Genomic DNA, 144,179 nt, shown 5'->3' on the forward strand with positions numbered 1-144,179 from the left:
TGTCTCCTGTTGGAGAATGTACTCGCGCATTTCGTCCGGCATAGTCTGCTTAGCGCGGTCTGCCACCATTAAGAACCGGACGTCCTCTAATGTTCTCACAATCCTACATTGCAAGCGGTATCCAAGCGTTACGTCCAATTTGGCTACAAACTGACGCCAGCTTTCGGCATCTTTTCGACAACTGTAGAACCTCCGCTTGTATTCAGCAGTCAATCTGAGCTCCGCGAGTTCAAGCTCCCGAATTTTCTCGAAACTCATTACCGTGTCGACCAACTGGTTAGCCACGAGTGCTCGAGTTTTTTCATCCAGAAAGGGCATTATAATCGGCCCCATGATGTCATTCGGGATCTTGCAGGCCCTTATCATATTTTGGGCGCTTTTGAACCATGCAGGAATGAGGTCGTCCAACTGTGGCATTGGCGCGAGGACTGCCCTTAGATCATCCGCGTGCCGACCCAATTTTTACCTTCTGCTGCCATCTCCCGGGGTGCTCGGACATCTCTGAATTAGCGTCTGGAGCTGAAGTTTTAGCCTTAGAGCTTCAATCTCGAGCTCCTGCTCCCTCAAGCACGTGCTACCCTGGCTGCTGTCACTCGCCGGGGTGTTAGCGCTCTGCCCATCCATAATCGTCACGTTCTCCGTGTCTTCCCCGTAAGAGTCCGTGTCACTAGCGTTTTGACTTCCCACGCGCAGCTTCTGTGCTCGGGTAGTGACTGACATCGCGTTCCCGGAGAAAACGGGAAAGGGCCCACCTGTATTCTGCAGACTTCTTGTTGGTGCTACGCTGGGTCGGTGTCTCTCTTTCCGCTGTCCACGTTCAGCTGGTGGCGGAAGGGGTGGGAGTCCCACCGGTGCTCACTGCGGTGCCCGTCACGGCCTCCAGGCCGAAGTCACCAGCCACAGATGCCGCCGAAGTCGCCGCGCTTCGCTCCGTCGGTCCGCTTATCTCGCTGTCAGCGCTGACGTGGAGCCTTGACTCCGAGGCCTCACACAAGGGTATCGCCTCACTTGGACCTTCGTTCAAGAAGCTTCTCACCAAGATGTTGCCCCGTCAATCTTCCGGAAGGAACTGCCTCCAACCCGCTCTGCAGGAAGCCGCTCAGACGATCCTGGTCACGGCACCAGTTAACTTCTTGCCCTCCTCCTGATGTGATGGCCGGAGTGGGCTAGTCGGTTGCTCCTCGCGAGCGGTGAATGGTGATGGCACGCTGACCGGTGATCGAATATACGGCGGTTAGCGGTACGAAGAGCACTTCGGGTCTTCGTCCGCTCGTCCGGCGACACGTTGCCGTTGGGGCAGCAATTCGAACGTCGTAAGCTAAAAACTTATTTATTAAACACGGGATTGATCAAAAAGACATATGAGCAAAAGGTAGTTTAAAGAGGGCAGTTTAAAAAAGGCTGATAGAAAAGGCTGTTAAAAACGGCCGAGCTTGAGACTCGGCGCGCTCGTCCTAAGTCATTGTTCCCAGCGGGTTTTTAACCCCTTCGGTAATTGGGCGGAGCTTGAGTAATCTAGCTCTCGCCCAATTTTAACCAACCGCAGTGCAGTGGCATCGTATATAAAAGTGGGCGGAGCCCAGGGCTTACAGGTCCGAGCCCAGTGGACCCCGCTCCTCCTGAAACGTGCAGGACGCGTGACTCCGCGTACGGAGCTCGCTGCACGCGCATTACATCGAATGCCACGCATCAGATTTGCCGTCTCCGTTGACACCCAAGGAATGTATTCCGCGGGACATGGTTGACTCGGCGCCGGAACAGAAAAGGATTAGTTCCGTAGCTGGCAACGAGGCATTCTAAAGGGGGGCGTCACGCCTCGATGTGCATTCCTCTATTTCCCTCGGGCATGACCGCTCCTGGGAAAAAGTGCGTGGGGGGGGGGGGGGGGCACCCATTGCGCCGTGGGCTTCTCACTTAACACCAATGATTCCTTAGCATTTTTATAAAGAGGAATCTGTCTTGGGATCGCCAAATTAAAATACCCCAGGATATATTTGCCGAAGCATCTCAAAGTTTCAGATTCATGGAGTGAAAAAGATGAGGCTGCAAAAGCCGCTCCATAGTTCACCTTCGGAAAGCCTATGAAAAAGGAACATTCCTTTACTTAGCGTATGTTTAAGGAATATTTCTTCCCTTCTTTCCAGTTCTTCTCAGACTGTCGCTAACAAGTAAAAGGTCTCTAGACGCCGCGCGGAACTAATGCCTGTGAGTCTGTCTGGGCCTCCTAAAGGGTTCATCGGGTCGAGAACCATAGCGCAAGCAGGATGCATCCCTCTTGACGTCATCGCCTGTGAAGAAACTGTGCGAACACAACTCCGGCAGTACTTCCTGCACCGGGTTCACGTAGCGCACAGTAACTCTAGCTTTCGCCCAGTTGAGCAACTTTTCAACCTCCCTAATATTATTCAGCCAAAGAAATTCCTTGCTGCAACCTTTCTACCCTGGAAAATATTGCCCCACGAGATAAATCAGTACATACTAGTGTGAATACGAAGGGACACATGCCACAAGCTGTGCTGCTGAAAGCTCCATTGGCTTTCTTCACTCAGCAAAACTTTGCGCACATTTACATCTTTTCACATGACTCCGCTTAACAGTTTTCCTCTTGTGGTCTTTATGTGCCTCGACCGGCCCATCGCCAGTAGCGGAATGCCTCCTCCATGGAAGCAAAGCTCCACGGGATTAATGAAACTGTCTCCTATGTCTCATGCCGAAGCCCTGACCGTTGGGTTGTCTTTACTCACTTCAAAACAGCGCTATAATCCCTGTGCAACCCATGAAAAAAACTATTCACCAGACTGTTTGTCAAACGCTTCCTCGAGGCTTCAATCCGTGCCCAATGATGCGCACTGAAGGCTAATGCGCATGCGCATATCGGTGTGTCGGTGCGCATGTGCAGGATGGGCGTTATTGTCCAGCGCCTGCAGTGGCACCCCGCTATTCCATCGTCCCCCTAATCGTTGAGCTCCTCCTACTCTAAAGGACACTAATTATAACGCACACACAAAACGAACCGCAAAAGTTTTCTTTTGGCGTTACGGAAGAACCTTCGTACAGATGAGTTTTTAATGTTATCGAAACACTTCAGGTATGAAAAACCTATTACGCAAAATCTCATTAATGCTCAAAGAGTAGTTGGAGCATTGTGGATTCTTATTCTCAGTATTGTATTGCATGGAGCACCTCGGTTGCCATTCCGCTCATTTGTAGGATTTCACAAGGTACCCCCAATTTTATTTTAACCTTGAACATTAAAACGTTGTGAAATCTCTCAGAAATGTTTGCCGAGAACAACGTAGTTTTGCTTGCACATCATAAGAATTTTTTCCTACTGGTGTTCCATATGTCCTAGGTATCAGTTTACGTGCGCTATATAGGGTTATTCCAGGCTGAAGGACACAATTGTGTGTTTAAACTCTGGTTAAAAACAGCCTTTCTGGCTGTTTCTAACCTGACGCTGGCTTTAATCTCGCGCTGGCTACATTATTTGGGCTTCAACCGTCACTCATGTCTCTGTGATCTCTGTGATGTTTTGTGTAAAATATCCATGTTTTTTGCCACATTGCAAGGTTTGATGACCCGTAAACATTGAAAAAAAATGAAGGCCAGTTACACTAATAAAATGCCATCGCTGCGTTTTTCATTCTAGTACCTTCAATTCGCTGACCGCCATGTCCAAAGTTCAGAACGCTTGCGTAAAAACAGTTTAAAATGAGCGCAATCCGTCGAGTTTTGTTATCTTGGTGTTTAGACCGAGTCATCATCAGCAGCAGCAGCAGCCTGACTGCGTCCACGGCAGGGCAAAGACCTCTCCCATGTCTCTCCAACTAACCATATCTTTTCCCATCTGCACCCAACGTATTCCTCCAAACTTCTTAGTCTCATCTGCCCGCATGATCTTCTGCCGCCCCCTTCTACACTTGCCTTCTCTTGGAATCCACTCCGTTACCCTTAAGGACCAGCGGTCACCTTGCGTTCGCATCAAATGACCTTCCCAAGCCCATATATTCCTCTTGATTTCGACTAGGATTTTTGTGGGAGTTTCGGAGTGTCGTACCCTTCCCTCGCCGGCGAGGCGCACCGTAGAGACGTAGGAAAGCGGACGCTTTCCTCCTTCCCCACGGGTGAGTAGCCAAAAGGTCTGCTCGAGGGCGCTGAGCCGCCTCCTTCCTCGAAACCGGTCGCAAGCGCGCATCGCCAGGCGCCGCCGGAGCGGTCGCTGATTGGCCGAATGTGACAACGGGCAAGTGCGCCGAGACCGACGGGTACAGGCCATGGCCGGAGAGAGACTACAGCGAGCCGCGACAGCAAGGGGACGTCAGGTGATTACCTCCCTTCTTTCCTCTTTGTTGCCGCCGTCTTGCCCAAGCGCCAAGCCCGCACCAAGCCCGCACCAAACCCGACTAAACCAGACGGCAAGGGTCGCAGATCAAGCTTCAAGCAGCCAGCGATTTTGGGAGAGCCCAATAAACGTTTGGGCCCCGGGCAACGTGTCCTGTTCTGTGTTGTGTTTATTTCGCATTTCCGCTGCGCCGCCGTGAGAACGGCCGCGCGTTGTGTGCGATACCGGGAACTCGGTGTTCGCGGCCTAGACCTCAAAGGATGCTCAACGACCTAGTAAGAACCCCCACAACTGGCGCCTCAACGTGGTTATCACGCGCAGACGCGCTTGAACAACTCGCTTTAGGCGAACATGGCGGATCCGCAGTGTACACTGCCTGATCTGATGTGGCTCACAGAGCTCGGCCAGGGGTCTAGGGAACGCGCTGCCCCAGGCCCTCCAGCAGCGGACTCACCTCAACGGACGGACGACACACCGCCGCAGGCGCGACGTACGCAACATTGTGGACGCCGGAAAACTCCGCCAGATACCAAGGTACCAGCACGCCAACCGTTGGCGCTGATCCATCATCGGCGCGTGGCGCATGGGAACAGCCGGCACATCGCCGATTTCCGCACGAGGTTCAGGGACGAGTTCCTGCCTTACGACTACAAGCTGAGGATGCGGCAGAAGTTGGAGCTGCGCACGCAAGCCCCTGACGAATCTCTCGTCGAGAATGTCAGGGTGATGCAGGAGCTTTACGATTATGACATCTAAAGTCTGACGAAAACTCGTCTGGTCGGGCAGAAGATTCATGACTGAAGAAAAAGGAACGCCGACCTTTTCCTTTTTCTTCAGTCATGAATCCTCTACCCGACCAGACGAGTTTTCGTCAAACTTTAGATTTCATTACCCTACGACGGTCGTATGGCAAACCTTTCATCACTCAAGTGCGCCAGTACGTTTCGCTATCCATGCGACTCTTTGCTTTCAAAGCCCATCTGGATTTTAACATCATAGGTAAGGCTAGAAGCCTCATTCCGAGATCCCTCCGTCTGCTGCGACCTGTTGACACGGCTTTTGGCCACAGCGTGGTATCAAGAGCGGAACGACAACTGCTTCAAGCCAGAATCCTAGATTGTAAAGCCTCTATCAGACACCTGCAGAACAAAGTCTTCTGTGCTCGTCGCCACCTCGAGCACCAGTGTCCGGACGACTTCGCCAGCATCCAGTTACATGCTAACTACAAGGTGAGCCTCGAGTCCCGCCAACGAGAGTTTTCCCACCAAAAGAAGTTATCAAGGCTGCTGCCTCGCGAAAAAGTGTTTGCGCCTGGCCCGTCCACTTCGACAGTCCACAACATGTCTTCTTACAGGCCTACTCGAGCAGAACTCGCCGTACTTAAGCTCGGGTTGAACTTTAACACGAGACCTGCGCCAGACGCAAGAAAAATCATCTGTGCTGTCGAACGCGCTATAGGTCAAGTAGATAACAACCACCGAGATGAGGCCCGAACTCGTGCAGTCAGCATCCTTGCCAAGCTTCCGCGATATCCTCCGACCCCCCTTCTTTCCGAAGAGCGTGATGCCATCAAAATCCTGCGTAAAAACACGGACATTATTATACTTCCCGCTGACAAAGGCAACGCTACCGTCATCTTGGACAGCAACGACTACGTTGAGAAAATGACTGGCCTTCTGCAGGACGACAGTACGTACTTGCCGCTGAAGCGGGACCCTACGCTCAAGGTAGAAAGAAACTTGCAGATTCTTTTGACTGATGTCTTCCGATTTGTTCCACCGGACCACAAGTCACTTTATTTCAAGCTCCTCTGCCACAATGGGTCAGCTCCTGCCTTGTATGGTCTCCCGAAGATCCATAAACCAATCGTCCCGATGCGACCAATAGTTGACTTTACACGGTCGCTCTTATACCGCTTGTCGGGCTACTTACACAAGGTTTTTGCGCCACTCGTTGGAAAGGGCTCGACTTTCATACGTGACTCTTTCAATTTTATTGAAAAAGTTCGTGATGTCACGGTGGAGGACGACGAGGTCATGGTGTCCTTTGATGTGAAATCGCTGTTCACCAGCGTACCCGTGTATCTGGCTGTGGAGGTGTGCCGCTCAGCGCTGCAGAATGGCGACGGATTGTGTGAAAGAACCCCTATCGAAGCATCGGATCTTCTGAAGCTGTTGCAGTTCTGCCTTGAGAACACTTATTTTGTTTTCCGGGGTACAGTCTATAGACAAGTTCATGGCACTGCTATGGGCGCATCTATATCGGTGACAACCGCAAACCTTACCATGGAAGCAATAGAAGCTCGCGTACTGGCTACTTTCGAACCGCGCCCAAAGGTTTTTGTGCGTTACGTCGACGATTGCTTCTGTATTATCTAGAAGAATGCGTTAGGTCCTTTCACCGATCACTTCAATAGCATGGAAGATTCCATTCAATTCACTGCAGAGGAGGAGGCTGCACGCCGTCTTCCTTTTCTGGACGTTTTGGTGGAACGCCATGGAAACCGCCTTTCTTTCAAAGTTTATAGAAAAGAAACCCACACAGGCCAGTATCTTCATTTTAATTCTGTCCACCCGGTTTTCCACAAACGCTCCGTCGTGGCTTCCCTCGTTCGGCGCGCCAAAAACATCTGGGCAAGGCCATAAGATCGGGCTGCTGACCTACGCCAAGTGCGCCGAGAATTGAGTGAATGCGGCTACCCCAAGCACTTCGTGGATTCTGTTCTTCAACGGTCTTCACGCCCATCAGAACCAGTTGGTCCTCCTTGCCGAGCCCGAGCCGCTATCCCATATGTGCCGCGCGTGAGCGATTCTTTGGCTCGCGTTCTGCGCACTTACGGTGTGCACGTCGCTCACGTCCCTGCGTGCAAGCTGAGGCATGAGCTGGTGGCCGCCAAAGACAAGATAAAGAAAGAGAAGTTTCCTGGCGTCATCTATAAGATTCCCTGCGCAGACTGCGACTACTGCTATATCGGCGAGAGCGGGAATTTCGAAAGGCGATTGAGGGACCACAAGAACGACGCCAGGAACAAAAAGATTGCATCTAATGCACTTGCGGAACACGTGGAAGCCGCGACGCACAATATAGCTTGGGAAGAAGCATCAGTCATCGCAAGAGAAAAGAATTGGCTGTCACGTCGATATCTGGAATCCCTGATAATCCAAACTACAGACAAAACCCTTAACCACAACGCAGGCAATCTCCCGCCTACGCACGCAAGATCCTTGGGGCGATTACTGCGACGTACTTAAGCTTTGTGCTTTGGGCTTTCCGCCCAGTGATCAAGGCTTCCGTATGGAAGCCGAAACGTCTTCGTTTTAAACAACAACCTTTTGGTCGGCGTTCCTTTTTCTTCAGTCATGAAGCTTTACGATTACGCCGATCCCGAGTGGAAAGGGTAGTCCTACAGAGCCACCCCACGTTCTCTCTCTATGTGCAGGGAAATCGCTGCGGAGACTTGAACGAGCTAGCTGTGGAACAGCGCCTGGTAGAAGCCGAAATCTCGGCAGCCTGCTCGTACCGGCCCCCAACATCTCCATCGGAATCACTGGAGCCCAGCTGCGCCTAGAACGGTAGCACGCACCCACGTGCACGAAGCGAAACCGCTCGGGCACCGGCTCAGGGGGCGCTATTCAATGTCTCGGATCGCGCCTTAAATCCCTACTCATACGGGCTCAGGGCAAGAGTTTACACGGCCGGGAGTCTGGTCAGCCTATCGCCAACCGCTCGACAGAGATTCCCAAGCTCGTTCAAACGATCGCGAAGAGGTTATGCCTCCAGACGGACAGCGTCACCTGGTGCAAATACCGATTCGGAACGCGCTCACAGATGGCCGTGAGCGAGAGCAGGCTCATCCGTCGCTGCCCATTGCACGGAACTCTGCGCTGCTTCAACTGTGACCAAGCGGGTCACATTGCACGTGTTTGCCCTACAGGGCCGGGAAACGAGGCAGGCCGGCAGTAGTGGCGCCGGCGACCGTGGCGAAACCGAGCGATGCAGCCGCAATGGCGGCCCCTTCGTTGTTCAGAGTTGGAACGCCGAGCAGTGTGAGTGCTCAGTTCACAGAACTTGCAATCGAAGTGTTTACACTCGAAGCACTACTCTACACTGGCGCGAGCACGTCGATCATCGGAAATGAGGTCGTCTCTCATCTGGGACGGAACGGCATTCAGCTGCGGAAGCGCAACATGCCCCCTCCAACTCGCGAACGGATAGGCGTGCTACGGCGGTGATGCGCGCCTTGTCATGCGCTGGAATCAGCGTAGACGCCGACATCGCTTCATTCACTTGATTGGACTCACGGTCCCCGTCATTCTCGGACGAGATTTCTTGGCTAAATCTGGGATTGTAGTTCACATCGGCAACGGCTGCTACCAGGAAAGCCCGTTCACGCCACTCAAGCCGTTCGCTACCGCGCCGATGCGACTGCTCAGACGTCAAAAGCCGAAGTGGATAGGAGGAATGCCTCTCGAGAGAACAAAACTCCCCCCAGCCGCTGGAGTCAGTAGCTGCGGCCTGTCCCCGATCCCGCGAAATTTTTGTGGACAAGGAAACGAAACTACACGGTCTCCTCGCAAACGCGGGCGACATCACGGAGCGTGAGCGCGGCCGCATCTTCGCCTTGTTAAGCGACTTCGAAAAGATATTGTCACGTAGTGGTGACGGCAGTCGAAGCAGCGATGAAGACGGACGAAAGGATCTTCTAAAAGAACTGTTTATTGGGCTGACTTGCACCCAAAATGGACTGAATCACTCGGCGGCGGCGAAGCGACAAGCGTGCTCGGCGGTCGTCGAACAGAATGCCCGCCGCTGTCGGCCGTGCTCAATTTAAAGCTGATAGCGAACATTCGAGATAAAGGGCGCAAAGTTACTAGAACATTCCGGAACAACGTAGAATCAGCTTTGCCTGGCTGCGATCAATCGAGATAAATCTAGTCGCGTCTTGCGTCGCAAACAAAGTGATAAGGTGGTGTCGCGGCAGATTTGAAAAACGAATAAACACTGCAAATATTCGCGGCATTACTCCCCTCTCAAAGAAGCATCGACCCGATGCATTAAAACAAATAATGCGACTAGTAAGGGGAAAAAAACGGATCTTGCGAAAATAGAGCATGGAAATGCAGCGGCCTTTAGCGCGCATAATACGGCTTCAGACGGACTACATGGACAACTTCTGGTCGTACGCGGCGTCGCTGGGATGCAGTCATTGCGTCAGGGATGACTTCATAATCCAGTTCACCCAGCCGACGAAGAACCTTGTACGGGCCGAAATAGCGGCGCAAAAGCTTTTCACTCAATCCACGGCGGCGAATGGGCGTCCACACCCAGACTTGGTCTCCTGGCTTGTATTCCGCGTTGCGTCTTCGTAGGTTGTAGCGTCTGGCGTCGGACCGCTGCTGATCTTTGATCCGTAATCGGGCAAGCCTTCGAGCTTCTTCTGCGCGTTGAAGGTAGGCGGCAACGTCGACGTTTTCTTCTTCTGTAACGTTGGGCAGCATGGCGTCTAGCGTGGTCGTGGCATCCCTGCCATGGACGAGCCTAAAAGGCGTCATCTGGGTGGTCTCCTGCACTGCGGTGTTGTAGGCGAAGACGACGTAAGGCAGGATGACATCCCAGGTTTTATGTTCGGCATCGACATACATAGCGAGCATATCGGCGATGGTTTTGTTCAGGCGCTCGGTCAGTCCGTTGGTCTGCGGATGGTATGCAGTTGTCCTCCGGTGGCTGGTTTGGCTGTAGCGCAGGATGGCTTGCGTGAGTTCCGCCGTAAATGCTGTTCCTCTGTCCGTGATGAGCACATCGGGGGCGCCGTGTCGAAGAAGAATGCACTCCACGAAAAATTTGGCCACTTCTGCTGCTGTTCCGTTCGGTAGGGCTTTCGCCTCGGCGTAGCGGGTCAGGTAGTCGGTCGCTATGATGATCCACTTATTTCCAGATGTTGACGTTGGAAAAGGGCCAAGCAAGTCCATGCCAATCTGCTGAAAGGGTCTTGAGGGAGGTTCAATGGGGTTCAGAAATCCTGCTGGTCGTGTGGGAGGAGTCTTTCGTCGCTGACAATCTCGGCATGTTTTCACATAGTGTGCGACATCGGCAGACAGTCGGGGCCAGTAATACTTGTCTTGAATGCGGCGGAGGGTGCGAGTAAACCCGAGATGTCCAGCTGTCGGCTCGTCGTGTGAAGCCTGTAGAACTTCTTCGCGGAGACAAGTAGGTACAACAAGGAGGTAGGCTGTTTTGTTCGATGTAAAGTTCTTCTTCACAAGGACCTCATTCTGCACACATAAAGAAGACAGTCCTCGCTTGAATGAAGCGGGGGGTGAAGAAACCTTGCCTTCCAGGTACTCGATGAGGCCTTTTAGGTTGGGGTCCGAGCGTTGCTGCTGAGCAAAAGAGCTTGCGCTGATGGGTCCCAGGAAGGCGTCCTCATCGTCGTCCAGTGGCGGTGCATCTACAGGGGCTCGTGAGAGGCAATCGGCGTCAGTGTGCTTGCGTCCGGACTTGTAAACGACGGTGACGTCAAACTCCTGGAGACGCAGACTCCATCGAGCGAGTCGGCCAGAGGGATCCTTCAAATTGGCAAGCCACCAGAGCGCGTGGTGGTCGCTGACCACCTTGAACGGCCGTCCGTAGAGGTAGGGGCGGAATTTCGACGTAGCCCAGATGATGGCAAGGCACTCCTTCTCAGTGGTCGAATAGTTAGCCTCGGACTTAGAAAGGGAACGGCTAGCGTATGCGATGACCTTCTCCAGCCCGTCACTTTTTTGAACGAGAACGGCGCCTAGTCCCACGCTGCTTGCGTCGGTATGAACTTCAGTATCGGCGTTTTCATCAAAATGAGCAAGGATCGGTGGGGACTGTAAACGACGCTGAAGTTCTTTGAAGGCTTCTGCTTGCGGCGCTTCCCATTTAAACGGCACGTCTGCCTTCGTCAGTTGGGTCAGGGGCTCGGCGATGCGCGAAAAGTTTTTCACAAATCGTCGGTAATATGCGCATAGTCCGAGAAATCTGCGCACTGCTTTCTTATTGGCCGGCGGTTGAAACTGTTCAATAGCGGCTGTTTTCTGCGGGTCTGGGCGTACTCCTTCCTTGCTAACGATGTGGCCTAGAAACAGCAGCTCTTCGTAGGCAAAGTGGCATTTCTCTGCTTTCAAGGTTAGGCCAGACGACTTGATTGCGTCTAGTACTGTTCAAAGTCTTTTGAGGTGCTCTTCAAAGTTCGAGGCGAAGACAACGACGTCATCTAAATATACCAGACATATTTTCCACTTCAGGCCTGCCAGCACTGTATCCATTACTCGCTGAAACGTCGCTGGTGCGGACCAAATGGCATCACCTTGAACTCAAACAGCCCATCCGGAGTTATGAATGCTGTCTTCTCGCGATCTCTTTCGTCGACCTCAATTTGCCAGTAGCCGCTCTTGAGGTCCATCGATGAGAAATATTTGGCGCTGCAGAGGCGGTCCAGTGTGTCGTCGATGCGGGGGAGGGGGTAGACGTCCTTCTTTGTTATGTTGTTCAAGCGGTGGTAATCCACGCAGAATCGAAGTGCGCCGTCTTTCTTTCTCACTAGAACAACCGGTGCCGCCCATGGGCTGTTTGAAGGCTGGATGACGTCGTCGCGAAGCATTTCTTCGACTTGGTCCCGGATGGCTTGTCGTTCTCGCGGAGACACACGGTAGGGGCTTTGACGGAGAGGTCGGACGTGTTGATCCGTTATAATGCGATGCTTGGCAATTGGCGTCTGTCGCACCTTCGGCGATGTCGAAAAGCACTCACTGTAGTTTTGAAGCAGATTGCGGATCTGGTCTTGTCTGTTCCGGTGCAGGGCTGGGTTGATGTCGAAAGGGGGCGAGTTCTCTTCATCAGGCGGATCTTCTGCGGAGGGGTCGGAGAGGGCGAAGGAATCTCGTACGTCAGATATTTCGTCGTAGAAAGCAATCGTCGTTCCTCTGTTAATATGCCGGTATTCTTCGCTGAAGTTAGTCAGCAGTACTTCGGCCTGGCCATTGCGGAAATGTGCGATGCCTCTTGCGATGCTGATTCCTCGGTCTAGTAGCAACTGCATGTTCCCCTCGATGATGGCTTCAGTGTTTATGGCTTTCGTGGCGCCTACGGTCACGATAACGCTTGAACGGGGTGGGACGCTCACTTCTTCCTCCAGGACACTTAGGGCAACGTGATTTTCCCGAGTTTTCATCGAAGTGATGGCTTCGTCCGTCGAAAGCGTGATCAGCTTGGATCGCAGGTCGATGATCGCCTGATGCTCATTAAGGAAATCCATACCCAAGATCACTTCGCGGGAGCATTGCGGTAGCACAACAAAGGTCGCAGGATAGGTATGTCCTTTGACAGTCACTCGCGCTGTGCATTGTCCTGATGGCGTAATGAGGTGGCCCCCAGCGGTGCGAATTTGTGGGCCGTCCCAAGCCGTTGTGACTTTTCTGAGCTGCGCAGCGAATGTTCCATTCATCACTGAGTAATCGGCTCCTGTGTCGACTAGAGCGGTAACTTTCCGGCCGTCGATAGTCACTTCTAGGTCGGAGGTCCTGGGTCTTGCATTGCATGTCGCTCTCGGCGTCGGGTCACGGCTTCGTCGCGTATGCGAGTCACGGGTTGGGCGTGTGGTCGAAGCTCCTCTGGGTGGCGGCGTCGATTTCAAGGTAGCTTGCGTCCTGGTCGAGGTTCTCATTGTGTGCGGCGTCGGTGCAGCGAGTGTCGGTTCTTCATGCGGCGTCGCGGGTGCAGCGTCTTCATGGGGCGTGGTCGGTGGAGGATCTTCGGCGTTTAGCCCGTGAGCAACCTCACCTCCAGAGGTTGCTGCCTTTAGTTTACCCTACGGGGGCTGGGCGACCTTCCTCGTACCGCGGCTGCGTAGCTGCGGCGTGGCGACGCAAAGCGCGAGGTTGACGGCGATGGTGAGCGCGAAAAGCGGTTCGGCGTGTACTCTTCTCGACGCAGGTACTCGTCGATTTCGTGCGGACGTTGTCCGAAGCGTGGTCGTGGGGCGTTAACGGCAAATCCTCGAAGACCGATACGTCGGTACGGGCAGTGACGAAGAATATGGCCGGCCTCACCGCAATGGAAGCACAATGGCCGGTTGTCGGAAGTCCTCCAGGCGTCGCATTTCCTGGGGCTTGACGGTCGGTCATAGGCTGGGCGGGCGGGGGCTGGGAGGCGGCGTTGTGGACCAAGTGGCTCATCTCGGGGAGGACGTGGGGGTTGTCGTTGGGGCTGAGCAGTCCTTACTGCAGCGGCGTAGGTCATGGCCTGGGGTTCTGTGGCCGTCGGGGTGCCAAGTGCCTGTTGCACTTCTTCCCGTACCACGTCCATCAGAGTCGATGCTTGTGGCTGTGGGGAGGATGGCAGTAATCGGCGTAGCTCCTCTCGAACGATTTCGCGGATAACGTCCCGCAAGCTGTCGCTGGTGGTGGCCGGCGTGTCCGAACGGAATGCATAGGCAGAGGAAGGGCGGTTGTACTGCCGAGCTCGGACGTCGAGGGTCTTCTCAATCGTGCAGGCTTCCTGCATGAATTCCTCGACCGTTTTTGGCGGCTGACGGACGAGGCTGCCAAAGAGTTGTTCTTTTACGCCGCGCATTAAGAACTGAACTTCCTTTTCCTCGGTCATCCCGGGATCGGCGCGGCGAAATAGGCGCTTCATCTCCTCGACGTAACTGCGGACGGGCTCATTCGGAAGCTGGATCCTGGACTCGAGGAGTCGTTCGGCTCTTTCTTTCCTCACGACACTGGTAAATACCTTCAATAGTTCTCTCTTGAATAGCTCCCATGTCGTAAGGGACGACTCGTAGTTTTCGTACCACGTGCGTGCGGAGCCATCCAATGAGAAAAAAACGTGTCCAATCTTTGCCGCATCATCCCACTTGTTGAATGACGCCACGCGCTCAAATTGATCCAACCATTCTTCAGGGTCTTCGCCTAGGGATCCATTGAAAGTTGGCGGCACCCGCGGCTGCTGCAGTATGATCGGTGTCGACATCTTCGGCGAGATTGCGGTGCTTGTAGCCGCGTCTTTTCGCTGTCTTGTGCGGTCCGGCAGTTTCCCGAACTCAGGCTCCTCTCCCTGGAGACGTCGGCTGGCTCGCTGAGCTGCTGGCTCGTCCTCGGGTGCGAAGCGCTCAGGGCTGGCTTCACGACTTGAAGGGGGCGTCCGGAACATGGAAGGCTACCCCGCACCTCCACCAGATGTCACGTAGTGGTGACGGCAGTCGAAGCAGCGATGAAGACGGACGAAAGGATCTTCTAAAAGAACTGTTTATTGGGCTGACTTGCACCCAAAATGGACTGAATCACTCGGCGGCGGCGAAGCGACAAGCGTGCTCGGCGGTCGTCGAACAGAATGCCCGCCGCTGTCGGCCGTGCTCAATTTAAAGCTGATAGCGAACATTCGAGATAAAGGGCGCAAAGTTACTAGAACATTCCGGAACAACGTAGAATCAGCTTTGCCTGGCGGCGATCAATCGAGATAAATCTAGTCGCGTCTTGCGTCGCAAACAAAGTGATAAGGTGGTGTCGCGGCAGATTTGAAAAACGAATAAACACTGCAAATATTCGCGGCAATATTAACGGACCGCCCCGGCTGCACACAACTGGTGCAGGAGCGCATCGAAACAGGGGACGCGCAGCCTTGGAAATCAAATTCCAGACCGGTCAGCCCCGCCAAACAGCAGGCGATTCACGCGGCGCTGCAACAGCTTCTCGATGAGGGCATTGTTCGCCGCCACTCAACGAGTCCTGGGGGTTCCCAGTCGTACTTGTCCCCAAAAAGGACGGTAGCTCAGGCTTGTGTGTGGTCTACAGGCGATTGAATGCAGTCACAAAGAAGGATGCCTCCCCCTTCCCAAGCGTTGATTATATCGTCTCAAACCTCGGCGGACCAAGGTATTTTTCTACTCTGGACGCTATAAAAATTTATCTCCAGGAGAGATGCGGCCAGGCTACGAGTGCAGATCGGCATTCAAATGCCACAGGGGTCTCTACAAGTTCGTTAAGATGCCCTTCGGTTTGTCCGGAAGCCCGAGCACCTTTCAGCGGCTAATTGACCGTGTGCTTGGCGACGCCAAATGGCATCACGCGCTCGCCTACCTGGACGACATCGTCCTCTACTCCCGTACCTTCGAGGAGCACCTCGATCATCTCGGGGTTGTCCTGAGAAACCTCAGAGCAGCAGGCCTCACACTGAACCCCGCCAAAGTGCAGCTGTGCAGAGCGGAAGCCAGTCTACTCGGCTGCAGCCTGCGGGGCGGATAGGTCTCCCCGGACCCGGAGAAGCTTCGCTCGATCCTGGAATTTCCTGCGCCGAACGACGTGTAGGCCATGCGCCGCTTTCTCGAGGTGGTCGTCTACTACTGCCAGTTCATTCCTAACTGCATACACCTGCAAGCCCCCTGACAAAGTTGTTGAGGAAGGCAGCCCCGTGTGAATGGGGAGAGGAAGAGAAGACGAGTTTTCGTCAGCTGGCTCAGGCCATCGCTGACAGCGCGTCACTGAAACTGCCAGACCTAAACAGGCCATTCGTGATCAAGACACATGCCTGCGATGTCGGAGTGGGCGCAGTGTTACTCCAGATGGACGGCGAACAACTCCAACCCATGGCATTTGCCAGACGTGCGCTGACGCCGGCCGAGCACAACTACTCAGTGACGGAGAAAGAATGCTTGGCAGTCATCTGCGCACTACGAAAATTCGTGATGTACGTAGAAAGAACCAGGTTCACGGTCGAAACCGACTACATGGCATTGACATGGCTAACCCGCCTTCGTGAGCCGAGCGGAAGGCTCGCGCATTGAGCCGTGTTGCTACGGCGCTTCGAATTCGACGTGCGCTACCGAAAAGAGACCGCAAACGTGGTTGCTGACGCGTTGTTGCGCGCGTCGGTGAATAACCTCTCCCCAGACGGTAGAGAGAAGGAGCCGCCGCAGGAACTTCCCCACGAGTCGGGAAGGCGGACCACGGGGGATAAATACCTCGCTCGATTCCACGCGCATCTCGTTTGTATGAAAGTTCCCATCGAGGTTGCGTTCAGCAGAGAAGAGCTTATCGATGCTCAGCAGGAAGACTCGTACTGTCGAAAGCTGGTCGCCGGTCTTAGTGAAGAGGCGGACCTCCCGACGGATCTAGCCAAAGGGCCCCCGGGAACCGCAGCGAATGCGGTAGACGCGAGCTCTAGTGCAGCTTGCAGTGCTGGGAGTGAGCTGGAGAGTTTCCTGCTTGATGTCGATGGAGCTTTTTCTGAATTACGTGCCAGGCAAAGAGAACTCAAATGAATGCTTCAAAGCCGTCATCCCGAAGCAGCTCAGGCAAGCTGTGATGCAGCATTACCACGATGCGGGCAGCCGTGGGAGCGCGCCAAAGACATGGAAGAAACTATGTCGGTTCGCTACCTGGCCTGCAATGAAGGTTGAAGCACGTAAATACGTACAAACCTGCCATGTCTGACAAGAGAAAAAGCCGAGAGGCGGATGGCCACCCAGCTTGCTTCAGCCGATCGTGAGCACAAAGCCATGGGAAATCGTGGCGCGCGACCGGATCTGACCGCTGCCGCGCAGCAAAAGAGGTCGCAGATTTGCCCTGGTGGTCACTTGCCACTTCAGCGGGATCGCTGAAATCTATTCGCTGCGAAAAGCCACTACAAAGGAGATCTTGGCGAGAATCTCAGGATTATTTGGCCGTTTTGAATTCTCCGACCAGTTCATCAAAAACAATGCATCGTACTTCGCGTCAAAGCTTTTTCGTGACACGTGCGCAGCAATGGGAATACGGCAGCAGAAAACGACGTGTCATCATCTACAGTCCAATGTGACAGAGTGTCGTAATCGCAATGTGAAACTCCTGTTCGGGGCATACGCCCGGACGCAAAGCGACTGGGACGAGCACCTCGACGTCATCACCTTCGCACTGCGAACGAGAGAAAACTGCTCTACGGGCTTCACGCCGGCTTTCCTGATATTCGGAAGGGAGTTACAGACGCGAATGAACACTCTCTTTGCCAAAAGGAGGGACGCTGCTCCGGCCCAGACGGCAGCTGTCGACTACACGCGGCGTGTGCGAGAACGCATAGAAAACGCAGTCAAGGAGGCCAGCCGCAATCGCGCGAGAGCCAAGGCGAGCCAGAAGGCGGCCTATGATCGAGCGCATCGGGACTTGGAATTCCAAGTGCGAGACTTGGTTCTCAAACGCAACCACGCGCTCAGCAAGGCGAGTACGAGATTTGCGGCAGGACTCGCACCCAAATGGGTCGGCCCATTCATCGTTGCAGAGAAGCTCTCGTCACTTAACTACAAGCTGAGGAATCCGAACTCGGCTCAACTCAGCGGGCCCATCCATATAGGGGAGCTGAAAAGGTACTTTCAAAGGAGGCTCCGACGCAAAATCGCGGGGAAAGGGCGCTGACCTCAACGCACTCCTACAATATCCGCCGCAAGCCAACGCGCTGCTAAGAGAACACACGGGCGAAGGGGGCTCGAGCCACGCCGAAGGCTATTTAGCGGACGAACGACGGAGGGACCCTGGAAGATTGCACCCACCGGCGCAAATTGGCGGCGGTACGACTAGACAGCAGCCGGCGCCGCGGCCCCGCGCGGGACCCCAGCCAAGACCGCGGTAGCACGGAGGCCGTGGTATGACTAGACAGCAGCCGGCGCCGCGGCCCCACGCAAGACCCCCGCCGGGACCGCGGCAGCACGGAGGCCGCGGTACGACTAGACAGCAGCCGGTGCTGTGGCCCCACGCGGGACCCCCGCCGCGACCGCGGCAGCATGGAGGGCGCGGTACCACTAAACAGCAGCCGCTGCCCCACGCAGGACCCACGCCCCGACCCCGGCACCACGGAGGCCGCGGTACGACTAGACTGCAGCCGGCACCACAGCCCCGCGCAGGACCCCCGCCGCGACCACGGCAGCACGGAGGCCGCGGTACGACTAGACAGCAGCCGGCACCACGGCCCCACGCAGGACCCCCGCCGCGACCACGGCAGCACGGAGGCCGCGGTACGACTAGACAGCAGCCGGCACCACAGCCCCACGCAAGACCCCCGCCGCGACCACGGCAGCACGGAGGCCGCGGTACGACTAGACAGCAGCCGGCACCACGGCCCCACGCAGGACCCCCGCCGCGACCACGACAGCACGGAGGCCGCGGTAGGACTAGACAGCATCCGGCGCCGCAGCCCACGCAGGACCCCCGCCGCGACCGCGGCCGCATGGAGGCCGCGGTACGTTGAGGCAGCAGTCGGCGCCGCGGCCACAAGCAGGACCACGGCCGCGACCGCTGCAGCACGGAGGCCGCGGTGCAGCGGAGCAGCACACTGGCGAGCCGCAAGCGCCTGGCCCCCGCCACCAGCTTTCGGGTGCCGCACCAGCACCTCACCCCCCGGACCAGGCAGCCGGGCACCGAGGACCCGCTCCGGCCGAGACAGCCGGACCACGATGTAGGTCCGTCGCCACCGGGACACATCAGCCCGGCAATGTGCCAACTCGCTCCTACGTTAGCGTGCGCCGTGGGATGGCAGCTGCAGGGGGAGGCGGGTCTAGCGCGGGAGCGGGTTCCCTGCATTTTCCGGGGCAGTACCATCGCGGACCACCTGGCGGCGCACACGGCCGCCGTGATGCGAACGGAGCCGGCGGCCGCGTACTGTCCAGAGTGCGGCGGGTTGGTCGTCAGCCGGCGCTCGCAAGTCGCCTTCCGCTACCACCAGCAGCACCTGGAGGGGAGCGACCTCGACGCGGAGGTGGTGCGGGCCCGGATGGCCCGGGACCCTGTGTTCACGGCCAGGGTGCTTCGGGTGGATATCGCCCCGGAGCTCCGAGCTCTGGTCGCACAACCCGGGCCGGGGACCGAGCCTCCCGCCGCGACGCCATCCCCAGGAGCACCACCCCCAGAAGACGACGATATCGGGGACATGGTGATGGATTTTGATCTTCTGGCCGACTTATAAACGACAAATAAAGGTAAAGACTTTATTGAGATCATTGCAGTCTACCGTCCGCTGAACTCACGGGATGTTCGGTCGTTAGGGAGGAGGAGTTTGAGAGTGTCCGAGTGCCGTAGCCTTCCCTGGCCGGCAAAGCGCACCGTGGAGACGTAGGAAAGCGGATGCTTTTCTCCTTCTCCACGGGCGAGTAGCGAGAAGCTCTGCTCGAGAGCGCTGAGCCGCCTCCTTCCTCGAAACCAGTCGCAAGCGCGCACTGCCAGGCGCCGTCGGAGCGGTCGCTGATTGGCCGAGTGTGACAACGGGCAAGTGCGCCGAGATCGGCGGGTACTGGCCGTGGCCGGAGAGAGACTTCAGCGAGCCGCGACAGCAACAGGACGTCAGGTAATATCCTCCCTTATTTCCTCTTTGTGGTCGCCATCTTGTCCCGTCAGCCGCACGACCAAGCCACACGGCAAGGGTCGCAGATCAAGCATCAAGCACCGAGCGATTTTGGGATAATCCAATAATCGTTTGGGGGGGGGGGGGGGCGGGAAAAGCATCCTGTTCCGTGTTTTGTTTATTTCGCATTTCCGCTGGCCCGCCGTGAGAAAGGCCGCTCGTGATGGGCGATACCGGGAGCTCGGAGTCCACGGCCTCGGTTTCAAAGGAGGCACAACCGCCTAATAAGAACCCAGAACCCCCACAATGTCATTAACCCGCGTTTGTTTGAAGCCGTTTCGAAATGGCTGAAAGTGTTGCTTTGTAGCGAACAACAGTGCCGCTGCGCGGATTTCTAATGGGCTATTTTATTGAAACAAGCGCCTTCTCACTGCCTAATACAACAGCAATGCGGCTTCTTGTAGTAGCTGCGTGTGTATGTCCACAGCAGAACTAGGCTGACCTTTTTTTATTCCAGAAGTTTTTCATGAGGCATAAGTTGAGAAAGGAAGAATGGAATGCAGGCGATAAAAAGTTAACAGGAGGAGGGAAGTCCAGTTTCGCTGAGGTTTTCTGTTCATTCAGTCAGTGCGTGTGTTGTAGCAAGTACAATCGTCAACGTCAGCAGTCCGCCAGTTATGCTCGAGGAAGGCAACTGAAAGAAAACGAACCTGCCCCAACGAACACTTGAGGAGAAGAAGAAGAAGAAGAAGAAGAACACCTGCGTACCTTAAGAGGACGAAGAATAACAGCGAAGGCTTCCGCTGTCAGCCCACCCAGACAACTCAGGAGATCATCCATTCTTCAGCTGATCATGTGTAAGCGCTTCGGTCCTGTTTTTGGATAGCACAGCGCTAGAATCCGAATTCCAGCTCTAATTTGTCCATAAGCCTGTAGAGGCACTGATGGCGTTCAGTGGAGTAATATTTCCGGTTGCTAGAATGATGAAAATGTATCGTACTGCATGGCGTATTCTGGAGGAGTTTAGGAATGCGGGTTCCCAGGAATGGCTGTGCGCGTTTCAGATCTTCAGAAGTGCTTAAGTTCCCGGCGCTTTCGGTTTCAGGATAGGACTATGACATAAGGCAAGAAACTGAGAACGATGGTGCTCTATGGAAAGGAAGTCATCTTCCGCTTTCAGAATGCGATTCTTCGCGGTTGATTCTTCATAAGGTGATCATTCATAAAGCGGAATGAATGAACACCACGTAAGTTAAAGTACATGATCTGCAGCGAAGTGCTACCGCTCTTCTAGCGTAGCAATATACTGCTTAGCTTCTTACTAGAATCTCCGAAACTCCTTGGTTCCATTACGCGTATTTGAAAAGGCAGGAAAATTTTCGGTAATTTTCCATTATTAGAACGGGTTCCCATTCGCCAGAGTGATTTGTTTGTTTCAGAAATGCACTTTTCCTGTATAATTTTTTCCGGCCGTGGAAATGCTTGCCTAGTCCAACCCTTCGCTAACTTTCTCTCTCTCTCCGCATTTCTGTTTTCACAGCGGAATTCAGCATCTTGCGCTCGCAAGACGGTAAGTGTCCGTTCCATTCGGAAATTACCACTCCCCTTCGATGCTTGAGACTGAGCCGTAGTACCAGCCCGTTGGTGTGGCCAGCCCTATTAGCATAGACATTCGTGTGAGGAGAGACTGCGTAGTTTTCTTGCTCTCTGAGGGGCGCTCGTTTCTTAAATAAAGATCATATGTCCTAGAGTTGCTGCAGCCTGGAATGTTTCATTCGCGAGATCGGCACGATTGGTGATATTAGGGACAAGGGGGCATGTCCGCACGTTCTCTGCTACTCCACTAAAGACGAGTTCCTTTTTAGTAATATCATTCCAAAATAATGGTCCTTCATACGGCCTTAATCCCTTACGTTAAACTCAGCGTTTAGATCGCATCAACAGCCGAGTTCTACAGCAGTCGCCTCGCACGCGGAAAGAGCAGAGTTCGCGCCTCCTTGTGATGAGGTACTGTATTCGCTAAGAGTAATAAGGTAACGGGGGTTTGCTTCTGAGCCGTGCATTGAAGCCCTTATTTCACTTTTAAACACTAGGTGGTCTCAAAAAGTGATGCATGGCCTCTCCTTACTCGAATACAGCGGGCGAGAATGTTGACGATGACTTTAACTGGATTGTATGTATTCACCGCTCAAGCTAACGGGTACTCACTTAACAAGGAACACAGCAAGGCGGCTTTTTTTGTTGTTGTTGACGCTGAAACCCCCGGCACGCATGTATTTCATCAATAACATAGCAGACATTCAAGAACAACTTCATGGAAAAAATGCTGTACCGTGATGCTATACCCACTGGCTAAAATGTCGATTATATTTCAAGAACTACTTAAAGCCATAAACTGCCTTCTCCTAAGGGAAGGCCAGCCCGAAAGCATGGTCTCAAAAAATATCGAGGACCGGTTTGACAGGCGCTGACCTCCCTTCAGGTAGAACCCTTTTCAAGAATGTAAATTAACCATATAAAACGCGCCTTTCTCCTTCCCTTATTTTCTTCGTCCCCATTAGCTTTCCGCTGTTACAACCCGCACTCCTTATTTTACTCAAACTTATAACCAAAGTGGTGCCATTAGTGTTTCCTGGCTGAGATTCAAACCTTGTTGCCTTCTTATTTTCGCCAAAAACGGTGCATACTGTTTTTATCGGCATAAGTATCCATCGGTCTGGTCCCTTGTTTAGACAAAGAGAATCGCTAGAAAGGTGAGCAGATTTATCTTGTGCTAGAGGCTGTTGGATGGCTATCGAGGCTTTCCAGTTAGTGCCACCATTACGAGATAACAAATCAACAGTTCTGTGTTATTCGAAAGTCTTCTTTCTAACCACCAATGTTAGCCAGTAGCTCCTAACTGCTAGACTACAAATGACTGTCTTGATGCCAGCCAGGCAACCTGAACTTTGAAACGCAGAGTCATATCGGTCTTCATTTAGAGATTTTCGCACGTAATTGGCACTTCAAAAATGTCTACGTAGTCTGCATGCAATATTTATGAATGAAAGCGCTCTGAATGGGCAATCCTCGTGCCACTGACTCTTTAAACATTTGCGAATGAGTGTAACCATTTTTGGTGTTTCTTTGTCATATTGTACAGCATGGATTCGCCGGCATCCAAATAACACGTAAATATTTGACAGTTACATTAGCATTGTTGAGATATCGCTCATCGAGCACAGTTTAAAGGACAACTCAAGTGATTTTAGCATACCTTTGAGCATAAAGCAATAGAATGAGTTAAACCAAGTAATAAAACATGCAATTCATTTTGCGCTAGCAGCTAAAATCGTGACACTGTCGACGAATGAAGCCACGACGGCGTGCAGGCCTCTCCGCAGCGTAGAGAAGCGGGTAGGCGGCAGCGTGACGATGTTGTTACGGCGGCGGTAAATTTCAACGCAGAAATAGTTGCTCAAACCGCAGCCACTGAAAGCATGTCTACATCCCACGAGGCATCGCAGCTTGTGGGTGAAGACAGAGAAAATGAAATTATTCTTTCTCCAAGATGTCCTTACTAAGCACCTTCGCCCTTTTTTGACGCTTTAGGTGGAATCCAAATTATTGTCGCGGATTTATACGGTGATTGCGCCTTCATTCTGAACGCTAGCGAAAAAAACTTAACTTTCTTCGTCTGTAAGCTTCATGCCTCGAATCCATGAATTTCGTCGTGCTCTCGAAAAATTCAACCTCATTTTAAAAACGTACGGACGGTACGTCAGGCCCTATATATACTTCGAAAGGAAAAACGATGATTTTTTCATGTATATTTTTTCATATATAATTTTTCCTTGCTAGTGATAAACCTACACATTAAGATGCATTATTAAGGCAACGAATATATTTTGTTGAACTTTGTTCGCCAAGATGCAACGTGATTTTGTAGCGATTGAGTGCTCCTCTCTTAATCGGTCCTGAGTTAATTTGGGCACACTTTCGGAACGAACTTTATTTTTCTTTACCTAATAACGTGCGTTTTGGGACAACACTTTTTCTTGGCATTGAGTTTCGGCACTGATGAGTCATTTAATGCTTTCATAATAAGAAATGATGCATTGAATATCACGAAGTTCTGGTTAAGTCAAGTTGTATACTCTTGAGAAACTTTCTGCAATAGGTGTGTCATTCATTCCAAGGGATGAATTTCTGTTAAATATTTCTCCCAAAGTACTGACAACTGGCCGGTCACAACTAGGTAAGCTGATCAAGTATTCTCGATGAATTTCTGGACATTTTCTATCTTGGCACTCTCTAAAGTCATTCATACGCGCCTTGTCACCGCACAGAAAGCACGGCTCAGGTGTAAGTAGTCCACTCTGCTCTCTTTTGCTTGCTACTAATTAATGCAATGACTGCAAGTGAAGCTGAAAAGCGTAGCAAAGCTGAGTTCAGAAACTAAAGTTCAAATAAGTGCCAAAGCACAAGCTCTTCCTGTGTTTGCGAATCGAAGTTGGCATGACAGCAGGAGGAAAACATATTGCGTTTTGGTGGATATTGACCACCACCGAACGGATAACGTGCGTACTCTGTAATGAGGTATTGTGAAATTTCTAGGTAACGATTAAAAGAGGCGAGGTTATGTGCTCAACGCGGAGTGCCAGCTATGACTTCGGCATCGCGGCGTGAGACAGACTGGGTCCACCTTGCTACGCTAGATGCAGCTTAATGTGTTCCTCCTCCGGTACACTACCTAAAATGTTTACTGCAAAGATGAGTTTTGGAAACATAAAATAGATAGCCTTTTTTACCGAAAACAGTGTTTTTACCGGAAAACGGTGTAAGTTTCCCGTCTGTGTGTGTCCAATTGTAAACAATTTTTCGATAGAATAGCAGGGTAAGAAGCCAGCACGGTGCCTTGTACATTGCTTGCCGGTTGCAGTTAATCTGCTGAACCGAGAAGGCACTCCTAGGCGTGACCTTGTGATGATATATTTCCGAGCCGCATAGCCAATATAGCTCACTCTAAATACAAGTGAAATGTGTTCCAGTGAAAAAGAACAATTATAAATTTTTCACCACATTGCACTCTCTATAAGTGACGAGCTGCTGGGGAGCCAGCAGCTCAGCCAAACTTTGGCAATCTTCGGAACGCCATATTTTTGGCCTCATAGAATGGCCGAGCTGTGCCCGTTTTGGTTTCACTATGAATATGTTGGAGATAGTTGGCTCAAGTTTCTTATGCGGTTTCATCGTAAGCAGCTCGCTGCAACCAGTCATAGCGACTGCAAATTAAAAATGTTGTCATAGCATGCGCTAAGTCGACACGACACGTAAGAAAATAGCAAACGACTAAGTGGAAAAAACGAGCTAGTCTGTGCTTGTCACTATCACACGCTGCTGCGTTGTTTGCACTGTCATCACATCAGGCTGTGTGGTGGAAGAGTGCTTTGATTAGGAGCAACGATGATGATTACTAGTCGTTAGCACTGGAGGCAAATAACAAGGTTCATTCTGTGCCACAGAAATAAATATTCAGACGCTGACTGATAACTGTCCCGGCCGTTCTCAGACGTCGTAGATGCTACGACGCCTTCTCGCACAGCTCGACATCTCACCCCTTCTGAAGTTCTCCTCCTTCACTGTTTATTTTACGGTGGAGAGAGCTGATTTTTCCTGAAAATAAGAAGCAGCTGTGTTGCTGCAAAGAACAGAAAGAACGTGATGTTTCGCCAGCCCCCACTCTAGTAGCCCCCACTTTTGTAGCAAAGTTCTCGCCACTCAGTTATGCGACTCGCATGGCACTCATTGCGGCTTCGTGTAACAACTCTTTATGCCTTCGGTACTGCGCTGCCCGTTAAAGTTTCTGAAGTGTGTCTTTAATTCATAGTTCATGCTGTACTTGCCATCCTTTCTGAAACTTTAATTTTCGCGAGTTTATCAACCCAAACGAAAAGGCGCCAAGGTGACAACATCACTTCAACTTTAATCTAGTGACAATGTGATCCTTCGATCTTGAAAGAGGACCCTAGAAGTATTCGCTTCAGAAATGTATCTGCCGAAGTACGCTATGTCCCTATTAGGGGCTTTCCCGTTAGCGTGCCTTGGCTCTCTAAACATTGAAATTTGTACATGTGGATTTGAGCGCTGTAGTAAGTCATACCAGGTCGAGTACCTTATCCTCTTGCTATCATCTTCACTGGCTTTCAACGTAATATTGCCTGTCAAAGCTCTCATGACTTCCGTGCCTTGGAGACTGACTTCTCATAGCGAAACGCTTGGATCATGTGCCGGAAAAGCTGTATTTTTGCCAGATACGTCGCGTAGGGAAGACCCCTGAGGGAGCAAATATCTCCAAGACGAAGCGCCGTGTATGTCTAGACTGGAATTAACTTTTTTTGGGGACACCTTGTTGGCTCCGAGAGATCAACACAGATCCGTGCCTATTGTCATTCCGCTTGGCAACCTTGAGGCGTGAGCAGCGTGTATGTTCTTGCTTGTTTGGAGTAATACGCTCTGAAGGAGATTTTTAGCGTAATATGGAAGTTTCATATTCTGTAATAATACACGAGGGATTATTACTTTCGAATGCCTTTTGCTCTATCTGGCACTTTTCCTCTTATGTGTGAAACCTTAGAAAAAGTGAACCTAAAACCTTCCGCAATATTTGTTAGTAATAAATGCTTCCTAAGCTTCATCAAAGACCTTGATATTTTTTATCACAGTGTCAGAAAGCGGGAAGCCGGGAAAGAGCTTTTCTTCTATACGGTTTGTGCTTTAGGACAAAGTGTGAACCATCGCGACACGGTGCATATGAGTTTGAACAGCAATTTAATTTTAAACAAAGCATGTAGTTCTTATTTGTTTCATGTTAATTGCTCGCTCAACCACCCGACAGAGTTAAGTGGCCCATCAGCTATGGTGTTCGGTTGCAGCACGTATCTTTGCGATCCATAAAACAGAGCCCTCCTAGGCCACGTTTGGGTGAAGGCCAAAAAGAAAAACTTCCGGTCATTTGTGAGATCAGTGTGCAGTACGCAGCCCGACTGGGCCGAATTCCTCGACATCATGGCCCCGCGTGTCTCATAGCACGTGCGCGTTTCTCTGACATTAAATCCCGTGCACAATATCGGGCCACTACCCTTGGTTCACTGACTGGGCCTTTGTTCCCTTACGTTCCACAGGAATGCGACCGATCGCTGGGAAGGGTCCTTCGCCATCCTCATCATGTGCGTCCTTGGCATCTTGCTCTGTCTCACCTTCATCGGACTCGCCCTGCTGTACATGCGTGAAAGTGAGCCTCTTTGCAAAAGCTGTCACGAGACGCGTGGCCCGTCATTGCACTTTAGGGCACAGGGCTGCATGACCCACAAAAGATGCTACTGGTTTTGTCTCCTGCAGTATTCTTTCAGTCTCCATCAAACCATTGTCAGGGCAACCCGATAATAGCCATTAAACAGACTAGCTCTATCCTTAATTTTTGTTGCCATTTCTCTATCCCGTAATACAGCAATCTTTGTCTTTCACGTAGAAATTAATTTACGATCACCACGTAAAATTAACTGACACAGTATAGCAGTATAGAGGGATATGAATGCATCCGTCATGTTCTCTCAAGCTAATGAAGACACTGGATGCGGGGCCGTGAAAATATACCCTGGGGGATATAGATGAAGAGGCTACTGAATAATCTCAAAGGCGCCTTTTACTTCGGAATTCACGACGAACGCTCTTAGAGCGAGAATAGAGGTTATGCGAAGTCTTCAGCAGTAACCGACGGCTCGCCATATTATTGGTGCCACATTCTGCCCTCTGGCCGCCTACTTGGCACAAGAACTGGCAATGCTCTGCCAGCTTCGATCAGCCGCTACGCAAAATGTTGCAGCTGTGTGCTGTAAAGGGGCACTGTATCGAGCGGCCACCCCAACCTAGCTGAAAACACGGTACTGTAACTAAATTTTTTACTTTAAAAAAAGGCAAAAAAATCTTCTCGAAGCCATCAATGGCTCATGCGGAAGGTGAACTGCTATGTGTCGATACACATAACGAGGGTAACAGATTCTATGGTACGCAGCCGTTCAATGGAAGGAACATTCAGTACAAGTTTAAGTTGGCCTGCATCGATAGCGTACCTCCTTGTAGTCACAGCGACGACTCTCAACCTTGGATCTCTGAAGCTCCCCCACTGCGCCATTTACTTCAGTATTTGCTTAGGACGTGATCAGCTTTTGTTGACTGGCGGGAGTATATTTAAATCCATTTTTCGGGCTGGCAAATTCTTATTTTTCAGCCACAAAAACGTAAACATTGTTTGAAACAGGTGGAGAATCAAATTTTTACTCGTTAAAATAATTGCACGCAATTTTCCTCAGTATCCCTTTAAAAACGCTCACCACGGAGTCAGTTCCGGAGTTAATGCAGTGAGGTAAAATCTAGAGACGGGAGAACTTTGAAATGCAGTATTCTCAGTAATAAGACTATTCTTCGCGGAAGCACAAACACGGTCACCAAGTGTACCCTCGACTAAGGGCCGCTTCGTGTATGGGCTGCTCCCACACACTTTGGATACAGTAATTCATATAGCAAATCCACAATTTTCCGCTGCTAGATGACGAGAGCTACCTGCAGCTATCTTCATTTTCTTCCAGAAGCACCACTGTGCACTTGTGCGCCATGTAGAACAAATGGTTGAAAGGCCCATCTCGATGTCCACGGCCCACCGTAAAGTGACACCATAAGGGCAGCTAAAAAGAAGCAAGCATTTAGCGGTGTCAATAGAGGTTTTTATTAAACGTTTTAGAGTTACTGGAGTTTCTAATGCAATAAATAGATGCAACCGTATATGACCAAATTAAGGATGGTCGACTCGAGCAGGAGAGAAGGAATTAGCGATGAAGAACATTTAAGATATAGAAGTTGCGGGTGACGTGTGGCATCAGACTGTATGGTACATTAAAGAAGCGCACTCCGAATATACATCGAAAATTGAACAGAACAATGCCACACTAGTTTAGGGCCGCATCCTGCCAATTTCGTGAAAAAAAAGTGACGCTCATAGCTGAGCACGTACGGTAAATTTTACTGCGATTAGGTGGATGAATTTCGCCTTAAATTTTAAGCACTCGGAAAGACAAGGACAACAGAACGGGATGGGACAAACGCTACTCGCTAATGTGTTTATTGTGAACCTTTTCTCCGGTGACCAGACTGCCCGCGCAGTCGTATACAGCAATGACTGGCGCAACGTATTCGACAAAGATAAAAATAAAATTCTCGACAACCAACCTCTCTCAACCAAGCTGCTCTCAATAAGTCGTGCGAGCATTGCATCACAGAAAGTGTGAGACTGCAAAAGCTTCGCCTAGAGAACACCGGGTTTCCAGAGGAAACTCTAACATCTGTTGCGCAAAAGCTAGCTGCTGAAGGAAGTGAGAACTGGGAAGCAACTTAACCGTGACGATCCCCAGCGGCGGACTTAGCTTGTGGCTATGCCGTATGTTCACAACATGTCGCACCGTCTAAAAAAGGTGGCGAAAAAGTGTGGCGTCGATCTTGTTTTAACTACCCCGAAGAAACTAGTGCGCCTGTGCCCACTCGTGAACAGCGAGGCAAGGAAGCCAATGTGCACCAAGAACCACCAAAGGAAGTTCGTACCATGCAAAACGGGTGTTGTCTATAAAATCCCGCTCACTTGTGGCAAGGCTTATATCGGGCAGTCAGGAAGATGCGTTAATGAAAGGCTGAGAGAGCACAGCTTGGCAACAGAATCCATATCGGCGGGGGGGGGGGGAATCTCGCGGTGCACTGCAAACGCTGTCTCATCGAACGGTACCCTGGCGACCCTGACCCTGTACCCTGCACACCAATCTTGCATGAAACAAGCATTATAGGAACGCTAAAAACGCAATCGGAACGGGAAACTTTCGAAGCTATGTGCATTGATAAAGAAGGTTCAAAATGTGTCAGCACCCCATCTGTTTATCTATCAAAAGAAGAGTTGTTCTTGAAACGTGGCGTTGCTACTGAGCGTGTGTGAATATCAGCAATTGAGATGTCTTATATTGAATGTTTTTTCGATTAAACGACAGTTGAAGACTAGCGTACGTCCTGTGTATTTGTGTTCTTGTCCCTTGTGTTCACTAAGCGCTAGAAAATATGAGTTCAAACAATATCCAACTAGCCCAAGTTTCTGCCTTACTACTCAAAGGATTTATGCCATGGTGCTTACGACTAGACAGGATACTAAGGAGTGGGGTCGAAACCAATCTTGCTTGCACAAAAACAGCAAGACTTTCCGTAAAAATGTCACTGAGGTATCGCTGACGCACTTTTCATCCAAGCGGTGATTGAGCGAGGTTCCAATATCTCTTGTTCGTGCTGATTTTGGCCCGTCCTTAGATGGTAGTTTTGTGCAGTGCATAGGAGCAGCCTGAGCATTTCTTATAATGGAGTGCCAGTTTTGAACTGCTGAATGTTCCGAAGGGACGCGCGTTCTCCCTTATTCGTTCATTAATATACCTCCAGCCACCGCGGTGCTCAGTGGTTACGGTCCTGGGCTGCTGATCCGAAAAACGCGGGTTCGATTCCGGGCACGGCGGTCGAAATTAGATGGAGGCGAAATTCTAGAGGTCTTTGTACAGTGCGATATCAATGCGCGTTAACCCTTTTTCGGTCCTAGGGACATATACGTCCCACCCGCAACCACGAGCGAAAACTGCCTCGGGAGCTCACAGGGAAATATGTAGCCCCACAGAAACTGGTAGCGCCCTCCCTTAGAAGATAGAGCAGCTATAAGCTTAAGTTTTTATTTGAATCGGTAGGTGGCACTAGCGCGCGTATTGTTTTGTTACTGCCTTGTGTTTTTCGGTGCCGTCGCTCCTGAAGTGCGTGAGTTTGGTTGCTCCTTTACCACGAATGTGATGTCCGGTAAGTGCAAAAACTACATCTTGCACTCCTGTAATGCACTTAGATCAATTGTAGACAGGTTTGACGTGAGAGTGAGTAATGTAATTTAGCTACCTGCAAATATTCCGAATGTAGTGGTTGGAGGTTAGGCCTAGGAAGCCCCTTTGAGATTTGATTTTCTTACCCAGACATGTTCAGAGACCTTTCACACTTTGCTTTTGCTATTCGCATTCATATTTTGTGTTCCTATATACCACCAAAACACTGAAATAAATCGACAGAGTGGGTTGCACAAGTATTGTCCTCATGTAACCACGGGTTTGCATAAAGTGTTGCCGGTCATTTTTGCAGGAAAGAGGATTCTGACTCCTGAAGAGGCGCTAGATCTTTACTTCAGCCTTCCAGACCTTGAAAGCGCAAGTGAAGATGACTGTGAAGAAGAATCTTGTGAAGAGCTGCCTTGTGTACTTCAAAGTGAAAATGACAGCGAAAGTGATGGAGTTGAGCTTGCTGTTCCTACTGTAAAACGTAAGAAAAAAGCGCGAACAGTGTATACTGGCAAGGAGAAGAAAAGACGTTGGAACTCAACTGTAGGCTCGTCAGCTGCTGCAGATGATTTTGACCCGGAAGATGAGTGGGAGACGACACCAGCAGATGTTGTGACGCCGAGGGACACTGAGCCGACGTTTTCTGCGAAGCTCTCATCAGAGAGCACGGCATTGAATGCCTTCGAACTTTTCTTCAGCAATGAAGTGGTTAACCACATAGTTGATCACACAAATCTTTACGCCACCCAGGAAGCAACACGGGGCTGGCTACCGCTCACTGCCTAGGAACTAAAGTCCTATTTTGGCATGCTTGTACTAATGAGTGCTAATCCTATGCACCAAGTGCATCTATATTGGAGTTCCTACAGCCTATTCTTCGTGAAAGAAATCGCTGCAGTCATGACACAGAAAAGATTTCAACAAATCACAAACAATTTACACTTGAATGACAATACGCAGATGCCAAAGAAAGGGTCAAAAGAGTATGACCGCTGTTTCAAAGTTCGCCCGCTCATCAAGATGATGAACGAAAAATTTGGTAATGAGTACACGCCTTCATCTCGTCTTGCAGTCGACGAAAGTATGATTCTATTCAAGGGAAGGTCATCTATGAAACAGTATATGCCTATGAAACCCAAAATAAAACGGGGTTACAAGGTGTGGCGCATTGCGGACTCGTCCACACGTTACCTTTGCAAGTTCAAAATCTACCAAGGCAAGAACCAGGAGCGACCAAACAACAGACCACTTGGAGAACACGTTGTCTTGTCATTGTCAGAAGGAATCGTAACCCCAGGAAATCAATTGTTTTTCGACAACTTCTTCAGTTCGACGACCTTGCTGCAGCAGCTCCGTGACAAAGGCATTTTAGCTTGCGGTACATATCGCACAAACCGAAAAGACTTACCAGCGGAAGTGAAAGTGAACAATAAGCTCGACCGTGGTGAATACCTCTGGAGGAGAAAAAAGAATGTGACCGCCTACCAGTGGCGGGACACTAAGCACGTTCACATAATGTCGAACTATCATGACTCCTGTGAAGACGTCCAAGTCGACAGGACAACATCAAAAGGGCATAAGAAACCCGTGAAGTGCCCCGCAGCAGTGCGCGACTACAACCTCTGGATGGGAGGGGTGGATCGCTTCGATCAAAAAAGAAATGCATATCCACTAGACAGGCGCTCAAAGAGGTCGTGGAGTCGCATTTTTTATTTCATCCTTGATGCGGCGTTCGTCAATGCTTACATCCAGCATGGCTACAGAAAGAGTATCACATACCTGTTCTTTCGGGTTATGCTGGGAAGACAACTCATCAGTGGGAGGAGCTTTCGCAAGGGTCGGCGCAGTCTAGTGTATCACAAGAGAGGAAGCAAGAACTGCTCGATTATGACAGGTGTGCCAGAAGATGTTCGGTTCAATGGGCACGGGCACTACCCGTGCACCACCACTACACGCAAAAGGTGTCGTGGTGCTCGACGACGTCGCAGGAAAAACGCACAAAGCTTGTATGTGTAGCCTGCCAAGTGCCTCTTTGCATCACTTGCTTTGCACCGTTTCATAAGCAGGGATAAAGCACATAGACACAAATGATGAATGCCAAGGTGTGCAGAGGGACAGCGTGTGTCCCACCTTTGCTCATGGCGTCAAGTTATCAGTGGGACAGGTGTTGTCCCGCCCATATTTTCGATAATATTCTTTTACAAGCAATAATAAATTTTTTTCTGGCTCCTATATATGGTACAATTTATTTCGGAAAATATAGCCCACAAACTATCAGTAGATTTCTCGCGCCTCATAAAGGGTTAAATAACCACACGTGGTCGAAATTTCCGCAGCCCTTCACTACGGCGTCCCTCATAATAGCCTGGTCGCTTGGGGAAGTTAAACCCGCACAAACCAGACAACCCCAATATACCGTACGGTCTGGCCGATGTAGGCTCTGCCACAGTTGAGTGATACTTGGTAGACGACACCTGCTCTTTTCCTCCCTGATTCTTTGGTATCAAAAAGGAATTGATGGCTACCAAAGGCCAGAATGAGACATCAGGCTGACTAAAACTTAAAATACAGTTTGCAGTTAGTACAGCCCCGAGTCTCATGTTCATTATTTCTGCGTCTTCCCGGCTGTTAGAGACATTATGCTGGGTAGCGGGAAGACGGGAAGGTTGAGAGAGACGGCGGAACTTAAGTCGTTCGTCTTCCAACTTACAGTTTCCCCGCTGTTTCTTATCGTCACGTCGAGCCAACTTGTTCAAAGCAGTACCTTTGTTGTCCGCAACACACGGTTGAGTAGATAACATCTGTTGCACGGAAGCTTCACAAATATTTATGTTGGCGCTTTTCGTCGTAAAATAGGTACCATTATTTCACATGCAATGAAAGAAATGAACAGGCTCCGAACACTAGCATGGCCATGTAATGTCAAGAAAACTTTTTGATGGGGGAGATATTACTACTATCTGCACTTTTGCTCGCACGAACACAATGGCCATTGGCAGTTAGCGTCGACGAGGAGGAGTTTAACCCGTTTGATGAACCAAGTGGCCAGAGCGGTGGTGGTGGTGGCGGCAGTGGCGGCCGTGGCGGCAGTGGCGGCAGTGGCGGCGCGTCCGGGCCATCAGGCGAAAGGAGAACGCCGCCTCTCACATACAGACCTGCGGGTACAAGTACGATTACAAGTCCGACAGAGACTACGACTACCTCTACTACTACAAGTACGACAACAAGCACGACTACGACTACAAGTACGACAACAAGCACGACTACCACTACAAGTAAGGCGACTTTTTTCACTTGTTAAACAGCGGACAGCGCGTCTGTAGCAGTCTGCCGTAGATTAAAAATTGATGGCATGATCGGCAGCAAAACGCAACGTATTTTGTTTCCTTCGACAACGCGGGGCATTTAAGCAGAATTCGCACACGGTTTGTCTGTGCTAAATATTTGAGTTTAAGCAGTGAAAATGGAACGAAAAAATGCCCATCCTTCCACCGTACTTGCGCAATTACCGTAGCTTTAGCCGACGCCCCAAAATAGACCAATAACATGTGGGCGTGTTTGCGAGTCACCCGAGGAGTTGGTCTCTGCTCTTGGTGCACCTGCAAATGCCGTGATTTGTTGGTGCCGTTTCTTTCACCTCCTACGACCTGGGTCTTTATTCTTGCTACCTATATGGGACAGCAGTTTTTAGCTATCCTAATGGACGCAAGCCTGAAAATATATGAGAGAACAACGAGCAGAGACAGGACACAAGAGACCTGTGTTACGCTGCCTTGTTCTGTCTTAAGTTTACGTGCCATCTTCCCAGCACGGGAAGTTAGGGAATGGATGTTAGGGAATTATGTGGTGGAGTTCATTTTGTTTTCTGTAGTTACATCTACAGAGTGCACCTTAGTTTGGAGTGACCGCAGCGCAGCAGTGGTGGCGGTGGTAAAACTTTATTGAATGCACTGGAGCGGGTTTTAGAGGAGAGTGGAGGGTTTCACCGCTCTCTTGCTTGGGTGGTAGTCCTCATTCCAGGACACCATTGGCGGTAGCCGCTGCCCGCGCTCTTTGGACCAGAGCCCTCTAGGATTCCAGGTCCAAGCAGCTGGACAAGGTCGCCTCCAAAAAAAAAGACATATGCAGAAGCGGCTCTGCTTAAGTAGAGCACTTACGGCTTAAGTCAGACAGACAGGTCACTTCACTTGCAGTTCAAAGGCGACAGTTTCTCGTTAGCGTACACGCCTGGGTTATCCTCTGTGTTGAATATAGACGATTATTGTACACAGACGCTACAGAAAGCTGTGTGTGCTTGAATTGATCATAAAATTAACGCCAACGGTGGTTTCGAATCTACAATAAATAAATTAGCGTTTTATTGGATTACTGCTGCAGCACCAATGCAAGACCAGAACTCTATGCCAATCAAAGAAAACCACGAAATTGTTCCGGTTGTGAAAGAGACCTGTCAAGCATGGCAGAAATGCTGCGGTTGAGATGTGCGCAAAACAGCCAAGAACATAATGTGAATTCCGTGATCTTGGTGCGCTTAGCGTGTGCAAATGTTAGGTCCAGAACATGTGCAGTAAGTGCAGGATGTCACATGGCAATATCTATTTTCTGCGTGAAGCTGCAATAGTGATTCATACTTTTTTCGATGAGAAAATTTTCCTTGCCTTACCGAATGCACCCAGTGCCGCCGTCGCTCGCACTATTAGTCTGCGTTCACCTTTTCGATAATCGCTTTTTGGCTTCCAGTTGAGTGAATAGGTGACAGAAAATTCGCAGCAGCGGTAGAACATGCTTGAGAGAGTTCCGATTTTTCTCTATGATATCGATATGCCGCAATAAACTTACATGTCATCCGCAGCGGTACGTCCTTTGCCGATGCATCCCCTGGTGTGCACCTTGGGACACGCGTTCGACAAGTACACTAAGCGCCCAACAGACGGCGTGTGCACGATCGTCTTCTTCGATTCACTGTACGCTGGTGGAAACACCCGCCTCACAGCTGGGGTCAGCAGCTTCAAGGAAAACGCCAGGACGTTCGTGGACTGGGCGAAGCAAGGCCGAGCCTCACAGTTCGGCATGGCCTTCGCCATCGAGTGAGCGCTTCGGCACGGACAGGTCGTTCTCGCTTGCTGACGTGAATTTATTGCGCCAATGGCAATTGGTGTGCCAGGAGAGCCAAGCTCGTACTTAGACACCATTAAAGGTACGGCATGGGAACCAGGCGCCGGCCCAGCAAGGCGATTGTTGCCTTAATGCTGAAGCATTATACGGCTTACGAGACGTCAAGGTCTCGTCGAAAGTTACCAACCGCCACGTGGCACTGTACCACGAAGATTAATTGTGGTATTGAGGTATAAACTGGATGACGACTTAGTAAGTCGGATATAACGAATATAGAGAGTGCCGTCGTATGTCGTAACAAGGAACAGGATATAACGAACTGGCCAGTTTTTAACGAACAAGAGTGTGGTAATTAGTAAGAGAGCTAAGAACGAATATAACGAGGTATCGTAGTATGTCGTAGCCGAAATTGTGAAAATTTGTGTAGTATGCCTTAACCTGAAATGGTGTTCTATGTCGTAGCCGGAAATTGTCGAAACTGGTGTAGTGTGCCGTAACGGTAAACTGCCGCAGATAATACCCAAGTAGTCACAGAACAGAAGCAAATGATAGCAACAGAGAAGCAAGTAGCCGTACGCAGCAGCAGCAGCAGCACCAAAAGCAATGCCTCGCATTTCTCCACTGAAGCAGACTTCAGTGCCCTCGTAATTTTTAATGGTTGCATTCTGTCTAGCTGAGTATCTGCTGTGGTTTCTAATAATACCTAAGAACACCTACGATGAAGAAATTTTTCGCTTTGGCCAAGGTGAAAGACGTACACAGAAAACTAGAACGCATCAATCGTGGGACGCAACTTTCGCTTGACGCCCTTTCATAAACGAGTGTACACTGATGCCATTTGGTCCCCCGCTCTGCGCAGGGAAGGCAAGATCGAAGAAGAGTCCTCGATGCCAGCCTTTACCGCCGGCTTGGACGCCCTCTGGGCGCAAAGCATCTCTCACTTCGGCTTTCTGAACGCGTACCTCCAGTACGCCAGTGTGACGCATGTGACGAAGTTACTGAATGTGATGAAGGTAAGCTTAAAAGAACCTGACATCAAGCCCTGTGCGCCGCCTTGCAATGGCTTTGAATATGCCAGAGGTAAAAAGGGAGGAGCCATTCCGCCGCATTCAGTCAAGAATATCTTCGGGTGGCTTCCCTAGCTTCGTCGTTCCACGCCAAGAGTCCGAGACCCTATAGTGACTACCGATGATTCTTTTGAACACAAAAAAAAAATCAGCTCTTTAGCGATTGTATGCACAGGGATCCGACGAAGTGTCTTTCTTAAAAAAATGCTCTCACGAGAGTGCTCTTGCAAGATTCCGCCAAGAAGTAAAAGTTGTTGGATATAAATTTTTTTTAAATGAAATGTAAAACAGGGTACAATGTCAAATGTTATTTTAGAATATTTCACAAGCGTTGTTCTTCCGTCTCAATTCATTAATGAAGCCACGTATGAATTTTCTACGTTTTTCTTGCTTCAATAACAATAACGAGAAATTTGGTGTTTTATAATTTTTTACATAATGGTTGCTAACAATTTCCACATTGATTTTTGTTTTCACATGTACCTCTCACAATAGAAAAACTGGAGTCAAATCAAACAACACACAGCAAGAACGACTGGACAGACGCAGCTCAAAATGTCCTAAAATTGGTAAACATAGGCACCGTTGAGAAAATTGCTTTGAACGTTCGCAAAAAAATGATTTTTACTAAAACTAGGGCATAAATTAAAGATCAAGGCCCTTGAGACAAAAATACGTTAGATTTCTCATAATTCAGACCAAATTTATTTCTTGTAATCAAGCAAATTAATGTTAGAAAATTTTATTTCAGGCACAAAAACAAATATTTCATGTACGCACCTTACCTCCTCTACAGACACTGTCGAACTTTGACTTCCCTGCAGAACACGCACGAGGCGCTGACATATCTTTTTGGGCGCATATGCGCTCTGGATTCATGAGAAGTGGGCGGGCGTTCTTTCCTGTGCGATAATTGCATTAAATTACTCGTATTCACGGTTCTATGTTGATGTCCTCGCAACCAAATTTTACGATGGTTTAGCTGTGTGATGAAAGAAAACCCATACTGCTTTGAGGCCGTCGTCCGGACCAGACAGGCATCAGAGACAAGACACTGTATGTCGCGCTGATTGGTTGTATCGTGAGCTCTGCAAATCGGGAAATTATGAGCGTGCAAGAACGTGATTCGACGACACTTCGCGCTAAGCATAGAATAAGTGTTTCAAAGCGAACTGCGCTTACGTCGTGTTGCCTCATTGTTCAGCGTCGACATTACATTGTCACGCACATCCGCAGTCTTTCCCGCAGACGTGAGTACAGACCCCTTTTTGCAAGTCAACCTTTGACAGACAGAGAAGGCTGCAGGCAAGGTTGCCCTTATTCGGTCTCTGTACCACCATGGCATGGTTGTTTTTTCTGCTGCTTTATAAGTAATTTTCTTTAAGCGATTTATTAATCTAAGTATTATTATCCCACTGATAAGCATAACACATTAAAAACAAATTAACGTTCCCCTATGCACCTTGGTTTCGGTGACTGTTGGCTCCCTTCATATATATATATATATATATATATATATATATATATATATATATATATATATATATATATATATATATATATATATATATATATATATATATATATATATATATATATATATATATATATATATTATAACTAGTATACTCCAAAATAACTAAGGCAACTACCGCAGGTTGCCTGTTCAGTAGAAAAAGTCGTTGCCAGCTGTGCAAACACATGGAAACGACCAGATTGGCTCGTAGCACAAACCCTTGTTTCCAACACGCCATTCAGGGAAATTTTAAGCGTGTATCAGACAACATTGCACACGTACTGGAATGTGGCCAGTGCCTAATAGGTATCACACACTGTGGTGCATGTTTATCGTATTAAATTTAAAAATCTTTTTTTTTTCCTCTTAGCCGCTTGCTCGTTCGCGTTAACTTTACCTACGCACTAAGTTTCGCAGCCGCACTTCCCTGCTTTGACCGTGCGTGATGCAAATCGGTAATCGTTTGCGCCGAGGTGGACCAAGCGAAAGCCATCAACTCCGGGCTTCCGCAGAGAGCGGTGGTGGCTCCGTGAAATGACTCGACCACCTTACAACGCTCGGCGTGCCGCCTTTCGCGTTGTGGCGCTTCCTGCTGCTCACCAGATGTTTCGAGGCAACCCGCCGTTGCGACTTTAGGTTCTTCTAACACGGAACCGACGATTAGACGCTTACATCATGTGCGACGGAACCTCGCGACTCTCGTTATCTGAGTTAGTACCAAGCGGCAGTTACTGCAATGTATCTACGTACAAGCTAATACATGCGCAGTTGCACGGCAAACAAGCAAGCGGATAAAGCACAAAATATTTTAATTCGCTTTAATAAGGTTCCACAACAACCCTCGAGGAAAAACCCACAACAGGTTAAGAGTCATATCGAACAATCACCGCGCCCACGTCTAGTGGCCCCTCAACCTTCTCCTAAAGAAACAGTTAACAAAATGCCATAAATTAGAAAAACAAAGCGGGACACCACAGCAAAAAAAGCTCGAAAACTACTTGTGGGCCTGACAAAAGAAGACCATATTTCATATTTAAATGCAAAGCAGTGGAATGCGGCAGTAATGAAATGAAAGCCTTTCATCTTCCTTGGGGTCACAACCGACTAGAAATTCCTTTCTGTAGAAAAATTTCTTTTCTGGAGATCCACAGAGAACATTACTACCAACCCACATCCTGGGAACGAACCAGTGAAGTAACTATGTGTACCATCCGCCACCGAAAAACTGATCTCCAGTCAACGTCCTTATCCAGGTAAACAAAGTGCTCCATCAGGCAGCATCCCACGAGGTCATCTTCAAGAAACTGTACCACTCTACCACTCCCCGATAGACAGTTTATTCGTTTTCTTTCTTTTTTTATGATTTATTGTAGCGATAGCTACATTACGGTAGACGTTCGAGCCTTCAGCGTGGCGCCGCCGCCACGCTGGCACGTGGTTGGTCACGGGGTTGGTCACGTGACCAAGTTCTACTCGGCCAGCTGTAGCTATCGTGTCACTACAGGCTTAACTAAAGCTCAACCACCTACAATACTTTTTCCCTTGCTAATATCGAGAAGCAGTGGCTACTTCGCCCACAATCCACTGAATACATGAAGCATTTTCCCTGAATTAAATTTTCCTTTTATTTCCCTCTCTCCTCATGTACTTTTGCCAAACAGTCAACCTTCTCTTTATTTGCCTCTTTTTTGTTTATTTGCCATCTCATTTCAACCCTTTAATTGTGAGAGCTTCTGTACGTACATTTAAGTTGCGATGGACAGGAGTCTGTTGCCTACGCGTTGACCGGAAATCAATACCTAAATAAAAGAGTTTTAAACTTCGCTACTTCCTATAGGAGCCTAGCACACTTTCCGGAAGCTTTTTATGTACAGTTGTGTTCACCTATAACGGCCACAGTTATAACGAACGCTCGCTTGTTAGGAATGAGGGTGGTGCTGTCGTAAAAATATGTATTAATGCGACGATACTCCTTCTCAGATAGACCCAACAAGCGTACCCGCACACCTCGGTTATAGAGAACGAAAAGGTGCTACAGACTGCTTTGCAATTGACAAACTCGCGCTTCCTGCGGTGGAAAACACCGAGGGGTATTTCCCAGTCTCTGTGACGCAACCTCCCTTGCGCCCCTCTAAACAGCGTTGCTATTAGAGAAAGTAAAAATAAAGACAGGGACAATAACAGATGCGACCACCAAAATGTACGTGTTTCAAGGCGACGCTTGCACAAGTACTGAGCACAGCAAACTTCGCGTTACCGTCCTTCTGTGTTTGAGGACAGAACTGCTGCCGTCTGTCATCGGAATGTCACGCAGATCGAGGTGATTTGCGAGCTGTTAACAGGCTGTTAACATCAAGTGCTGCGGCAGGGAGCAGACGACCGCACTGGCGGATTTGAAAAACGCCGTGATCTGGTTTACATTGAAGTAGTAGACGCACATAGAGACAAGTTAACGCCACTGCTATCTGACGCTATATTTTTGGTTGTAATATAGAAAGTGTACTTACCAAGAACCTCGGATACAACTATCGTAATCTACCTGAGCATTTGGTTCGTTATAAGCGGGCTGGACTGTACATAAAAACGTCAATAGGTAACCTGTTTGACGCGGACAAGCACAGTTTAAATCGTGTAATACAACCCGCCTTTCTAGGTTTGCTTAAATTTACCGTTTCCGTTGAAAGGTATTTCTGTCGCTCAGAACAGAAGAAAGCCGTGCACGCCAGCAGATCTCTGTTTCCTCACTAAAGGCCACCGAAATTAAGCTGTGTTAAAAAAAAGGCAACGGCCTAGATACGTGAACCAAACGCAGACAGACTAACCGACTTCACGCATTGGAAAGCTTATGGAACGCATGATTCGGGCAAGACTGACGCACATCATAAAGCAGAATGACCTGTGGCCGCACGAGATAGCCGGGTTCCAGCCGGACTTGTGCCATGAGGACGTGATGCTTCCCTAACAACACGACAGGTAAATTCGAGATCCAGACACGCGAAGGTAATTCTAGGATTCGATATAACCAAAGCCTACGACAATATCAAGCATGCAGCGATGCTTGGGGGGCTTCAAGAGATAGGAGCCGGCAGGAGGCTAAACTTACGATTTCAGGGCGTAGAATCCCCCGAGGTCCACCTGGGAAGTAAGCGTACAGGGTGAGGCTAAGTTTACTCCCCCCTTCCTTTTTAACATGGCGACGAGGGGCCCGCCGCCCTCAGGGACCTAATATTTATTATGAACTCGGATGACGTTTGCCTCTGGATGAGCAGTGGCAGTGACTGTAGCATAGAAGAGCGCCTGCAGGAAGCGGCGGACACTGTAGTGTCCTACGCGGCCGAAAGGGGCCTTCAATTCAATATCTTCATACAAAATCTGAAAGCACTCCGGTGCCATCTCTAATTTAATTTCGAAATTAAGGTTGAAGGCAAAACCATACCGAGAGTTATTCAAATAGGTTCCTCGGACTCTTCATCCACGAGGACTGGTATAATAAAGGAACTATCAAGAAGCTCAGCAGCTACGCTGAACAAGCAACAGGGGTTTTCAGGTAGTCTGCGTGGATGCAGCGAGTTGAAGCTTGGGAACGGCGGTTGCCTCGGTAGTCAACGGCCGAGGTGCACCAGTCGACCACCGCCTCCATTTGTAGAAGAAGCGTAGATGCGGCCGAGTAGGTCGAAACAGCGCTGGCTTGTGCCGGAGCATTGTTAATTTGATTCTTAGCGACAGATATCTCTAATATAGAATATTGCAAAGAGCACGGTCTCAGCGGAACGGCTCGTCTCCTGTTTGCAGCCAAAATAGATCGCACGATTACCTAAATATCGGTCCCTGCACACACATCCGTCCCCGGTAACGAGGCGGCCCATACGTTAGCCCGAGATCTCTACTTCCGGGTAACCGTAGAGCCGTCAGACTCCCAGGGGATGGGCAAAAGTTTGCAAGCATAAGCTGAAATTGAAGAGAACTGTGGGTTAGGAAGGCGTCTGTTGTCACCACCAGATCCAAGCTTAAACAATGAAGAGGCCGTCTCCTGCCGACGATCAGAAGCCGAATATTTTGCAAACACCATGTGGTTGTTTCGCTCCCAGGTAGACGGCAGGAAAGACAATGAATGTAAGACCTAAGGAGCGAGGGGGACCCTCGATCAGATAATTTGTGAATGACCCGGATGCCGGGCCGCTGACGTCTCTCAGCGAAAAAAGGCTGTAATAAAAAGGCATTCGAACACATTGTCCTAATTTCATAGCAATTGCATTTTTTGTGCCTATGCTTAAATTTCAATACGACTGCATTTTAAATATCCTAAGAGTAATGTTTTCAACATTTTTACAAATGCATCAAAAATACATTTTCTGTCCGCTTAGTATATTGATTATAAATTAAAAATATGCATTAAATACATAAAATCACATTAAATTACACAAAATGTACAATTCTCACATTAATAATATACTAAAATACACATTAAATACACACAATTATTACATTATATATGTATTCACTTCGCCTTAAAAAGCTATAATAGTCGAATTCACCGTATGATACTGATCAATGTGGTCAACAGCAGAAGTAATCACTGCACTGGCTATACGCATCAGGAGGCAGTCAATCCCAGAGAAAACGCGTAGTCATGGATATGTATATGACAATGCAAGGTACAAGTGACGGGACTTGAACGGGAAAGATGTCGCCAAGCGTGATACTTGGCTTCGCTTATATGTACCCCCGAGCGGAGACATATTATCTTGCCCGATGAGGCGAATTTTGCGCAAAGACTTTCGGCCCCCAAATTATCGCACAAGAGTCAAGGGGCCGCTTTCGAATCTCCGGTCTATCTAGAACCAAACTGCTAGTCGTAACCTGCGTCAGGCACCGGTCAGTAGTCGAACTCTCAACCAACAAATACGTGGGCGTCTATGGGAGCCGGTCGGCCCTGCCAGTCTGGGTCCTTTTCGCTGGCATGTTCGGGCCCGGAGGTGCGCACGGCGCCCTTGCCGGTATAGTGCTATACCGCTGTCCACACGTAATTTAAATAAGTTGTGTGTGCCTTGTTGCTAGAAGTTACCATAAAGGAATGGACGACAGAAAAGAGAGTTTTCGCTGTTCCCGGAAACGTGATTTAGAGCACTAGGATGTTCCACGGCAGCTTGAAGTGCGCTGCAAATATGCTGGCGCGGACTACCCATTTGTTAGAATTGAAATATACTTTCGACGAATTAAATACGTATCTACAAAAGCACACTTTAAATACATTGCCAACATACAAAAGCGATTTCTCGAAACGCGATTTCCAGCACCAGGTTGTTCAACGGATGCTTGCAGTGTAATGCAAATATGTTTGCGCGGACAGCTCATTCGTTAGAATTGAAGTATACTTTGGACGAATTAATGTAGAATTTGCGAGAATACACTTTCAATACATTGCAAACATGCAAAGGGCATTTCCCGAAACACGATTTCGAGTACTACATTGTTCTATGACAGTTATATGTGCGCTTCAAATATGTTTAAAATGACTTCCCATTTGTTAAAAGTGAAGACGAATCAATTTCATATATACAAAAGTCAATGTATTAAAATATACATTGACAACATGCTAAGGCCGCATACATATTTTTTCACGTATTTGAAGCGTGCTCGAAGCATGCTTTAAGTGGCGCATTTTGGTAACTGTTAAGAATATATTCGAATACCAATCTTAAAATAGCAGGAACCTATTTCCGGCATATTTTTAATGCATTCATGATTACAAAATATGCTTAAAATGTATTCTCAATATTCCGCCCTATATTCCAAACGTATTAGATTTTCTTAAGGGTTATCATTCATTCATTCTTTTTTTTTCTGAATATACAATGAAAAAAGGAGCCAAGGGAAAAGCCGCTCCAGCACGGCTTGAGTTGTCCTTGGTCCCACTTATCAGGCTGTGGCAACAGCGAGAAAAGCACAAAAAGCAATGTCCTAGGAAGCAGCTAGCTCAGTCAGTATACAGCAATAAAAATGGAGGCGTAGCAAGTGGTGCAAACATTCATTTTATCGAAATAAACTACATCACACTGCACCAATTGAGTACATATCATAAGGTACACAAAATAATAGAGTAATATTCAGCGGATGAACATGGCAATGAGATCAGAAAGTTGCACTTTAGGCCTTTAACATATGTGGTAGCAGATCATGCAGCATTTGTCGACCGTAATTAGTTTATCAGGTAGATATTTTCTAAACTTCTAAAATTAAAAGTAGAGAAGCCTGGGAGGCTCCGCTGCGGAGTGAGGTCCCCGCCGACCAGAAGCGAGATGCCAGTCTGGTAGGTGAGGCTGCGAAGAATCAATATGTCTTCGCAACTCTCAAGTCGCGGAAGCCCCGTCCCCTTGGAATGCTTGCCAGGTGCGGGGACCAGGTGACAGTCTACACCGGAAAAAAGTTTTAATTATCATCATGATCATCATCGCTTTACAACAATGAGAATTCCGCAGAGTTCTCGGTTACTGATTTCATCATCGCTTAAAGCTCTTTCTGGTTCCTCTTGGTTTTCTAGGAATACTTTCAGATCTTCAACCTCTTTTGTTCACGGCTTAACATTCTTTCAGTCGGCTGGAGAAGGGAACTGAGCCAGCACGAGGAGCATGGCGTTGCATATCCCTCTTTGATACCCCTAGCGGCGTGGTGCTGGGCGCGCAGGGGCTCCGCGCGTAAGCCTAGCAATTCATCGTGTCGCTGCTTAAACTAAGAGAACCCACCTCGCGTCGAAGACGACCTCAGTCACAGGTCCGGTGCTGCCGCAATACTCCAAAAGATGAACGAATGCAACCCTACTGCCGATGCAATTAAACACTCTTTCCTGGAGAGTGGCCCAGTTCCGACGACCGGACTCGACAACGCGCCTTCTCTGCAGAACAGTGTGGGGCCACTCTGATGCGAAACTTGGCCATCACCTCCTGTATACGTGAGCCAAATAACCCCAATCCCTCTGTGAACAGCGGCTGGAGTGGAGCGCACCAAGTCGGTGGACATAGCAGTGACACAGCGGAGGATTCTAAGCATATCTGGTCCCGGACAATGCCATAACATTGACCTGCGAAGCTTCTCTAGCAGCTGACGCATATTCAGTCTTGAAGAGCTGGCACTTCCTATGCTACCGTGAATTAGTGTACAAGAAGCGAGAGGTGTCGGGTTTGTGATCAATCGGAATATAGCTTGGAACATAAAGCAAATCTGATGATTTTACTAGAGAGGGGCAGTTATTGTAATTACCCTTAATAATAAGTACGAAAATAAACCGTCATAATGACGAGAAAGTCGAACCGTTCTATGAATGCATTGAGTCGGCAGTGAGTAAGACAATAACTTGCACACTGAGCTAGCGGGGTATTTCAGTGCCAGAATAAGCAGGCAGGCAACCAGGCAGTGAGGGAAAGTGGCAGTGGTTATCGGAACAGTAAAAGGAGTTGGGAATGAAGTTCGCAGGAACAAGAAGTTTACGGGTCATGAATACCCTTCTCCGCGAAGAGGAGAACTGCAAGTGGGTTCCGAAAAGCCAGAATGGCGACACTAAAAATGAGTAAGGCTTAGTACCGTGTGCGCACAATGGCATAATAAAGGATGTGTAGGCGCCGAACAATGTGTGATATCGTTATCACCGAATGGGGAGGAAACTACTATCAAAGTAGCGCGTCAAGGAGTTCGCGCTAAGAAGGAATCTCGAGTAAATCAACATATAGCTTCTGAAGAGATTATGCTTTAACCGAGGGCGACTATCTTCGTTTTTGTCGACGTAACACCACGGCTCAGGCACCGTACTCTTTCTTCGTTGTCCTGCTCCTTTCGTCCTAGAACGCCCTTTTGTTCACCGATGTAAGCGCACATTAAAGATACCCAGCTTGCCTAAACTAGTCTGGATCTTTCCACTACGTCGTCGCTCGTAGCCCATGTAGCGGTTACGGCGTTAGACCCTAAATTTGCAGTTTACCTTTTCGCACTCAGCACATATCCTGTCCTTGTTGTGTTCGTTCATCAATATCTTGTCTTTTTCGTGCTATTCTAAGATACTGCAGCATAGTTTGCGAACTCGCCAAAAAAAGAAAGAAAATAAAGACAGAAAAAATATACATGTCCCCGCGTGACTGCTTCGCTTCTTTACAAACTTCGTCATGTCAGTTGGCAGCCCAAATTCCTGTGGCCGCTCTAGATTCAACATGAAACAACGCAAAAGCCTACAGCGGGAATAGGGGGGGGGGGGGGGATGGCTAGTTTCATGTGTGCTGCTGAAGTCTTCTCGCACGGAGGTTCACAAAGCCACATTTCATGTGAAGAAACTTGCCTTGTCGAGCGAGAGATGTTGTGTCTTATTGAAACGGTCGCTTTTGTCCACTTGACACCATGGTATTTCATCCTCTTGTTCCTCCCCAGACAGTCGACCGTAACTTTTGGTCTAAGCAGACCAGCACGCGCTCCACCTACATGGCGCTGGGTGTGGCTCCGGTTAACCCCATGGAGCTCAGCGCATTGGCCGACCTTCTCCAGTGAGCAGACGCACTTTTTTTCTCTATAAATGTGATTTTGCGCCAGCATTGCATAGAGCCCAGCATTACATGTTTGTGTTGTGACCTTTCTTTGTTACTTCGCTGTTATGATGGAACAAAAAATAAGTTGGCCTGCAGTGAAACCTGCTTGTGCTGTCTTCGGTTACTGAATGCCTCCGTAATTTTGGCAACCCAAGGGGTGTAAATGAATGAAAGTTCAAATCAAGAGTCTTTGTTCTTGTGAACATTGCCACTAATTCCTCTGACCATCCTTGGAAAGCTTCAGTCGTGTAGTGCGTATTATTCAGCTTCGATGAAGTTCAGGATAGAGCAATTAAGTCCCATGAATTACTTTAGCACAGACAATGTGCTGCCAAGGATCTATAACCGTTGTATCATACGTGGCTTACTCATAAAACAATATCAACGTGACGACTTGTCACATTTCTATCGTTGGCAACAATCGCAGAGAATACAGCCAGTGGCAGTATGCTTGTAGAGTTCAAGTCAGCTAAGAGAATATTATTTTCTTGGTAGTCCTGAGCAGTCAGACCGCCGTAGAATGTTTGAAAAAATATTTGGTATTCATTTTATAGCACGATGTCGGAAATACATTTGTTCGGATGTTTTGTTATCTATATAACCGCAGAAATAACTTTGGCGACTCCTTGGCCGTTTATTTGAAGTTTACTATGTTTACTTGTGAATTCAGGAAAACACCTAACTGCTTTTTTTTTGTACAATGCGTTGTGCGGTCACATTCGCCACCAACAATTGTTACCAGCGGTTTCTATCACATTCCTTTTGAGTAGAGGCCAAAGAGTACGAAGCGGCTTCATTGGAGTCGCGCATGTAGTTGTGATCCCAAGAGCAGATTTCTCCAGATTTACAACTTATTTACTCCGCAGACTTTGACTTAACTACACTGAATATCTATCATAAACTGGTTCTCTGTGCCACTCTTTTTTCACTTTCTACCCCTGCAGGCCTCAAATGAGAACGTTCTGGATTGCTTAGTTCTCATTTAAATCGAACGCACATTCTCCACTTAGACTGGGAATGTTATGTAAAAAGGACTAATTAATAAATGAATGAATTCTAAAAAACAGAAAGTGACTAAAATAAACTGCATAACCTTCTCTCTTCTGAATATTTTAATTACACACATTTTGTCAAGTTCTAATTCCACTTATCTCCAATTTCAGGCAAGTATTCCTGCCGCAGATTTTTGTCGCGATTGGACACATCTCCTTCTCGGACGACCTCAGGCCAGACTGCGTTATCTTCCCGCCAAATGTGTTCGCATTTCCGCAAGGGTTTACTCCGACATACGGTCACACTATGGTAAGTTTTGCGTTCAATGACAACCTGTGCCTTGCAGCACTTTTAAGTACGGAGGGCGTTTAAGTAGCCTCGAGCTGAGGCGTAGAGTGTAGCCACAATATAAGTAAGAACCCTTGTAAACAAAATCAGGGGCATACAATTGAGCAGCACAAATCTTAGCTGCTGGTAATGCGCTGTGAAAATTCCTGATGATGCGCCTGCGTGCAGTCGCTTATACGCACTCCGAATTAAAAATTGAAGGGCAGACATAAGCTCTGCCTTTAGGGCATGACGCGGCAGCGTAATTGCCCCATATGCAGTACGCGTGATTCTCTTCTTTGCATTCATAGATCACTGGGAGTCATCATACCCCTCCTGGCGCAGTGGTGCAGCGGTTAAGCGATGCCCTTACAAAAACTTTTATAGACATTCTATAGAGTCTCTATAGACGAACTCTGAAGAACAGTCTATCGGCAATACAAATCCTATAGACCGTGTATAGACAATCTATAGATTTATGGCTACACACTTTTAGTAGAGTTTCGTCTATAGACAGTCTATAGACTATGAGTAGACAAAATAAATATATATACGAAGGCAGTAGAGTCTATAAGAACTCTATATTCTGTCTGTAGACCATTTTTATAAGCGATGTGCTCCAAGCGGTGGGCCTTGTGTGGCCCAGGTTGCTGCTCCCGAGCGACCAATAATTAACTGCCACCTGCCAAAGTGGGCAGTTTGTTTCGTATCCAGTGGGCATGTTGTGATGACGCCGCGAGGTAACCCTCCCATGTTGCTCTCACCCCAAAGTTAGCCGTGTGAACTACGAAGATGTTCGTTACTTATAATAACAATGTTACGAAGGCGTGGTTACACAGGGAACAACGGATGCGATTGCAATAGAGTCATTGAAACTTATCCACTGTCTAGACTGCAGTGCTGAGACCTTCCAAATCTTGTGGCAGTGAGCGCAGGATGGCTGAACTCGTCAGCCGGAAAGAGGCACAGCCAGTATCATAGCTACCGGCGGGTGCTAATCGCCGGACGCAGGAAAGGAAAGATGGAGAACCGCGCCGGGGAGGAGGGGGGCGGGGGTGTACAGGAGGCAGGAAGGTGGGAAAGAAAGGAGAGAAAGCGAGGCCGCGTACAGTGACTCTAGTGCCATGGTTTGCCGAGGCTCCGCCAGCTAGCTCGCCGCCGCATTGGCAGAGCAGAGAGGGGCTAGTGAAGTGGTGCAATAGGTGAAGCGCATGATTGCTAGAAACGTCGGTGGGGTGTATCACGTAAGACCAACCGCATGAGTCTTACGAACGTCGCAGGATCAGCTCTGAAGTTGTTGACGAAGGACGAAGACGGATATTCGCGAAAAATGTGCGCCATGGGATGCTCGTAGATTCTCCCTGCCCACAGAGGCGCATATTCTTCATTCCTTTGGAAGGCCGAAAGCGGGTTGCTATCCGAGGTGAACATGCAAGACCAAATAAAAACGGTGATGCTGGAACAAGAAGCAGCGAACTCCAATAACCAAACGAGGCTAAAAAAGAGAGGCTGGGCCATGGACCTAAACGTGCTCTCAACAGAGAGGCCAAATCCATGTAGGCAAAAATGCTCGAAAACAAAGGCAAAGGTAAATAGCAAAACGTGCACGAAACAGAAAAGCAAAGCTATTTAGCTCTTTGTGTGTCAAGTTAGTTCCTTGCGTGCATAAAATGTGCATATATGTTTTGCTAGCGCTGCCGCCCTGGATGCCTGCATGCGCCAGAGCGCCGTCACCTGCCAGAAACGCCCCTAATTCCATCCAGCTTCAGCGGATTAATTCGCCAAGTCGATGAACTTAGGTCTACTAAATTGTTTTTAATTGAGACAGTACATGGATGCTACTTTGTTTTAGTTTTCCTTTCTCACGGAAGAGAACCGCATTGATTCCTTAATCACGTCGGAGTTAACATTGAACGGGCCTTTAGTTCTATTTATGTGCCGTCGACATATAATACGTCTGTGATGCTGACGCGGAAAAGGAATCTTTCCTCAATACAGACATGGTTACCTGCATGCTTAGCAAAAGCAAACCACCTTTTTCCCATGCATCTCACACCCAGAAGAGCCGAGCATCAGGTCGGGGGAAATCTTGTACCCATTAAATACCGGTGGGTACCCGGCGGTACTGGGGAGCTGCCCTAGCACCTCCCGAATGCGAGGCGGATGCTCTACCATAAGGCACCATTCTCGCACAGCGCACCGGACACGTTTCTTTTGCAGCCTCTAACATTGGTCTGGTCATCTCCGATGTATCTGTCTTAGCCATCCTTTCCCTTCCGGTCCTGTAGAATCAGAGCGCACAGAGGACTTGCTCTTCGAACGTGAGCGACTGAGGCTGACCACGCTGTCTTCGCAGATGTGGGTCGTCGCATAGCTCGCCGTGCAGCCAGCACACCGACGTGTTCTGCAATCCAATATGAGGTCGTAACTTTTTGTAGGTTTTGTTATTAAACGGCTCGAGTCAGTCAAGAACATTTGGCACCCCTCGAGCAGCTGGCCAAGCTGTTGTTGCTGCAGCCGTCGTAACAGTTACGAGTTCAATTCCAGGGAATTCACTGTTCATGAGTATGGCTCGAATTCGTCTTTCGATCAAAACAATTGCTTATACCCAAAAGTGGCACGTAGCTGCTTTTGCGCGTGCACGCTACGGTTGGTCCTCGCCACCGCGCGTGCCAGCTGCATGAAAGCCGAGCATCCATACACGAAGAACAATTCTGCAAAGATTGCAGAACTGTGCACGTTGGTGCAGTTTTGCCTTAGCAGCACAAATTTTTCCAACAACTCCAAGAATTGCAAGCAGGCAGATGGCACCATTATCGCCGCATCCACATTTCTCAAAGCCACCAAACTGGTCATGGATGCTCCGGACGCTAAAGGCCTCGCCAGTTTCACAGCAAGATTCAAGATATTCTACGACTAGAAGTATGACCGCTTTTGCATTTTACGAAGAGAAGCCACCACAGGGCTTCTGCAAGAATCGAACGTGGTCACTCCCATTTTAAAATTTTAAGTGGACATAAGTAAAGGCGTCTGCGAGCCGTTCTTTGATATCCTCATGTCCCAGAAAGGAAGCGGTCCGATCTCTTCACCCCTAGGTTGTAAGCCTACAAACACTGGCCCTACCTTAACTCCAATCATACTTAGGCTCATAAGAAGTCTGTTGCTTAATCTGTTGACGCCTGCCACGGTGATCCGCACAGAGAAAGGCTGACAGTAATCTGAGCTCAAGACTGTGAGGCGGGAGATTTGTAGACGGCCAATCCGAGGAGGTTTTCTGCTAGGGCCCTAGCGAAAAGCACAAAGGCTTTGGAAGTTTCGAAAGGCCGCCGCGCCATAGAGCGGAGGAGGCTCTCGCTGCTCTGATATGTGTTGCTAAAGCCAGCTTCGACGCTTCAACGCACGCAGTTATTGCCGGCGTGCGTTTCGCCTTTATTTTAGTCTTCTCTCTGGCATCTCTTTTAGTTCGCCTTTGTCTGCACGTCTCAGTGGTTGTGGCCTAACTTGAGCCGGTGGACGGACCCGTGCCTTTTCTTTTCATTCTTCCTTCTGTCGCAACTACAACCACCGAGCCTTGAGAAGCCGCTGGAAACCATATTGTGTACTGTGTTGCGAAATTTGTGCATCTGCGGCCATGTAACTTGCAAGCCTTGGGACGCAGGCACAGGTTGGGAGAGTGAACGCATTGCCCGTTACGCGTGACTCGTTACGGCTACCGTTGTACCCACTAAATGGCTTAAACGACCCTAACACAGCTTTCGCTGCAAAAACGTCAGGCCTCTGTGAATGACCCAGGAGCAGCCATGCTTCGATATGGCTGCACAAAAGCCGCATACGCTCGTCGCCGCTCGCTTGTCGCGCGGACAAAGAGGCCGAGGTAGCATGCCTCTCAGTGTCAGGCGTCCCTTAATATTAGCACCCATGAAAACTAAGCGCGCAATTCTTTCTGCCTGCTGCGTGCATGTCTTACGGTCGCCGCGCTCTACGGTGCTTTGTGCGAGAAAATGCGGTTGGCAAAGCGTGGCCAGGCAGGAGCTGCTCGCCGCTGGAATGATTTTTGAACAGCCGTGGAGGTGCTACAGCAGAGTACAGCCGGGCGATTTTTCATCATGTTTTCAATTTTCCATTCTGTGCTCATTCATAATGTCTCGTCTGCTATGATATATTAGTTTTCAAAAGAACAGGCTGGATAAAAATTTTGATTACCTGGCTAGCAAGCACGAGTTAATCATTTTGCGGTCTTGCCCCTCTCGTGATCATCAAGGCGATCACCTTTATGATCACAAGGTGATTATCTCGTGGCCGTGGTCTCCTTTACGCAACTCCGACTCAATATTGCCCAAATTTCACGTTACAGTGGGGCCGACTGAGGACGTGACCCATTTGTGCATATATTATGTCTGCTTTGTTGTGGACACAAAACGGTATCAGGCAGTATATTCCCGGCTATCATAAGAGGCCAGGCAGTGGACACTTTCTAAAGTGGGGAAGGAGTGGTCTTTACTCTATCGGCTACAGAGGTAAGGCGAACGTTCTCAAATTCCCAAACGTTATCACAATCTTACTGTGGATTTATTAGGAAAACTCCAACGCCCAGCATAAATATATCGTTGTTGCTTAGTTGAGAAGTGTGGCCTACATATTTGAAATGCTCCCTATTAGACCGACGGTTGCGGACCCGAAAGGAGCTTTGTAGTCAAAAGAGGAACTTCAGGTCGTGTTTTGAAACAACGATTAGGAAGTGGTCCACATATAATTTGGTGACGCTCAAGGGTGTACTCAGACAAGTTAAGGCTATATTTTAGTCTTGATTCTTCACAACAAACAGCAACATATTGAAAATATGAAACTTTATCTTATGACGCAACACTACGCAAAATAAATTTCAGGATAATGCTCAGGCTCCGGCTTCTGATTGTGTAGGATATAAACAAATCAATGAAGAATCTTGACGATTAGGTAATTTTCTAGGCCATGGCGCTCCAAGGACATCACACAGCCTCACTTTGTCCACATCATATGCGCGCACAAAGCGGCGTAATGCTGCGGCCGTATGTAAAGCACGGATCAAGAAGAACGGACGACGTGCTAGGTTTTTTCTGGTGTTGTTATCAAAGGGCAACTGAGATTGGAGGTCATGCTTCCTTCGTAATCTTTATCCTCGGCGTAAGCGAATAGTGGCGCGCCGCGGTTGCACCGCCGCTATAATGCACAGCGCAGCCTCTCTTACACAGCTTCGTACAGTTTACAGTTCGAGACCACTAAATGGGTCGCTAGGGAAATGACGCCATGTGTTGTGACGAATCAGGCGGAGCGGGGAGCAGAGGCGCGTGTGCGCGCTCGTTCGCGGAGGCCCAGTGGGTCACGTGATGCGGCGGCGCATCTTTTGCGAGGAAGGAGGATCACGTGACTCACTCGGTGCGAATGCGAACCTGCACCGTCCCAGCAGCGCTGTCGTTGGGCGACTAAATAAAACAGCTGCACTGAGCTAATTGGGCCACGCGAGACAAGAAGTTGAAACTGCCGAAGAGCGAGCGCAGGACTGCGTGCGGGCGCCGCTACCCACAAGCGAAATGAACGTCGAGAGCTACCGCGGAGCGCGCTGCCGAAGCACTTGGATCGACAAGCTTCGGAAGCTGCAGAGCAGAGCCCATCGACTAGAAACGGCGCACTGCTTGGCCTTAATATTTACATTACCGAAATAATAAATACTGACATCACTGCCGAATTCATCATATCCGCTGATGACACTAGTTTCTTTTTGACATCTGATTGTGCAAGGGTCCTGTTCGCTCTTGTGAGCGCTGGTTTAAGTGAACTTAATTGATGGGGTTCATTGAATTCGCTGTCTATGTTTATACACACTCAGTTGCTAACAAAATCGCTCCTGTTGTGGGAATACTAACGAAACTTGCCTTGAGCGTGAAAAAACTGCTTTATAACTCTCTCTTCCGGTACCATATGAAAAACTGCCATTTAGTCTGCGGAAACACACAATGTCTAACATCACAAAACGTTTTCTATTGCGGAAGAAAGCAGTTTGCGCTATCGCTGATTCTCCATATGAAGCTCATACGTGGCCTCTTTTCAGAGCACTTAACTTCCATCCTGTCATCTCCATATATCGTAGTAATACTCAAGCGTTTCATTACTGCGAAAAAACAGAAAACCAAATTTTTCGAGCATTTATTTCTATTCAAAATGAATTCTAGATTTTACAACACACGTCACAGAGAAACATGGTACGTTCCTAGAGCGCACAGTAAATAGGGTCAACAAATGTTACGGCACACACTTCCACCTTAGTTAAACTCCTTAGAAACTCAGTAGACACCCATTTCTCCTTTTATTGGGCTCATTGTGGATTCCTGTTTCTTTTCTTTTTTTTTTGCTTTTCTCTTGTATACACTGACGCCATGAATGCTTAACCAATCTTCTTTGCATGTAAATAACTTACTTAGACAAGTTAATTTCACGGATGTTTTATGTATGTCATTTTATACTATACGCTTTCTGCAATTTAATTCCTTTAAGCATTCTATCGTTGATTTTTTACCCGTGTGTATTATTGTTATAGAATGTTCACCAATGATTTTTTCGTTTCTTTTTTTCGTTTATTGATTATTGCATCTTTGTGTTCTCTTTATTGTGTATATTGCCGTTTTTATAGAGGATACAGACCCCGCCAACACAAATTGATTTGGCTTTTTATCTGCACTTGCGCCATCTTTACATGTATAGATGCCAATAAACTTGAACTGAACAAGCAGCTAAACGTATTGGGAAAGTGTACGATCGACAGCAGCAGCTTGTCGCTGCGATAAGTATCCTCAAGCGGAATTTCCAGGAAATCCATTTGGCCATACGTGTTCTCTTTGTGGCCGACTCTGGCATAATTGCGAGCAAACCTGGGGACTGCGAACATGTTTGCGTGTTAGAGACAAACTTTCCCGAAGTGAGTTATGTAAATGGTTTTGCGGTGTCGATGATTTCCAACTTGTCCTTGAGACAACAAAAAATTCATTTATCTCTTCGAGTAATTGTAATGAATATCTTCCTAAAGCTACAAATTTCCTCCCGTTAAATTCGTTTTTGGGACGGCTTATCTCCCCCCGAATCCCGTCCATACAACACCGACTCTCGTGCAACTGTCTTCAGTACTGGATCAAGGGGCCGATTTTTTAATGTTCCGATGGAGACATAACCTATTCTCAAGTCTTTGCCGCTTAAAACCATGGACTATCAATACATTTGGGTAAACATGAAGCGGTAAATGCTAAGCAACATTTCCTACCTTTCATACTTGGTTTCAAAAGACATGCTCATACCCTGGATGTCAGCAGAGTTCTTTGAAGTCTGAAAGGGTTTCAGAGGGGCGCAACTGCTATCGCACATATAACGCTTTTGCAAACAGGACTAAATTGTAAATAATTGTTTTGACAAAGACAGTACGCTTCCTTATGTGTCAGAGCGCTGCATGGACACAAAATAAAAACAACACTATTTATCGCCGTGGCATTATATTTGGGAATGCAAAACCGTTCGCGATTCACCGCCAGTTAAGGTTTCGGATGGTTCATGTACCTCAAAAAATAAAATTACATCTGTAAGCCAGTATAGACATAGATTGGATATTGGTTTGGTTAGGGCAATTTACCTATGACGCTGCAAATTCTTTATTTTGTGATTAAAGTGTATGCCCCAGGCAAAGTTGTCTTGTGCGCCGCCGCGGTGGCTCAGTGGATATGGAAATCGGCGGCCGACCCGAAAGAAACGGGTTCGGTCTCGGCGACGGTGGTAGAATTTCAATGGAGGCGAAATTCTAGAGGCCGGTGTACTGTGCGATGTCAGTGCACGTTAAAGAACCATAGGTGGTTGAAATATCTGGAGCTTTTAACTGCATCGTCCGTCATGGCCTTAGTCGCTTTTGAACGTTAAGCCCCTACAAACCATAAACCAAATTTATTTTCTGAGATAAATCTGAACTTTAAGAAATGGCTGTAAAGGGCAGTAATCTGGAAAAGAGCTTGGACTTGAGCTCAGTTGAGTTTATCAAATTCGCGTTGTACTACGTGCCACTGTTGTGCGTAATGTTGAAACATATGTCAGCTTTACAAGTGAAATGTGTTAACACTGTTAAGAAGCGAGCAAACCTCCGCATACCTACCAGCAATCTCACAAATCAAAATTGGCTCTAGTCAATTAGCAGTCAGTCTTTACCAATCGTATTTCTATTGACGTAGCCTAAACACTATTCACATCTTGCCCCAGAAGTGCAAAAGAGTACCGAAATATATCCAGCAGCATGATCTCAGCCTAACGAACGTATTGTCACATTTGGAATGTTAATTGTGAAACTAATACATTCATGCCTACTTCACGGTGATGGAACGCCGATTTTTCATTGCCATATTTATTTCACGCCGACGCAAGGTGGAAGATAGAACGTTTGTGGGTAATTACAGAACTGGACTGTAGCTAATGCTAAAACTAAAGAAACTGCAACAAGGTGCACAGAAAAACAACTTTTCCCCGCTGCTGCGCCGCCACTGTAGACGCTGCGTCACCTTTTCCACGCATGACTGCGAGAGGTAACCGGCATTACCACAGCTTCTCTCAACATTGAGACAGACTATTTCGAAAGTCATTAACCTTATAAAGAAGAGGAATGGCCCTCTATTTATATTTTATATTGTGACTCTACTAGCATGCGGTGCGCTAATCCTTTCGTCTTCATTGTGCAGCTCGCCCTTGGACTGATTCTTCACGGTACTGCCAGCGGCATCGAACCTACCGAGATAGCCTGGGTGACCTCGCCGGTGAACGGAACTCGTTTCCATGCGTGCGATTCCCTGACGTCAGCGGAATTTCTTCGACCACATTATCCGGGAGCAGCAACGTGCGAGCACCTTTCTACACATGATCTGCTGGGAGCGCCACCACATGAATGGGCTACATATACCCTTCCCAGGAATTGCATCGGCAGTGGGCTCGGCGGCACTACTAGCATGTGGTGCGCTAATCCTTTCGTCTTCATTGTGCAGCTCGCCCTTGGACTGATTCTTCACGGTACTGCCAGCGGCATCGAACCTACCGAGATAGCCTGGGTGACCTCGCCGGTGAACGGAACTCGTTTCCATGCGTGCGATTCCCTGACGTCAGCGGAATTTCTTCGACCACATTATCCGGGAGCAGCAACGTGCGAGCACCTTTCTACACATGATCTGCTGGGAGCGCCACCACATGAATGGGCTACATATACCCTTCCCAGGAATTGCATCGGCAGTGGGCTCGGCGGCACTACTAGCATGTGGTGCGCTAATCCTTTCGTCTTCATTGTGCAGCTCGCCCTTGGACTGATTCTTCACGGTACTGCCAGCGGCATCGAACCTACCGAGATAGCCTGGGTGACCTCGCCGGTGAACGGAACTCGTTTCCATGCGTGCGATTCCCTGACGTCAGCGGAATTTCTTCGACCACATTATCCGGGAGCAGCAACGTGCGAGCACCTTTCTACACATGATCTGCTGGGAGCGCCACCACATGAATGGGCTACATATACCCTTCCCAGGAATTGCATCGGCAGTGGGCTCGGCGGCACTACTAGCATGTGGTGCGCTAATCCTTTCGTCTTCATTGTGCAGCTCGCCCTTGGACTGATTCTTCACGGTACTGCCAGCGGCATCGAACCTACCGAGATAGCCTGGGTGACCTCGCCGGTGAACGGAACTCGTTTCCATGCGTGCGATTCCCTGACGTCAGCGGAATTTCTTCGACCACATTATCCGGGAGCAGCAACGTGCGAGCACCTTTCTACACATGATCTGCTGGGAGCGCCACCACATGAATGGGCTACATATACCCTTCCCAGGAATTGCATCGGCAGTGGGCTCGGCGGCACTACTAGCATGTGGTGCGCTAATCCTTTCGTCTTCATTGTGCAGCTCGCCCTTGGACTGATTCTTCACGGTACTGCCAGCGGCATCGAACCTACCGAGATAGCCTGGGTGACCTCGCCGGTGAACGGAACTCGTTTCCATGCGTGCGATTCCCTGACGTCAGCGGAATTTCTTCGACCACATTATCCGGGAGCAGCAACGTGCGAGCACCTTTCTACACATGATCTGCTGGGAGCGCCACCACATGAATGGGCTACATATACCCTTCCCAGGAATTGCATCGGCAGTGGGCTCGGCGGCACTACTAGCATGCGGTGCGCTAATCCTTTCGTCTTCATTGTGCAGGTGAGCAGGCGTTTTGGCAAATGCTTCCGCTCTAGCGACCGTTTCTTGGTAGTGCTGCCGTGCCCGCAGCTGTGTCTTGAAGTGTTTGATGTTGCTGTATTCCTGTGAAAACTCCTCCTGTTATCAGGGGACGTCGAAAAAAATCCCGGCCCTGAAATGGCACAAATCGCTAAACAACTGAAGGATATTGCAGAAGATATTAAAGAAATAAAGGAAAAACGGCTGACAGACATCGAAAACAAGTTAGATGCCATAACACTTTTAGAAACTAAAGTGCAGTCTTGTCAAACTGAGATTTCTCGCATGAATCACGTAATAGAATCACTGGAAAAAAAGATAGATGATCTTGAGAACTGAAGCAGGAGATCAAACTTAATTGTTTATGGACTACCAGAAGATGAAGAAGAATCAACCGAAACTCTGGAGCAGGCTGTCAACAAAAGTATCATTCAAGATACCCTAAAGCTCGATCCAGTTGCCTTTGAACGTATTCACCGGTTAGGCAGGCCGCAGGCTAATAAGAATAGACCGGTAATTTTTAAACTCCTGGATGCCCGTAACAAGTCAGCCATACTGAAGAAAGGTTTTAAACTTAAAGACACGAAATATGCCATTGGGGAAGATTTCTCTCCGAGAATTCGAGAAATCAGAAAAAAAACTGTGGAACAGTGCCAAAGAAAATCGACAAAAAGGGGACAAAGTTTCGCTTGCCTTCGACAAATTATTTATAAACAGCTGCGCCTTTGTTTGGGATCATGAAACGAACGACAATGTTCCGCTGAAAAAAAACGAAGAGCAGGAGGAGACAGTCGAAAAAAGGAGCCCACCAACGACACGGGGAAGAGCACGATTAAAGCACTGACCATCATAAATGTAAACGCAAGGAGCATAGCAAACAAAGTAGAATCTTTAGAAAACTTATTAATTGATCGGGAACCTGATATTGTCGCCGTCACGGAGACTTGGCTTTCACCAGAAATTTCGAGTCATGAAATCGGACCACCCAACTACTCAGTCATTCGGAAAGACCGAGACTCCCGTGGCGGTGGTGTGGCTCTCTTGATAAAAAAAAAACCCTGCCGTTTGTTATGCTCCCAGATGTGTCGGGTGCTGAAAGCGTATTCTGCAGACTTCTCTGCAACAATACTACTGTCTGTGTAGGCTGTTTGTATAGGGGTCCCTCTTCAGGAGATGAGTGCATTTCTGTCATTCATGACTTCCTTCAACAATATGCTTGCAGCACTAGAATCATTCTCATGGGTGACTTTAACCTTCCGGACGTGGACTGGATAACTATGCAACACACATCATCATCTTCAGAAGCTCTTTTTGACTTAATGCTCTCCTTTAATCTCCACCAAATTATCCTAGAACCAACGCGCAAGCAAGGATCAGCAAACGATATACTCGATCTTATACTAATCAGTGATCACTTTCCAGTACACCAAGCGCAGACAGAAATCATCGAAGGCATCTCTGATCACAACATACCATTATGTTTGTTACCTCTAGACTGCTTAATACAAAAACGATCCGATCTAAAGACAACACTGAACTTCGATAAGGCTGATAATGCCAGCATATTAACCTACCTCGCACATGAATTTGAAGCATTCAGTGAAATGGTCTCCGACCCCTCAATCAATATTAACAGGGTTTGGCTTCATTTTAAGACTATGGTTTCACACTGCATAACTAATCATGTTCCACTAAAAACTAAGCGTCCACAAAGAAACAGTCCATGGGTAACAAGGGATGTTATCCACGCTAAACGTCATGTGAAAACGTTGCGTATTTCTTTCAAAAATCATGGTTCATGTGCTTCTAAAACTACAAAACTAGCGTGCGCAATCGCGAAGTTCAGAGAGATAGGCAAACGGGCCAAGAAAAACTACTTTAATGTAACACTGCCTAACTTTCTGACAAACAACCCGCGTAGACTTTGGAACCCGTTATCCGACTTGTCTCCAGAAGATAGAGCTAACAATGCTAATGCGTACAACACGTTTTTTCACTCAAGTTTCACAAAAGATGACGGTAATCTCCCGGACTTTTACGGCAATCAAACATCACGCATTGACCCTTTAATCATATCAGATGCCGGCATTTTTAATCTATTACTCACGCTTGACCCTAAAAAATCACCCGGACCAGACAATATCCCAAACGATTTCTTGAAACGATACGCAGAATGGTGCAGCAGATACTTGGGTCTAATATTTCGTAAATCTCTCGAGTCATCAACTTTACCGGACGACTGGAAGAAGGCAAAGATTATACCAATACACAAAACAGGAGACACCACATTACCATCGAACTATAGACCAATATCTCTCACCAGCACGGCTTGCAAGATGCTCGAGCATATCATCCTTCAACACCTAACAAACTTCCTTGATACACACAATCTGTTATCTCCAAACCAACATGGATTCCGTCATGGGCTATCAACCGTCACACAGCTTACAGAGGTTGTGCATGACCTTGCATTCGCCATCAATAACTGTAGCCAGACTGACATTATATTATTGGACTTTTCTAAAGCATTCGATCGCGTCTGCCACAACAAATTAATAGCAAAGTGACGGGGTGCCATCGGGGATGGGGAAATTTTAGAATGGATTTCAGATTACTTATCAAACCGGACACAATTCGTACTTTTTCAGAACATGAAATCTGCGACAGTACCCGTCATATCAGGTGTACCTCAAGGATCCGTGTTGGGGCCACTGTTATTTTCAATTTTCATCAACGACATAACCAACAATATCGATTCTAACATCAAACTCTTCGCCGATGACTGCATTATCTATAAAACAATTAACAGCTACGAAGACCACATTTCACTCAGCGATTCATTGAACAAATTAACCGAATGGTGCAAAACATGGCAAATGACGGTAAACATGACTAAATCTGTTTGCATGACGGTAACAAGAAAAAGGCAACCTTATGATTTTCCGTACTTTGTTAATGGCAGAATACTGACGAAAGTTCACCAGCATAAGTGCTTAGGCATCACACTAACTTCTGACCTCAGATGGGACGCGCACATTGCTAGCATAACCTCGAAAGCATTACGCAAACTATTTTTTCTTCGAAGATGTCTGCGCCTTGCACCCACATCGACAAAGCTTCTCGCATATACTACTTTCGTTCGACCAGTTTTAGAATACGCTAACACAGTTTGGTTCCCCCATTCAGTGACTAATGTAACAAAACTAAAAAAAGTACAGCGTAAAGCATTGCGGTTTATACACAACAAATATAAGCGCACAGATTCACCAACTAACCTCGCGGCTATTTCGGGTTTAGAGACGCTATCATCAAGAGCGCAACAAGCACGGCTAAAATTTTTATTTCACCTGATGCACAACTACTACAAGATAGACGTATCAAAATACATATCTTTCTCGCAATCACGCCCGTCGAGGCATAAACACGCAGCCACGATAACAGAATACTCATGCCATAACGACACGTTCATGTATTCGTACTTTCCCCTCGTGATCAGAGAATGGAATCGCCTTGATCCCTCAATCATAACTGCAACCACATTATCTCAGTTCACGTCACGGATAGAATCATTATCAATTAACGAATAAAGCAGTTTCTCTGACATACTCAACCGCCTCTCATCACTTCATTAGATTGTTAATTAATTGTGAAGAAAGTCTTATTTTTTCCGCTGCTGTGTTCCCATGTGCTCTAATTGAATTCCTTATGGCAATGCTCTACCCGACTCCTAGACATGTATTTTTCTTTTTCCTTGCTAATGTTTACCTTTTCTTGTATTTTTCTTGTTCCTTTCTGTTCACGTGTGTTTGATTTGTATTCCAAAGTGCACGGCTCAAATTTTTATCATGTTTGTCATTTTTGTTCGCCCACCTGCTATGGTCCCTGATAGGACTGGCAGTATTGTAAATAAATAAATAATCTAGTAACTGCCACGGCGGTGAGGTCGTGTTTGCCTGGATACTGTCGGCGGGCTTCTGGAGGCGCGCATTGTGAAAAACTTGGTGCACTTTTGACGTAAGCGTTTGAAGTAGGCGCAGGAGTGCATGAACGCTTTATCGTTATGTTATGACTGTTTGGGGAAATGTAAGCGCGAAGCTGGCGAAACCTCGCCATCATTTCAGGCTTACGGCATTAAGAAGGTTGCCGTTGTGAAAAGGCTATAGCACTCTTTGCGGAAAGCCACAGTGAGCACGTTAAACTCAGTTCACTTTGCAGAGGAGGAACCGACGCCCAAAATTGTAAGCAGCTACGATAATCTCAACCATGGTGAACGTTTTCCGACAAGGTATTAGTGCGGCATAAACTCTTTATTCTATAGTATTTTCATGCAAGTTGCCACTGAAGCCGACGCTACAAAACGCACAGGATACTCAAGCAGTTTTCACGCCCACAGTGCGCTTTTCACCTCTGGCCTTTCTCCTCATAATCTATTGTCTCTGCAAAACACAATATACAGCTGCCATATACGTGGCCCCTGATGTGTTGCATTGGCTCTGCTCGGCTGTCGCGCAGGGGGCAGCCATCGAACTGCTACAGCACATCGAACGCGTGCCGCGGCACCCAGCACTCGTGCTGTCGCTGACCCTGCTCGCTCGCGAATACGTCGCCAGGCGCCCGGACAGGCAAAACCCCGACAGCATCGGCACCTTTGCATTCTTCAACCCGTGTAACAGATCACGCATTTTGACTGCCCAGCACGTAAGTAAACCTGCCGCCACCTCATCAATTGTAGGCAATAAGTGTGGGACACTCAAGATGTCTCTGCGCTCAGATAGATTTTATAAGGTGAAAGTTTCTCGGCTGGATATTTTTCATGTTTTTCAGATGAAAATTAAAAAAGCACAATTATTTAGTAGTTATTTTTTGTCCACACTTCTCATATAACACACGGAATGCTCGATCTGCTAAGGCGCGCTGGGAATGTACTGCGTACGTTTGTTTGAAAAATCACTTAATGACGGAACTTCCTCCAGAGACAGAAAAATGGCCCGTTTTGCTCGAACGCTTAAAATGGCCCCCGAAATTAGTTTCAACACAGCGGGCTGATTAAATGACTAATATTACATGTAAAATTATAGAGTATGCATTACACAGCCGAATAATGAATCACCTCGTAATACATAACGTAGCACGGCTCTCGATATACAGTTCCTGTTCTACTCACCTGTTGAATTTCTAGGGATGTAACAATTGCAATCCACAGGCAGTCAGTAACGAATTGTGCATTCCTAGGCTTTCACACGGCGTTCGTTGCAGAGTCACAGGATCTTCTTGCATTAAAACCACAGGACTTAAGTTTAGCCGAAGATCTAGTAACTTGAATTTGAGATTATAGGTCTAAGACAATGGCGTGCTCTGTTCAACTGTACTTTGCGCAGATATATTCTACTTACTTCTGGCGTGCCATAAGGCTCCGTGCTGGGTCCCCTTCTCATTTTATTTTACAGTAATCACATCACATCTTGTACACATTCATCGTTGCGCATGTTTGCGCATGCTTCTACTGTGTACAAAATTAGCAATGATCAAAGCGACTTTGTACTTTTGCAAACCGATTTAAATACTTCAGCGGCTTGGTGTACACGCTGATGAATGGCACTAAATTTTTAAAAAATATCCTTATGAACACACTGTAAACAGTATTGCTCTAGATGAAACCGCAGAGTTTACATATAGGTGTATTTGTCACCGCATACTTAAGCAGAATAAGACATGTAAATTGTATTGGTAAAAAGCAACATCGATTGTCGGTTTCCGAAGGAACAATTTGAAGCGCTTCTCGCATGACTCAAAAGAAAAGTTATATGTTACACAAGTACGATCATTGCTTGAATATGCCTGCATTTGCTGGCACTCAAACACAACGTAACATACCGGTATTCTGGAAAAAGTTCGTAATAAGGCTCTCCGGCATGTATCAGGTAGTTAGGACAGGCGCCTAATATTTATAATGTTGAACAGGTACCTGTCTCACCTGAGTAATAAGATCGCGGAAATATTTGCCTTAAGTTCTTTCATAGTAGCCACCATTCTCAACGTGGCATAGATCAACACCGATATATCAAGCCGCCTACATTGATATCACGGACAAGGGACCTTGTATGCAAATTCGAGGAATTTTCATTCAGGAGCGACACATTCTTCTATTTGTTTTCAGTGCGATCAATTCGGTAGTGGAATAATTTATCACTTGGAAATGGTTTCAGACCAACGAAACAGTGCGACGCGTTGCACGTTCCAACACTCGGCCGTGAAAAACGAAGTAATATACATTACAACGGCTCCTTTTTTTGCTGTCCACCTTGAGTACTTTTTTTTCCCACAAAAGCGTAGTCAACAACTCTTCATGACAAAACGAAAGCATGGTGGGTCATTCCTCAAGCCCTGTGTAGCCGCGCCATTAAAGAATTTTGAAAAAATTTCTCCTAAAGACTGCCTCGTGGTTGAAGGGACTATGCAATAAATTAATTGAGATTACGTAAAGCAGACGAGAGATAGGCATTTCATCACTCGTCACCCCAGCGCAAGGATTTTTAAGCTAGCATCAATAACAATGAAGATATAGACGATTAAAAATAACGGTTGTCCTCTCCCCCCCCCTCAACTCGTACAAGTGGGGCACCAGACAAAAATTAAGAAAACAGGTCTGGGACTGGGCCCCGCCTTTGAATACGTCATCAGATGACGTTCGCTTTGCAACTTCCGGTTGTCGCTCCTATCCCCCCAGCAGCAGCGTCGGCGGCGTGGCGGCATCTCTCCGGTCTCTCTTCGTTTTCCTGGATTGCGGCGTGCGTCGGGTTTCTTTGCTTGTCGTCTGTTGTAGTTAGCAGTAATAAACACAGACCTCGAGGCGCGACTGCTCGCTCTTACGGCGTGATGGGCATCGAGCCCTATGCGTGGCCACGAAGAGCCATGCGAATAGCTCCGGAACTTCCGACAGGAGGAGGCGGCAGAGTAAAATTGAAACCATATGCGCAAAGGCAGTGCCCTGGCCCGCGCTTGCCCGAGAGGATCGCGCGGCGGCACGAGCAGACGATTTTCACGGCTACCGGAAGTGTGCCCGTGACGTCGTGGCCGCCGTGGCTCCAGCGAATGACAGCGTGTGGTGGCCTGGCGACGTCATGGTACAGGGACGTCTTTCTTCCACGGTTTTATTTACAAAATCGGTCACTACGAGCACACCAATCGGCCCGCGAATTTAAAAAAAACACCTTTTTTTAAAATTTATAATAAATTGCCGGCTCAGTTCCGAAGACTTATGCTTGGTGTGAATGCTCATTAGCATCATTTCTAAACATAGAAAACATTTACAAGCGACTTTGAAGTCTTTGCATAGTCTCTTTAAAGGGCTGTGGATGATAAAAATTAAACAATAACTGGGGTAACTTTATACGCTCCATTTACCGAGAAAGCCCCGACAAGCAAGCGCGATTGTGAATTTAATATTGAAATATGCAGTGAGCGATAAGACAAGAGTATGCCCCCCAGGACCTGTTACCAAGGGATGAAATACAGATATGGGAGGCTAACATGTGTTATCGGATGGGAGCTCCGTACCACTAGCACACTTCGCCTATGGAAGCCCTGCTGTCCTCCGACTTTCGGCGAGGTGAAGGCACTGCGCTGACCACCTATAACAATACACACACGATTAAAAAAATCAAAGCTCATGAAGCAAAAAAGACAAGAAACCCCAGTTAGAGGCTCATGACTACCCTACGGTCGATTGCATTATTTGTTTCAGTTTTTCTTCCGCGTGTGAGGTACCGAGATAGGCGGTAAAGTGACAGACAGTTTCCACGTGCTTGCTTTTCTGAGCACTTCTTTGAATCGCGCAGAACTATAGTGAACTATCGCCACGACCACGGTTACAGGAAAGCCTACCCTGGAAAACGGCTTTGAATTCGTAAGAAATCTGTTGTCCACATCGCTTTCCTTCCACTCGGGGAAACTGAGGCATCTGGTCAAACTGTTAGTGAAATGAATTTAAACACCGCACCAGTCACCTCCGAATCACATTTTCGCTCGCATCAAGAACGAGATCAACCTTGATCTACTTGGTAGTCAGGGCAGGGTCGAATGCTGCCGGGGCCGCGATTCATTGTTCGCTCGTTACATCCGCCAGAAACGTAAGCCATTCGCTGCGCAACCTCACGTTTGCAGCATCCATCTTACGTCGGACAATCGGTTAGGCAGCCTGAAGAGAGCGCGTTTGAAAGTTGTCTCCTCCCACACATTCTCAATCCCAGCCCGCTCGTGTAACCGCACGCTGGGCATCGCTCTTTGCCTTCTGAACGCTTCTCCCTAGAGTTTGTCAGCTTTTATTGGAACCTGCTTATAGACACCTCCTAATGGGACGTTGCCGCTTTTCACCGTTTTGACGACACGCTTATGAGCCAGTGCATTAGCATGCCTTCCGTATCGTTAACACCAAGCAAGAAAATCCCTGAATGGTTGTTCGGCATTCACGACTATACTGTACCTTTCGCATGTTCACTATTGTCCTTCATGCAGAAGCTGTAAGACGCCTGTATATTGTGATATCAATGTAAATTAGGTGATCAAATTAATTTTTTTGGAAATGGAGACAATTAAACATATAATCTTGAGACAGTGACGGAAAAATAGCGCGAATCCCACTTCTTATTCGATAAAGCGGGTTCATTCACTCATTCCTGCATTCATCATTTCTGTCATTTATAAATAATGATGAAAGACTCTGCTAGTTCTCGTTCAGCAGACATACTACAAGCAATACTGCAATCAAGATTCAATTACTGAATGGTCCAGTAAGAGTTTAAACAGGACTCATAAAATATTTTTATATTTAATGATGATCGCTGTCCTAATTTCTCTACATGGCGCATTCTAGCCGAGATATTGTAAACTTATTCCGAAAACATAATGTCTTGAATCTTTTCGTTAAAAGCAGTAGTCCTAGAGGCCAACGTAAAGCCATGTTTATTTCTTTTGTTAGAAGCTTCATATAATAATTACTTATTTTTAACTAATTTTATTGTAGGTGATCAGCGTTTATTCTAAGCCACATTTTCTTTCTATGCTTTGCGATAATTCTTCAGAAAAAGGTTCGTTTTTTCTTCCGCACAAAATACGAGCTCTCGCACGAATTATATCTGAACAAAATCGTTATTGTGCAATTAAGAAGAAGCGTACCCAGTGCCGAACCTTGGGGCATGCCATGCTTCACATTTCCCGACATTCAACTTGCAGTGTTAATTTTAGTAAATTTAGGACAATGCCGCAATTATGTATTGAAAGGCTAAATTGATTCAATCTTCCATTGATTCCATCTGCAAAGTTTCATCTTTTGAGATGAGATAATATGCTTAACAGAATCCAAACATTTTTTCAAATCAATATGATCCGCTCATTTAAACTGTGTTCCTGTATTGTTTTTCTGTTTGTTCTGATTTGCAAAAGCCCGTGTTCGGCAGCAGTATTTTTCTAAACCATTCTGCTTGCTATAAATTCTGTTATGAGGGGAACCACTACCACAGGGTTGTAAAAATAAAGTGCTCCGTCATCGTTGAGGAATCTTACAGGACAAAAACGTAGCTGTTCATGCGCAAGGTCTAGAAGAAACAACACACTAGCTCAATGATGAGAGACGAATAGACGAGACACAGCGCTGGCTTAGAGGTGACGTTAGTTCGGAAAGCCATCGCATTCATAAATAAACTTAATGAAGAAGTTATCCTTGGAAGAAACAAAATGCTATAGCAGCGGAGGGCTAACTCCTTTAATTCAATTGTACTGTGCGATGTCTGTGCACGTCAAAGAACCCCAGGTAGTCGAAATTTCCGGAGCCTTTCACTACGGCGTCCCTCATAGCCTGAGTCGCTTTGGGACGTTAAACCTTCATAAACCAAACCAAACCAAACCTTTATTTCAAACTAAAGGCGACTCCACAGGACCTTGGAAACGTAAATAATTTACTGCCGGCTGTAAGAATGGGGCTTAATACATGCTCACTCTTTTTATACGCCTCCAATATATCCGTCGAGTACGTTCACACACTTGCCGGTGTAAGACGCGCGGCTTGAAGTACGAGCGGCAAATAATTAACAGGAGCTGCCGGCGCTTAAGTAACAGCACAAGAGCTAAAAGTTCAGTGGTCGGACGTTTGAATCTGTGGAGGTCATACCTGGAATCAGGAGAGACATGTGAACGACCGATTTATTCTGTATTCTAATGGTTCCGGCATGCAGCGGGAATGAGGTTATGCACCTACAAGACAAGTTTGTGCATTTGAATGGGTAGCACATTTACATGTGTGTTTTTTGCATGACCTTGATGGTAGGATAAAACGGCAATTACTTTCCTTACTGTCGACTGTGTTCGGTCTCCATTTCTAATTCTTATAGATTGAAAACTTCTACGCAAAGTGAAAATTGCTTAGCCAATGGCCGAGGACAGGTAGCGGCCGCTTATCGTGATCATGAGAGGGAAATACATTGAAGAAAAAAATTAGCTGGAGCGCATATGGCAGGTTCTCTCATCATGAACGCCAGTTTACTAATACCCCTCGAGGTAAAAGTGTAAACAGTTGCGACTTACCATTATTCACTGTGGAGGCTAACGAAAAGGGTTCAGCATCAGTACAACGCAGTGAGGTATGGAAAATGTGCAGCGTTAAGAGACAGGAAGCAGGCAGTATAGGTGAGAGAATAAACGGTGATTAATGACGTTCTAGTCGAAACCAAGCAGGAGAAACGAGCTTGGGCTGGGCATGATAACTGCTGGTCCTTAGGAGTAACGGAATGGATTCCAAAAGAAGGCAAGCGGAGCACGGAGCGGCAGAAGGTTAGGTGGGTGAATGAGGTTAAGACGTTTGCGGAGACACGGTGGCAGTAGCTGGCAAAGGACAGGGCTAATTAGGGGGACATGTAAGAAGCCTTTTTTCTACATTCTTCGCAGTCAGGCTCATGATAATGATGAGAGTGAACAAAAGCGCCAATGACGTGCAAGTGCTTGCAGAAAACGTGTGCTGGCGACGGCATATTTTTTTGGTAGCCGTATGACTGCGCTTGGGTGCATGGCAATCAGTAATAAATCCCTTGAGTTAAGGTTCATTCTTCAGGCTCCACAACAGGTGCCCCACCGTTCGAGACGGTACAACTGACAAGAGCAGGCAACACTTGAGTGAAGGAAGGCAAACTGAAACTTCATACTCAATTCACATTTTTACAACAGAATAAACAGCGAGCATGATTACATGGAACTGGCTAAGGAAAAATCTTCCCTCCTTTGCATCGCTGAAGACGCAACGGGTCTAATTTTAGCCCAGGACATTTTTTCAGTCTCCAGGGCCGGGTTTAACAGACCTAGCAGCCTGCCCCACCCCTTGCATCATCCACTCACAACAAACACATGAAAGGTTTCCAAACTGCGTGGCACGCCTTCCAGTTTCGGCAAGGTTCAAACCATCCTTGAAATACACAGCACGGAACGAACACAAAATTGCTATAAGAAAATGTAATTCCGGGAATGGACCCTAGAAATGATTCGCCTACAAAGTTTACGTGCGTCGCCCCTTACTTTCACAGTATTGCTCAAACTGTCTTCCTTACAAAGTAAAAAGAGAAACATGAAAATACACCAAAACATTCTCACGGGTTGCCGGCTCCCTGAGAACGCGTGACCCTGGTGGCTCACGTTACGCCGCGTCGTCTTCGTGGCGACTATTGACAGGCGTCCCCACAACGTCTGTAAAGCGGAGCCAGCCTGTCGTTGCTGCCTCTTAAAGTGGGATCGTTTTCAACACAAAACCCCCCTGTGGGCGACCTTAGTAGTGGAAGCACTGCTTCGGACACATCGCTACACTGCAAACGCATATTAACCAGCTCTACATATGACATGAAACCAACACACACACATGGCACTACTCATTCGGTGTGCGCATGCAGACAACCAACAGGGCACGCAGCAGGTCCGTTCAGTGTTCCACTGAGCACTGTTCGCAGAGGTGACACTGTTTGTGCACTCTCTGGAGCACCTGTGGTCTGCCCCGTCCAACTCTCTGCCCCTGTGCGTGTCCGAGCCTGTGCCGCAACTGGGCACACCACCCACTAGCTAGTTTTTGCAGAGCTAGGGAGTGGCAGTGGCAAACACTCCGGGACTAACAGCCTCTGGGGTTATACCCAATCCATGTAGCTGAAATGCGCTACACCTTGTTCCATGGCTTATCCGGGAATGTTATCCCCACCGGCAATGACGGCATCGCACATTTTTGACCCGCGACGCAGTCCCTGTCGCGCCTACCGTGACTGACCCGTCCGGTCCTTCATCTCCAAGCATCGCACCTTGCTTCCGGCTTCACGCAGTTGCATGCTTTAGCTCGGCAAGATTCGCATGCCTGTCTTTTCGCCCCTCCGCTCTCTCCGCTCACCTTCCTCTCCTGCCGGACTGAGATAGGTTCCTCCGCCGCTAGACGGAAACAGTTGTCGGCGTTGAGGAATCGCTTCATTCATGAACGGTTTGACTTACTAGCAGAAGGGCTATCTCTACGTCGTTGTCCGGCTGCTGCAAGGTCATTCTGCTGCCGTTCACGTTAACAGTGTAGCACCCGTCGAGTGAGTCATTATGCTCTCGGGTGAAAGCTTCCGCTTTCTTTAGGACCCTGCATTCGTTGGTTTCTACCTCATTCTCGCAGCTGACCCCTGACCATTCTCTGGCGGTTCACATGCCCTTTCTGTTTCGATTGGTTCTACCATTTATTTCCCTGCATGCGGCCACCTCAGAGAGCCGAGGTATCTCGCTTGACGAGTCGGCCGCAACATTTGAGTCCTCAGCCCTGACCCACCCGAGAACGTCGACGATGTCCGGTCTCCTCTCGAGCGCCTCTGCCTCAGACTCATTACGTTCGCAAGGGCATCGCCGTTTGTTTTCGCTGCCGTTTAGCTCGACTGAGCCATCCGTTTGGCCCCGCGTCAAAAGAAACTTCACACCCCTCTTTCTTCTCAGGGACTTCTCGTTCAGCGTCGGCATGCCCTTTAGAACACAGCTGTTAATATTGTCCACCGCCCGCCAAGGGCATCTGAGGTACATAGCTAACCTCACCAGCTACCGGTCTTGCGCCCTCACTTTCTTTAGTCTCCGTGATGAACGCCACGGTTGCTTGTCTCAACTCGCTGCGCTAGATCGTCCAGATATTTGCGCTACCGGTGCATTCTACGGGACTGCAACTCTCCGACGCGCAAGGGCTGCCGTCATTTGGCCTGTCAGTCGCTAAATCATCGCTGTCATCTTTATCTGCACTCGATCCGCAGATGTCATTTTTTTCATCCGGCATAAGAGGCTGACCTTCTACGTGCGTGCCCGGTGCTGTTGCACCCGCAGGCGGAAATGGCCCCGCTGCCCGCTTAAGCTCCTCGAGCAGGCCCTCGACCCACATGCGTGCTGCCATTTCCCCCTTTTTTGAGCCTCAACCTCTCCTGAAGATCTGGCTTTTTCTGCGCCTGTTGAGCCTTGGTCCACCTGTGATACGCTTCACTCATTAACCGCTCTAACTTTTTGAGTGCCGGCGTCTCCTCGTAATCTAGCTATTTGCCACTGCCGAGCTCCCTCCTCCATGCCCAGCTCTCCATTGCGACACGCGTCGCCTAGCTCGGGCACACGAACAGTGGCAAAGAGAAGTCAGACCGAGCAGACTCACCTGCCCCATGCGTTGGTTTTCATGGCCGTTGCCATCGCACTTCCCGTCTCCTGTCACCAGCCTCTTTGTAGATGAGTATGCTGGGGACCGCCGCCGGTTCTTGTGACACGCCGCTGCACTCCCTCTGAAGAGATGCAGTTTGCTGGCGTCCGACTTTCGTCGCTGCCGCTGCCCTTCTGTTACTGCCCGCTTCCTCACCACGCAGCTTCTCCCGACCGTCTGCAGCTTTGCGTTGCTGCTGCACCCTTGGAATTTTTTTCTCCTAGATCCCTTGGAAGCTGCCGAATCCTGCCTTCAGCTCCTGGTCCTCCTTAGTCACCGATACTTGGCCTGCTGCCAGAACATCGCTTCTTCATCCTCTGCTATCTCCTGATAACGAAAGAATCCTTGCCGACTACGCCAGTTAAGGTTCGTTGTTCGGGCTCCAGCACAGATGCCCCACCGTCCGAGACGGTATAACTTAGGAGAGCAGGCCACACTTCAGTGAAGGAAGTCAAACTGAAACTTTATACAGGAATTAACTTAATTACAACATAATGAACGCCGAGCATGATTGCATGAAACTGGCTAAAAGAGAATCTTCCCTCCTTGGCATCGCTGAATACGCAAGGGATCTAAATATAGCTCAGAACAACTTTGCACGCTCCTGAGCCCGGTTTTAAAGGCCTAGAAGCCTGGCCCACCCCTTGCATCATCCAATCACAACAAACCAACACATGATTGGTTTTCAAACTGCATGGCACGCCTTCCAGTTTCTGCAAGGTTCAAACCTTCTCCCTAAAATACACAGCACGAAAAGAGCATCAAAATTGCTATAAGACAATGTAATTCCGGGAATGGGTCCTCGAAATGATTGGCTCACTAGGTTTACGTGCCATGCGCCATACTTCTACAGTATTACTCAAACTCTTTCTCTTGCAAAGTAGAAAGATTAACATAAGAAAATACTTTTAAGACATTCTCACGGGTGTCCGGCTCCCTCGGAACCCGTGGTCACGGCGGCTCCCATCTTTACGCCAATTATTGATCTCAACCTAGCCACTGCCGCCGCGAGTAACAAACTACTCGTCTTCGTGACGACTATTGACAGGCGTCCCGACAAAATCTGGAAAGTGGCGCAAACTTGTCGTTGCTGCCTTAGAAAGAGTGTCAGCATCCCCCTTGTAGATCTACGTTTCGTTAACCCGGCCCGCTTCTTGGGAGCCGTGGTATGTCCCGTCCTCGTTCCATGGCGCTGCCGCGGCTCAGCCCCGGATCTGCCAGCCACGTCTGCGCTTACCGTACGCTACGCTTAATTGTTGTCAGTCAAGAGCGAGTGTCCATACCTGCCTCGCCCGACGGTGATGACCCCTCAAACCTAGACGGGCGAGGGGGGCGGCCGGCGTATGGCGGCTTCGACTGAGTCACTGCTCGGGTCTGCACGCGCAGCTGCATTGTCGCCACAAAAGGGGGACCTCGGTTTGGTTCCGGGAAAACGTCAGCCCTTCGTCCCTCTAGCTCGGCCTTTGCCTTCGCCGCTCAACGCCCGCTTGACTCGCCCTGCACGCTTCTTGCCGACCAACCGACGGGGATTAACAGTGAAATCGCCGCTACTCGGCGCTGGAACGTCAGCAAAAAGACGAATAGTTCGCACAAAGCCATGGGCATCCACAGAAAACTTACACTTTGATACAAGTCCACTTCACCTTGGATCTTCTCCTACATATTTTAGGAACTGTGTTCCCACTTCGAGTTAATGATCAATTCGCCCTCGCCCTACCATAAGCTTGTCGTCTCGGTTAGCCCAGTTGGTAGAGCGACTGCTCCGGTAAGGCGGTGGTATCGGGTTCGAACCCCGACGAGTACGAAGTTTCTGAGAAAGCTGTCTAGCTTTCCTTTCTATCTTTATGGCTGCTCTTGGGCGAATGCCAGTGCGTAATTACTCCCTTGATATAATTTTTTTATCACCGTGTCTATTCCTGCAAGAAACGGTGGCCGTCCGAGAACCACCCTTGAACGGCGTTTCACTCCTTCGGCTCGATACGCGAAGCAGTGCGCACGTATCTCGCAGCAGCAAATGTCATCGCCGGAAAGCACACCAGAGTGTCGACAGGTCGTGTGGGCTGCTTCCCGCACAAACATAACAGAGAAACAGCAGATGTTTCCAGACATGGCCCTTTCCGCGTGCGCAATGGAGATTCCCTTCTCGGACCGCTAGGTGTCTCCGGTAACGAAGCGGTGCATTTGTCCAAGCGGCAGCGCATGCTCGGCAGCTCAGTCCCCGGTACTAGATTGGGTCAGCCTAGCATGCGAAAGCTTTAGCGATGTTTCTGGTCGTGTTATACAGGCAGGCATTATTCAGCTGCACTAGAAAATAAGAAGGAGCACTGATTACAACTTATGCAATTATTATTCTGTACAAAAACGCAATCTGTGACTATTTACAGGCATGCTCTCGACTATGAGGCAGCGGAATACGCATCCTAGAAAATTGGGCCTTAAAATCTTGCCGCCCGTCTTTTCAAACTCGTGACATCTCCACGGAAAAGTACTGGCTGTCACAGTATTGAAGTGAATGCCACTGTTCCATAGCCTGAGGGACCCGCGTCCAGTGTAGAGGCACCCATTTTACTTGCGAAGTTGGCCGATGGTGGCGACGCCTTTATTTCGTGTTCGTACTGCTCTGCTTTATAAAAGTTCCGTTTTCGGTTAAAGCGGTCTTTCTACGATTAAAACGTGGTGCGCGGTCATTAGAGGCCGACTTTATTTTGGCCTCAGTGTTTGTTTAGACAGATTCATTGGTGTCGCATATTCTTTAAACACGTCGCCGGCAAATTGCGTTGCCTGTATGCTTTTGAATACGTTCTGAGCAATTATGAATATCACACGTTGTTCTTTGTTCACTTTCTGCAGGTATGTTCACCATACCATCCGCTTGGGCTAGGTTCCAAACTAGTTTATGACAACACCCTCCTCTCTGCCCAGTCCTATGACAAGAACGCAAGAAAGACATCCACATTCGACACTGAGAACGCATTGCGCGCAAAGGTTTGTATGAAGCTCTGCTGCGGTTACCCTTATGCTCAAATAGTACATTGATTAGCGCTAGCTCGTTACAGCTGCAGTTAGTTCATAGCTAGGCGCCCATCTCTTTTCGATGTACGTTCCTCGACCCTGTTTCTTTAGCGCAGTCCTTGGAATCTACCGTTGTGTGCTGTTGGTACAAGAAGAACATGTGCCGCTCTAATTTTTTCGCTCTGTTCTGAATGGCTGCGGATGCTGTCCACATAGGAAATTCCTGTATGCCGCCTACCTGGGAAGCAGAACGTATTTCAGTGAGAAAAGAATTAGCAAATATGTAATGGGCGCTTTAGGAAACATAAATAAATGGCATCGCAAAGCACATTGGTGACTACTCTAGCGCAGTACTTTTTATGAATGCTTTGGATGATACAGCGTTGAAAGGCAGGAGAGATGGGATGGCAAAGACAACGTCACGTCTGCCCAGAAAGCAGACGAAAATTCCTCTGCTCATCATTGCAGTTCTTAATATTATTAGAGGGAGAGCTGGGGGCGCTACAATTCATCTAACATGGAGAGGCGCATAAATAACAGGAAAATAAGGTTCCTCACTTGTCTTGACTACGGCTAGACATCAAACTTTGATTCAGCCAAAAAAGTACGGCTTGTCTCGAGACAAGCTCCGAAGAGTGCTGTGAAAGTTGAAATACCAGCCAAGCAACAAACTTTCGTCTATGTTAAATCTCCTGAAGTGAGAATGCTGTATCAAAATAACTTAATCTGCGCAGGGAGGATGCGACTACCAATTTTCTGGCACAATCTACGCTTTCGGCATAATACTATTTAAGCCAAACAAGAAACCTCCTCTTACCTTAATGCCCGCGATAGCTGAAGTGTTCGAAAAGAAACTCGCCCAGAAATGCGGCTTTCTCTCGAGATAATATTTAGTACGTCTATGCACTAATATTCTACCACATCTCAAAGTTAGAAGTACAATGGTCGTTACAGGTAAACTACTTTACCAGCAGCAGGTTTTCAAAGTCCACAAGAAACCCTACTGCCATAAGCCGGTGGCGGCTCAGATCCAACGCCATGGGTTCTTGAAAACTGAGATCTAAATTGTCACTATTGTTCGTGCATTGTGAAGCAGCACAACAGAAGACTGCAAGGTTGTGAAGCCACTAAGAGTTTGTGAAGAGAGAGAGTGCAAAGCAGGCCACAATACTTAATAAAGATAAAGCAGCCAACCTGCATGAGGGCGAGGAAAGATGAGACAATACACAGCCCTGGCACTCGTCCTTGTGCAGGTGTGCTGTATTAGCAGCACTGTCTCATGCCAACTCGCCCGTTAGTCTGTATTGTCGGACCATATTCAAGTAGGCAATATTCTCCTTCGCTCTCATGACCGTTTTCTTAAGGTTGTGTTTGAAGTGAAAGGAACAAGCAGGACTCAGCAAACATGATGCGCTAGTGTACCTAAAAAGTCCTGCCTTAAAATTTCTGCTAAAACTACCAGACGCAATATTCGAAATAAATAAAACTGGCAGAATCTTCAAATGCTCAGTAATTCATGCGTGCTTAATAACGCACAACGGTTCTTTGTCATCATGAAACACCGCGTATAATAGCGAACATGCTCAAGATCTGCAAACAATTCTGTTCTGCCTAGAGGTGTCAGTTTCGCTTTTCGCGACTTGAATGGCACGCGAAGCGCTATACAGGACCGTGTTCCGTGACGATCTATTCCACTTCCCATTTCATTTGGACTTGAGACCGGCCTGACGAAAGCAACAGCTGGTAGGAAGGCAAATGGCGAATCAGAAACAGCCGGCACAGTCTCATGTGGCACGCGTAGCGCTAAACAGGGGCTGTGTTCCGTGACGATCTATTCCACTTCCCATTTCATTTGGCCTTGAGACCAGCGTGACGAAAGCAACAGCTGGTAGGAATGCAACTGGCGGATAAGAGACACAGCCGGTACAATCCCGCGTTGCACGCGTAGCGCTAAACAGGGGCCGTGTTCCGTGACGATCTATCCCACTTCCCATTTCTATTTGGCCTTGAGACTATCGTAACGAAAGCAACAGCTGGTAGGAATGAAAATGGCGAATCAGAGAGACAGCCGGTACAGTCTCGTGTGGCAGGCGTAGTGCTAAACAGGGGCTGTGTTCCGTGACGATCTATTCCACTTCCCATTTCATTTGGAATTGAGACTAGCGTGACGAAAACAACAGTTGGTAGGTATGCAAATGACGAATCAGAGACAGAGCCGGTACAGTCTCATGTGGCATGCGTAGCGCAGAACAGGGGCCGTGTTCCGTGACGATATCTTCCATTTCCCATTTAATTCGGCCTTTAGACTAGCGTGACTAAAGGAACAGCCGGTAGAAATGCAAATGGCGAATCAGAGACACAGCCGGTACAGTCTCGTGTGGCAGGCGTAGTGCTAAACAGAGGCCGTGTTCCGTGACGATCCATTCCATTTCCCATTTCATTTGGCCTTGAGACCGGCGTTACGAAAGCAACAGCTGTAGGAAGGCAAAAGGCGAATCAGAGACACAGCCTGTACAGCCTCGTGTAGCACGCGTAGCGCTAAACAGGGGCCGTGTTTCCTGACGGCCTATTCCACTTCCCATTTCATTTGGCCTTGAGACTAGCGTGCCGAAAGCAACAGCTGGCAGGAATGCAAATGGCGAATCAGAGACACAGCCGGTACAGTCTCGGTGTGGCAAGCTTTGCGCTTGACAAGGGCCGTGTTCCGAGGCGATCTATTCCACTTCCCATTTCATTTGGCCTTGAGACTAGCGTGACGAAAGCAACAGCTGGTAGGAATGCAAATGGCTAATCACAGACACAACCGGTACAGTCTCCTGTAACACGCGAAGCGCTAAACAGGGGCCGTGCTCCAGGACGTTCTATTCCACTTCCCATTTCATTTGGCCTTGAGACCAGCGTAACGAAATCAACAGGTGGTAGGAATGCAAATGGCGATTCAGAGACACAGCCGGTACAGTCTCGTGTGGCACCCGTAGCGCAGAACAGGGGTCGTGTTCCGTGACGATCTCTTCCACATCCCATTTCATTTGGCCTTGAGACTAGTGTGGCGAAAGCAACAACTCGTAGGATTGCAAATGGTGAATCAGAGACACAGCCATCACAGTCTCGTGTGGCAGGCGTAGTGCTAAACAGGGGCCGTGTTCCGTGACGATCTATTCCACTTCCAATTTCATTTGGCCTTGAGAGTAGCGTGACGAAAGCAACAGCTGGTAGGAAGGCAAAACGCGAATCAGAGGCACAGCCTGCACAGCCTCGTGTGTCACGCGTAGCGCTAAATAGGGGCCATGTTCTCTGACGACCTACTCCACTTCCCATTTCATTTGGCCTTGAAACTAGTGTGACAGAAAACAACAGCTGGTTGGAATGCAAATGGCGAATCAGAGACAGCCGGTACAGTCTCGTGTGGCACGCGTAACGCTAAACAAGGGCCGTGTTCCGTGACGATCCATTCCACTTCCCATTTCATTTGACTTTCAGACTAGCGTGACGAAAGCAACAGCTGATAGGAATGCAAATGGCGAATCACAGACACAGCCGGTACAGTCTCCCGTGGCACGCGTACGGCTATACAGGGGCCGTGTACCGTGACGATCTATTACACTTCCCATCTGATTTGGCCTTTAGACTAGCGTGACAAATAACACAGCTGCTAGGAATGCAAGTGGCGGGTCAGATACACAGCCTGTACAGTCTCGTGTGACACGAGTAGCGCTAAACAGGGGACATGTTCCGTGATGATCTATTCCACTTCTCATTTCGTTTCGCCTTGAGACTAATGTGACGAAAGCAACAGCTGGTACGAATGCAAATGGCGAATCAGAAACACAGCCGGTACAGTCTTGTGTGTCCCACGTGACGCTAAACATGGGCCGTGTTCCGTGACGATGTATTCAGCTTCCCATTTCATTTGGCCTTGAGACTAGCTTGATGAAAGCAACAGCTGGTAGGAATGCAAATGGCGAATCAGAGACACAACCGGTACTGGCTCGTGTGGCACGAGTAGCGCTTTACAGGGGCCGTGTTCCGTGACGATCTATTCCACATCCCATTTCATTTGGCCTTGAGATAAAGGGTGGCGAAATCAACAGCTGGTAGGAATGCAAATGGTGTATCAGAGACGCAGCCGATACAGTCTCGTGTGGCACGCGTAGCGCTAAACAGGGGTCGTGTTCCGTGACCTTCTATTTCACTTCCTGTTTCATTTGGCCTCGAGACTAGCGTGACGAAAGCAACAGGTGGTAGGAATGCAAGTGGCGGGTCAGAGACACAGCCTGTGCAGCCTCGTGTGGCACGCGTAGCTCTAAACAGGGGCCGTGTTCCGTGACGAACTATTCCACTTCTCATTTCGTTTGACCTTGAGTCTAGCGTGACAAAAGCAACGCTGGTAGGAATGCAAATGGCGAATCAGAGACACAGCCGGTACAGTCTCGTCTGGCACGCGTAGCGCTAAACAGGGGCCGTGTTCCGTGACGATCTATTCCACTTCTCATTTCATTTGGCCTTGAGACTTGTGTGATGAAAGCAACAGCTGGTAGGAATGCAAATGGCGAATCTGAGACAGCCGGTACAGTCTCGTGTGGCATGTTTAGCGCTAAGCTGGGGCCGTGTTCCGTGACGATCTATTCCAATCCCATTTCATTTGGCCTTGAGGCTAGCATGACGAAAGCAACAGCTGGGAGGAAGGCAAATGGCGAATCTGAAACACAGCTGGTACAGTATCGTGTGGCGCGCGTAGGGCAGAACAATGGCCGTATTCCGTGACGATCTATTGCACTTCCCATTTAATTTGGAATTGAGACTAGCGTGACGAAAGCAACAGCTCGTAGGAATGCAAATGGCGAATCAGAGACTCAGCCGGTACAGTCTCGTGTGCACGCGTAGCGCTTAACAGGGGCCGTGTTCCGTAATGATCTATTCCACTTCCCATTTCCTTTGGCCTTGAGACTAGCGTGACGAAAGCAACAGGTGGTAGGAATGCAAGTGGCGGGTCAGAGACACAGCCGGTGCAGCCTCGTGTGGCACGCGTAGCGCTAAGCAGGGGCCTTGTTCCGTGACCCTCTATTGCACTTCTCATTTCATTTGGCCTTTAGACTAGTGTGACGAAAGCAACAGCTGGTACGAATGCTAATGGCGAATCAGAAACACAGCCGGTACAGTCTCGCGTGTCACACGTAACGCTAAACAGGGGACGTGTTCCGTGACGATCCATTCCACTTCCCAGTTCATTTGGTCTTGAGACAAGCCTGACGAAAGCAACCGCTCCTAGGTATGTAAATAGCGAATCAGACACACAGCCGGTACAGTCTCGTATGTCACACGTAACTCTAAACATTGGCCGTGTTCCGTGACGATCTATTCAACTTCCCATTTCATTTGGCCTTGGGACTAGCGGGACGAAAGCAACAGCTGGTAGGAATGCAAATGGCGAATCTGAGACAGCCGGTACAGTCTTTTGTGGCATGCGTAGCGCAGAATAGGGGCCGTGTTCCGTGACGATCTATTCAACTTCCCATTTCATTTGGCCTTGAGACTAGCGTGAGAAAAGCAACCGCTGGTAGGAATGCAAATGGCGAATCACAGACACAGCCGGTACAGTCACCTGTGGCACGCGTAGGGCTATACAGGGGCCATTACCGTGACGATCTATTATACTTCCCATTTGATTTGGCCTTTAGACTAGCGTGACAAATAACACAGCTGGTAGGAATGCAAGTGGCGGGTCAGAGACACAGCCTGTGCAGTCTCGTGTGACACGAGTAGCGCTTAACAGGGGACGTGTTCCGTGACGATCTATTCCACTTCTCATTTCGTTTGGCCTTGAGACTATAGCGTGACGAAAGCAAGAGCTGGTAAGAATTCAAATGGCGAATCAGAGACACAGCCGGTGCAGTCTAGTGTGGCAAGCGTAGCGCTAAACAGGTGCCGTGTTCCGTGACGATCTATTGCACTTCCCATTCATTTGACCTTGAGACTAGCGTGACGAAAGCGACAGCTGGTGGGAAAGCAAATGGCGAATAAGAGACACAGCCGCCCAGTCTCATGTGGCATGCGTAGCGCTAAACAGTGGCCGGGTTTAGTGACGTTCTATTCCACTTCCCATTTCATTTGTCCTGGAGACTAGCGTGACGAAAGCAACAGCTGGTAGGAAAGCAAATGGCGAATAAGAGACACAGCCGCCTAGTCTCATGTGGCATGCGTAGCGCTAAACAGTGGCCGGGTTTCGTGATGTTCTATTCCACTTCCCATTTCATTTGTCCTGGAGACTAGCGTGACGAAAGCAACAGCTGGTAGGAAAGCAAATGGCGAATAAGAGACACAGCCGCCTAGTCTCATGTGGCATGCGTAGCGCTAAACAGTGGCCGGGTTTCGTGACGTTCTATTCCACTTCCCATTTCATTTGGCCTTGAGACTAGCGTGACGAAAGCAACGCTGGTAGGAATGCAAATGGCGAATCAGAGACACAGCCGGTACAGTCTCGTCTGGCACGCGTAGCGCTAAACAGGGGCCGTGTTCCGTGACGATCTATTCCACTTCTCATTTCATTTGGCCTTGAGACTTGTGTGATGAAAGCAACAGCTGGTAGGAATGCAAATGGCGAATCTGAGACAGCCGGTACAGTCTCGTGTGGCACGTTTAGCGCTAAGATGGGGCCGTGTTCCGTGACGATCTATTCCAATCCCATTTCATTTGGCCTTGAGGCTAGCGTGACGAAAGCAACAGCTGGGAGGAAGGCAAATGGCGAATCAGAAACACAGCCGGTACAGTCTTGTGTGTCCCACGTGACGCTAAACATGGGCCGTGTTCCGTGACGATGTATTCAGCTTCCCATTTCATTTGGCCTTGAGACTAGCTTGATGAAAGCAACAGCTGGTAGGAATGCAAATGGCGAATCAGAGACACAACCGGTACTGGCTCGTGTGGCACGAGTAGCGCTTTACAGGGGCCGTGTTCCGTGACGATCTATTCCACTTCCCATTTCATTTGGCCATGAGATAAAGGGTGGCGAAATCAACAGCTGGTAGGAATGCAAATGGTGTATCAGAGACACAGCCGATACAGTCTCGTGTGGCACGCGTAGCTCTAAACAGGGGCCGTGTTCCGTGACGAACTATTCCACTTCTCATTTCGTTTGACCTTGAGTCTCACGTGACAAAAGCAACGCTGGTAGGAATGCAAATGGCGAATCAGAGACACAGCCGGTACAGTCTCGTCTGGCACGCGTAGCGCTAAACAGGGGCCGTGTTCCGTGACGATCTATTCCACTTCTCATTTCATTTGGCCTTGAGACTTGTGTGATGAAAGCAACAGCTGGTAGGAATGCAAATGGCGAATCTGAGACAGCCGGTACAGTCTCGTGTGGCACGTTTAGCGCTAAGCTGGGGCCGTGTTCCGTGACGATGTATTCCACTTCTCATTTCGTTTGGCCTTAAGACTAGCGTGACGAAAGCAAGAGCTGGTAAGAATTCAAATGACGAATCAGAGACACAGCCGGTGCAGTCTAGTGTGGCAAGCGTAGCGCTAAACAGGTGCCGTGTTCCGTGACGATCTATTGCACTTCCCATTCATTTGGCCTTGAGACCAGCGTGACGAAAGCAACAGCTGGTAGGAATGCAACTGGCGGATAAGAGACACAGCCGGTACAATCCCGCGTTGCACGCGTAGCGCTAAACAGGGGCCGTGTTCCGTGACGATCTATCCCACTTCCCATTTCTATTTGGCCTTGAGACTATCGTAACGAAAGCAACAGCTGGTAGGAATGAAAATGGCGAATCAGAGAGACAGCCGGTACAGTCTCGTGTGGCAGGCGTAGTGCTAAACAGGGGCCGTGTTCCGTGACGATCCATTCCACTTCCCATTTCATTTGGAATTGAGACTAGCGTGACGAAAACAACAGTTGGTAGGTATGCAAATGACGAATCAGAGACAGAGCCGGTACAGTCTCATGTGGCATGCGTAGTGCTAAATAGGGGCCGTGTTCCGTGACGATCCATTCCACTTCCCAGTTCATTTGGTCTTGAGACAAGCCTGACGAAAGCAACCGCTCCTAGGTATGTAAATAGCGAATCAGACACACAGCCGGTACAGTTTCGTATGTCAAACGTAACGCTAAACATTGGCCGTGTTCCGTGACGATCTATTCAACTTCCCATTTCATTTGGCCTTGGGACTAGCGGGACGAAAGCAACAGCTGGTAGGAATGCAAATAGCGAATCTGAGACAGCCGGTACAGTCTTTTGTGGCATGCGTAGCGCAGAATAGGGGCCGTGTTCCGTGACGATCTATTCAACTTCCCATTTCATTTGGCCTTGAGACTAGCGTGAGAAAAGCAACCGCTGGTAGGAATGCAAATGGCGAATCACAGACACAGCCGGTACAGTCTCCTGTTGCACGCGTAGGGCTATACAGGGGCCACGTACCGTGACGATCTATTATACTTCCCATTTGATTTGGCCTTTAGACTAGCGTGACAAATAACACAGCTGGTAGGAATGCAAGTGGCGGGTCAGAGACACAGCCTGTACAGTCTCGTGTGACACGAGTAGCGCTAAACAGGGGACGTGTTCCGTGACGATCTATTCCACTTCTAATTTCGTTTGGCCTTGAGACTATAGCGTGACGAAAGCAAGAGCTGGTAAGAATTCAAATGGCGAATCAGAGACACAGCCGGTGCAGTCTAGTGTGGCAAGCGTAGCGCTAAACAGGTGCCGTGTTCCGTGACGATCTATTGCACTTCCCATTCATTTGGCCTTGAGACTAGCGTGACGAAAGCGACAGCTGGTAGGAAAGCAAATGGCGAATAAGAGACAGCCGCCCAGTCTCATGTGGCATGCGTAGCGCTAAACAGTGGCCGGGTTTTGTGACGTTCTATTCCACTTCCCATTTCATTTGGCCTGGAGACTAGCGTGACGAAAGCAACAGCTGGTAGGAAAGCAAATGGCGAATAAGAGACACAGCCGCCTAGTCTCATGTGGCATGCGTAGCGCTAAACAGTGGCCGGGTTTCGTGACGTTCTATTCCACTTCCCATTTCATTTGGCCTTGAGACTAGCGTGACGAAAGCAACAGCTGGTAGGAAAGCAAATGGCGAATAAGAGACACAGCTGCCCAGTCTCATGTGGCATGCGTAGCGCTAAACAGTGGCCGGGTTTCGTGATGTTCTATTCCACTTCCCATTTCATTTGGCCTGGAGACTAGCGTGACGAAAGCAACAGCTGGTAGGAAAGCAAATGGCGAATAAGAGACACAGCCGCCTAGTCTCTTGTGGCATGCGTAGCGCTAAACAGTGGCCGGGTTTCGTGACGTTCTATTCCACTTCCCATTTCATTTGGCCTTGAGACTAGCGTGACGAAAGCAACAGCTGGTAGGAAAGCAAATGGCGAATAAGAGACACAGCCGCCTAGTCTCATGTGGCATGCGTAGCGCTAAACAGTGGCCGGGTTTCGTGATGTTCTATTCCACTTCCCATTTCATTTGTCCTGGAGACTAGCGTGACGAAAGCAACAGCTGGTAGGAAAGCAAATGGCGAATAAGAGACACAGCCGCCTAGTCTCATGTGGCATGCGTAGCGCTAAACAGTGGCCGGGTTTCGTGACGTTCTATTCCACTTCCCATTTCATTTGGCCTTGAGACTAGCGTGACGAAAGCAACGCTGGTAGGAATGCAAATGGCGAATCAGAGACACAGCCGGTACAGTCTCGTCTGGCACGCGTAGCGCTAAACAGGGGCCGTGTTCCGTGACGATCTATTCCACTTCTCATTTCATTTGGCCTTGAGACTTGTGTGATGAAAGCAACAGCTGGTAGGAATGCAAATGGCGAATCTGAGACAGCCGGTACAGTCTCGTGTGGCACGTTTAGCGCTAAGATGGGGCCGTGTTCCGTGACGATCTATTCCAATCCCATTTCATTTGGCCTTGAGGCTAGCGTGACGAAAGCAACAGCTGGGAGGAAGGCAAATGGCGAATCAGAAACACAGCCGGTACAGTCTTGTGTGTCCCACGTGACGCTAAACATGGGCCGTGTTCCGTGACGATGTATTCAGCTTCCCATTTCATTTGGCCTTGAGACTAGCTTGATGAAAGCAACAGCTGGTAGGAATGCAAATGGCGAATCAGAGACACAACCGGTACTGGCTCGTGTGGCACGAGTAGCGCTTTACAGGGGCCGTGTTCCGTGACGATCTATTCCACTTCCCATTTCATTTGGCCATGAGATAAAGGGTGGCGAAATCAACAGCTGGTAGGAATGCAAATGGTGTATCAGAGACACAGCCGATACAGTCTCGTGTGGCACGCGTAGCTCTAAACAGGGGCCGTGTTCCGTGACGAACTATTCCACTTCTCATTTCGTTTGACCTTGAGTCTCACGTGACAAAAGCAACGCTGGTAGGAATGCAAATGGCGAATCAGAGACACAGCCGGTACAGTCTCGTCTGGCACGCGTAGCGCTAAACAGGGGCCGTGTTCCGTGACGATCTATTCCACTTCTCATTTCATTTGGCCTTGAGACTTGTGTGATGAAAGCAACAGCTGGTAGGAATGCAAATGGCGAATCTGAGACAGCCGGTACGATCTCGTGTGGCACGTTTAGCGCTAAACTGGGGCCGTGTTCCGTGACGATGTATTCCACTTCTCATTTCGTTTGGCCTTAAGACTAGCGAGACGAAAGCAAGAGCTGGTAAGAATTCAAATGACGAATCAGAGACACAGCCGGTGCAGTCTAGTGTGGCAAGCGTAGCGCTAAACAGGTGCCGTGTTCCGTGACGATCTATTGCACTTCCCATTCATTTGGCCTTGAGACCAGCGTGACGAAAGCAACAGCTGGTAGGAATGCAAATGGCGAATCAGAGACACAGCCGGTACAGTCTCGTGTGGCAGGCGTAGTGCTAAATAGGGGCCGTGTTCCGTGACGATCCATTCCACTTCCCAGTTCATTTGGTCTTGAGACAAGCCTGACGAAAGCAACCGCTCCTAGGTATGTAAATAGCGAATCAGACACACAGCCGGTACAGTTTCGTATGTCAAACGTAACGCTAAACATTGGCCGTGTTCCGTGACGATCTATTCAACTTCCCATTTCATTTGGCCTTGGGACTAGCGGGACGAAAGCAACAGCTGGTAGGAATGCAAATAGCGAATCTGAGACAGCCGGTACAGTCTTTTGTGGCATGCGTAGCGCAGAATAGGGGCCGTGTTCCGTGACGATCTATTCAACTTCCCATTTCATTTGGCCTTGAGACTAGCGTGAGAAAAGCAACCGCTGGTAGGAATGCAAATGGCGAATCACAGACACAGCCGGTACAGTCTCCTGTTGCACGCGTAGGGCTATACAGGGGCCACGTACCGTGACGATCTATTATACTTCCCATTTGATTTGGCCTTTAGACTAGCGTGACAAATAACACAGCTGGTAGGAATGCAAGTGGCGGGTCAGAGACACAGCCTGTACAGTCTCGTGTGACACGAGTAGCGCTAAACAGGGGACGTGTTCCGTGACGATCTATTCCACTTCTAATTTCGTTTGGCCTTGAGACTATAGCGTGACGAAAGCAAGAGCTGGTAAGAATTCAAATGGCGAATCAGAGACACAGCCGGTGCAGTCTAGTGTGGCAAGCGTAGCGCTAAACAGGTGCCGTGTTCCGTGACGATCTATTGCACTTCCCATTCATTTGGCCTTGAGACTAGCGTGACGAAAGCGACAGCTGGTAGGAAAGCAAATGGCGAATAAGAGACACAGCCGCCCAGTCTCATGTGGCATGCGTAGCGCTAAACAGTGGCCGGGTTTCGTGACGTTCTATTCCACTTCCCATTTCATTTGGCCTGGAGACTAGCGTGACGAAAGCAACAGCTGGTAGGAAAGCAAATGGCGAATAAGAGACACAGCCGCCTAGTCTCATGTGGCATGCGTAGCGCTAAACAGTGGCCGGGTTTCGTGACGTTCTATTCCACTTCCCATTTCATTTGGCCTTGAGACTAGCGTGACGAAAGCAACAGCTGGTAGGAAAGCAAATGGCGAATAAGAGACACAGCTGCCCAGTCTCATGTGGCATGCGTAGCGCTAAACAGTGGCCGGGTTTCGTGATGTTCTATTCCACTTCCCATTTCATTTGGCCTGGAGACTAGCGTGACGAAAGCAACAGCTGGTAGGAAAGCAAATGGCGAATAAGAGACACAGCCGCCTAGTCTCTTGTGGCATGCGTAGCGCTAAACAGTGGCCGGGTTTCGTGACGTTCTATTCCACTTCCCATTTCATTTGGCCTTGAGACTAGCGTGACGAAAGCAACAGCTGGTAGGAAAGCAAATGGCGAATAAGAGACACAGCCGCCCAGTCTCATGTGGCATGCGTAGCGCTAAACAGTGGCCGGGTTTCGTGATGTTCTATTCCACTTCCCATTTCATTTGGCCTTGAGACTAGCGTGACGAAAGCAACAGCTGGTAGGAAAGCAAATGGCGAATAAGAGACACAGCTGCCCAGTCTCATGTGGCATGCGTAGCGCTAAACAGTGGCCGGGTTTCGTGACGTTCTATTCCACTTCCCATTTCATTTGGCCTGGAGACTAGCGTGACGAAAGCAACAGCTGGTAGGAAAGCAAATGGCGAATAAGAGACACAGCCGCCTAGTCTCATGTGGCATGCGTAGCGCTAAACAGTGGCCGGGTTTCGTGACGTTCTATTCTACTTCCCATTTCATTTGGCCTGGAGACTAGCGTGACGAAAGCAACAGCTGGTAGGAAAGCAAATGGCGAATAAGAGACACAGCCGCCTAGTCTCATGTGGCATGCGTAGCGCTAAACAGTGGCCGGGTTTCGTGACGTTCTATTCCACTTCCCATTTCATTTGGCCTTGAGACTAGCGTGACGAAAGCAACAGCTGGTAGGAAAGCAAATGGCGAATCAGAGACACAGCTGCCCAGTCTCATGTGGCATGCGTAGCGCTAAACAGTGGCCGGGTTTCGTGATGTTCTATTCCACTTCCCATTTCATTTGGCCTGGAGACTAGCGTGACGAAAGCAACAGCTGGTAGGAAAGCAAATGGCGAATAAGAGACACAGCTGCCCAGTCTCATGTGGCATGCGTAGCGCTAAACAGTGGCCGGGTTTCGTGACGTTCTATTCCACTTCCCATTTCATTTGGCCTGGAGACTAGCGTGACGAAAGCAACAGCTGGTAGGAAAGCAAATGGCGAATAAGAGACACAGCTGCCCAGTCTCATGTGGCATGCGTAGCGCTAAACAGTGGCCGGGTTTCGTGATGTTCTATTCCACTTCCCATTTCATTTGGCCTGGAGACTAGCGTGACGAAAGCAACAGCTGGTAGGAAAGCAAATGGCGAATAAGAGACACAGCTGCCCAGTCTCATGTGGCATGCGTAGCGCTAAACAGTGGCCGGGTTTCGTGATGTTCTATTCCACTTCCCATTTCATTTGGCCTGGAGACTAGCGTGACGAAAGCAACAGCTGGTAGGAAAGCAAATGGCGAATAAGAGACACAGCTGCCCAGTCTCATGTGGCATGCGTAGCGCTAAACAGTGGCCGGGTTTCGTGACGTTCTATTCCACTTACCATTTCATTTGGCCTGGAGACTAGCGTGACGAAAGCAACAGCTGGTAGGAAAGCAAATGGCGAATAAGAGACACAGCCGCCTAGTCTCATGTGGCATGCGTAGCGCTAAACAGTGGCCGGGTTTCGTGACGTTCTATTCCACTTCCCATTTCATTTGGCCTTGAGACTAGCGTGACGAAAGCAACAGCTGGTAGGAAAGCAAATGGCGAATAAGAGACACAGCCGCCTAGTCTCATGTGGCATGCGTAGCGCTAGACAGTGGCCGGGTTTCGTGACGTTCTATTCCACTTCCCATTTCATTTGGCCTGGAGACTAGCGTGACGAAAGCAACAGCTGGTAGGAAAGCAAATGGCGAATAAGAGACACAGCCGCCTAGTCTCATGTGGCATGCGTAGCGCTAAACAGTGGCCGGGTTTCATGATGTTCTATTCCACTTCCCATTTCATTTGGCCTGGAGACTAGCGTGACGAAAGCAACAGCTGGTAGGAAAGCAAATGGCGAATAAGAGACACAGCTGCCCAGTCTCATGTGGCATGCGTAGCGCTAAACAGTGGCCGGGTTTCGTGACGTTCTATTCCACTTCCCATTTCATTTGGCCTGGAGACTAGCGTGACGAAAGCAACAGCTGGTAGGAAAGCAAATGGCGAATAAGAGACACAGCCGCCTAGTCTCATGTGGCATGCGTAGCGCTAAACAGTGGCCGGGTTTCGTGACGTTCTATTCCACTTCCCATTTCATTTGGCCTGGAGACTAGCGTGACGAAAGCAACAGCTGGTAGGAAAGCAAATGGCGAATAAGAGACACAGCCGCCTAGTCTCATGTGGCATGCGTAGCGCTAAACAGTGGCCGGGTTTCGTGACGTTCCATTCCACTTCCCATTTCATTTGGCCTTGAGACTAGCGTGACGAAAGCAACAGCTGGTAGGAAAGCAAATGGCGAATAAGAGACACAGCTGCCCAGTCTCATGTGGCATGCGTAGCGCTAAACAGTGGCCGGGTTTCGTGACGTTCTATTCCACTTCCCATTTCATTTGGCCTTGAGACTAGCGTGACGAAAGCAACCGCTGGTAGGAAAGCAAATGGCGAATAAGAGACACAGCTGCCCAGTCTCATGTGGCATGCGTAGCGCTAAACAGTGGCCGGGTTTCGTGACGTTCTATTCCACTTCCCATTTCATTTGGCCTTGAGACTAGCGTGACGAAAGCAACAGCTGGTAGGAAAGCAAATGGCGAATAAGAGACACAGCTGCCCAGTCTCATGTGGCATGCGTAGCGCTAAACAGTGGCCGGGTTTCGTGACGTTCTATTCCACTTCCCATTTCATTTGTCCTGGAGACTAGCGTGACGAAAGCAACAGCTGGTAGGAAAGCAAATGGCGAATAAGAGACACAGCCGCCCAGTCTCATGTGGTATGCGTAGCGCTAAACAGTGGCCGGGTTTCGTGACGTTCTATTCCACTTCCCATTTCATTTGTCCTGGAGACTAGCGTGACGAAAGCAACAGCTGGTAGGAAAGCAAATGGCGAATAAGAGACACAGCTGCCCAGTCTCATGTGGCATGCGTAGCGCTAAACAGTGGCCGGGTTTCGTGACGATGTATTACACTTCCCATTTCATTTAGAACTGAGATTAGCGTAACAAAAGCAACAGCTCGTAGGAGTGGAAATGGCGAATCAGAGACACAGCCGGTACAGTCTCGTGTGGGACGCTTAGCGCTAAGCTGGGGCCGTGTTCCGTGACAATCTATTCAACTTCCCATTTCATTTGGAATTGAGACTAGCGTGACGAAAGCAACAGCTCGTAGAAATGCAAATAGCGAATCAGAGACACAGCCGATACAGTCTTTAGTGGCACGCGTAGCGCTAAACAAGGGTCGTGTTCCGCGACCTTCTATTTCATTTCCTGTTTCATTTGGCCTTGAGAGTAGCGTGACGAAAGCAACAGGTGGTAGGAATGCAAGTGGCGGGTCAGAGACACAGCCTGTGCAGTCTCGTGTGGCACGTGTAGCGCTAAACAGGGGCTGTGTTCCGTGACGATCTATTCCAGTTCTCATTTCGTTTGGCCTTGAGACTAGCGTGACGATAGCAACCGCTGGTAGGAATGGAAATGGTGAACCAGAGACACAGCCGGTACAGTCGCGCCGCCGTCCCTAGACACCCTCGTGCCGCCGCTTCCAGTCCGGCCGAGCCGCACGCCAAACCCCGAGCCAGATTGTCGCACAAAGCACGGCTCATTTCTTTTCTCATACTGTGTTAGTAGCGATAAAACACGTCTGGCGTGCTCCGTCATTCATGGGCTTAGGCGCTGGCCCAGCAGAGCGACATGGGCTCATACGCGTTTGTATATACAAGTAAGCGCTATCAAGGACGCGTTTAAGTCAAGCCTGCTCTAACGCCCTACGTCAGTCGGAGAAGCTACCATCGAAAGAAGGCCAAATGGAATAGGAAAACGTGGGTGCAGCTACTTGCACCTTTCGGCCCACCGTAAAGTGAAGGTAAATATCTGCTGCGGTGACGAATGTACGCACGATTGCCACTGTTTTCAGTGTCTGGCTTTAGTAGTTATCTTCTTTCCTGCAGAAACTGCGTCGTCCGGTCACAAACAAATAAGCAAAGAATGTTTGCATGTTTGAAGCGTTTCAGGGCATTGTACAGGTTTTGCACGGAACTTACTGAAAAGGAACATCGGCCACTAACCCTGTGTAATGTTGGTGGATTGTGTGAGCTCGGCGATGAGTAGAGAATGCAGAATGTACTGCTTCGTTAAAGTATTTTTCTCCATAAAAAATGCGAACACATCGTTGTAGCTTTTGGTGGGATTGGCGGCATGCCAGGCCAGTGGAACTACAGGTGGTTCTCACATTCCGCCCGGACATTTAAGTGTCAAGATTGCTGAGCAATGTATTTTAGAAACATCACCGTCCTGACTGATGATTTTGTGTGAGAAGAATTTAGTGAAATATGAGCTGATTTTTTTACTGGGAATAACTATACTACCGCGATTGGCATCTGTATAAACAATATTACAAGATAGCACATTAAATAATAAGTAAATATGATTTATCAGAAAGAATTAACTTTTTACATCTCATTGACGTATAGTCTTTACCAAAAGTAAGAAAGCTGCGCGGTTTGCTCCTCACTCTTGTAGTAGAGCGCTAGCTGCTTTCATGAATATGAAAAGTTCTTGAAAGGCGAGGACAAGGATTCGCTTTGTAGAAGTGCAGAGCTTGAACAGGGATAAGAGCATTACTGTAGGACTGAGAAGTGCCCGGGTTACTTTTGGCGAGGACAGTAAGTTATCTCTCCACATTTAGTAGCCACGCACGCGCATGAAGACACGGTAGTCGTTTTTAATGTATAGCGCAAATGATATTGGAAAAGCAGTAAATCACTATCCTCTTCCTCACTAGATAGGAACAATTTGTTCCTCATTTTCGCATCTTACAAGGCCTTTGCTTCTCTGAAAGCTAGCAAACACCTGCGCAGCGGCCATTAGCTTGCCATGTAATATCCGTAGCGTCTTTTGGTAGGCGATAGAACCAGAGGACCCGCTGTACGTCAGTGGTTTGATGCGTGGTCGCCTAGGAAGTAACGCCTGTTTCAAAACTAAAGAGCCCGGGTGGCTTTCCTTCTAAGCCGTGCTGAGTAGGTCTTTGTGCATCGTGAGCTTTAGGAATGTTTCGAAGCGGAGAGAAGTGTTCATCCTCAATCGTGCGATTTCACTAGTTTTGAGTGATACTGCAGGCTCTCAGTTGAACGATTTTGAGGCAAATTTGTTCTCGCCTTATATTTGTGAAAGATGCGCCACACCGTTGGTTTTGCATAGGTTCGTGAAATAATAATGTGCCGGAATAATCAAACACATATTTATTTTTGCCGTTCGTGCAGGGGCTTTCCGCGGTTGAAAGGGCGTCAAAAGTTGTGGAAAATTGATGCGTTCACTTCCTGTGCAGACAACTGTAACGGGAGTGTGCTGGAACCACACAATACAGAAGGGGCCAGCCGGTAACTTGGAGCGAGTAAAGCTGGCATATTTTTGAACGATGTCTTAACACTCATTTTTTGTAGGCAGCAAACACTGCCAGAACCCAATTTTTCACACATTTTTCGTGCCATACTTTAGCAAACTTTGCGCCATTTCATGCGCATTCCTATTGCATTTAAAAGTGTTAGCTTCTTTTCTTGCGATTAGAAAAACTTTTATAGTCGCCTTCAATCTCGGCTGCTAAAATTACTCACACAAAGATATATGAAACAGATTCTGCCAAACAAAATTATTTCGGTTGGAAACGAGATTTCATGGCGTATTCGGCTGTCGAGTAAATTCGGGAAAAGGTTCCAAGTAAGAATAGAAATGATTCCGTGTTCGTTAGCAGATGCATAGTATTGATAGCCTCCGGAACATCGTTTTTAGGTCAGCAAATTTTTCATATATGAAGCTTACACTGCGTTCAGCGCATTTAAAAGTTAGTTTTTCGTCTTGCACGGCACTCATAAACCACCGCCATGGCCATCCACTCTAAACAAAAAGGAGTAAGCACAGGAGTAATCCGAGGACGAACTGGTGGGCTAGTTTATTACACATTCCAAGTAATACCACACATATCACAGCGCTTTGGGGTGTGTTCTCTGTCTGTCTTCGTCTTTTTTGTTCGCCGGGAAAGGAATAGCGCTAGAGGACAGCTTACTGCCTTCTTACTGCCCAGTGTAGCTCCGGCTTTTGAGCATGCCCCGATTCGAGGGTGCCGTAACGAAGCTTCTGATGCAGGATAGTAGAGGTGTCTTGGTGAGATTGTGTTCTCTTAAATATCTCTGCCTTCCTTTGAGGGTTAATGCAAAGAGTATCAATTTTGATCAGAGATGAAGATTATGTTCGGAAGGTTTCAGCTGCCCTCTTTCATTACCATGCCTAGTGAGCATGTGCGCTGGTGACTCTTAAAGTGTTCTTTCATTGCTACTGATGCATTTTCCGACTTGCTAGAATATAATTTACATGGTAAAAAGAACAAATATCAGTTAATAAATGCTTCGTAACATTTTTATCAAGCGGTGAATTTGATTGCGAGTTTTAAGAGCACATTATTACCCAATTTTCACAGGCCAATCAACTTTTTGATATCCAGACAGTCTTAAAAATGCGTCAATTTGTTTTGCTCTCTAGGTAATCTAATGGCCTTTTATCAGTAGGCATCAGGGTTATGTCACACAATGGCGTTAATTTTGTCGGTCAGAACCTCCGCAAAATAGCCAAAATATGAACTGTTTTCCACTGGGAACCACTGCTTTCTGATTGCTTTGCCTTAAGTTCACTGATATTTTTTCCTACCAGAGACAAAACAGCGATGGTCGCAATGCTGTTGCCGCGTTTATCATCTGTCAGCATTCCGCGGCTAGGATCTTGTCCGGTCATCTCTCAAAGGATAGCCGTTTTGCTCGAAAAATAACCAGCCGCTTCTATCCGCACGTCACGACATGAAACGATGTTATCGGATAGTATCGGATAGTATTTTTAACAGAGACAACAGAATTTAGGGAAACCGGAGTAAGTACATGTGGGTGCTTATCTTGGCCAAATAACCCGAAACTACAAGCGATCACCCGTGAAAAAGCTTGAAAGTGCAGAGGTCTGCCTTTTGATTCATCCCTCATGTATATAAACGAACATCGTCCAGATCCTATAAAAGCATCTCTACTGCGGCGATATGCCACCTTGTTTTCTGGTCTTTATTCCACAGATACTCTCTACAACGCATTTTCCTGCTCGTCCGTGCTTGTGGGTAATCTTGTCTAATCAAACATTAAGGCGCTTGCTCTCGTACTGACATGTGAGCCTTTATTTAGTTCCTGTTGCATAAAACATTATATTGGGATAATAAAAACGTTCCAAGGTGCTTATGCCTAACCTTTAGTCACTTTGATGGTAAACATTTAGTGCACTTCATGTAGTTTGTCCAATTTTTTTCATGGTATTCGCGTATTGCTGCTGTCAAGATTTCCTATCACGTCAACTCACTAAATTTTGTAGTGAATATTTTCGAGGAATTAAAATTCAGAATTCAACCTTTTAATATCGCAATCTAATCAGGATTCGAGATACTTATGTTTTCGTACGCGCAAACGTTTCAGAATAAAATACTTGGAGAAAAAACAAACCAGTAAAAATAAAACAGTACAGCTGCTTTTTATGAGGCAGCACATTTTTGTAGCTCGAAGCATAAGTCAGAGCACTGGAACTGTGACGTGCTTTATGCAATAAACGAAGCGATACTGTACATATTTCCGAATTCTTAATATACTTTGATTTTTCTTTGTTTCAGGGTATCGTTTTATCCATTTAGTTTACTTTTATGACGTCTTGTGGAGCAGAAATAAAATTTTATATTACAGCCAAATATTTCAATCTGAAATGCATACATTCGAATGGTAAATTCATTTACTTAATCTTCATAATCCTCTAGCTAATGTAACTGACTTTTTTTTCAGCAAGGAAGTAATAAAACAAACTTGAAAAAAATACTATTTTTACCACGGCAAGAAAAGGGTTTTAGGCTGGGTGCCTAGTATCGCTGAAAGGGAGGAATTCCATGGCCGTAATGATTTTTTTTATAACTCTCATTAAAGCTGCCATCGAAAACAGATGACCAGCTTAGCCAAAAGTCTCTGATTGCCATTCTCCTTCTATTTTAACTGCAGACTTGTGCGGTGAAAAGAAACGCCACTGGATTGGACTTCAGCATCGCGGCCTATGACATCGACCGCGATGCTCCCCCTTCACCCTGCAGCGAACTGGGCATCAGACCAAACTATTCTCGCCTTTACTTGCTACAGAGGATCAACACCTTCTTACACAGCAACTACACAGACGTTGCAGACTATGCGAGATGTGTTACAGTTATGTAAACCTCGAAAAAATAAAGGTAAACTGAACCCAGTGCTCACGGTGAAAGCAGAGTTGCTATCTGCACTGCCTACTCCCAACACAGTGGCGGCAAGGAGCCAACTACAAGAAGCGTAAAAGCTTAAGAAAATAAATAGTTAGGTGTTAGACAACCTTAACAAAAACGTCCTGTTTCGTTTAACGAGCAACCTCATGACAAAAAAAAATTGTATATTTAAAGGGATAATTTCCATCTTGATATACGGGCTATACTAAACGTCGTAGTGGAAGGTTGACGATAGGTAGGTGAAGACTTTATTGATGAGCGTTATGGATGAGCGACGACCACCCCTTTCGAGCCTGTGAACGGTAAATGATCAAGTAGTAAAGTAGTTCGTCAGTTCTTATGTCAGGAGTCAGCCATGTTTCGCTGAACACGTCAATATCTGTGCGACTAACTTACAAATAGCTTCCACAGCTCCCATCATTGGGAAGAAACTACGAAACTTTGCAAGCACGACAGACATGCTTTGATACTAAAACTCACTGATTGAACATTCAACTATAGGCGCAGTTTTCAATCTGCCTGGGAGGAGGGGCACAGTTAGCACCCTCTCTCTTTTTCATTCGCGCCCCCCTTTCCTCCGGACATGATCCTTGGAAAGAGATATTTAACTCTTAGGATACAGAGTACATTACATAAAAGAACGGCACTTCACAGCAAGAAAAAGATAAAAAGGGTAGAAAGCCAAGTACTGATCCTTGAGGAACCCAGATTCAAGTGGTACAGCTGAGGAACCAGCGTCATTAATGCTGACAAATTCAACACGCGAAGAAGGAAACCCATGGGTCCAGATAGGAACTACAGGGTCAATGTTAAGCACGGCTCGCTAATGTATTATCTGTCAGTTATTAACTTTATCAAATGAAAAAAATATGCAGTCAGGTGAAAAAGCCGAGTCCATATAGAGGTGCAAGTCGAAAGTGAAAGAAAGTACTGAATGTCACAAGAGAAAAACTTTCGGAAGCCATGATCTGTTCGAGAGATTAAATTGTTATCCTTTAGAAAATTAACAAAATGCGTAAGTATATGTACCATTATTTTGCATGGTATTGATCTCGAAGAGATGGGTCATTGGTTAGATAAATTTTGCTTATCTCCGTCTATATATACACGTATAGCACTACACCCTTTAGCATTCCGTACAAATTTGCCATTTTTACTATGAATTCCGCCAGAACATGTTAGTTTCCAATCGATAATCGATGTGATGCCTTGCAAGTCGAGCATGTTACGATACTTCGCGAAATGATGACGCAGTAGGAGTTTGCGGCTTTGGATAACATTCGATGAAGAAGGAAATGACTTAACGAAAGTAGAATAGTAGCACAGAGGGTGGTCGGGAGCAGGTTCACCGGTGGATGCAATAACGGTACTTTATTGGTGCTTCCAGGTTTTATTCTGTTCCAGAAGCGTTTTGGATTAGTGTTCAGAGTGTTCAGGAGCTTTCTTTTAAAGAAGTTTGATTTAGTAGACTTCAGCGCTCGTTAATGTTCCGAAGCAGCTGTCTTGTATGCTGCCCAGTGGGCAGGTTTCATGAATATTTAGCAGTTTGAAAAAGTCCTTTCTCTTTTTGTTACAAATTCGTTTTAAATATCTGTTATGCCATAGATCATGGCTATTAGAGCACAGACGCCAAAGAGGGACAAGACGATGAACCAGTTAACACATTTTATTTCAGCACATGTAGCAGTTTGTTTCTAATGAGCGCTCGAAATAACCTGGTAAGAAAATATCTAAAAAGGAGCCCCGTTATTAAGAGGTACAAAATGAGCTTTGTTATAGTCGCTAATGGTCTGGCAGCGTTTTGACTCTGGTTCATGCAATAAATCGATCGTAAAATGCAAGATATCGCGATCGCTCAGGCCGGGCATATGTATTGCGTGTGACATGGTATCTTCAGATTATGTTAGTGCAAGATGTAGACAGGAGGAGAGGCTGTATACTAAAGGCAACCTTTCTAAAGAACGGGTCCTCAAGCCATTGTCTCGCCCGACAAGTGACATCCAGTCTTCTAAAAATACCACTTTATTCGGATACACAAAAAGCACTTTGCTAGGACAGTGCATTGGACGACAACATTACAATTTCAATATAAACATATTTTAAAACTTTCATGTCTAAGAAACAATGGACCATACAGTCATCCTCGCAAGAAGCTAATAATTTAAAATTTCAACAAATAATATGAAATCCTTATGAATCTTTCAAAAATATAAACGAAGACACGGACAAGAGTCAACGAGCGGAAGTTCTGATGGTGAAGCGGCAACACAGGGAATTTAGGGCCGATTTTATGGGAAGGACTATTTTGAGCTCATGGACAGTGGCAGCTTGAAGAAAGCTGGCGTATTTTTCTGTGATGAACTTCAGTGTCCTTCACATTATACAAATACTACCACACAATCCAGAATGTGTTTCGTCGTACGGTAGACCTCTGGATAAAGTTGTCCGCAATGTCACTGAGAATTATTTTTCGGGCGAGATTTTGAGGCCATGGGGAAGTGCTCTGTAATTTAATCATGCTTGTCTCATTGTTGACCTGAGACGCGTTTCAACGCGATGGAAGCACGGAGGTGATCTTTCAGGCGTGCATGACGTTAATGTAATATTCAAAGCAATTTTGACAACCTTAGCCACCTCAAGCAAAACATCTCATAGCTGCTCACCGTTATTGCCAGAAAGCTTCTCAACGGCGTCAAGAAAAATCTTCAAGGATGTATTGCGCTCCCTCGCAATATTATTGAGCATACTGCTGTGAAGTTTGAGTTGCTCATACTCAAGATCTCGCCCGTAGTATTTCAACAGGTACGTGTTATCACTACTTCCTGTCAAACATTGCTCAATCTCTGCCATGGGCTGCCCCATATCTAGTGGATACCTGTCGATTAGCGAGGAATGTACCGACTCTTCCACATCGTAGAACCGCTGACGGTACATGTCCTCAAATGAAGGAAATACGTGAGGCAGACATCCATCGTCATAACGTCGTGGAGCCTTCCTTTGCCTTGGCGCCGGAGATTCTTTTTGAGCGGTACTACGAAACAGCGCTTGCGGACGGGGCGGAAGAGGAGACAGACACATGCGCTCGGTGTCAATCTGTCTCCTCACAGCAGCCCATGTGTCTCTCTCCTCTTCTGTCCCGTCCCTCAGCGCTGTCCCGTAGTACCGTTCAACATGAACCAACCAGCCCGACTCAGCCCTCTACTTGAGCTTCTATTTATTTAACATGCAGTTTCAATTGACGCGCCTCTGCTTGAGTCTCGTTCGAAAATCAGCGAAATCCTTGCTTCCTAAGTTCAGTGAGAGCCTCCCTGGCAGCCTTGACCATTTTTTCTACTTGGTCAAATGCTGCCGTCTGCAACGCCATGCCTACTGCTTCTAATCACGAAAATATGAGTATCACGAGCTTGAGCATGAAGTATGTGCCGAGTTTTGATAGCACTTTCAAAAATCAACTGGTTCTGGCTCCGGTGTCGTTCTATGCTTGTAATGCTAGACCATGCAGAAACGAGATGTGGCGATAATTATGAACAACCGACTACATGAAGTGGCCTTCAGCGTCCACCTCGTGGGACAAAAACTTCACAATTTTACGCTTTCATCTCCTATCTGAAATGCCACGAAAAAAATTAGAAGTTTTAGGTAGTAGAATCGATATTTGAGCTAGTTGGTATAGCATCATGGAAAAATATAACGCGCACTCAAGACAACGGAGAAGGAAGACCAAACAACACAAGCGCTTACTCGCAACTGGGTTTTTACTCAAGAAACGCGCAAAAAAAGGCAAAAACTACAAACATAACAAAAGCCTTCACGCATCTCATGAGAAGTATTGATGCAGGCGCATCAAGATAAGAAAACTCCTTTTCATGTAGAAATACCATGGGGTCGGCAACACACGTGTGCTCATTCTTGCGGATGTGATGGGCTCCTGAATCATCTCAGTTTAGCTGATTAGGGTGTCAAAACAAGATTTTGGTTTGATCAAGGAAAAGTTTCCAACCACTGCATTTCGAACAGTGCTTAGCGAGATTAGATGAAGGTGACTTTTTCAAGGACAAAAATGCTCTGGCAAGCGCTCATTATTGCAGCGGCCATTTTGACCAATATAAGTCCGGCCACAAGAGAAGGGAATGTGATACACCACTACTTTTTCACATCTGACATAGCGGTTCCCGCGGTTAACGGTGCAATGCTTCCTTTTATCACGTACGCCGCTGCTAGAGCACGCAGCAACCTTCCCACAAACCCTACTAACTTTTTGAGCGGCAGAAAAGAGAACTTTGATGCCATATCTGTTACCCACATTTTTTAGTTGATGAGAAAACCGGTGGACATTTAAAGTAACTGCAATATGTTCTTTTCCTCCTCCTCTGAATCCGTAGGAAGTGACCTATTGAAATTTTTAACCTTTTTGAGCACCTTGCTACATGCTACAGGCAACGCATCCTCTGGAAACCCAGCCAATCTTACCCTGTTCCTTGCTCACAGAAGCGGTCTTTCATTGCGTGAAGGCAGGACTAGAGCAAAGACGATTCTAAGCATGCGACAGCAATGCCACACTTCACGATTTTCGAATGACTTGACCTAAATTTTAAGAGAGGTTTTACTGACCTAGGAGAACACATCTAGCGCACAGCAGCTCAGTAACTTGCCTCGAAATGCCTCTTGCAGTTGCCGCTCGCCCATGGGTGCATGACAAGAAGAAAACTTCACCCCCTGGAGGGAAAGTGCTGGTCTTAGGAGGAGGCCATTTTCCGGATGTTCCTCTAAAGGTGTTAGAGCTGGGACCGAAGTTTTGCCTACCGCGAAACATTCATAAAGTGGAAAAGGTTTCAACTGCAAGAGACATTTTGAGACAAGTTCCTGAAGAAGACCGTTCTAGGTGCATTGTGGATTGCGTAGACGCGATAAAAGATCTGGGGTTGGGATAAAAAGCGAACGTCGCTTGAAGCCTTTGGTAGATTTTCTGACATCCAGTGAGCCACGGCTGGTTGTTTCCGAAAAAGAAGGGTACTTCGTTATGCTTACCCGAGCACTTGCCCAAGAAAAAGGCTGATAGCGCAATGGAAGGAAAATTTAGACCGGTTAAAGTCAAAGCTACAAAGGTAATGGAAAGTGCTCTGGAACTTTTGTCACTTTTAAGCGTAGAGCATTTATGCGCTCTGGCGTGAAAAAGGCTGAACGTCTAAGGATCCAAGTCTTCATTTCGGCCAAAGCTCATAAAGACAACCTACCCTTCCGTGCTATTGTCTCTGAGCGGTAGACTTGGCAACATGTCGTTTCAAGTTTCCTGCAAAAGCACCTCAAAGGCCTCACCTTAGCGTACCCATATCAGACGCCGAATTCTTTGGCTGTTGTGGACTACCTTAGGAATCACAGTCCTAAAAGAGCGTCTGCATTCAGTATTGTAGTTAAGGACCTCTTCTTCTCGCTGCCGCATGACACTGATGAAATTTGCTAGTCATTGCATTACCGAGGATAATGATGAACAATGCTTTGTCAAAACGCGTGGTATTTTGGTTCCTTCGTTTTTATAAGTACTCAGGTTTTATCTGGCTTCTACCTTTGTTGACTGGAATGGGCGTTTGTTTCTTCAAAATACCGGCGTTTGTATCGAATCCAAAGTAGCGCCTGTGCTCCGAGATATCTTCCTGTCTCGAGTTGACTCTTATATTTAAAAGGATCTGAGTGGCCTGTAAAAAAGATTTTAAGGTATGGCGATGAGTATCTTGTGCTTGTTGACAGACGAGTTTACGGGGCGGGTGGTGGACATATTCACATTTTTAAAGAATATGGGTGTGGACTGCAGTTTACCTCCGAAACGCCTACAAATGATTGCTTGCAGTTTTTTTACACTAAACTTCGTTTTATGCAGAATCATGTGGGCTGGATGCATTCTCCGAGCTCAGTGAAACCTCTCTTAAATTTTAAGTCAAGTCATTCGAAAATCGTGAAATGTGGCATTGCTGTCGCCTGCTGAGGATCACTTTTCTCAAGTCGTGCCTTCACGCAATGAAACATAGCTTCTGTGAGCAAGCGAACAAATAGCTTCTTTGAGCAAGGAACAGAGTAAGATTGGCTGGGTTTCCAGAGTATGTGTTGCCTGTAGCATGTAGCAAGGTGCTCGAAAAGGTTAAATATTTCAATAGATTACTTCCTACGGGTTCAGACGAGGAGGAAAACAAAAATGTTGCAGTTATTCTATATGTTCATCGGTTCTTTCATAAACTAAAAATGTGCTTAAGAGATGTGGTGTTAATGCTCTCTTTTCTGCCCTTCAAAAAGTTAGTTTTATTTATGCGAAGGTTGCTGCGCACTCTAGCAGCGGCGTACGTGATAAAAAGAACCGGTGCATTGTGAACCACGGGAACTGCTATGTCAGATGTGCAAAAAGAGTAGTGTATTGCATACTCTTCGCTTGTAGCCAGACCTATATTGGTCAAACTGGCCGCTGCCATAACGTGCGCCTGCAAGAACATTTTTTGTCCTTGAAAAAGTCGCCTTCATCCAATCTTGCTGAGCACTGTTCGAAATTCAGTGGTTGCAAGCTTTTGCTTGATCAAACCAAAATCGTGTTTCAACACCCTAATCAGCTAACCAGAGAGGTTTCAGTGGCCTGTCACATCCACAAACATGAGCTCACGTGTGTTAGCGGCCCTATAGTGATTCTACGTGGAACGGAGTTTTCTTATCTTGATGCGCCTCCATGAATACTTATCCTCATGTGCCTGCGTGAAGGCTTTTTTTTGTTTGTTGTTTTCCTCTCTTTTTGTGCGTTTCCTGTAAAAGCGTTCTGTTGCGAGTAAGCGCTTGTGTTGTTTGGTCTTCCTTGTCCGTTGTCCTGAGTGCGCTTTATATTTTTTCCATGATGGTTTTAGGGAACACGTAACAAAGTTTATCATTTCTGATATCATTCCCAGGAAACCACGATATATTTTCATTTTCTGAGACATGTCCTGCAGTACAAGGTCCAACAAGTGCACAAAGCAGTGTGCGTACAGTGCTCGTGGCTCCTCTTGCTTTATGAGGGTCTGCCGCCCACCATGTTGCGTTTTCATGTTTGCACCAGCTGCATTTCCAACGACAACTGCCAATGTTGACATTAAAACGATAGAGAACGTCCTTCAGAACAGTAAAAAGACTGGTCGCTCTGGAGTTGGCAGTGTTACAAAATGCACAGAACAGCTCATATGTTTCGATGTTCTTTTGAACAATGCGAAAGCATATCGACACTTGTTCCCTGGCAGATATGTTCGCTGTTTTGTCTATGATCACGGCATAGTGCCCTGCTTCCCAGTCCTCATTTGTGAGCGACAGGTGGACATCATGAGCATTGTTTTCAAAACTGCGTTTAAAATTTTGTGCGAAAGCCTCCTGTACTTTGTTCGATAACACCATGATTGCAGTTTTGGAATGTCGTTGGCCCGAAGTTGCAGAAGCTGTCTTAAATTACTTTCAGCATAATCATGACCACGAACTGCCATTCCTTGGCACGTCAAGTACTGCAATAAAGATAATGTCGCTATCAGTGCTTTCCTCGCGTCTTTAATTTCCTTTTGCTTCCTAATTACAGATACAGATGCTATGTTCACCCGCTCTTTGATGGCTGCGGTTGCGCTCATGACCGCACGGTGCAGATTCGAGGCCTTGTGAGTCATGACTCTTAAATCTTATGAGAACTGTGTTCCAGTTAGGAAAACCATTCATCACAAACCTCCATTGAAAGTCCTTATCTATGGAAGTATTTGGCAGAAAGATCTAAGTAGCACTAGCAGCGCGACAAGTTTCACAGAATACTTTGTCTACTGACGCGTCATAAAGCAGCCATTCGTAGTCCTACGCTTTTTTCTAAGTTGGTTGGTAACGTCGCACCTGTAGCGCTTTAGTAGTAGGTGCGTGTGGAGGCAAGGTTACAGTGCCAGATGTCGAGCCTGGGCCACTAAGGCCAACCTCGGTATGTTGAGGAGCTCGTTGAAGGTCTGGCGCCGGGTGATGTGAGTGTCCGTTCCTCACTCACTTTGGGAGGTTTGCATAGTTGATGAGATATTCGTCCATTATTCACTGTTTCTCAGGCCTCCTGAAAGTGCGATACCAGGAAGTTGAGGCGGCCAAGAAATTGAGCGCCGAAAGCGAGAGAGAAAAACGCCGATCGCCTATTTGTGACAAGTGCCGCGGTCTGTGCGGAGATCGAAGAAATCGTTCGCTCCCTGCGACAGCGTTGGTAAACTTACCATTGCCACCGCCGCGGTGGCTCAGTGGTTATGGCGCTCGGAGGAAGGCCTGAAAGACGAGGGTTTCATCCCAGCCGCTGTGGCCGAATTTCGATGGAGGCGAAATTCTAGAGGCCAGTGTACTGTGCGAGGTCAGTGCACGTTAAATAAGCCCAGGTGGCCGAAACTTGCACAGCCCTTCACTACGGCGTTTCTCAAAACCTGAGTCGCATTGGGACGTTAAACCCTCATACACCATACCATCCAGTGAGCGGAGCAGAAGCGAGGTCAATGATCCATGGAATATGCAGCAGTCGCTTGTCAATTCTCAGCGATATCGACAGGCCCAGCTTTCCAAGACATGTGCTACTTGCCCCACCTACCAGCTAGTGGCGGCGGCATGGTGCATAACTGAATGGCAAGAGGTGAAAAAGAATACAACGTGAACAAAAGCACGTAGCGAAAATGGTTTGGGGATATGTATAAAAATTGTGCGGGTTTAAGCATGGCTTGAACCTTGTGATACGAAAGAAAGCCGTGTTAAACATGGTTATGCGTGGTTTGACAGCGTGAATTCGTGGTTTCACGGTTTGACGCTCAAGCTTCCTCTGTAGGGTAGCCGCGATAGCCCCTTTAACACCACCTTTTGAATGGCCATTTTTTCAATTTTTTATTGAAGTTAAGTTTTGGGGAAAGCAAAGCAAACTGTACTTTTGTGTGGACGCCACGGAATGGTGGATGCCTACACTTAATGAAGTCAAGGTCGCTTTTTCATTTTTTTTTTCTTCAAGTTAGACTTTGGGGAAAGGAAGGCGCAGTATACTTTTGGGTGAAGACCATGGAATGGTGGGGGCCTACACTTAATCAGGCCAAGGTCACATCAAATTTTTGAAGTGGCCGGACATGCTGACCTTGACTGATACATGGCGTAGTGAATCTTTCGCTTCAATATGCAGTTAGCCGAAGAATGCGCCGAAGTTTCTGTTCTGTAGCATTATTAGACGATGTCATCAGTTAGTAATCATATTTATTAACGATGCGCCACTCGTTGGTGCGCACACTCCCGGACACCCTTAGAGTGAGTGCAGCTGTTTCGGTCTCAAAACAGATGACCTCGACTTTTATTTTTTTATTTAACAATACTGTAGGCCTTTGCACAGGCCCAAACAGAAGTGGATTGTAAGATATACACACGAGCATGGGAAAAGCAGGAAAAAAGAAAAAAAAAACAAAAAATAGATAGAGCAAAAAAAACTGCCATACAACAGCACTGGAATTCAATACAAGACACTTTCTTTTGTTTCACATGAATCAGGGAACAAAGTACTCAAAACAATTGTAATATTTGTCATATAATATTCTCGTAGTTATCGCGGATCTATAAAACACCACTATTCAGCACATTGCAATATTTACATTTAAAATGAAATCACACGTGCACTAGTGTTCAATCACACAACCAACGCAATATCTTGAAACTACGCATTCAAATACTTTCATGAACAGCCAAAATATGACTCCAATTTTGCAACAAAGCTATCCACAGAGTCTGTTTCTACAATTTCCTTTGGCAATGTATTCCAGATTTCAATTGCCCATGGGAAATATGAATACCTAAACGTGTCGCATTGTGTCGGATACTGCCTGATGTGTCTATTATGACAGGTTCTATTGGAGTGTCGGTGTGGTGGCTGCACGTAATCTCGCTTATCTATATTAATGTTGTTATTACATAGCATAAAAAGTAATTTCATGACAGCCACACGACGCCGACAAACAAGGGTAGGCAGTGCTGCCTGGCTTCTAAGAGCACTTACGCTTTCGTGTCGAGAATACTTATGGTATATAAATCGCAACGCTTTATTTTGGATGCTTTCTAATTTCTGTGAGAGTCCTTTCTGGTGCGGGTTCCACACTATGCTACCATACTCAAGAATTGGCCTTACTAAGGTTTTATATGCTGTTAGTTTCACATAGGATGGTGCTGCAGTTAATTTTCTTCGCAAGCAACCTAGTGTTCGGAAGGCCTTCGTGCATGTATTATCGATATGGGTATTCCATTTTAACGCGTTTGTAAAGGTTATGCCTAAATATTTTACTGTGTCAGTTTGTATTAAATCGTTGCCCATTAATGTATAATTGAACCTAAAGATCGACTTTCTATGAGTTATGGTCATATACTGTGTTTTCTTAAGATTAATTTCCATTCCCCACATGTCACATCAGCGGGCTATATTGCTTAGTGTAGTATTTAGTCTAAGCTGGTCCTCGATTCCTTGTACACTTGTATAAATTACCAAGTCATCGGCGAATAGCCGCATTTTTACTCCATTTTCTGCACAATCGGCGATGTCGTTAACGTATATTAGAAATAATAATGGCCCCAATACGGACCCCTGTGGTACCCCTAAATAAACTTCGAGTTGGTCCGAGTCATAATTATTTATAGTAACATATTGATTTCGGTTTGACAGATAGGCTGCTATCCATTCTACTACATTGTGTTAAATTCCGATAGACTTTATTTTCTCGATTAGTTTACAGTGCACGACGCGATCATAAGCCTTCGAGAAATCAATAAAAATACCATCAGCTTGGAATTTGGAGTTAATTATTGATGCGAAATCATGTGTTATTTCTAATAATTGTGTTATAGTTGACAAGCCTTTTCTGAAACCGTGTTGCTTAGGATATAATATGTTATTTTCTTGTAAGTATGTCATGACGGCTTTACTTACTATGTGTTCCATTAATTTACAGCAGCAACTGGTTAGTGATATTGGTCTATATGTTTCCACGTGTAATTTATTGCCTTCTTTATGAATGGGTAATACTTTGGCACATAGCCAATCCTCGGGAAGAGAGGCTGTACTCAGCGATTCAGAAAATATAATTTGCAAAAAGGGAGACAGCTGCTGCGCGTATCGTTTCAAAAATACATTTGATATATTATCGGGCCCCGGCGCCTTCTTGGTGTCTATTTCCAAATGTGACAACGTGAGCCAGAACGTAGCTATCTGTAGTGACAGAGGGGGATGGCCGTTTGGTGCCCTGCTCTCGCCGGTTCAAGCTAGAGAAAGGGTCAGTGTCACAGTTAACAAGCAGAACAAACTTTATACAGCAAGAGATGATACAGAGGAATTCACGCTAATACATAAGGTTCTCAACAGCAATGCAAAGCGTGTCACTAAAGAGGCTCTATTACAAAGAGAGGTTAAACAACAATTAACAGTGCACGAGAGAGTCAGAACAAATAAACACCAAATTATTCACCGGGCACTGTCGCAGACCGACGTCTGGAGAGTCACCTTGTGGCCATCCCGTAGACGTACACCGCTCCCTCTCAGATCTGTGGGCTTGCCGAAGAGCGAGTTGTCCCCGGAAACCAGGCGGTAGCACTCGATGACTTACTGCAACCTCAGCTAGCTTCCCGATTTGACGCTCAATTTATAGCGCGCGTTGCGTCTGTCTGTTACAAATATTATTCTTGCACCGCGGTTACAAAGCGGCAAAGCAGGCGCGCACATAGAGGTAGTTATTACAGCGCAGGTGTCCTCTCTCCCTCCCGCCGCGACGCGCGTCGTCATTGGTCAGGTGCAGTGTAAACGTCTGGAACCTTCTAGGGGCTTCACTGCCGCTAAGTCACCGCCGCCTCCGAGCGATGAGGAGAGGACGAAGCCATGTGCGCGCAAGGTTACAGTTTCAACGAGTTAAGAGGGGAGACTTCTCCAAAATTCTCGGGCGCACGCTTCCTTCGCGCTGCGCCGGCTTAACAAGAGTGTTCGCTGATTTTTGTGACAGACGAGCCTCCCAGTGCGTTTGAGTATCATGCAATTCTGCCTTCAGCAGGGGGCTAAAATTTGCCTTTTTTTCAAATTTTAAAACTGTAGAGCGTCGTAAGACGGATTGACATCCAAAATGATTCCCAGCTTACGAACACTAAATATGGTGTTTAAGATCGTGGATGACGATCAGGAGTAGCTGATATTGCCTAACATATGAAAGATGGCACCTGGTAGCTAGTTGGGCTAGATAAATGGATATGGAGATTTCACTTAAGATCGAAAGCGTAGCTGATCGCCCCCCCCCCCCCCCCCCCCCCCCCCCCCCGCGGTCGGCGTCTATGCATTGAATTCTCTGATATGGTGGCATGACTGGGCGTCTGTGTGTCCGTCCAGACTGCTGTTTTTATTTCGGACATGGAATCAGATTCCTCATATATGCACCTTTTGCCAATATTAAGCTTGTAGAAGTCCAAGTTTGGACTCCAAGAGCTATCCACGGGCCAATCTGGCACCTGTTGAGTAATCTTTGCGGACTGAATGTTCGATGATTAATGATACCCTCAGCAGACAGGATTTTGCAGTTTGTTTTTAATTTAGGATTTCACTATAATGGGCCGGTTCTTAAATTATGTAGAGCAGCCCAAGTAATGGTCTTCTCTACCGCATTAAAAATTTCTACCAAGATTCTCAGAACAAATTGTTAGAGCACATGAGTCTGATTCCACCGAAGTTTCACATATGGCATTTGGATACCAACGAAGATAAGGTCACAGCGGTGCAGACGGTTTTCTGAGTCTCTTTTATTGCGTCGTAAGAACCCTAATTTCTGAAGAGAGTTTCTCAACAGTAACGTTAGTGCACGAACTGGAGCTTTGTTCCTCATTTTTCAAACACGTCAACGTGGTAGACAGACGACTAACGATACATTTACTATTTTTAAAGCTTGTTAACATTGTCTAGGGCCGTCTAAACAGAAGGTACCTTTGCAAGTGGGTGGGGGAGGACCATACAAACAATAAAGTAGTAGAGAGGCAAGGTTACCACACAAACACACAGAAGCACACACACACAAGAATACGCACGCCTGCGCGCTCACTCATGCACACACAGTATAGAACACAGGTATAGAACACAGGAAACGCACCAAAAAATAATCTCATGTAACCACTTCACAAAGAGTCTCCCAACATCCAGTAAGCTGCAGAATCTTCTAACATGCAGTGAGCTATAGTGGTAATGTCGAATTAGACGCAAAAACACGCTCGTCAGCACTGACAAAACGCTATTCCTCTCTCTTAACATAGTAAAACTTTAAATATTAAGAGTAAAAAAAGGTCTACGAGTTTTTCTGGTTTTAACAAGTACATACGGTACTTAGCAAATCCACTGCTTCCTTCAATTAGTTTGAGTGCACGGAAGTTCCTATTTATCATGTCCCCGCGACATGCTTTCCGGGTTAGACGTTAGTTTGGCATGAGAAGTGATAAAGTCAGACTATACACAGAAAAATAAAACAAAGATATAAACAAACGGCATTCATAAAGGTTGTCAACATGTATAATTTTGTATTAGAGGAAAACTTTTCATGTGTCCTCAATGTAACCATCTCCAGTTGCCGGCCAAATCGCTTCCTTTTGCATAACTTTAACGTTTTGTTTGTTGCCCATACCAGATGGCGAACCAGACTCTGCTGCCAGACTCTGCTGCCTGTGCGCATAATCGAGAATGAAGATTACACAATGCCGAATCTGCGCGTCATTTGGCTTGTTTAATTCATCCGTTGCAAGGTATATTAAAGGTTGTCGGCGTCCATGCGTGGCAGATTTTAGGAAATTGCTGCATTGTTTTCGAAGGGACGCTAAAGGAGAATACTATCAAGCCATACTGATTAGTTAGCGTCTCGTGGTAGCAAATACTTAATTTTTTATCGGGAACAAAGCTACCCAAAAACTGTCTGAAACAAAGTACACGTTGCGCCTGAGGCTGGAAACGTAATCAGGCGCTCTATCGACAAAAGCAATTTTGAAGTCAGTTGGCAATTATTGTCGAGATCGTTGAAAAGAAGCACGGCCAGCATAGTTTGTCATGCGGAGCGTGAACACAGACGACGAAGAAAATTACAAGCAAGCCGCAAAAATCTGCGCACAATCTTTCGCCTCCCTTTTTGTGCATCGAGGCTATCGGTGTGGCCATTGTACACATGAAGTTCAGAATCGCAAGCGCTCAATGGCATTCACGATCTGTTGTACTTCCTAGGCGGCCGGTGAAGCGGTGTCTTGCACTCTTTAGACATCTGATCAGCTACTTTGCGCAGGCTGCAGGACTTTGGAAATTGCAATATGTCTCTCTTTTTGCTTAGCACGTGCTCTTGAAGACAAGCATACAGGCATGTATGATGTGAAGCGCGATACGAGAGCGTGTTTCCTGCTCACAGAAAGGCGGTTATGCTGTGATATGCTGAATAATATCTGAGAAATGCCAGATGTATGCACCATTGCTACGATCCGCACAGTGCCCGTTATGTCCAAGTCATTGCGATGCTTACATCCTTTATGAACGTCCTGCGTGCTCGGCTTTCCAGCATGCGTATGCCAGCAACACACAACACACTGCAAGTACTGGATGCCCTACATCGTGTTCTCGTGGTTCAACTGAAGTTCGGGCTGCTGTTGAGTTCATCATCCAAGAACCTCCACGTGAATGAGCACAGCGCCACAGAATAAACCGCGCTTTTTACTACGTGAGGGACAAATTTTACAAATGTCTTAAGGGACAAATTTTGACTGTGCTCATCGCCCCCTTCTCTAAGTTTCATTCTCCTTATCCCGATTCCCCAGTGCAGGGTAGCCAACCAGAACATCCTTCAGGTTAACATCCCTGCCTTCCCTCTTTCTATTTATCTCTATATACCAAAAAGTCGAGCGATAGCTCCGGCATCGCTCGAAAGACGGTCCCGGCTCTTTTCGCACGGCTTAAGAGGAAAGTGCAGCTACGCCACCTATATATGCGCTCCATACGTTGACGCCACGACACCTAACCTTACATTAGCGCCACCTCGACGAAACTCATTTAGGTTAAACGTAAAAGTTCACAGGTCTAGGTCACAAGTCAAGATTCAAACATCAAGGGTCAAAGGTCAAAAGTCGGGCATCAAAAGGCAAGCCACTATGCTGGACTTGAGGCACTAGGGTGTACTTTTGGTAGACATGGTACACCATAGGGTTTTTAACTTGGCTAACACTATTATAGTTCGAAAGAATTCCCAAATAACCAAGTTTCAATTTTGGCACTGACACGGGCCAAATTTGCAGGTCGCCATCATGTCGGGCACGGTCAGTTATGGTTGGACATCTTATGTTTAACTTCAGGTTGTTGATAATAGGCTTATCAAGGTCAGTCAAGGTGCAGTATCACACCGGCGCGGAGATCGACCATTGCATTGAGTTGAGCTACTGCTCAACAAGATTTCCAGGGCACGCCGTTATGCACGAAGTACGTGAGGCGCCCGCAGGAAATGCAAGATTCTGGCGCCTTTAAAAATAGCCCTCGTTCCTTTCGGAGAATTAGTAGCATACGTACACGATTTGCAGCTAAATTGCTATTAATGGTACACGCCCTACCTCGATAAATACTGTGCAACCACCTGACGTGCCCTCAAGTTCATGCGTGTATTCCCGGTCTAGAGCTATTGCCGGAATGCGGCGCACTGCAGTTGGGAGGGACGTATCCCGATTGTTTTCCGCTTGCAGCTCACAGGAAGTAATTAACGAACGTATAAATCTTAGCAACCACACAAGATGATTAACAAGTGTCGTGACCTAACATATTGGCTGCGTAGGTATAAGAAACGCGCGACAATCAAAAGCAAAACACGCCGTTTGTTGACCATTGTCCGCACACTTTTTATTTAGGTGAAATCACACACACGAGTGCAGCACACACGAGTGCTGCTCGCTTGCTTTTGAAAATCCCTCGACCCGTATATGTACGCTTTACGACAGCACACATAGCATACAAGCCACCAGCTCGTGTCGTCGTACGTGAGCGCAATCACGAGTTATCGGGCAACATGTGTGTGCTTTTAATAACTTGTAGTTGTTTTTTTTTTTGCACCCATGCGGCCTACTTCTAACAACGCCTGCGTTGCAGCGAAGAGCACCTGCCTTCAATGGGGGTCTGCAGTTTCCCTGTTTCCGGCAGCCTTTCGGCTATTTCGAAGTGGCACCTCTGATTGGTCAGAGAGCTCCACTGACAATGGGTCACAAGAACCACGTAACTGTGCATATTTTTCGCAGACGGTTATAATGCGGAAAGCTTTCGCGACCTTCATATGTTATTTCCCATGCAAAAACGCCGGTAGTGTTCCCGCGTAGTAATTCACCCATATTGCCTATTTCGATATTTCGGTTTAGCGACCCTTTCATTATAATCATCATGAGCCTGCCTACGCCCACTGTAGGACAAAGGCCTCTTCCAGGCCTGCAATTAACCCTGTCCTTTGCCAGCTGCGCCCTACGTATGCCCGCAAACTTCTCAATCTCGATAAGAGTGGCTGTTCGGGCGAATTGGTTTGCCACGACGGAACATATAAGGCTAAGAAAGCAGGACAAACAAAGAAAGTGACAACACGAGCGCTAACTTTCAACTGAAGTTTATTCATTGCATGTGAAGTTCTTATACAGGCTGAATATCGCAGAAATGCTACCAGGCTATCACGCCGTGAGTCACCACATAACAAGCGCTTACTTTTTATTTACATCATCAAGGAATTAATTTTCTTTGAGAGCGAGATAGATGCTGCACTAACACATTTATCTTTCAGTTTTCGTATCTGTCTGGCTTCTACAATCTCACGTGTTAGTTGCTGTTTATTTTTACTTATGATTCGGCATTCTTTGAAAACTGGATGGTACCCCGCCGGCTTGCAATCCAAACAGTGTTCGGCAAGGTTTCTCTGGTGGTGTCTTTTTCTTTCTTTGTCCTGGTTCCTTAGCGCTATATGTTCTCAATCTTCTTCGCCCATCTATCTTTATTAAGAAGTACACAGGACAGCGCCCGTCCTGTGTACTTCTTTCTGCGTCCTCGTTTAGATAGCACTAGAAAAAAAATCTTCTTTAAGAAATCATGCTTCACCAAATTGCCCCCCAACATATTTTTTTTTAACTTTAAGCCAGCGCCTGCTATGCTTGCCTTCTCTTGAAATCCTCTCCGTTACCCTAATGGATAAGGGGTTATTTTGCCTTCGCATTCCGTGCCCAACCCAAGACCATTTCTTCCTCTGGATTTCTTCTGGGATGTCATTAACCAGTGCTTGTTCCCTCACCCACTCTGCCCGCTTCCGGCCTCTTAACCTTACACCTATCATTTTCTTTCCATAACTTGCTGCGTTGTCCTTTACATGAGCTGAACCTTTTTCGTCAGCCTCAATGTTTCTGCCCCGTAGGTGAGTACTGCTAAGATGCAGTTGTTATATAGTTTTCTTTTGAGGTATATACTGTCATTCATGGTCTGAGTGAACCTTCATAGTACAGCCGAGAGCTACATCTTTTCGGGTCCCGATGATGTCCCACTGTGCGCGCATGTACCATGTCCTCTCCATCTAACAACTACACCAATAAATCATTCAATTCCTCGGGTCTCTCTCTGCCTTACTTCCTGCCCGCCTTCCTAGCTTCAGGGCTATTTTTGGTGCGCAAAAAAACGAAGTACAAGAAGTAAATAATAAAGAAAAGGACAGGTTCAGACTAGGAAGGTATTTAACAAAACTACACAGAATAGGATTTTGTATTGGCCAAAGTCAAGTTTTGTTGCCAGCATCGACTACCCAACGTAGTTCAACTGTAGAGTGGACTTTTCAGCTGGAGTGGGTACTTGTGGCTGAAACCGATTTTAGCAATACTTTCTAGCAGGCTATTTGATGTCGTGTTATATTTTGGAAAACATCTGTGAAGAGTAAAAGGCAGTGGAAGACACCATGGACGTCCGGAAGGTTTCCGTTGGCAACAAAAAACAATATTTGTGGTCTCAACTACGGACATCAAACAAACATTCGAAATACCAGAGGGGGGGAGTCCGCCCTTTCCCCCTGTTTTAAATTTCGGACATTTTTCGGATATTTGTTTTATGTGCATAGTTTAGGACACAAATAGTTCCTTTTTGGTGATAACCTACCGCCCCCCATCCCTACCGCACCTCCCCCCGCTTGCAGAAAGTTCTGCGGACGCCCTTGGAAGAAACACGAAACCCAGGACATAAATCATATTTCCAGATCACTTACTCAAAAATGGCTGTGGTTTAGCTCTGGTTAACAGTGGGGTGACGCGTCAGCTTCACCTGGCCGAGTGGAGCACACTCAGCCGAATTGCAAAGTCAGTCTTTCGCCGCTTCTTTTCGCTGGGCGTTCCTTCTTCATCTCCGTCCCTGGATGTGGATTCCCTCTCTCCCCCTCTCTCCCTCTCCACTCCTTCCCCACTCGGTATTGCCGGCGCGCCGCGTCGACGGCAGTTGCCACGGTGGCCATGGCGCCTCCACGCTGAAGGCTCGAAATGCTAGCGTAATGTAGGCGTGGGGAGCGCACACCAACTGAGTGCACTGCCGTCAGTCCGCGCATGCGCACAACTGACGAGGCGGACGGCGTCTGCTCCGTAATCTGCAGAGCGCTGAGGCACGCTGCGCGCACATCAGCTGCAGGCTATGACGCCACTCCGTGCATGCGCACAGCTGTCGGAGCGGTGGTGCCACGGCTCAGCGCGCAGCAACACTGACCTCGCGAAGTGCATGCCGTAGTGCAGTTATCGCTAAAAAACAAACCGCTCCACTCTATAACAGCAGCATCCACCTTGGCTGACACTGAAGATTAGCAAACGCCAGCAGGTGCGGGCATCTAAGCGACCCACTAATCATGTCCACAGCGCACGTCAACGAGTAGTCCAACAAAGCACTTCTAATCAACAAACAGGCCAAACGATATAATAAAGCAACAGAAAGCGTGCAAACATGTAAGGTCAAAGAGAAGCGTTTAACATTGAATGTGGAAAGCAGGAGTGAAGGCAACACGTGGATTGCAAAAACAGCCACCCGAACGGAAAACACTTGGCATATAACAACAGCATACGGGGACTGAATATGACAAAAATCAGAAATGTGAGAGGCAAAAAGTGAGGACACTAAAATGAAAGAAACTCCGCGAACCTTTGTAGTGTTTGTGCATTCTTCAAAACTGCCGCCGCGCCACATTATCACTTTGTGAATGCAAGGCTCTACCACATTTATTTCCATTCACCGCATCCAGGCGTAGCCCATTCTACCTACTTCCAGAATATTTTAGTAACTTTGCAAGCTTTATATCGAAAGTTCGGTATCAGCTTTAAATTGAGGGCGGCCGAAAGCGGTGGGCATTCTGTTCGACGACCTCCAAACATACGCGTTGCTACACCGCCACCGAGTGATTGTCCATTGTGGGCGCTAGTCCGACCAAGTAAAGAGTTTTGTTTAGACGCCATTTTAGTTGTCTCTCTGCTCTTCGGATCACAGACACCGCTTCGTGACATCTGGTGGACACACAGATGTCACGAAGACGTCACCCAGATGTCACGTGACATATAGTGGACACCCCCCTTCAAGTCGTGACGCCAGCCCTCTGCGCTTAGCACCGGAGGACGAGCCAGCAGTTAACCGAGCCAGCCGATGTCTCCAGGGAGAGCAGCCTGAGTTCGGGACCCTGCCGGACCGCAACCCCCCCCCCCCCCACCCCAAAAGACGCCGCGACGCCAACCATGATCTCGTCACAAACGTCGGCACCGATCGTCCTGCAACATCTGCGATTGCCGCCAGCTTTCAATGATTCCCCAGACGAAGACCCTGAGGAATAATTGGACCAATTTGAGCGCGTTGCATTTCTCAACATTTGGGATGATGCGATTAAGTCAGGCAACTCTTTTTCTCACTGGAAGCCTCAGCACGCACGTGGGGCCTATTCATGGGGCCTATTCAAGAGGATTTTTGAAGATATTCACCACTGTCATGAAGACATTCACCGAACGATCTTCGAGTTTAAGCTCCAGCTTCCGCAAAGCCCCATATGCGGTGACGTGCAAAAAATGAAGCGCCTCTTTCACCGGGCTGGTCCCGATATGACTAAGGAAAAGAAAGTTCAGTTTTTAATGCCCGGTGTCAAAGAACAACTCTTTACAAGCCATGACCCCAGCCGCCATAAAACGTCGAGGAAATCACACAAGAAGCATGCAGTAACACGAAGACCCTCGACCCCCCAACTAGGCACTAAAACTGCCCTAATTATGTCTCTGCTATTTCTGCAAACACAGTGGCCAGCGACAGCTCGCAGCAATTTATCTGCGAGATCGTCCGCGAGGTGCTACGACGACTCCTGACATCCTCCGCACAGCCCCATGCAGCTATTCTTATGGATGTGGTGCGGGAAGAAGGGTAAAAGGCACTACGAACCCTGCCGGACTCAGAACACCAGGTCATGGCCTACACCGCTGCAGTGCGCACTCCTCAGCCTCAACGACATCCCCTACATCCTCACTGAGATGAACCAATGGTTCCAGGACGCCGCGTCCATGCCCGCGCCCGCCCAGCCTACGAGCTACGCTCGAGCCCCATAAAATGCGACGCCGGGACGACTTCCGACAACCGGTCGTTGTGCTTCTATTGCGCTGAGGCTGGCCATATTCTTCGTCAGTGCCCGTACCAACGTACCAGTATTCGTGGATTTGCCGTTGACGCACAACGACCACGCCATTTGCGCTCACCATCGCCTTTTGCGCTCACCAGCCTCACGCTTTGCGTCCCCACGCCGCAGCTAGGCTGCTGAGATACGAGGAAGGTCTCCCAGCACACGTAGGGGAAACTATAGACAGCAACCTGTGGATGTGAGGTTGCTCCTGAGTGAAACGCCGAAGATCTTCCAAAACCCATGCTGTTATGAAGACGTCGCCCCCGACACGCCGACGCCGCATACAATATAAACCTCGACCACGACATGAACCGCCTTCAACGCGACGCCACCACCGAGAAGAGTTTCGACGACACTCGCAACCCCCGATTCCCATACTCGACGAAGCCGTAGCCTGACACCCAGGACGACGTGCAACGCCAGAGCCAGGACATCGGACTTAGAAGTAGGAATCGACAGCCGGAAAGTTACCGCTGTAGTGGACACAGGAGCCGATTATTCGGTGATGAATGGAACATTCTGTGCGCAGCTGCGGAATATCGAGACCACTTTAGACGCCTCAAAAATTCTAACCGCAAGGGGCCACCTCATTATGCCATCAGGACGATGCACAGCGCGAGTGATGCTGCCACCTTCGTTGCGCTACGGAAATGGTCCCGCGAAGTGATCATGGCCATGGACTTCATTAATGAGCATCAAGCGATCATCGACCTGCGATTCAAACTGATCAGGCTTTCGACGGACGAGACCATGCCTTCGACGACAACTCTAGAAAATCACGTTGCCCTGTGTGTCCTGGAAGAAAAAGTGAGCGTCCCACCATGACCAAGCGTAATCGTCAAAGTTGGGGCCACGAAAGCGAATAACACGAAGCCATCATCAAAGGGAACATGCAGTTGCTTCTAGACAGAAGAATAAACTTCGCAAGAGGCATCGCACATTTCCGCAATGGCCAGGCCGAAGTACTTCTAACTTCAGCGAATAAGACTGGCACATTCCTTTTTTTTCAATGTACAGCTTTTGTTTGCGGTTTCACACTTTCATGCATTTGTTTTGTGGTTGCTGACCGCTACCTGTAGTTGCCAATGTGGGGGCCTGCGGCCTTGTCAAGCTGCCTTAATGACAGCTTTTTCTGCTGGCCTCCGGCATCATGTACGTGTGATGCAAATAAAGTTATTATTATTATTATTACATTAACCGTGGAACGATGATGGCTTTTTTTGACGAAATATCCGACGTACGAGACCCCTTCGCATTCTCCGACTTATCCGCAGACGATTCGCCTGACCAAGAGAACTCGCCCACTTTCGACATCAATTCAGTCGTGCCCCGGAACCAACGAGACCAGATCCGCAGTCTGTTTCGAAGCTACAGCGAGTGTTTTTCATTATCGCCGAAGGAGCGACCAACGTCGATTGCCGAGCATCGCATTAAAACGGCCAGCACGCCCGACCTCTCCGCCAAAGCCCCTACCATGTGGCGCCGCGAAGACGACAAGCCATCGTAGCCAAGTGAAAAAAAACCTTCGCGACGACAATATCCAGCCTTCAGAGACCCATTGGCGGCACCGGTTGTTCCAGTGAGTTAGAAAAACTGCGCACTTCGACTCTGCGTTGATTACCGCTGTTTGAATAACATAACAAAGAAGGACGTCTACCCCCTCCCCCACATCGACGACACATTGGACTGGCTCTGCAACACCAAGTATTTTCATCGATAGACCTCAAGAGCGGATACTGGCAAATTGAGGCCGAGAAAAGAGATCGCGAAAAAACCGAATTCATCACTTCATGACCTCTACGAGTTCAAGGTGATGCAATATGGTCTCTTTCTGCACCAGCAACGTTCCAGCGAATAATGGATACAGTGCTGACAGGCCTGCAGTGGAAACTTTGTCTGGTATATATAGATGGCGTCGTTATTTTCTGCTCGAACTTTGAAGAGCACCTGAAAAGGCTTCGAACTGTGCTAGACGCCATCAAGTCGTAAGCCTAGCCTTGAAAGCAGAGAAGTGCCACTTTGCCAACGAAGAGCTGCTGTTTCTAGATCACAACCTTACCAAACAGGGTGCACGCCCAGACCAGCAGAAAACAGCTGCTATTGCACAGTTTCCATCGCCGGCTGATAAGAAAGCTGTGCGCAGATTCCTCTGACTGTACGCATATTACGCACGATTTGCGAAAAACTTCTCGCGCTTTGCCGAGCCCCTGACCCAACTTACGAAGGCACACGTGCCATTTAAATAGGAAGCGCCGCAAGCAGAATCCTTCAAAGAACTTCAGCGTCGTTTACAGTCCCCACCGATCCTCGCGCATTTTGATAAAAATGCCGGTAATGAAGTCATACAGACGCAAGCAGCATGGCCTAGGCGCCGTCCTCGTTCAAAAAAGCGACGGGCTGAAGAAAGTCATTGCATACGCTAGCCGTCCCCTGTCCAAGGCCGAGGCTAACTATACGACAGATGAGAAGGACTGCCTTGCCATCATCTGGGCTACGTCGAAAATCTTCCCCTACCTATACCGACGACCGTTCAAGGAGGTCCGCGATCACCACGCGCTGTGCTGGCTTGCCAATTTGAAGGAGCCCTTTAGCCGCCTCACTCGATCGAATCGGCGCCTCCAGGAGTTTGACGTCACCCTCGTTTGCAAGTCCAGACGCAAGCACTTTGACCCCGATAGCCTCTCATGAGCCCCTGTATATGCACCACCGCCGGATGACGATGAGGACGACTTCCTGGTACCCATATGCCCCAGCCCTTATGCACAGCAGCAACGCTCGGGCCCGACCTAAAACACCTTATCGAGTTCTTGGAAGGCGAGGTTTCTACACTCCTCGCCTCATTCTAGCGACGACTGTCTTCCTGCTGTGCACAGAATGATGTCCTCGCGAAGAACTTCGCAGCGAAAAAAACAGCCTACCTATTTGCTGTACCTACATGTCTTCGCGCAGAAGTTCTACATGCTTCACACGACCAGCCGTCAGCTGGACATCTGCGGTTTACTCGCACCCTGCGCCGCATTCCAGAGAAGTATTAATGGGCCCAACTGTCTGGCAATGTCGCACATTATGTGAAAGCCTGCCGAGATTTTCACCGACGAAAGACCCCTCACACACGACCAGCAAGATTTCTGAACCCCATTAAAAATCCTCAAGGCCCATTAAGCAGATCGGCATAGACTTGCTTGGCGCTTTCCCAAAATCAGTGTCTTTTCCATAGCTTTTTTATAGTGTCTTTCCTATATCCGAAAGGAAAAGCAGCAGCAGTCGCCAAATTTTTTGCGGAGTGCATCCTTCGGCGACACGGCGCCCTCGATGTGCTCATCACGGACATATATTAGTGTGGCCAGAGAAAAAGAAATTAGTTGCCCAGCCCGAGCCACCAGCTCATCACGGTCAGAGGAACAGCATTCACGGAGGAATTAACGCAAGCCATCCTGCGTTACATCCAAACCAGCCACCGGAGGTCAACTGCATACCATCCGCAGACCGAAGGACTGGCCGAGCACCTGAACAAAATCATCGCCGATATGCTCGCCATCTACGTAGATGCCGAACACAAGACCTGTGACGCTATTCTGCCTTAAATCCTCTTCGCCTACATCACCGCAGTTCAGGAGACCACCCAGATGACGCCTTTTAGGCTCGTCCATGGCAGGCAGGCCACGACATTGCTGGACGCTATGCTTCCCAACGTTACCGAAGAGGATAACGTCGACGTCGCCGCCTACCTTCAACGCATTGGCACTTTCCGCATTGAACGCATTGGCGTTTTCCGCGGGACCACCTGGAAACGATCGACTAAGTTTCGGGTGGCCGGTTTTGGCTTTTTCTCCTTGCGTCTGCGCGTTTCTCGTTTGGTGGGTTTAACCACGTGGTAAGGCAGTAATCCCGGGCTATGTCTACCAAGTCTCCCGGCCAGGGGAGCTCTCCCTGGTATGCTTTATCCCCTGATCTCCTGCCTTTGGAAGCTTTTTTGCGCAACGGCGTCGGCAGCGTCCCTGTTGCGCCGGTGCCTAAGGATGCTGGTGCAATGAAGATAACCAACCCTGGAGCTGTTCGGACTGCTCTCTAGTTAGCCACTTCTCATTATGAGTCAATCTCAGAGGTACGCCACTTTGGACGCGGCGGGATTCTGTGCAGACCGCCAGACCTCGCCTATGTAAGAGATTTGCTAAACACCTCATCCTATGCATCGCTTCGGGTAAGTTCCTTTATCCCTTCACATCTGGCTTGCTCGAAATGTATTGTTCGAGGTGTCCCTTCCCTGTCTCCAGCAGAGACTCGAGCTTCTGTCTGCAGCAGGTGTTGTTGCTGTGCACTGCTGTAGTTGGGATGTAAACAACATGCGGGTGCGTACTGAATATGTGATAGCTACATTTGCCGCAACTTTCTTCACCTCTGAAATTAAAGCATAACCTCTACATTTTCGAGTAGGCCCACGATCTAGGCCTATCCAGTGCAAAAACTGCTGGCGCTGTGGCCATAGCGCCGGGGGTTGCAAATCCAACTTGCGGTGTTGCAACTATGGGGATGGTCATGCAACGAGCACCTGCACTGAGCAGAACGAGGAGTGTTGCCTTTGCGGCGGGTCCCACTTTGCAAACTACTCAAATTGTCCCTCTCGAGCGAAGGAAATCCAAATTCTTCAGATAATTGACAGAAAACGCTGTTCGCGCTGTGACGCTATTACAGAGGTAAAAGAACGTGCCCACGGTTATGCAGGTGTTACCGCTCGTCAAGGAGTCATGCTTGACTCGACGCTGTCCCAGGCAATTGCGGCTGCTGTGGAGGCTTCCATGTCCACAATGGTAGAAAGGATTGTCGCAAGTGTATTGGAGTGCCTTACTTACGTTCTAGCGACTCAGCATACACATGACGTGCAGGCCGGCTTGGACCTTCTCTCGACAGCTATTCCCTCTACCCTTACCCTAACTACAATTCCTGAAGCATCTCAGCCCCAAGAATGTACTACAGCCCCTTCCGCGGTATTCACCTCAGGTACTTCAAGTGGTGAATGTATCATCTATGATTCCGAGATAATTAAGCGTCATGCGCGAGTTCTCAAGCGCAGCGGGTCCCCTATTTGTCATTCGTCTTCTTGTCTGCGTACCCAGCACAAATCAAAGAAGCAGCACCTTGGCACCAAACCCAAGGATACCATTTTGGAGCAGGCAGTTGCTGCTGCTAGGCTTTCGCAACCATAGCGTCGTTGCGAGTTCTACAGTGGAACTCTCGCTCTATTCGTTCAGCTTCCAGAGATTCACTCCACTTCTACACAGCTTAATCCGGATGTCATAATTCTGCAAGAGACCTGGCTTTCAACCAACAAATATTTTCATTTTAAAAATTACCGCTCATTTCGCTTTTATCGCCAGTCAAGAGAAGGGCGTTTAACAACTTTAGACTCTTCAAAATTTTGCCAAATGCTAAGGTATCTTTTCAATTATTGTCTCATGACTGTGAGATTTTGGCATAAGGCTTTGTACTTCCTGGGTGCTCTCCATTTTCCAGAGCAAATTGTTATTTCCCCAATGGAGTACAGGATATTATACATCTGAACTTGTTACTCGCTAACTGTAAAAACCCAGTTCTCGTCGTTGACGAATTCTATTCTCACCATGTGTCGGGGGGTTTTAGGACTATGCTATGTGGAGCGCCTTGAGGACTGGGTTTCTAATCACAGCTTAATGTGCTTCAATTGAGGATCGGCCACTTACCCTCGCGCAAAGACGCAATCTGTTTTCGATCTTACTTTCACTAGTCCTGGCTTTGGCGTAACAGATTGGTCGGCTGTTGATTACGGCACCTCAAGTGACCATACACGTATTCATATTGATATCATATGTCGTGCAACTCCTGCCTCTTCTCAGTTTCAGTCACATGCAAATTATGGCACATTTCAGATGGCGTTGCGCTCTACCCTTGCGTCAGTGTCTAACATCGCCGAAGCACACCAGTGAACAAGCTTATGTCTAGCTATACAGTAATTCCGTAAAAAGTCAGTATCTGGTGCGGCCTACAGGAGGAAAATTATTCTAACTGGTGAAATGCGGCCTTTACAAGATATTACAGGTGGAGGAAGGCAGCATGCAAAAAGCTTCTTCATAACCAATGCCGTAATAACTGGAGTGATTATAAATTTATTGAAGCCACCTTTAAACGCAGAGTTTCTCGTGCGAAGGAAAAAAATTACTCAGAACATTTCGAGTATATTTCAACGTCGGGCCACATACGTGCACTATTCGGCTTTTTTACAGTCTAGAAAACAGCTCATGGCCTCCCTTAATTTACAGTCATTAGTTATGTCACCTAGAGAAGCTATCCAGGCGGTTGAATTATTTGCCACGGGCCTGCAAAAGCGGTTCTCGTCTCTGCTACCTTTGCGACCAATGTTGTTTGCGCCAGTGGTGCATAATAATAATGCCTCACAAGTTAAACTATCGGAGCGTTCACAAGTTATACAGAGATTTCTAGCTACTGCTCCTGATCCTGATGGCGTCACTACAAAGATGCTCAAGGCTGTCTTTGAAGAGTCTCCCGTCTCCTCATTGCACCTAATAAACTACTCTATCAAACACGCTTAGTTACCTCCTGAGTGGGAGCTGGCCAAGGTTATCACTTTACTTAAAAATCCGGGTGGAGGCTTGGGTAGTATTAGGCCACTTTCGTTAACATCAAAAGAGGTAAAATTGCTAGAAAGGATGTTACAAATTCGTGTGTCAGCCTTCGTGGGCCGCAGAACTATACTCAGCCCGTGTCAATTCGGTTTCCAGCCACGGTGTTCGACATGGAATGCACATGCTGATCTTGAGAGCAAAATTCTCCTTGCTCGTCGTCAACGCCTGGTCGCGGCTTTGGTTACGTCAGCCATCACCAAAGCTTACGACAGTGTAGTGTAGTGTACGACAGTTTCCAGATGATATAGTTTCTTGGCTATCTGCATTTCTTTATAACAGGGAATTGTTTTGCGCCCATAAAGGTGTGCGTTCAGAGAGGTACAAACAAATGAGAGGTGTACCGCAAGGAACGGTTCTTTCTCCTGTTCTCGTTAATATTCTGTTGAGCTCAATTCCTCTCCATCGCCATGTACGCCCTTACGTCTTTGAGGACGACATTGCGTTTTTGCGGCTGCGCCGGCTATAAATTCACTCTATGGTCTGTTGCAGTCATATTTGAGCACACATGAGCACTGGTGGAGCAGCTTACACCTGAAGTTAAAGGTTAGCAAGTGCGCCAACCTTATTTTCCCTCTACAGAATCCTGTAGTTGTCTCACTTGCCAGGAACAACCAATACCGCAGGTTCAATCCCTCAAAAACCTAGGGGTCATTTATGACGATGAACTCACCTGGTGACCCCACATTGACCATGTCGTGGTGAAAGAGGCTTGTGCCGTGGGCATGTTACGTAGATTATGTAGCAATCGGTACGGCATGCGTAGAGATGCGCTATTAATGATTTACATAATGTATGTCAGGCCAATTTTAGAATTCGGACCTGTGTTGTTTTCAGGCTCGGCTACGTACAAACTTTGTCCCTTCGTCCTTCTAGAGAGGGAAGCACTTCAGATGGGCCTTTCTTATCTCGACTTCAATTTTATACTATGCAGACTTACCTCAGAATTTATGAATCTCATTTCCACCGTTACAAAGCATTTTCTGTTGCCAGCCTACCTCATTTTTAGTGCCCTCTGGTCTCGTTTTCATACCCCACAGTTACTGTTTGCACAACAATTACTTGAGCATTTAGATGTGAAGAGAGAGAGAGAGAATGAATAGGAAACGCAGGGAGGTTAACCAGATGTGAGTCTCCGGTTTGCTACCCTACACTGGGGATGGGGGACAGGGGTTAGAAAGATGACAGAGAGGAAAACGCAAAAAAAAAGGAACGTGCACACATGGAGACACACACACACACAAGGCGTTCCAGTTAAAGTCTTTCACATAGGCCGGTAGATTGTAAGAAGCGCAAAAGCGCTTGCACGGCCTTCTGCGACGGTAGGTCCTTTCCATGGTGTAGAATTCTTTTTTCGGATAGCGGTTGGTCGTCCAGTTGGTCAAGTTCGTGGCTCGTGGATGTGAAAATATATAGCGTCCTTCCTGCGCTAAGCAGTGGGCCCGCTGCCCATATTGTTTTCGCCGACCTTTTCCTCCAAAATGAAAAGCAAAGCTCTTGTCGCCCTGTATTCTAAATGGTCTACTAGACCGTCCCTCCCATCTAAGATTCCTACCTACAATTACTGCATAGCAACCGACGCATCGCAATGCAACGAAGAGGCAGGTGTGGGAATACTCTGTTCAAATTTATACTGGTCCATTTCACAGCGCCTTCCAGATTTCACCCCTATTTTTCAAACAGTTTTTGCCACTAGTGCTTTATCTAGGCTAGTCTTACCCCTCTATTACCGCAGTGGTGTAATTACCAATTCTTTATCTTTGTGCTCTTCCCTCGCCGCGAATGTTGATGGTCCCATATTCAACACATTCTAATCCCTGCTTCCTCCGCATTTGAGCCTTGTTCATTTAGTATGGGTTCCCGGTCAAAGCAGTGTGACAGTAAATGACATTGCTGATAATCTCGCAAAGGCTTCTCTAAGCGGCCCCGTGTTGCCTATTATTTCGGCTACAGCCGACATTACAGCATCTAGGTTTCGGCGGCATGCGTTTTTAAGCACGCAAGACACGACACTTTTTACATCGGTGGATTAGCAGCACCTCAAATATTCTTCGAACAGGACAGTTTGTCAGTCTCGGCAGCTTGAAGTATCTGTGCTGAGGCTGCGCTGCCGTATCCTTCCTCTAAATTTGTATCTACACAGGTCGAGTTTTGCGCTATCTCCTCTTTGTGCATTTTGCCGTGATCCCGAATCTATTGAGCATTTTTTGCTCTATTTTCGCCGATACACCTTTTTGAGAAAAAGGTCGCTGAAGGAGCCTTTGCAGAATCATGGCCTTAGTTTAAGCAGCCCTCTCTTGCTAACATTTGGCGCCACCACATTTTGGTTCAGCCACAGATCTTTATGTACAGCTGTACATTTTGACCTAATAGTTTTTTTAATTTCTCTCTTTATTAATATTATTATTATTTATTTATATTAAATACCGGACTCTTATCCTTTTCCTGATCATGAGGTAGAACCCTCCAGCTTTGCGTTCCCGCGTACTTTTCTTTTTTACTAATTGAGTACAGGGTGAATAGCCACCCGATTTTTGGTCGATCCCCAATGTGGGTATGTGTCATATTTTGATAGGCTAACAACAACAGCATGCAACACACGCTAGTTCCAGCTGCGCGGAGCCATGCGCCAAGGAGAATAAAGCAGCCTACATCTGGTTGTCGGCCTGTCTCCTTCGTGCACGTCGCACTCCATTTAATTTGTAGGGGACTAAGTCGCCGGCCTTGTACGCCCTATTTCAGTCGTGGTTGCAGTTGCGGAGAAGTTCCTGCAGGCACTGAAGGTCCGAGCACACCAGGTTGCACTCAACCCTCTACTCCACCTTGGGGGATTCCCCTAAAGATTTGACCAGCACACCAGAAAGTTGGCGGTTGTTAAGAACTCAGACCGGGGGTTGTCCCCTATATAGTGGGCGCGGCGATAGCTTTTGAACCATGCGTCTAAAGAATCCCTTCCTCTTCTTGATACAGGCCGTTATTTGCATCAGCTACAGCGGCGCAGCCTGAGCTAGGGTGCGCGACCCAGCTAAGGTGAAGCTGACGGAACTGAACAGCACAATGCATCGACAGGCTTTTCCGCTGACGACACGCCAGGCCTGCGCAGCTAGACGACGCACTTGGACCGACATCGAGCGCCACCATCCACTACGTTACCACTGTCAGTGAGTATAAAAGCAACTCAAGAGTGGCAGTCGACCAGTAAGCGCGGCGAGAGCCTTGGAACCATGCGTCTAAAGCATCCCTTCTTGTTATTAATAAAGGTGAGAGACTACCGCATGATTCTCTGGCTGTTGTAATGATAATGTGTGCCCTTTGCTCTTGCCGTGCCTACGGCCGCTTATTTATGCGTTAAAAAATGTGTATCATTGTTTTGTTAACTTACTAGCTTCCTGCGGGGACGTTGAATTGAATCCAGGCTCCTCTACCGAAGTCACGCTGCAAACAATTATGGACCACTTGCGAGAGCTTAAAGAAAGCGTGGCCATAAGAAACCGGCGCTTATATGAAAGCACTGATAAGTTAGCTTCCGTTGGCCGAAGAGTGGAGGATATTTCGACAACTGATAAAACCTATGCAGCCAAGATAGACGACTTGCAGAAAACTATTGACAGCCTGCTCTTAAAAGTACATGACCTCGAAAACCAGAGCCGAAGGAGCAATTTAATACTGTATGGTTTACCGGAACCAACGGAAGAACCATTCCAGTCTTTGGAACAAGAGGTTTCGCCAGAAATCCTGGAGAGCACAAAAAATATTACAAATGTGTAAACTGAGCGCGTGCACTGATTATGGATGTCTAGAGATGACAATTAACGCCCCGAAATATTCAGGCTTTAACACTACCGAGACAAATTAAAGATAATCAAGGTATGTAAAGCCTTCAAAAATACTCCATAGAGCATTTCAGAGGACTTCTCTCTTAGGATGCAATCAATAAAAAGAAATCTTTGTAACTTGAAACATGAAAACTCATACAGAGGCGAAAAGGTATTTCTGTCCTTCGACAAGGTTAGAATCAGTGGCAGTACTTTCAGATGGGTGAGGCATTGGACAAGACAGTTCTCTAATCGTAACATTGACACACCCGGTCTTTTTCCAGCCAAAACAACCACTAAAGTAAAACTAAATCTCATTGGTTAGAACCACCCTACGTCTTCAGTCCGCTAACTGTTCTAAAGTCTAATGTCCGGAACATTGTGAACAAGTCTCACGACTCAAAAAGCCTACTTTTAGTTAAAATCCTGACATTACGCTTCTAAAGGAAACATGGCTTCACGACGCTATTCCTGATGCTGACATAATACCCGGTTCGTACAACATAATTCACCACGAACGTGGCTCGAGGAGGAGTGGGGGGGTGACGCGGTAATAATAAAAAAGGGCGTTCCATTGGCCTCCATTCGACTCTATACTTCAACTGAGATGGTTGGAATTATTGTGCCGTCTTTCAAATGTAACGCTCTTATTGGTGTAGTATACAGGTCTCCGAATGCGGACATCTCAATTTTGGAATCGCTGCATGATTTTCTTTGAGCCCATAGTTAGCGCTACACTCATATTTTCTTATCCGGTGGCTGTAATCTACCCATGATAAGCTCGGACGATCTCTGTGCTCGGCCTTCTTGTCAGCGCGCTGATTTGCAGCTCGATTTGGGGTTTTCAGTTAATCTAAAACAAGTAGTAGGAACATCTATTCGTGTTCCTTCAAGCTCAAGAACTATCCTCGACCCTTCTTCACATCTCTGAAGCAGTCAGTGAAACAAGATTTACTGTGGAAGTTTTACCAGGCATACCAGATCATAAAGCGATCCTCTTTAAAAGCAATCTGCAGCAAAAAATTATGCGTTCTCCAGACAAAGAATTCTTGGATTTTAGGAAAGCCGCTGATGAAAGTGCACACGACTACTTAGAACAAGATTTCGACACTTTTCTTCAAAAATGAATTCAGGGCATATTCAGTGTCAATGATTTATGGTTGCATTTTCGAGACGCAGTGCAGAAATGTATGCACAGGTACATTCCAACAAAACGCAAGCGAATGGCCCGCAACAACCTTTGGATCACTCGTGACATACTACAGCTAAAGCGCCGCTTAAAACGCCTGTCATGATCCACTAGTTGTGTCGATCGTTCTCTGCTACTGTCAATGCGTACCGAACTTCAGAAAAAAGGGCCGCCACTGTCTGGAAGACTTTGAAGTAACGAGCGTCATCTCTTTGGTTTACTACAATTGATACGAACGAGATTATAGGGAGGTACATCCATGTCCTTCTACAAACACACTGTGGTAGTGAACGTATTTGCGAAACGAGCACATCTGCGAGGAGCTCCCGAGGAAGACAGCTCATTACGGATGGATGGATGGAACATAAGAGCATCCCCTTATGGAGTACGCTGATGGGAGTTCACAACCAATTTTAATGGCCGCCATCTTGGATTCGAGAAACCAAAACTATGCAACCATTTCGTCCCTTAACGTCATACTGATGGGGGGGGGGGGGGGGGGGCTAAAGAGGATGGAGGAGAGGGATGGGAGGGCAGAAAGAATTTTAATGGCTGCCATCTTGGATACGGGAAACCGAAAACCGCCATTTCGTCCTCGGACATCATAGGGGGAGGGGGGTGTTAGCAGGGAGAAAAGAGGGCACAATCAAATTTATTGCGCGCCATTTTGAAAGCAAGAAAACGAATGACTTGGCAGTAGCGGCGAAGCTCCGAAGAACTGCTGCTAAAGGCTTTTTGCTTCTACTGCTGTTGCGGTACCGGCTTTGACAGACAAGCGCGCGTGTGAAGCCTGCAAGATAAACGACAAGATAAACACTTGTGCCCAGAAAATAAGATACTTTTGGGGAAAGCAATCCAAACCAAACGCGATGTCGGCTGGAAGTTTGCTTGGGTGTCTGAAGGAAAAATATTAATGAGGAAAGCAGAAAAATCGAAGGTGGTCCATGTGACCTGCGAAGCAGATCTAGAAAGAATAACCCGGGCCCAAGGGACACAAGCACAAAGCGATAATAACCCTGACTTGAGCTCATAATGGCTTCCAGAACAAACATATCCATACTTCATAGTAATGTTCGCAGTCTGAACAAAAACCTGAGCCCCCTACTTTCGTTTATCGTTGAGCAGGGGAAGTCTTTTGAAATCATAGCGACCACGGAAACGTGGCTGAAAAAGAACGAAAATATAACAATTCCTGGTTACACGACATTATCACAACCACGGAACTCGCAGTTTCGTGGTGGCGGTGTGGCGATGTTTGTTACAGATAGCCTGCATTACACTATCTTATCATCAGTTTCATCTTGTTCGCCCGAACTTGAAGCACTATTTCTGAAACTTGAATGGGGACTTGTAGTGGGCGTAGTTTACCGACCCCCGAGCTCAAGTCTTACCATGTTTTTTGACAAATTGGAAATAATCTTGTCATCTTTAGCCAAGAACTACAAAAATGAAGTTATAATCGTTGGGGACGTTAATATTGACACACTTTCTAGTAACACCATGGATTATACATATCTACTTCAGTCATACAACTTTCGCAATTTGATTAATTCTCCGACGCGTATAACCACTTTTTCGGCAACATCTATCGATCATGCACTGACAAATATTGACACAGGCGCACACGCAGGTGTATATCAAACCCCAATTTCGGATCACCTGCCGATTTTCGTTAACGTAGACACACCTCCTGCAATAAAAGAGAATAAATCGAGAACTGACATTAAGCTAGATTATGAATCATTCCGCAAAAAGTTGTTATTACTCAATACTGACCTAATCTATCATGAAGATGTTAATATAGAATTCTCTAACCTGATTACAACCCTTGTGGATCTAATAAAAAACAGTAGCCGAAGTACAACAGCCTCGAGGCGTTACAAGCCAATTTGTCCGTGGATGACAGAAGAAATTTTGAACGTATTAAAGAAGAAGGACTATTGGTATCACAAATGGCTACATCATAGAAGTAACCAGTACTACTTGTACCAGTTCAAATGCGCACGTAATAAATCAGTGTCGTTAATGAGAGCCCGCAAAAAGGAATATTTTGCACGCCGAATTAAAGCCGCCACTGGGAATTCAAAGGAAATGTGGCAAATTGTAAATGAGGCGACACATAACTTTAAAAAACGTTCTGTACTTCCCTCCAATATAACTGAGCAGACAGTAGAAGACTTTAATACATTTTTCACCAAAGTTGGCCCTGATCTAGCATCGAAACTTCCTGATATAAGTACTAGCAGTGATCTTCCGCGGCCAGTTTTAAACTCTTTCTTTCTGCACGAAGTCGAATTAACTGAAGTGATGTGTGTTGTTATGGATTTAGTTACAAACAAGGCGGCAGGCTACGATGGCATTCCTGTGAAGGTAATAACAAAAATATTGATGTTCTAGGACCCATATTATGCCATTTATTCAACCATTCAATACTCAACAGCACATACCCATCATCCCTAAAGATAGCACGTGTTACTCCTGTATTCAAGGACGGCGACTCCTCTGACCCTTCCAGTTACAGACCTATCTCTGTACTTAGTGTTAATAATACCATGTTCGAAAAAATTCTTAACAAACGTATTCATCAGTTTCTTCAGAAATATAACATTATATGCCCAGAGCAGCACGGATTTCGCCCTCAGTACTCCACCAGCTCAGCAGTCATGACTCTTACCCAGGCAATTAATGATGCTTTACACAATAACAGACTCGCAGCAGTTATATTTCTGGACATTAAAAAAGCCTTCGACACAGCTAACCATGACATTATGCTAAATAAACTAAAAATATATGGACTTCGCGATAAGGTGCTTGACTTTTTCTCTAGCTACCTCACAAACCGCCAACAAATTGTTTCAATGAAATCTTTATCGTCATCCATTCAGCGCCTACTCACAGGGGTACCACAGGGGTCTACTCTTGGTCCGCTGCTCTTTTTACTGTACGTAAATGATCTGCCCAAAGTATTGACTTCATCCAAAGCCATCATGTATGCTGATGACACTGCCATTGTTGTTACTGCTCATCATACGGTCGAACTTGAAAACATAGCAAATACAGAACTGGAAAAAATCTCCGACTGGTTTCTCACAAACAAATTAACAATCAATGCTAAGAAAACTAAATACATACTGTTCCACTCAAAGAAAAAATCAATTCTTTCAAGTGATATTACATTAACTATTAGACCCAGCTTGAGTCAACAAATACTTTTACTTACCTTGGAGTCACACTGGATAAACATTTACACTGGCAACATCATATTGAGGCGACTTGCACTAAGATGGCATCCGGTTGTTATGCTCTTCTCCAGACGCGCGAATACTTTGATACCAATATCCTGCGCGTCCTATGCTTCACATTAATACATACTCACCTTTCATATTGCATCGAGTCGTGGGGCTGGACGTATAGTACATACATAGAGCCTATTAAGTTACAAAAGAGAGCACTTAGAATAATCTCATTTTCTAGTTACACTGCACACAGTAAGGCACTATTTACTAAACTACGCGTCTTACCACTCAATTTACTTCGTGAGAAAAGAACTGCTGAATGTGTTTATAAAATAGTAACAAACAACCTTCCGTTTGATATATCAATCTTTAACATCCCGCCACTTTCAACACGGAGCCGCACGTACGGCAATTTTAATTTGCCAGTGAAAAGAAATGTATATGGAGAGCGTCTCCTAGAGTTCACGGGCGCAAAAATTTGGAATAATCTACCACATGACCTAAAGACTGCCTACAACTTTTCCATTGGAATAAAAAATTATTACCTTGTAAAGAATGACACACTTTGAATTCATAATTTCATTCTTTTTTTTTTCTAGTCGTCTGATATTATTTGCATGTAGCAGAAACCTGATACCTTGATTTATTTATAGATTTATAAATTTGCGTCTATTCTAAAAGTGTTTTGTGATTAAAAAGTGTGCACTGAAATCATTTTATCCTCCTCTCGTGTGTTGTACCCTTGTGATGTTTTGTAAATAGTTAACAACTATTTTCCTCTAGCTTTTTGTGATGCCTTAATTTTTGTGTAAGTTCTATGCGTTTTGTTTGATCTGTAAGTTTTTAGTTTATATAATCTGTAATATATGTGTTTCTTTTGTTGATACTCTTACAAGTGTTGAGAGTGATGTATAGCCTTTTTTTTTACTAACTTGCTTACTTTATTTTGGTATATTGTTGCCTGCATGCTTGTATACATTTTCTCTATTGGACCCGTTACTAGCCGTTGGCTATGGGTCCGAGCAGTGTTTGCGTACAATTGTAAAGCAACAAAGATCAATAAATCAATCAATCAATCATCAACGGCTGCGCCTCAACCCGGCACCAGAGCTGCGCCTACGTCGCAATACGTCAGGGCCTGGACAGGCAGGGACCTATTATGACAGCCCTACATTCAACAAAACGTACACAAATAGGAATGGACTGCTTGCTACGATTCATCCGAATATGAGAAGTGTTAAAAACAAGATGGATGGTTTAGAAATTTTTGTCTGCTCACATACGGTAAAATTTGACATAATAGTCCTTACTGAGACATGGCTGACGAACGCCGATGTGCTGCCACACATTCAGGGTTATAAGAGCGTAACCCTTAGTAGAGAAAATAGGAGAGGTGGCGGCATAGCCATATACTTCAAAAAATTGTTATCCATATGCAATTTTTTATCATCTAACTAAGATGAACGAAAATATCGAAAGCCTTTTTGTTAAGATATCCAATGTGGTGATCGGCGCACTGTACAGGCCGCCATCCGGCATTGTAGCCGAATTTATAATTTTTTTAGAAAACGCCTTGGAATCGCTTGGAAATCTAGCTTCCTCTTTTGTTATTCTCGGCGATGTGAACAATGACACACTATCTGATGGACCATGCGCAAAGGAATTTCTGTATATTGTTCATGAGCATCCTTGCAAAAAAATGATAACGCTACCACCCAGGATTACTTCAAATACAGTCACGTGTATTGATGTCTGCGTCACGAACATTGAAGTCGAGAATCTGTCTGCTGGGCTGATAACAAGCAGTATCAGCGACCACATGCCAATCTTTTGCCTGGTCTCTGTCGTGGAGAAAAACTATGGCAAAAGGAAGCGTAACAGGTTACTGGTTCGTACAATGAACGAAAACACTTTGGAAGATTTCCGATCCCTTCTAGGGCAAGCAGACAAGGACCCCATGTTTAAAGACACCAACCCAAAATCAGCGTATAAAAATATTCTTCTTCGGTATTTTCCGTGCTATAACGCAGCTTTTACTCTGCGAGAAAGTAAGACAATAAAAAGAAAAATGAGAACACATTCGGTAACAAAATATCAATAGAAAAGAATAAAAGAAAGGGATAAAATGTACCATGCTTTCAAAAAGAATCGTGATCCTACTCGGCTTGCTGAGTATAAATAAGTTCAGGAATAGACTGAATTCGGATTTTAAAAAGAAAAATCCGGTTTCTATCATCATCATCATCATCATCATCATCATCCTTACTACACCCACTGCAGGGCAAAGGCCTCTCCCATGTCTCTCCAATTAACCCTATCCTTTGCCAGCTGCATCCACCCTTTGCCTGCAAACTTCTTAATCTCATCCGCCCACCTCACCTTCTGCCGCCCCCTGCTACGCTTACTTTCTCTTGGAATCCACTCCGTTACCCTTAAGGACCAGCAGTTATCTTGCCTTCGCATTACATGCCCTGCCCAAGCCCATTTCTTTCTCTTGATTTCGACTAGGATGCCATAAACCCGTGTTTGTTCCCTCACCCACTCTTCCCGTTTCAGATCTCTTAACGTTACACCTATTATTTTTCTTTCCATGGCTCGCTGCGTTGTCCTTAACTTAAGCTGAACTCTTTTCGTTAGCCTCCACGTTTCTGCCCCGTAGGTGAGTACCGGTAACATTATGCTGTTGTACACTTTCCTCTTGAGGGAAATTGGTAAACTGCCACTCATGATCTGCGAGAATTTGCCATATGCGCTCCACCCCATTCTTATCCTTCTAGTTATCTCCCTCTCATGATCCGGATCAGCTGTCACTACCTGCCCTAAGTAGACGTATTCCGTCACAATTTCTAGGCTCTCGCTGCCAATTGTGAACTGTTGTTCCCTTGCTAGGCTGTTGGACATTACCTTGGTTTTCTGCATGTTAATTTTTAGACCCATCGATCTGCTCTCCCTCTCTAACTCGTTGATCATGATTTGCAGTTCACCTCCTGAGTGACTCAGCAAGGCAATGTCATCAGCAAATTGCAGATTATTTAGGTATTCTCCATTTATTCTTATTCCCAACTGTTCCCAATTCAGGCCTCGAAATACATCCTGCAAACATGCGGTGAACAGCATTGGCGAGATCGTGTCTCCTTGCCTGACGCCCTTCCTTATTGGAATTTTATTGCTGACTTTATGGAGGACTATAGTAGCTGTGCAGTTGCTATATATATCTTCCAGTATTTTGACATAAGGCTCTTCTACCCCTGATTACACAATGCCTGTATGACTGCTGAGGTTTCCACTGAGTCGAATGCTTTCTCGTAATCAATGAAAGCTATATATAGAGGTTGGTTATATTCTGCGCATTTCTCTATCACCTAATTGATAGTGTGAATATGATCTATTGTGGAATATCCTTTACGAAAGCCTGCCTGATCATTTGGTTGATTAAAGTCTAACGTTGTCCTGACTCTATTAGCGATTACCTTAGTAAATACTTTGTAGGCAACGGATAGTAAGCTGATTGGCCTGTAACTTTTCAAGTCCTTGGCGTCTCCCTTCTTATGAATTAAGATAATGTTTGCATTCTTCCAAGCTTCTGGTACGGTCGAGGTCATAAGGCATTGCGTATACAGGGTGGCTAGTTTTTCTAGCACAATGTCCCCTCCATCCTTCCAACCGATCTGCTGTTACCTGATCCTCCCCAGCTGCTTTTCCCCTTTTCATTGTTTCTAAGGCTTTCTTTACTTCATCTTTCGTTACTGGCGGGATGACGCATTGCTGTACACTGCTGTCTTTCTCATTAACGCTCTGATTACATTGGCTACTGTACAGGTCTGTGTAGATCTCTTCGGCTACGTTAACTATCTTATCCATATTGCTAATGACATTGCCCTGCTTGTCTCTTAATGCATACATCTGGTTTTTACCTATGCCTAGTTTCCTCTTCACTGTTTTTAGGCTACCTCCGTTTTTTACAGCATGCTCTATTCTCTCCATATTAAACTTCCTTATGTCGGCTACCTTGCGCTTATTTATTAACTTTGATAGCTCCGTTAGTTCTATTCTATCGGTAGGGTTAGATGCCCTCATGTTTTGGCGCTTCTAAATCAGATGTTTCGTCACCTGAGATAGCTTCCCGGTATCTTTTCGAACTGTCCTACCGCCTACTTCTACCGCGCACTCCGTAATTATCGAATTCATTAAATACAGTATGCTTAAAGCAAATCAGATCTATTACTTCAAACTACTGCAATGAATACACCGAAATAAACTGCATGTACCTCCGGTAGAACATATGAGAACATACACGATCCGCGATCTTAAAAGGAGAGCGCCAAAGATACGAACCAATTACGGTAGGCAAACGATAACTTTTCAGTACACTAAACTGATGAACCGCTTTGAAATAGACGTCAATTTCAACAAATCCTTTGCTATTTTTAAAAGCGAATGTAAAAGCATCTTGGTTAACTCCGGAATTTCATACACGGCTCAATGACTTGCTTTAACGGTTGAATAACCATATTCTAGATGTTTCAGGGTGTGTACATGAAACTTGTATTGCCACTGTTCGTGTATTGCGCTTTACATTGTTTCTAAGACCACATTATTTTGATTCTGTTTTTTTCCCTTTGGTGGTGTATATGGTTCTGACGTTTTATTGCGGGTTTCGCATTTGATGCGTATTGTTGCCTTTTGTGCCGACTTGCGAGGGTAACCAGAAGTCTTGTTTTGTACTGCATGATTGAATTGTTTTGGGCTGATGTACAGGGTGGTACATTTTTTTCTGCCTTGTGAAAACTTGTATTTTTTTATTACAATCGTTGTACTGACCCAAGTATATCGGCAAGATTTGTTCATGGATGCAACCGCATGTACAAGGGGCCAAGGCCTCGTCAGGCTCTTAGCCTTTAGCCTTGGCCTCCTCTTAGGCACTGTCTGAGAAAAAGAAATAAAGGAAAAACTATGCCACCATTTCGTCTCTTGATGTCATACTCACATAGTTCCACCTCTGTCCACCATATTGGTATGTGACGTCATCATTGGCACGTGACAGGTGGTTGTTTCTACAATGCTATTGTAGATGGCGCTACAAGTGTCAATGCGAGATGTGCTGTTTTCCAGTTGCTGCCACAGATGGCACTCTCAGGGTGGTAGCAGACCCCACGAAACCTCGAACGTGATAGGTAGTTGCTGCCACCGATGGCGCTGTGATCTCAGGTTGGTAGCAGACCCCACGATATCTCGAAACGTGATGAGTAAGAGCTAACGCTCTTAATGAAGGACTCAAAGTATCATTTCTTCTATGTTCAGCTACACAATTTTTTTCCAGCACCCCAAGAAACTTTTGGAGAACCATAATGAAAAAAAGACCCGGTCATCAAAGTTAAATTGAATGATACAAGACCATTGATAACGAGAATATTGCGGAAGCATTCAACGAGTAATTTGCATCGGTATTTCTGCGTGGTGCTGACGACGATAGTCCAGAATTTTCAGGTTCTGGCTGCGAACTGACGAGCCTTTTTATTTCCGATGAAGGTATTTTTTCATCCGTGTTCAACATAGACCTAAAGAAATCTGCTGGTCCCGATGACATACCAAATAATTTTCCTTTTAGATAGGCGGAGTGTTGCGCAAACTATCTGTTTATAATATTTACCGAAAGTCTAAAGTAAGGTGTCCTTCCTAGCGAATGGAAAGCAGTAAGGTAATTCACAATTATAACTTAAAAGAACGTCTTGCTGGGCAAGTTGGTACATCTTTTGGATTACAGGCGCGAAAACAGACAGACCACAAGGTAGATAAACGGGACGGAGCGCCACTCACAACTGATTTATTCAAAGGCACGACAAACATATATATACCAGCTGACACGCAAGGAATACTATCATGTTCCAATCTGATATGACAGCGAACGCGTGAAAAAATTGTTCTCTGCCCTATACAACGATATGGACGTGTCGCTGACACACATGCTTCTTTTCTTAGCAATATAGAATGCTTCGATTAATTCCCTGGCTTTTGTGTCTTTACTTCTTGATAAAATTCGCACACCAGAAAAACATGGCTCACAAGAGCGTGACGGGCAAGACCTTATATGCTTAGGCAAATTTGGCCCTTCCTTATTTTGCTCCACATTTCTTTCATGTTCCCTGATTCGCTCATTAACGCAGCGTCCAGTTTGCCCTATATAGGAGCGGCCGCACGAGAGGGGGATTTCATAGACCACTCCTTCGGTGCACTTCATGAACGATCGCCCATGTTTGGTGCCACACCCTCTCTCATCATTTCGTTCTCTTTCAATGCGAGAACAAAGGCTTCCGAGCTTTTTTGGGGCTGAAAAGACAAGCGGCACACCATGCCTGCTCGCAACCTTTTTCAAATTGTGGGATAACTTGTGCACATAGGGCACCACCACAGGTCGCACCACCTCTTCTCGACGGACATCTTGGCCAGCTCTCACAGCCTTTCTTTTTATTTTCTGTAGTAGGCTTTCTGCGACCGCCGTTACGAGCGAACCAGGGAACCCGGCTGAAGACAGCCTAGCCAATTGGTTTTGGAGTGAGCAGCTTGGAGTGAGCAGAATCATATGATTCTGCTCACTCCAAGCTAATAAAAAGGGGGATTGCTAGACTCTGCCTCGAATCCGCTATTAGAAAATCATGCTCTCACAAGATGCAACTAAGTTTCCAAAACCAATTGGCTAATAATTCTGCTCACTCCAAGCTAATAAAAAGGGGGATTGCTACACTCTGCCTCGAATCCGCTATTAGGTTCAGTACTTGGATCTCTTCTCTTTTTGATTTATCTAAATGATTTGACCTTTTATTCCCCAGTACGATGCCGGATCTTCGCTGGTAATTACATTGTGTACCACAACGTTCAATCACTCCATGATCAGACTGCTATACATGATTACCTTAATGCAATCGGTAATTGGTGTGAGTACTGCCATATTAACTTAAACGCCTCAAAATGCACGCAAATGATGATTACAAGAAAGAAAACAACGCTGATTTGTACATACAAAATCAACAATGTATAAATTAAGACGGTTGACAAAAGTTGTGCGCTCTCATCCCATCTAATCTCATCAAAGATACGAGGCCACAGCCAATTTTAATAGTCGCCATTTTGGATTCGACAAACCAAAGCTGTGCCGCGACTTCGTCCCCTGACGTCATACTCACGTAGTGCCACCCCTGTTCACCATATTGTACGGTGACGTCATCATTCGTACACGGCAGGTGGTCGTTTCTACAATGCTGTTGTAGATGGCGCTACAAGTCTCAGTGCGAGATGCGCTGTTCTCTACTTGCAGCCACAGATGGCGCTTTGATCTCAGGGTCGTAGGAGGCCTCATGAAATCTCGAAAAATGATGAGCAAGAGCTAACGCTCCTAAAGAAACCTTACGCGCAATGCAATGCAAAAGGGGGGAAAGCAGCTGGTGAGTATCAGGCAACAGCAGATCTCTTGGTGGACGGAAGGGATATCGTGCTAGAAAAACCAGCCACATTACATACGCAATGTCTTTTGACTTCGAGCACATCAGAAGCTTGAAGAACGCTAACTTCATCTTGTTCCTTAAGAAAGGAGACATAAAGGACTCGAAAAATTGCACACCAATTAACTTACTGCCCCTTACCTACATGGTACTTACTAAGGTAATAGCATATATAGTGAAGCATCAACTAAATAATGAGGCAGGCTTTAGAAAAGAATACTCGACAATAGACCATATTCACACTGGCAATAAGGTGGTAAAAAAGCGCGAAATGTAGCAAACCATATATAGAGCGTTCACTCGTTACGTGAAAGCATTAGACTCACTAGAAACATCCGCAGTCATGCAGGCATTGCGAAATCAGGGTGTAGAAGAGTCTTATATGAAAATACTGAACTGAATCGCTTCTGACGAAGGACCATAGTGTTTGAACTTGACGCTGGTTCGAGCGTACGAGTCTTGAGTCTGAACTCTTCACTGGGGAGTGAAACACTGGAAGATACCTATAAAGACTGAACCGCTACCATAGGCTTCCATAAAATCAGAAATGAAATTCCAATGAGGAAGGGTGTCAGCGAGGGAAACACGATCTCGCCAATGCTATTCACTGCCTGCTTACAGAAGGTATTCAGAGGCCTGACTTGGGAATAGCTGGGAATAAGAGTTAATCGAGAACATTTTAGCAATATGCGATTTGCTAATGACATTATCTTGCTAAGACATTTGGGAGACGAACTGAAAACCTTCATCAATGAGTTAGACACAGGGGAACGGTTGGCCTATAAATTTATATGCAGAAAACCAAAGTACTGTTGGACAGTCTGGGAAAGGTGCAGAAGTTTACAAGTGGCAGTGTGGTGTTCAAAGGTGTAAAAAAACGTTTAGTTAAGGCAGGTAGTGACTGCGTGTCCGGATTCCGAATACTCCAGATGACAACACTCTACAGCATATGCAATCATCATCCAATTTCTCTCATTTCTACTCTTTGGAAATTGTTGGCGAACTGTCTGCACTGGTAGCTATACTTTCGCTCGCACTTTGGTGCAGTGGATGGCCTAGAACATAAAGTTATCATCTATGATTCTGATCGCTGGCTGATCGTCCCGTATCTGGACAGTTCTCGGCATGGGTGTGCACAGGGCCTATATATATATATATATATATATATATAGCATGACATATCAGTCATGCTTCCATTATTGAGGTGCTACACTGGACCCACTTACCCGCAGATATCTGCACCTTTCTTCACACCTTTATTACCTCTCGAGAATTCGCCGTCCGCATCAACAAAGAAAATGTGGGATCCTTTCGGCTACACAGTGCTGTACCACAAGGGTCAGTGCGGTTCCACTACTTTTCAATATTTGTCTGCTACCCTTAATATGGCGCTTGGGTGATATCGCTGTCCTACACGCACTCATTTAAGCGGATGGCATTACAAACTGGTCTTTCCATTCATCTCTCCAAACTCAAACCACTCGCATTGACAATTACAGATCAGTGGTGTTCTTTTGTAGGACTTACGTTATCGCCCCAAAAGACGGCTCTACTTCCTATCACGACCGCACGTGGCCGCCGTGCGGTCGTGATAGGAAGTAGAGCCGTCTTTTGGGGCGATAACGTAAGTCCTACAAAAGAACACCACTGATCTGTAATTGTCAATGCGAGTGGTTTGAGTTTGGAGAGATGAATGGAAAGACCAGTTTGTAATGCCATCCGCTTAAATGAGTGCGTGTAGGACAGCGATACACTGAGGAGAAATTGAAGTTGGCTTGTATCGATAGAATAGCAGCTCCTGATCACAAAAACGCCACTCTTACTGAAATCAAAGCTCTTGTAATGTAGAAAATAGCAAGAACCAAAATACAGGCGTCGCCGCCACAGGCCAATCTCGCAAGTACAAGCGTGATGACTTCGTAGGACAAGAGACGCCACCTTGGAGGAATTTTCCTTACTTCATGGACGTCACGAATCTCTGAGGCTGGCAAAAAATAAGGTTGCGCACCGCACCGCTAGCCGTCAGAAATCACGGACTCTGCGTTTACGTCACGTAACACGTCACTCCGTTCTATGACGTCATAAGAGTTCTCCGTGTCGTCATAAGAGTTTTCGAGTTTGAATCAGAGCGGCAGGAAAAACTTTCTCAACTTCTAATCCAAATTTCTTTGAAATAAATGCATCTTTCGCGCCCGGACAAGCGGCAACAAAACCATGAAATTCCGAACTATCAGATTTTGCTAACAAAAAAAATGATAGAATTCCAGTCGCCACCTCACTCCAAGTTCTCGGCCTTGACCTGCATGATTCCGGCTCTGCAAGCCCCTTTTTTCGCACAGCACGCCAGAAAGTATCCGCAAATGCTGCATCTCATCCGCCGTATTTCATAGAGTCAGGTGGTGTAACACCCACCATCTCCCGCCTCCTAATATGTTCTGCGCTACCGCCAAGATTGATTTACCAAGCCCAATTCCAGCACCTTACACGCGCGCAGTAGAATTACTTGGAATCGATCAATCGAGCAGCAAGGCGTATAATTACGGGCCTCCTATAGGCGCAAATAAACAAGTTTGACGAACTAATTAACCAGCGTAGCTGCACGATGCACAGAATGCCGCAATATCCCTGAAGCCATAGCTCTCACAAAGCATATGGAAGATGGCTCTGTGTGCCTGTCGTCTTCTGCATGTCACGACCACAGTGGCTTTACCAGAAAGTTAAAGACAATCTGCCTATGACTTGCATACACTCAAGATCCGTTGGCCAGATGAGTGACTCGAGTGTGGGGACGGATAACACCTCGTTTATACCGTTGATACGTCACTACTGCGACACGTGTCGTACGTCCAGGCTAGTGTGAATGAAGATCACGTGACCACGGCTGTCTCTTCTCGTGCATTTATATAACAAATTGCAGCATGCTCATACGCTTGCTCGCCTGCCGGGCCATCGACATAGACCGAGCTGTTGGCCATTCGGGACGCATTAAGCATTCTCTTTCCACGGTCGCCATCTAGAAGCCACCTTGCATTGTCGCAGACTCTTAGGGCGCCGTCTGTAGTCTGCGGCGCGTTTTGGAATACTAACTAATTGGCACAGCTAGTTCAGGACATTATTGGAAAATTCAACCCCACGGCACGTGTACCATGGATTCGTCGAGATGCTTACCCCACACAAGCTTCGGTGGATGAGGCAAGTCATGAATCAGCTCCTCTACGTCCCCTCCAAGCGGCCCCCAATCTCTCCGGAGACAATACTCCTTCTGGGAAAATAAAAGCTTCGGCGCGCCACGACAGCACACTTCCACTGTGTGGCACCGACTTCCCTGGCGGCCTTGCACTCTGGGAGGAAGTCTCGTTTCGAAGGTTATGCTTCCGTGTCACCCTCACCCCAGCGATAACCTGGTCGTGGCCAGAACGGTACCATGCCCTTTTCAGTGGCTCCTGCCTCTTGAATCTGTACCGCTTCTGTCTGCGAGGCGGACACAGAGCACATGTTTTAGAACTACCCCTCTTTGTGTGCTATCCGGCAGAAACACCTGCACCGATGCGGACCATCCCGAGGCCATCCACCAGATGGAGAAGTTTATATTCTTGGGCTGCACCACCGGATGATACTGGACTTTTTTCGACAGTCCTGCGTGCACCTAAATTAGTAAATAATTTATGCCAGCCGGCACACTGTCCCAATAAAAGAAAAAAATAGAAGAGTAAGAATGGGGTAAAGAGCATTTGGTAGGTTGTCTCAGATCAAAACTGGCAGTCTACCAATATCCCTGGAGGCTAACATGGAGGCTAACGAACAGGGTTCAACTTAAGGACAATGCAGCGAGGTATAGAAAATAAAATGATAGCTATAACGTTAAGTGACAGGAAGACGGCAGAATGGTACAGGGAACAAGCGCGAGCTAATGATATCCTACTCAAAAACAAGAGGCAGAAATGGGCTTGGCTGTTCATGTGATGGGAAAGTAAGGTATCCGATGGTTCTTAAGCGTAAAAAACTGAATTCTGAAGGAAGGCAAGCGTATAGCAGTTGGCGGAAGAACGTTAAGTGGGCGGAAAGGGTTAAGAAGTTTGCTGGGATATTTTGGCAGCAGCTGGCAAGAGAAAGGATTAATTGCAAAGATAAGGGAGATGCCCTTGCTCTCCAGTGGGTGATGATGATGATGATACGGATCTGTCTTCCTTTGCCTGTTTAACTTGCGCTTCGGACCTCCTCTTCTTCGCTCTGTGTGATCAACGGTCCAATCTCAGTCGTCTGCAAAAATTATACGATTACAGGGTTGGAAACACTACTTCTCAAGCGAAGCCACCCCGGGGGCTTAGTTGTTGGTGCTTGACTACTGACCTGAAAGACCCAGTTTCAATCCCGGATTCGACGGTCGCGTTTTGATAGAGGGCACATGCTAAAGGCCCGTGTTTTGCGCGATGTCAGTACACGGTAAAATCTCTGGGTTATCGAAATTGTCCGCAGCCCTCCACTACGCCATCTTACTGCGTGAGTCACTTTGAGACATAAAGCCCTGCTACCGAAAGTTCTCAAACGAGGAGTCGACCGAGCCCTTAGTTTACAGTTGTCACATTACAGCCACCTTTCGAAACACATAGGGCACCTAGCTAGTGTATCCTCGTCACCTTTTTTTTGGGGGGGGGCGGGGGTGGTAATTAGTTCTCGCTCACCAACTGAGCACCAGCCTCGTAAACCGGAGCACTGCCCGTTACCGTTGATCAGCAGTCCTCGGGTAATAAATTAGCGCCGGGGACGGAGTACAGTGTTAAAGCCTGGAGTTTCACTTCGCTACACTTCATTGCCTTAAATTCCCCCAGGATCAGGGGTACTATATTAGGGGTGGGTTGCATGTAGTGGAGCAGTTCGAGAAAAAAGAACACGTCAAATACGCATATATCAGCTGTCTAATGTGGGGGCCATGCACTCCAAAAATGTTGACGGGAGAGTGATTGCGACGATGTCGTGAGGAAGGCCGTTACAGTCCGAGGCTGATCGGGGAAAGAATGATGTGGCAAATGTAGAAGTGCGCGCACGCGGCCTGGCAACTTGAAGGGGATGACCGATGCGGGAGCGTGCTGGAGGACACATGCAGGGAGCCAGATGAAGTGAGATATAATAAAACTTATGAAATAAACACACACTCGTGATTCGACGGCGACAAGCCAGGGTTGTTGAGTCAGATTTTGCTTTTAATGATGATATGTTTACGTTGTATCAACAGCAGGGGCAGATATGTTTTGTACATATTCTAAGCAATTTGTTAGATATACTTTACCAGTTTCCAGGGGAAATTCCACCTTATGGCGGAGAAGTAATTTGTATGCATGCAATTTTAGGCTTTGTGGAACGTGGCGTAGATTATGTTTGAGGTAATCCACGCCTTCTGTCA

At 47.3% G+C, this 144,179-nt stretch overlaps 1 protein-coding gene across 2 annotated transcripts; it reads left to right on the top strand.

Moving 5' to 3' along the window:
- The first annotated feature begins 26,838 nt into the window (after positions 1-26,838).
- Positions 26,839-95,665, top strand: LOC144106704 (uncharacterized). Of its 2 annotated transcripts, none has more exons than XM_077639545.1 (9): positions 26,839-26,942; positions 33,600-33,875; positions 35,453-35,687; positions 36,575-36,728; positions 46,711-46,823; positions 48,029-48,167; positions 62,957-63,142; positions 75,012-75,146; positions 95,425-95,665. In XM_077639545.1, the coding sequence occupies exons 1-9, from the start codon at positions 26,876-26,878 to the stop codon at positions 95,629-95,631; spliced, it is 1,512 nt and encodes a 503-aa protein (XP_077495671.1). In that variant the 5' UTR covers positions 26,839-26,875; the 3' UTR covers positions 95,632-95,665. The 2 variants fall into 2 exon arrangements, with proteins under 2 accessions (XP_077495671.1, XP_077495672.1); XM_077639546.1 differs by lacking the exon at positions 26,839-26,942 and adding an exon at positions 30,494-30,574 and having other exon boundaries at positions 30,905-33,875.
- Positions 95,666-144,179: the final 48,514 nt, after the last annotated feature.

Source organism: Amblyomma americanum, chromosome 10 (genome assembly GCF_052857255.1).
Source record: "Amblyomma americanum isolate KBUSLIRL-KWMA chromosome 10, ASM5285725v1, whole genome shotgun sequence".
Lineage (NCBI taxonomy): Eukaryota > Metazoa > Arthropoda > Arachnida > Ixodida > Ixodidae > Amblyomma > Amblyomma americanum.

What these genes read in the sequence shown, in the direction of transcription:
- LOC144106704 (XM_077639545.1), top strand. Translation starts at nt 26,876, where the DNA reads ATGTGCGTCCTTGGCATCTTGCTCTGTCTCACCTTCATCGGACTCGCC. An exon ending in CCTGCTGTACATGCGTGAAA is followed by an intron (nt 26,943 to 33,599) that starts GTGAGCCTCTTT and finishes GGCCATTGGCAG; the next exon opens with TTAGCGTCGACGAGGAGGAG. An exon ending in CGACATACGGTCACACTATG is followed by an intron (nt 48,168 to 62,956) that starts GTAAGTTTTGCG and finishes GCTGTCGCGCAG; the next exon opens with GGGGCAGCCATCGAACTGCT.